The following is a 144179-nucleotide window of genomic DNA, read 5'->3' on the forward strand; positions in this document are numbered from 1 at the left end:
AGCTCAGGACCATAAGTCTATTTTAAAACTACAAGTTCTTTCCCTCTGTTGTAGCTGGCTTCACTTTCCAACTAATCTAAATGCACCAGGGCATTATCAATTAATGTTTGCTCTGTGGCCTGAGGGATGATAACCTGAGTGCATCTTAGTGTGTTGGGTGTCTTTGCCTCAAGGACTTTTCCAAGTCCTCCTGGGCATAGTGTTTAACAATGTATATCAAGAACTACAGCAATAGAATAAAAAGCTTGGCCTGTGGTTGGCAGCATCTAAAATGACCCTGGTTAATTTGCAGAAGGAAATAGGACCACATTTAGCAGAGCCAGTACACATAAGGAGGAAAGTACGCACAATACAGCAATACCAAGGAACATGGGTGACAGGTTCAAAGAAAATTCATTAACCAAACATTTTTGAAGGGCCTTTTTATATGCAAGGTTCTATGCTAAGCACTCTTTTGGATACAAAGAGAGCTAATAAATGACACCCATCCCAAAGTAATTTATAGTGGACTAGGGGAGATAAGACGTATACACAGCTCAACCTTATATGGTTCAGAACATGTGAAATAAAAATGAGAAATACAAAAAGTTTTGAAGACAGTATTTGAAGGTAAGTTCCTTGAGGACGGGGGACTTGTATTCCCAGAAATTAGCATAATGTCTAGCTTGCTGACTGATTGTGTGATATGATATTATGATAATTACCAGTGTGGGGGGTTAAGAGGCAGTGTTTAAGCCTTAAAGATGGGAAAGATGTCAAAGTATGAAAATATCATAGATGACCTCTTTTTTTGACCCCTCCCTCATTTATTTATTCATTTATTCATTCATTTATTTATTCATTCATTTGTTTATTTATTTATTTGTTTATTTATTTATTTGTTTATTTATTTATTTGTTTGTTTCTTTGTTTGCTTTTTGGTGAGGCAATCAGGGTTAAGTGACTTGCCCAGGGTCACACAGCTAGTAAATGTCATGTGTCTGAGGCTGGATTGGAACTCAGGTCCTCCTGACTTCAAGGACGAAGCGCTACCCACTGCACAACCTAGCTGCCCCCATAGATGAAAGCATGGAAATGAGAAGAGCAGGACCTGCTTGGGAGGTGGTGAGTCACCTAGTTTGGTCAGAGCATGGGCAGAACATATTGAGGGGTGAGCAGGGGATGTGGGGGAAAAAAACTGAAAAAAAATGGTGGAGCTATAAGCACACAATAAAGATATCTCGAAAATCAGTTGACTACCTTCAGTCAGTTAGTCAATAAGCATTTATTAAGCACCTACTACATGTCAGGCACTATGCTAAGCATTCACATGAAATGTAAATCAGACATGTAGATAGGAGCATGCACAGAGGGTGTTGGTTTGGGGACAAAGCAAATTCTGCTTTTGGATATTTTGAGTTTGAGAAGCCTGTGTAATATTCAGGTGGAGATGATTAATAGCTAATTGGTGATTTGACAGCAGAGTTCATCAGAGAGAATAAGGGTGAATAGGTAAATCTGAGTCATAGAAATGATAATTGAAATTATGGAAGCTGATGGATTTACCAAGAAAGAAGAGAACTGTGCCCATGACACAGAAGGGAGGTGAATCATACTGTCAAGGGTTCTTATGAGGGATCAAATGATATAACATCTTTATAGTGTTTAAAATCATTAAAAGCTATTTAAATATCACTTATCACTATTAATAATTACTATTAATGTTACACCCCTCAATATGCTGCTGACTGTTCAGTTACTACTATCTCAACTTCAACACATTCAAAAGCAAATTTATTATCTGCTCCTTTCCCCATCTTCCCCTCTTCTTAACTTCTATAGTCCTGGAAATAACATCAATCCTCTCCCAGTCACCAGGCCTGAAATCTTAGTCAACTTTGGTTCTTTTTATCCTTTTATCCTTCCATCCCCTTAACTAGTCAGAATAGAAAAGGACTATAATTTGCCTTGTATTGAATATTGTGTATCTATTCATTCAACATTAAATCACATTAGTTTTTCTTTTCCTTCAGCTGCCATGTCACAGTATTTATTTGCACTGAAATTTCGGTCTGTTTAAGCCCATGTCCATACCTCTCCTCCATTCTTTACTTATAAAGTAGATTGATTTTGAACCCGAGTGTAGGATTCATGATATGTCATTAGATTTGACCCATTGATTTTGCTTGTTGAGATATTTTCAGATCTTGATTCTGATATCTGATATAGTATCTATCTCTCCCACGTCATGTCATGCCAAAATTTAATAAAGCATTTCATCTATGCCAATATCCAAGTAATAATACTCACTTTTTGAAGTAAGTATTGAAAATAATTTATTTATTCTTCCTTTTGTTGTGTAACATTAGTCCAAATACCTCTCTCTTTCCTTGAGACTTTTTCTTGAATCTTGTAAATGTTTCAAAAAAATTGTTCCATTGTCCACAGTTTCAGTTTTAGTCCACAACTACTATATTTAATCCACAACTAGCTCATTTTTCTTCTTGGGTATTTTATCATGTTTTAATTAGCATTTCTTTTTTTTCCTTATCAAAAAGATTGCCTTTGATTTTAGCTATTTTAATATAATGTTTCATTATTTTAAATTGTTTCTCTATGTTAATGTTTTTTTCCTGCAAATAGGAATATCTATCTTGTTCTTCAAATATTTAGCTTCTCTCCCCTCACCCGCAAAAAGTGTTCTTTATATGTATATTAACCAGTAGCCATCATAGTCTGACGTCATGAAAGAGAGCATGGTTTTCTTTCCCTAAAAAATACATTTAGATTTTTTAAAAATTCCTTTTTTTAAACAAAAAATTACTCATCTTCCCAAATTCTACAAAAAAAGAGAAGTTAAATTTTACAATTATCTTTTAAAAAAAGGATCCTTTCACTTTATAAACCATGTCTAGTCTGATGTATATCCAAATCCTGTCAGTTCTAGCAGCCCATTTCCCTTTCTCAGTAAGTATATTCCAAACTATAATTTTGTAGACAGTTAAATATAATAATAATAAAAGAAAGAAACCTTGGCTTCATGGTTCACTTGGTGATTGCTTCTGATTCTGTAATATAACTGACATACACTCTCAGTATCACATCTTGTTGCATGAAAGGAAGGCATTATAACAAAATTATTTTCTTGTTTCTAGAGAGAAAGAGTGATACACAAAGATCACAAATCTCTTCTTTCTCCCTTCCCTTAATCATATACTTGATTATTATATCTTCTAAGCAAGAGCACATTTCTCTCAAATCACATAATTTGTTTTGAATAAATTTTTCAACCCCATTTGGCTTATTGACTAGCATAAAACCCCCAGATCTAATCTGTTCATGCACAATATATTTCCCTTCCTTATATTCAATTTTGTTTCTTGTGTTCAAATGATTTCTATCTTTTCTCAAAGCCCAGAGGGCTGAATCTCTAATCTTAATTCTTATGTTTCTTGTGTCATGGGTAGGAACTTTTGGCTATTCTTACTTTATATTTGTGTCCATTGTTCTTTCTTTAAAAATATTTTTTCAAATTATAAAAGTTAATTTTCCTCTCCCTCCCACACCCTATTTGAAAAGAAAAAAAGGCAACTATTTTTACAAATATTCCTAGGCATGCAAAACAAAGTCCTATATCAACCCTATCATTTACATACATGTGTATGTGCATATAATACATATATTATATATACATGCTTACATAGACATATATTAATCTGTAACCATCATTTTCTGGCATCATGAAAACAGAGAATGGGTCTCTTTCTCAGAGTCCTTTGGGTTTTGAGAAAAGATAGAAAGATAGAGACTGCTTGAATACAAAAAAACAAATGTAATTATGTGTCAGGTAGAAAAATGTGTGTGTGTGTGTGTGTGTGTGTGTGTTCCTATTTGGTCATTGTGTTGATCAAAGTTCTTAAGGCTTTTGAAGTTTTCTGTCTTTATGATGCTGATATTATTTATGAATTGTTCTTCTGATTCCATTCAATTCACTCTGCATGTGTTCATATAATTCTTTCCTGACTTTTTCTGAAACTTTCCCTTTCATTATGTCTTATGACACAGTAGTATCACATTGCCTTCATATGCTACAATTTATTGATATATTCCAGAGTTGATAGGCATTCTTTTAGTTTCTCTTTTAATTAAATTAAATTCTTTGGTACATTTTTTTTTTCTGAATTGTCTCCCTTCTTCTCTCTCTACCTCACACTAGAGAAGGCCACTATTTGCCACAGATTTATAAATATGTATAAAACCAAAATTTGCATGCTTCTATTTATCAGTTCTTTCTCTGAAGGTAAATAGCACCTTCCTTCATAGGTTCTTTATGGTTAATTTTAGCATTTATAGTACACAGAATAATTTGGTTGTTCACAATTATTCTTCTGACAGTATTGCTGTTACTGTATACAACATTCTCTTAGTTCTGCTCACTTCACTTTTCATTATTTCATGCAAATGTTTCAATGTTTTCCTAAAATCAACCAACTCATCATTTCTTATAGCACAGTAATATTCCATCGCAATCATATACCACAACTTATTTAGACATTCCCCAATTGATGAGCATGTCCTTAGTTTCTAATTCTTTGCCATCACAAAGAGAACTGCTACCAATATTTTAGAACATGTAGTTTCTTTTCCTTTTTCCCTCACCACCTTGGGAAATAGACTTAACAGTGGCATTGTTGAGTCAAATGGTATACAGTTTTATAACTCTGGGCATAATTCCAGGTTGCTCTCCAAAATGGTTGATCAGTTCACAGCATTCCTTTACTTTCTGGTTCTTGGCTACTACAAAAAAACTGCTGCAAATATTTTGCAAATCAATCCTTTCTCTCTTTGATATTTTTTTTTTTTTGGGAGGAGGTAGTAGTGGTATCCCTAGGTAAAAGGGTATGTACATTTAAATTACTTTTTGTAGTTCCAAATTGATTTTAAGATTGGCTAGACCTGCTTGTTTTTGGTTAGCTTGTCTAAGCTGATATAGGTAAGGTGAAAATTCAGAATTGTTAAAATTTGTACTTCTCTAATTATTAGCCATTTCAGTTTTTTTTTTCCTCCTATGGGTATTAATGGAGTTTCTCCTTTGAAAACTTCCTGTTCATATCCACAAATCATGAGAGAATGGTTCCTATTTATGTTAATTTTAATCAGTTCTTTATAAATCTTAGAATTGTGACCCTTAGTAGAGCTACTTGCTGCAAAGACTTTTTCCCCCCTTAGTTACTAACTACCTTAACTAAATTGATTTTGTTTGTGCAAAATCTTTTTATTTATGTTGCTATCTGTAATCTTCTCTGTCCCTTGCTTGGTCAAGTTTTCTTCTCCTATTCTTTGATCTGAAATGTTTTTTTTCCCTGATTCTGTATTTGTTTATGATGTCACTCTTTACGTCCAAGTCTCCTTTGTCTCATTGCATAATACAGCAGTGATCATTTAGCCAGAAAGATTTAATGTTGTGGGTAATGGAACATGTCTTAAGCTATAGTATTAGGCATAGAGAGGATGCCCAATAAATCCTGTTTGATTAAGTGCTAAGAAGAATCAGCCAGTCAATAAGCATTTACTAAGGGTCCACTAGTGAACTTGAGAGAGGAGCCCACAATCTAATGGGAGAGGCAACAAGCAAACAACTATGTACAAACAACATATATAAAGAATAAATTGGAGATAAAAAAAAAAGGTAGCACCTAGCATTAAGGGGGATCAAGAAAGTTTTTTGTAGAAGATAGGAATTTAGCAGGGATTTGAAGAAAGTCTAGGAAAGTAGGAGGTGGCAATGAGGATAAAGAAAATTCTAGGAATGGGGAAAAGCCAGTGAAAATGTCTGGAGTGAAGGAACAACTGAACATATTACCAGGTACTTAGAATGATTACATGAGATAGGACTTAGTTTTGGCGTCCTAGGTTTGCCTCCACCTCCTTCCATTTTCAAAGTCTTGGTTGCCAAGCAGTGGCTTAGCAGTTTGGCTGAGCAAAAAAAATGTATAAGAAATAGACACAGAGGATCATAATGTCTGTGTATTTTTGTCAAGGACTCATGAAGAGAGGAAGAAGGCCCTGATGTCTACCTCCTCTATGCAGATAGGTATTAACCCTACTGCTACAATGGCTCACTCTTCCTTTATGAAGGACTTCTCTTCAAAACCTTTGAAGAAAAAAGTTCTTTGGTTTTCTATGGGAATAGGTCTTGTTGTGAGAAGTAATACTAGCCTTGTGACCCTGGACAAGTCACCTAACCTCTGCCTGTCTCAATTTTGTTATTTGTAAAATGGGGATGATTCAGAAAAACCTGGAAAGACTTACATGAACTGACACAAAGTGAAATGAGCAAAGCCAAGAGAACGTTGTACGTGGTAAGAGCAATATTGTATGATGATCTACTTGGTGAATAACTTAGCTATTTTCAGCAGTCCAATGACCCAGTATACAAATGACTCATGATGAAAAATGAGATCCACCTCCAGAGAAAGAACTACTGGAGTCTGAATGCAGATTGAAGCATACTATTTTTTTGCTTTATTTTTCTTGTAAGTTTTTTTTTGTAGGGGTTTTTTCTTGTCTATATCTTCTTTCACAACATGACCCATATGGACACGTTTTGCATGATTGCACATGCATAACCTATATCAAATTGTTTACTATCTTAGGAAGGTGTAAAGGAAGGGAATAAAAGAGAATTTGCAACTCAAAAATATTTTAAATGAGTATTAAAAATTGTTATACATGTAATTGGGAAAAAATAAAATATTATTTTTCAAATGGGGCTAATGTTATTACATACCTCACTGGCTTGTTGTGAGGATCAAATGAGATAGTATGTATAAAACACTTAGCACAATACCCGGCACATAGGAAATACTTACCGAATGCTTATTCCCTCCCTCTCTTCATTTTGAATTCAACATTATATTCTATACTTGGGTATGAATACTTTGTGTTAATACTCTTTCTAAAGTTGAATTGTTAATAAAAAATAAGGTCACTTTGAAAACGTCAGTTTAATCAATAAAAGGAAAATTGTCTGGTAGATAATATAATCATTATTCTTTCAGCTAATGAAAACATAAAGCAATTTATCTTAAAATCATTTCTATGACAAGTGCAGTCTCAGGCTCTGTAGAAGGATGTGGAGAAGAAAAAACCTGCTGAAGCTGCAAAGATACTATAGTTTACATTTTACGTTAATATATTTTATTTTTACATCATTTAGATTTTCCTTCCTATCCCTCTTTCTACTCTCTCCAAAATAGTCATTCCTTGAAATGAATTTTTCCAAAGAAAAATAAGTGAAAAAAATAAACAAAAGCATTCATTATATATTATGATATTATATGTTTTGTTACATACTCATTGACTGCCCGGAAGTTGCCTTGACATATGTCTCTACTGGGGACATGACATTTTCTATTCTTTTGTGGTGGTTTTTCTTTCTATTTACATTGTTGTAATCACTCTGTGTATTCTTTTTCATGCTCTTCTTTCTTCACTTGGCATCAGTTCATGAAAAGTCTTTCTATGCTTCCCAATTTTCATCATGGTTCTTATGTTTTACAGTGCAATAATATTCCATTACATTTATATACCATAATCCATTTAGCTAGTCCTCAATCTATATACTTTGTTCCCAGTTCTTTATTACCACAAAAAGTTCTATAATAAATATTTTTCTGTATATTCATCTTTTCTTTTTTATCAGTGATAGCCTTGGGGTATATGTTTCATAATGGAATATCTAGGTTATGGCTATTTTAACCACATTGACATAATTACAAATTACTTTTCAGAAGGGCTGTTTTAATGGACAGCTCCACCAATAATGTATTGGTATCCTTCCATAGTCACTCCAACATGACTATTTCCATTTTTTTTCCCAATTCAATGAGTGTAAGGTGAGACTTTTGTTTTGATTTGTATTTGACTCATTATTATTGATATGGAGCATTATTTCATGTTGTTTTTAATATTTTGCAAATATTTTAAGAATGATTTGTTCAAAATCTTTGACCATTTATGTATTAGAGAATGAAATCCATAGCTTATGCTTAGAAATCTTTTATTTTACTATCTGTGTTCCTATGCAAAGGGTGCTAATTTTTTTTTCATAAAATTCAGATGACTTATTTGAACTGTGATTTGTCTATATTTTTTTATTTTCTAAACTTGGGGTTTCAATGTTATTCACTATCTCCATAGGATAAAAATTATAAGGTCAAAATAGCCTACGCAATGTCTTAAATCCATCTCCTCTTTTCTATTCCTATTGTCAATACCTTGGTACAGGCCCTCATTATCCCCCTACCTGAACTATTATAACAGTCCCCTGACATACCTTTGTGACTTCACTCTCTTCTCTTTTCATTCAATGCTTCACTCCTTTTCCAGAATAATCTTTCTCAAGCATAGATCTTGTCATTCCATTTCATTGCTCAAGTGTCTTCCATGGCTCTTTGTTACATACTGAGTACAGTGTAATCTTTACTTTGCATTTGTAGATCCTTAAATTCTGGTGCCAGTTAAATCAGTCAGTCAATCAGGAAACATTTATTAAATGCCTACTATGTTCCAGGAATTGTGCTGAGCTCTGGGAAAACAAATAGGAAAAAGAAACATTAGTTTTTTCTCTCAAGGAACTTATAGTCTAATGGGAAGAAAAACAATGCAGAATAAGAAGATAAAAAGATTGTGGAGAGAGGGAAGGTAACCAGAGGGGAATCATGATGGAGAAGTCCAAAGGAGAGCCACTGCGTGTGAAATGAAAAAAAAAAAAAACACTGGTTTAGGTGTCTTCCTTAAATGGAAGCTTTGAAAGAATCTCTCCAGCTTGGCTTCTAATCTGGAGACCCAGGAACAGAGAGTATAGATAAGGTATGAGTTTCCATTCTGATGATATTACAGGCTGAAGAGGTTCCTGTGGCATAAGGGATAAATTCAAAGGATTTCACCTTATCTTAACATTATTGTCACATAATATTCTTTTCCAAACTCTCTATGCTCCAGTCAAACCAGATTCTGCTTTTGTTCCACAAAAACACCCTACATTCTCACCTCTTTGTCTTTGTTCACTCTGTTTCTTATGCCTGGAATACCCTCCCTTCCCATCTTTCAGTACTGAATTCCTATCTATCTTTTAAAGTTCATCCCCTCCTGTTAGTAATAAATTGTGCTACCCCACCTAAACCCTGCCCATTTCAAGCTTCAAATAACACTCCATTTTGTATTTTCCTAATATGCTTATTGTGAATTATTGTGGTTTTACCTTTCTGATAAGCTATTTTGTTGTTGTTGTTGTTCAGTCCTTTTCAGTCATGTCTGATTCATCATGACTCCATTTAGGGTTTTCTTGGCAAAGACACTGGAGTAGTCTGCAATTTCCTTCTCTGGGTAATTTTACAGATGAGGTAACTGAGGAAAACACAGTTAAGTGATTTGCCTAGGGCCAAACAGCTAGTAAATGTCTGAAGCCAAATTTAAACTCAACTCAGGAAAATGAGTTTTCCTGACTTCAGGCCTGGCACTCTATCCACTGGTCACCTAGCTGACCTGCTAAACTATAAGCTCTATGAAAACAGAATATCTCTTTAAGCATCTATGCACACAATAAGTGTTTAATAGATGTGTTGAATTAAAGTGAAAACAAACATACAAAAATAGTCTAATTTAGAAGACTTACTCTAAGGCAATATATAGCATGTTACATTTGAAAGATTGGCTCTGGAGTCAAAAGACCGGGTTTCAAATCCTGCAACTGACTTTAGGAAGGTCACGGCCTCCTTGGGCCTTAGTTTTCTCATCTATGAACTAGATGGCCTATGAGGACCCCTTCAATTCTAGACTTATACTCCAAAGACCTTCCATACTTAAAAATCAATATGAGTACTCTGTTCATTGAAGCAAAGATTCATCCAAACCTTTTCATCTTATTAAATTCTTTTTCATATCCTCCCATAGATGGTCCACAGCAATCCTCCCAACATGCTATAGGATTTCATCTAGGCCATTAAACATTTCATGGTGACCAATGAATTAGTCTGGGAATCAATTTTTTATTTCTTGCTCTTGGCCCATGAACCATCTACTCTCATATTCCATCATACATCGTATTATAAGTCATCATCAGAAATATACTGAATCCTTCTTGCTTCCACTAAAGAAATATGGTAGACAAAATAATACAATGCATAATTCCAATATGAAAATGCTACATTTGTCTAGAGAGTCTTACATTAATATTTCTTGTCTTTGATATAATTAAAGTTTTTGCCACAAAACATCGTGGTGATGGTGCTTTATATTAAACAGTGTGCCAGAAGGGGTCTTCCCTACCCTATCCATCCTGATAGTCTTCAAAAAAGAGTTCACAGGTGTGGTATTCTGTTTGAATATGTAGAGCTATTCAAGTTATCCCTAATGACTAATTATGACAGAAAACTGTAAGGCAATAATATTTTTTTTATCTGAAACTGTAAGAGGGGCTTAATGAGGCAGTTAAGAGGAACAAGATGCTTGACTAAGAAGACAGAAATGTAAAAATTGCTGTTTCAGAATACACATTCAAAACCCAAATATCCTGTTTAAAAAAAAAGAAAATGCTTAAAGGAACTTAGTAGATGAGTGCGATCAGGCTTAATGGAAGTTAGGAAGCAAAGATAGATTTATTTGTATTCATAAGAATGTTCAGTTTCAAAAATCTGAATTCCTTGGAGGGTAGAACGTTTTGTCCTGGTTGACAGCATTTTCTATATTTAGCACAGAATGACACTGCTTCTCCTTTGACAAAGTAATGTAATACTTCCATCCCTGCTATGTAAAAGAAAAAGAAAATTCTTTCTTTGCCTTTATGTTATCCTTTCCCTTCATCTCTCATTTCCTAACTCACTAGTCTGTACATAGGGAAAAAAGAAATGAATGTATTATGTTTTCCCTTTTTGTCCCAATAGGATGTTTCTCTGGGCACTTATGTGCCTAAGTGAGGTAGATGAATATTTTTCTACACAGTTGGACATTCTTTGACACTGAGACTGTATTTTGACACTGTGATCCTCTGCTACCCATGATGTTACTTGGGCAAGCTTTTTTATTTTTGTTTTCTCACTGTACACTCTGATTGAATAGAACAAGAGTTAGACTTTGGCAGGGCAGAGACTATTCAATTTCTTAAAAATTGATAAACATTTATTGAGTGCCTACTACATGTAGACTACTATACTAGGCTCTGGTAGGTGAATAGAGTTTTGATAAAACAGTTCTTGTCACCATAAAGCCAATAAAGCAGTAGCAAGTATGGAACATGTACAAATAACATGGCATGAGGTCCCTGACTTCCACCCAATGTGATCAGATATGTTGAATTTTCTCTGGAAGATTTTACTTTTGCTACTAGGTAAGTGGTTCCTGTGAGATAAGCCACTAGGGTAAGTTGTAGCCTTGGTGGCATTCTTCTTTCCTCTCTTTAACCTTTCCTTCCCCAATCCAATTCCCTAAAGCTACCCAAGGATATAGATTCCCCAGGAGATCAAATCCTGATAACAGCCACATGATCACCTAATAGCAATAATAGCTAGCATTTATAGGGAGCTTTAAATCAGCAGAGGATTGGAATGATACCTAAAACAGCATATACCTTTATATTTTTGTTGTTGTTGTTCAGTCATTTCAGTCATGTCCAACTCTTTGTGACCCCTATGTGGAGTTTTCTTGGCCATTTCCTTCTCCAGCTCATTTTACAGATAAGGAAACTGAAGCAAATAAGGTTAAGTGATTTGTCCAGGGTTGCATGGTTAATGTGTCTGAGGTCAGATTTGAACTCAGGAAGTTGAATCTTCTTGACTCCAGACCTGGCATTCTATGCACTGTGTCATCTATCTGCCTCTTTTACATATATCAATAAATCTTCACATTATAGACATTATTATTCCCATTCAGCAGTCAAGGAAACAGAGGTTTAGAGAAATAAAACTATTTGCCCATGCATATATAGTACAGTGGAAGAATTCAAATCCATTTCTTTCTGACTTCAAGTCCAACAATCTATGTGCTATGCTATTAATCATAGTCCTCCACACAAATCTCTCTAATATTAAATAACTGGCTAAGTTGAAGTCTTCCTCTTCCCCAAGAATTCTCCAAAAGAGCTCAGCCACTGTGCAAATAAATTTAGAGCTGGAGTGCAGCATAGAAATCATTGAGGCCAACTTCTTTATTTTATAGGTGAGAAAACTGAGACCCAAGGAGGGGAAGTAACATTGCTGGTGTTTTTTGTTGTTGTTGTTGTTGTTTTTTGTTGTTTTTTTTTTTGGTGGGGGTTGGTGAGGCAATTGGGGTTAAGTGACTTACCCAGAGTCACACAGCTAGGAAGTATTATGTCTCTGATGCCGGATTTGAACTCAGGTCCTCCTGACTCCAGGGCAGGTGCTTTTTCCACTGTGACATCTAGCTGCCCTGTTGTGGTAGTTTTTGAAGAGGACCAATGGCATCACAAGGGTGATGTTTTGACTTGCTCATGAATTGGATTTAAGTGAGGCAGAGCTGCACAAAACCTCACTCTCTCTTCCAGAATCATTGGAGTCCCATGGCAAGACAGAAGTCAAGATGATTGGAGATGTTCCGGGATACAGTGGGTGACCTTGGCCTTTGTAAACTAAAGTCTTTGCCAGGTCTCAGTTAGTCTGGTGATTAAGAGCTAGATGAGAATTGAGGCAAAAGATGGTCTAATTTGCCATCATGAAAGAATTTGTCTGGGAGGGGAAGACCCTCAGAGTTTCTGACCAGGAGAAAATAAGGTACTCTGAGCAATCAAAACCCAAAGAAGCACCTAGAAAGGCTATTCAATGAAAGCCAGAGTGATTTAAATTTAAACACCTAGTCAAGCAGTTCCATTTAAATCACAATGCATTTTTTTCAAAACCTGCTTAGAGAGATATATTCTTAAAAATCACAAATAAAACTGTGCAAGACAAAGAGCTGATTGTCCAAATTTTGGGGGGAAAACTATAAAATAAATAGGAAATTTTTAAAAGTCTAGTCCCCAAACCCCAAGATTTCTTACAATATATAAGCTACCAAACATTATATTCATTTGAGTATCCACATGTAAGGCTATGACTCCCAACTTGGACAGAAGGATCATATGTGAAGAAGAAGAAGAAGAAGAAGAAGAAGAAGAAGAAGAAGAAGAAGAAGAAGAAGAAGAAGAAGAAGAAAAGTAGAAGAAGTAGAAGAAGAAGAAGAAGAAGAAGAAGTAGAAGAAGAAGAAGAAGAAATTATATAGTACCTCCTATGTGTAGGGTACTATACTAAGCATTTTACAAATATTATCTTATTTGAGATCGCTTTTTACTTTCTTCCTCGCTCCCTTTCATTCTTCTCTTTCCTGTCTTCCACAAACATTTATTAACACTTACTATGTGGTTAGTTACTTTTTTGGGGAATGACACACTTTTTAAAATTTTGATTTATTTTATTTTTAATTTATGAAATAAAAGTTTTTTTAAAAAGATGATTGCACACGAAACTGCAAATCTATTATTTACAACTTGCTATTCCTTTGAAATATATAAGGTTATCAGTAAATTTTTTCCTTTTCTTCCCTACCCCCCCACCCTAGAGATGCCTATCATTACATACGAATATGTATGTGTGTGTATGTGTGTGTGTGTGTGTGTGTGTGTATGTATAATATCTTTCTACATATACTTCTGTTTAACAATTCTTTCTCTGAATGTAGATAGTGTCTTCCTTCAAAGGTACTTTGTAGTTAATTTGGGTATTTATGATAGTCAAAATGACATATTGCTCAAAGTTGTTCTTAAAACAATATTGCTATTACTGTATACACATTCTCTTGGTTCTCCTCATTTTGCTTTTCCTTATTTCACCCAAGTCTATCCATGTTTTTCTAAAATCAATGAGTTCAACATTTCTTACAGCACAGGATTATTCCATCATGATCGTCTACCACAACTTATTCAACCATTCACCAGTTGGTAGGCATCCCTGTAAGTCCCAATTCCTTGTCATCACAATGAGAGCTATTATAAATATTTTAGTCCTTATGGATTCTTTTCCTTTTTACTTCATCATCTTTAGAAATAAATCTAGTACTGGTGTTGCTGCGTCAAAGGGTATAGGCAGTTTAATACTACTTTGGGCGTTATTCCAGATTGTTCTCCCAAATGGTCTGAGCAGTTTACAATTTCACCAACAGTGACTTAGTGTACCAATTCTTCCACAACCCCTGCAACATTTGTTGCTTTCCCCTTCAATAATTTTAGTAAATCCATTCCTTTGCTCTGGGTATGCCTTATATCTGGAATAGACTCCTTTCTCATGCCTATCTCTCAGAATCCTTTCAAAACTCTGCTCAACAAGATAAATTTCTTCATGAAACCTCTTTTGATTACCCCTCCTACTGCCTTCCTTCCCTAATACTTTGTCATAGCTTCAAACAAATAAACACAAAATAGTTAAATATAAGGTAGTTTGTATGAGAGTTGTATGATCAGAAAATAATGCAAGGTCTATGGTGTGTGTGTGTGTTGTGTGTGTGTGTGTGTGTGTGTGTATGTGTGTGTGTGTTTAAGGGTCGGATATGCAGCTGCTCAGTTTATGTTGGAATAATTGATTTCATACATAGACACACACATACCCACACACTCACACACACACCTGCACACACACTAGCCCAATTGATAAAAATCACATTAGAGATAGATTAGAAGGATAATGAAGGGTCTTAAACAAACAACAAACAAATGTCTAAGTTCTTTTTCTATCCTGTTCTCTAGGACATGTTTTCTAGGAAGTCAGCTGAGAGTTAAGGTCCAAGCTTACTGAGGATTATGACCCTGGCAGCAAAGAAGAGAGCCAGATGTATAAGAAGAAATCCAACCCTTGAATGGGAATAGTTCCTTTACAGCAGGAAGTGAGAGGACTCTTTTTCATTTCCCAGAGCTACTCACCCAGGAGGAGACACTGCACCCGAAGTCCACTTGATATAGTAGATGTCTTTGAGGATTATGACATTAAATGAGTCAAGAGGAGCCAGGTCTGAATTCTAGAGTTGGACAAAGGACCTAAGAAACTAATGATTTTAAGAGTAACTTAAAAAATAAGAGAAAGAAAAGAAGTTGTTGATTAATTTTCTATGTGATAAAAATCTTGATTCCTTATAAACTAATCAAAATTTTCTGTAGGAAGGATAACGCAGTAAGAAGTTACATGAAGGAGAAATAAAAAGAAGAGATGAAATAGAGTGCTCCTAACCCCAGTCCTTTAGTGAACAAAGGAATGGATTGACAGTAATTTTTAAAAACTTTTAATAAGAGTTGGGGCTATGGGAGAAGAGGACAATAGTAATTGGGGAGGAGGAGAGGGACAAGGATGTGTAGAGTAAAGCAAAGCCTTGCCCCTAAAAAAAAATGGAAAGAGTTCCAATAAAAAATATTGTTTTGGGGGTATGTCTGTGATAAAAGACAAGATCCCTAGAATCTGTTTTATCTTCAGTAATTTACATATCAGAAGACCACTTTTCCTAAGAAAAATGTAGTGTCCCCAGGACTGTATCCCTTCCCAGGAACTAGAATATATGAGTCTTTGAGGGTGCCCAGAACTCAAAGTCTGTAGTTCAGGAGGGATATAGAATTACATATAAAGAATTATATTATATAGTTAATTTGGTCTTAGAAATAGTGAATGATAATGATAAAGTCAGGAAGATAAGAATGGGCCTTATTCAGAAAACAGTGGTTCCCACCATATGACACTGCTTCCATTAGACTTCTTATTTCATGAATTGTTATCTTTTAGAAACAGAGCAGAAAAGGAGGAATTAAGATCTACAATTTAATAATATTTAAATAAGAAACGAGGAGTTAAAATGTGGTAGTATAGAAACAATTCAAATGGCAGATAGAAATAATCAAGAAGAAATAAGATTATCATCCAGGGTGCGAATAATAGAATTAAGATGAGATGAAAAGGGACTACAGATTAGGAGAAGGTCAAAATAAAGGAAAAGTTCTTGAAAAAAGGTAGCACAAAATGAAATGTTATTTGAACTAAAAGGTGGAAGTGGAAGAAAAGATTCTGTGTTATCCAAAATAAGATAGTTTGAAAAAAAATTGTCACTATGAAAAAACTTCTTGGGAAATAAAAAATTGCATTTTAAAAATATTTCACAGATCTAGAGCTAAAAAAGACCCCAAAGTCAAACTAATCCAATCTCCTAATTTTATAGATGAGGAAATTAATATGATAATAATAAAATAGGTTAAAATTTGTCCCTGGTCACATAGATGTTAAACATCACCTAGCTACACTAAAAGTTCTCTTTTCTCAATACCATACTTCCTACATATAGATACACTTGTCTTTACAAGTACAATGTATGAAGCACATCATATATGTTTCATTAATATATTCACTATACAACCTTTTCAGAATCACCAAAAAACTGGTTACAGTTAAAGTTTATTATGTTCCATATATCATGGGAAAAGCACTATTGTCTTAAAAACTCAAGAAGTGACTTTTGATTTGGTGTAACTGATTCATTTCTAGATTCCTCATCTCTCAATTTAGCTCACAATTTAAAAGAGAAAAAAAAATGCATGCCATTTTTAACTCTATTGAAATGTATTTAGAGATAAAAAGCCAGAAAGATGAAGTTGAAAAATAATGCATTTTTTAAAATAGGTAGCATAGGTAGCTCTGGACTGTTCCATTCTAGCTTTTACTTCAGTTTTGTGGAAATGGGTCTTCACCATGACAGCACGAAAATAGATTACAACACTGATAATAGCCCTGGCGCAATGCTTTAATTCCACATAGGATCTCCTTCCTCCTGGATCTTTGCTTCCAAATTTATTTACAAAATGTTTGTAATTAGTGATTAAAAAGAGATCTTTTACAAAGGATGATAATGGCAGAAGGGTAGAATAATTGGTGCTCTCAAGCATAGGCCCTGGATCAGGAGGACCTGAGTTCAAATCCGGACTCAGACACATAACACTAGCTGTGCGATCCTGGGCAAGTCACTTAATCCCATTGCCTAACAACAACAACAACAACAAAAACCCAACCCAACAACAACAACAACAACAAAATTATTGGTGCTCTGATTAAAGCTTAAACTCTCTTTTACCCCTTCATGACCCCTGTATAGTCATACTTTTTCTAAAATAACTGGTCTTTCTATCTCAAATATTTCCTAAACTGTATTACTATTTTATACATTTGACTATTTTTTACATAACCTATGAAATAGTTTATATGTTGGAGGCTAAATATTAAAAGAAGAATAATTAACATTCATTCATGAATTATTCTGGGTTTATAAAAATTTCTCTTTCTAAAAGCAACTAATATTTTAGTGGGGAAAGTCTTTTCTGTTGTTGAAAAAAAGAAAAAAATTATTTGCATTTCTACAAATAGGTTTCAACTATACAGTAGTTGGAAGCAGACTCCAACTACCCTTTGCTTTAGAGAAGGCAAAAATCAGAGTTTTCTTTAAGCAAATACCTAATTAACCTTCAGAAGAGAAATGTGCAAGTAAAACACAGTTATTAAAACAGTCCAGATATGGTGCATTGGAATAACAAGGTCAGAAGGAGCAGTGACATTTGCCCTAGGAAATCCCTGGTGGATTAACTTAGAATGGTGAAGCTATACCTATCCCAGATATGTAAACCACGGAAAACAATTAAATCTCCTGCTGCTGGATGGTTCCTTTGACCTTGAAACATCATAAACTGATATTGTTATAGCATAGGAGAATTGGCATTGGGTTAAAATTGTGACTTTTCCTTGAGACAGTAAGACAGTGTGGAAATAGGGCAGATTGTTCAGAGATGGGTAAATGGGATGGTCAGAAGACTGGATATTGTGTCTTTTGAAGGAATTGCAGGTACTGAGCCTAGGAAAGTGATGACAATGGGGACAGGAGAATTATCTTTAAAAATCTGAAGGGCTCTTATGGAGAAGAATGTTAGACATTGTTCCACAGGACCACAGAAGGCAGAACTAAAAACAAGTTGAAAGAAGGCATATTCCAACTGAAAGGAAGGAAACTTTTCTAGCAATATGTGTCCAAGTGTGATAAGGAATGCCTCAGGTGGGAGTACATTATTTGTTGCTATATACCTCTCTCAGTGAATACTAGATTGCCATTTGTTAAGGATATCGTTGAGGGAATTCATTGTCAGGTAAAGTCAGTCAGACTTTGAGGCTTTTACTACTGGGGCATACTGTAGCTGTGGATATTCTGTAAGTGCTTTCTCTTCTGTATTTATGCCCCTGAAGCACCTACCTTTAAGAAGATGTCAGGAAAATGTAATCTTTATATTTCCCTTAGTCAAACTGGACACATACACATCCTATCAGAAAAGCAGCTAAGGCTTCAAGCTAGAAGAATATATAAAGCAAGGGTACATAACCTGGAGTCCATGAACTTTTAAAAATCAATTTGCATAACTTTTAGTTATGAAATATTATATTTATTTCCTTATGCATTAATTATTAACATCAAATACTAATATAATTTTATACATTATATAATATATTGTCCATATTATATTCATATATAATATATAAATATATGATAAATATATAATACATAAAATATTATTTATATTTTATGTAATATATTAAATACATGAAAATATTGAAATAGCATTAAATATTAATATTGAATATTAATTTGATAATTAGTGATTAATTAACCAATATAGTTCCTTAGTTATGAAATATTATAATTATTATATATTATAATTCATTTCCTTTGTAACCTTATGTGTCCTTTTTATGCATTTTAAAATGTTATTGTAAGAAGGGTTCCATAGGGACAGCTAGGTGGCGCAGTGGATAGAGCTCTGGCCTTGAAGTCAGGAGGACATGAGTTCAAATCCAGTCTCAGACACATGACACTTACTAGCTGTGTGACCCTGGGCAAGTCACTTAACCCCAATTGCCTCACCAAAAAGCAAAAACAAAAACAAAAACAAAACAATAATAAAAAAAAGAAGGGTTCCATAAGCTGCACCAGACTGCCAAAGGGGTCCATGACATGTGAAGAAGGGTGAGAACCCTGGTCTCAGAGGTAATTGGCAGTGATGAACCCTTATTTTAACATTGGTGAAATCTTCATCCTTGATAACTTCTGTTTTGCCATTAAGGTCTACTTATGTCAGACTGGTGAAACTTGATAGTCAGAAGAACCACTAGTATGCAGGACTCTGCTAATTGTCTGTCTTTATTTGATCTTGATTGATTGATTGATAACAAACTATGCAACTAACTGTAGCAAGTTAGTCCTTTAATCACCATGAAAATATTTTTCAGACAAAGTAATAAATTCTCTCCCGTGGAAGAGGTTACATTTTCAAATTGAAATCCCAATTTTTTTTAAAATTTTCTTCTCAAGTTTGCTATTCACTTACTATGAAAACAAACAACCAAAAAGAATCACTTCTTTAAACTTAGCTTTGAGTAAGAATGAAGTTCAGATAGTTGCAGAGTTGTTAAAAGAATTGAAAGTAGGCTTGTAAAACACTTTAAAATTTCTAGGCTTAAAAAAAAAAAAACAAAGAGAAATAAATACCCCCAACAACTTGGTATTCAATTTTCAACAGAAATTTCCAAAAGGTGGTTTCCAAAGCCATCTTTTCTCTTTGGTATACTTCTTGTCTAATAGTTACTGATTGTCAGATTTGGTGGGAAGATTGTATCACTAATACTTCAACTATCTTAAAATCGATTGAGATTAAATAAAGGAAATTGCTGCTATTTTTGGTGGTTACTTTGTTTTTCAAGACTAGTTTCAAGGGGGCCTGTTTGAATATAACTCTAAATTACATGTTATTCTAGTAAGACACATAAGGTCTTTGCAAAAGCACTTTGAAAACTTTAAAGCACTACATAAATGACATGTATTAATACTAGAAACTTTAAAACACTCTTCCAGAGACAGTAGAAACTAAAGTTTATTCCATTGTCAGAAACCTAGGTACATGTAATAGAATGAGAGGAGGAAACCAGATAATGGACTAGGTGCTTTACAAATATTCTCTCCTCTCATCATCTGGCACCCAATTGTGTCTCCTTGAAAGGAGGGGACTTTACTAAAACCATACAGTTTCAGAAGCTGGGGTAGAAGAACAAAATAATTATGAAAAGATCAAGGCATGACCTACCACGTAGCAAGGGTATGCTCTGGCAGAGAGAAAAATAGCCTGTGGAGACCTATGCCAAGAATATGCAAAGAGACAAAGGAATAGTTTGCTTCTGGTCCTGTTAGCAGAAGGATTCTGAATGTCCAGGAAGATAAAAGGATTTTTACTTTTGTTTCTCAAAGAGTAGTCCCCAGATTTAGACAGAAATATTCAAAAAGTCAACAGGGACAGCCACAGAATAAATTTATTATGATGCCTCCATAAGCCTTTCCATGACATCCATCAAGATTTACTGATTTGAAGCTCTGGGCTACTGTGGGAAATATACAAAAGAAATCAAGATCATGCATTAGAAACAGAAGTTAGAAGCAAAGTGAGCAAAAAGTTCCTTTTTTATATAAAAGTTAAAGGGCTAAATCATGAAGAAAAGGAAGCTCATCATGGCTTTAGCAAAGAAGATGGTGAACTAGCCCACTTTTGGGAATAGAAGGGTCAGTGACATGCTATTGGATATATAGCCTAGAGCATTACGGACTACTAGGAAGGAAGTATTCGACAATGGAAATTGTTCTTAGAGTCTTCACCAGATTGAATTACGTTAAGTGAGTTGATGACCCTGCAAGCTTGAATGTTAAAGGGAAACAGAAGATGGAGACCTTTAAAAATGTCATTCTAGTGTTTTCCTTTAGCAAAATAAAATTTCACTGTTTCAGAGGTGGGTATATAAGCAGGTGTTTTGCCTAAATGGGAAGTCTTCATTTATCTACTCATTGGAGACTATATGATGCATAGAGGTCAACTGCCTATGGTGGGTTACTGGACTATTCCATTTATATCCTCACTAACCTCATGTGGGGAAAGCACTTTGTAGGTGAAAACATTACCTCGGCAGGAGTTAGCCTAGTTGAAGTATGCACCCAGCTGTGCCTCATCATGAATTTGCCCAATAGAACAAACTAAAATGGATTCCCAGCTAAAATAGCTTCCTTACTATTTTCTGACAAAGTCATACCCTTGGAGTTCTCCCAATGACAGATTCATACTGTTAAGATCTCATCTGTAATATTGTTAGCACTTGGTTCTTCCGATGCTATTCTCTTTAATAGGTTTGGGGTTCATCAATTTCATTCTTTTTTCTCTGTGTACACCTGCTGATGTCTGACTTGTTGCTGGGGTTGTAAGCATAAAGGAAATTGAGGTTGTGATAAGATGATCACAGCAAACTATCCAATTGAAATTGAATTGCAAAGAAAATTATCTTGTGGTTCAAAGAAGGGGGAAGGGACAGGTAATTAATAGAAACATCTGGATAAATCCAAACATTCTAGCCTTGCTTGCTTTTTATCTTCCCTTTTTTCCCTCACATTTTAAAGTTTTGTGAAGCTTGACATTATTCAAGAAGTTATGGCTGGTGCTAGGTTGTTTATTATTTTAAAAGCATGGAAAAGAAGTACCAAACCATTCATCTAGGAAGGGAAAATAAGAAACATTGTCTCCACATTGCCCGTCCTCCTCTACCATGACATTAGAGGATGAATGGTGGTGTTTGTCTTTGGCAGATTACCTCGACAGCCTGTTTGAATTTTTTTCCTTCATATTTCAACTGAAGTAATCATTATGATCTTATTCTTTCTTTTGATGTAACAGTAGGTCTAAAACTTTAATGAGGACAGAAGCTACAACTTTAATGAGGACATAAGCTGAAAACATCTTAGACTACATAAAGTTCGGAGTTCATCTTCTTATGATTTCTTAAGCACCTCTGACAAATCTTTAGCATGACTAAGGCAATCCATATAAAAAGTAACCATGATTGAATTTGGCATTAACTCATATGGACTGGTAACTGTGAGTAAACGGATTGTGAGATCTGCCAGCTTTTTTTTTTATAAAGAAAATGATGAAGGGTCAAGGTTGGCCTTCCCCCAGAATAGGCATTAAAAATGGGCAGAAATTCAAATAGCACTTTCAAGTCATCTATCGAACAAATTCATTTTTAAAATTCTCTAGCCATCTCATACAATAGTATATTTTTCTCTATCTAAAATATAAGTACTTTGGAAGTGTTACTAAAGTGTGTAACTTTCATATCCATTTCCAAATATGGAAATGATTTTGTAAATGGAAGTTTTCCCACTTTTGAAATTGCATCTATAGGTTTTCTAACCATTTTGTATTCATTTCTCAAAATGAAAAGACCAGTATTTCAGGATTCCATGATTTTACTGTTTTGGATATTCTTGTAGATACAGATCTCAACCTCTGTATAACATAATAATGTTTTTATGAGTTACAGCAGCTAATAAAAGGTCATCACTTGAAGGGCAGCAGTCTGGTGAAATAACTCTCTGAAGTCATCTGGAATGGTTTTGAAATGACAGACACACAAACATCACCAGGATGGTGATCAACAGGTCCTTGAAGATTTCCAGAACCCTATTACCACAGGTCAGGTCACAGGCCACAGTACAGGATCACCACACCACAATGAGAAATCATAGAGAAGATTTTAGTAGAGGATTTTTTGAAAAATAAAAAAGAATAGCAGTTAAAACAAGGAAATTTGCTCCCTAAAATATCTTCCCATTTTGTTTTTCAGTATTTATGTCTTCCACATAGGCATTTCTTCCTACTGTAAATCATGGAAAATAAAGATAACAGTTGTTTAACAGTATTGTATATGGTAAAGTTAACTTCAATAACCCAAGTATTTTTGCATATATGCAACACTCATTCAACTATTTCCGGAGGGCTTTAAAAAAAAAACCCAGTCTTCCTTTCCCCAATACCTTCCAAAAAAACTGATTTGATGACTGCTTTGAATATCTAAAAGGGATTCCCTTAGGGAATATCTTGGACTAGATAACCATTGAGGTTTCTTCTTACTCTCAGATTCTATGTTCTATTACCAGGGAAACTATCCTAGAACCAACTAGAGCTAGACTTGGAGATAGAAAAGCAGAGTTTGAATTCTAGCTTCAGTCCTTAGAATTTGAGGGACTATGAGTAAGTTGCTTAACCTACCCCACAGGGATGTTATGGGAAAAGCACTTCATAAACTCCAAAGCCAAAACCCCAGAATAAGTACTACTTAAACATTCATAATAATAATTTCTCATGGTTATGTGTAATGTGAACTAAAGAGTCTCTGTTGAGTTCAGAGAATGAGTACATTTCTGGGGGTTGTTAACAGAACAAAAGGAAGAGTAGCTGAATCATGACTGAATCCACTCCTGTTAAGAATCACTTTTTTTCAGTCTCATACATTGTAGTACTGTGAGAAACAGGGTCTCTGTTCCCAGCGGGATAAAAGTGACTTCCCTTCTGTAGTGTCCAATATTGAGAGGCAAAATTGTTTATGGCACTTCCCATTTAAAAAAAAAAAAGTTGCAACCTTAAAAGGAAACAGTTACAACCTTATATATCAAAGACAAAGGCTATAAATAAGAGCAATTTTATCCTAATGACCAATTATATAAATAATATCTTTTAGAGAAAGTAAAGAAAAGCATAGCATAGGAGATATAGAACAGACCTTGTATTCTGGGAGATCTGGGATCAGATCCTGCCTTTGATACATCCAGTTTATATGACCTAGGCAAACCACTTATGTCTCAGGGCCCCAAGGAAGTTTCTAAGACTAGAAGTTGCATAAAAGTTGCCATTCTACCCTTTGTTGTTGTTGTTCAGTTATATCTGACTTTCCATGACCATATTTAGGGTTTTCTTGTCAGAGATACTGGAGTGGTTTGTCATTTCCTTTTCCAACTCTTTTTTGCAGATGAGGAAATTGAGGCAAAGTTAAGTGACTTGTCCAAGGTCACACAGCTAGTAAGTGTCTGAGGCTGAATTTGACCTCAGGAAGATCAGTCTTCCTGACTCCAGGCCCAGCACTCTGTCTACTGTGCCACCTAATCGCCCCACTCTACCTTATGTTGGTAGAAATAATTTTCATCCCTGTGATCACAGGCCTACAGACCTATACTAGTGAAATTACAGGTTCATCAGCCACAACAAAAGCATGATCTCTATCAGGACCACTTTCTAGCACTTCTGTCCTCCAGTTACCTCCTAACAGGTAGTGCTGATATAACCCAAGGCTATTCAGGTAAGGAACCAGAGTTTGACACTGCAACAAATTCAGCTGTCTCCTATTGCTGTTCTAATACTCACCACCCATCCTGTTCGCATCCCCTCATTTCCTTTTGCTCTCATCTCAAGATATCAGTGGAGGGTGACAACCTCTATGCCTTTTTATTCTTTACTACTCTATGGCTTTATTCTTTACTTGCTACAGCAATCCATTGCCATGCTAACCTTCTTTTCTCCAGGATTTTGTTCCTTTCCTTCTCTTTGTCCATTCTGTTCCTTATCTCCATCTTCATACCCTCCTTACCCCTGCAGGAACAAGCAAACACTTCTTCCTGAACTGCATCAATGCTTGTCTTCAAGGATCTAAGCAAATCCTAATTTCTGGGTTGCTCTAGGGCTAAATTCCCATATGTTTTTTGTTTGTTTGTTTTTAAAACTGCCTGTTTTCACAATTCCTGGTCAAAATATACTTATTCTAGCAAATTAAAATTGCTATTCATTCCCCAGTGACTTCACATATCCAAAACCACTACAAAAGTCAGAAAAGTAGTTGCACAGAGTTGTATGTGTTTTTAAAGGGAAAAAACCAAGCTGATCTTTATCATTATATTTATAGACACATCCAGTGAATGTTATCGTAGCTTCCAATCTTCCACTCTCAGATCAAAACTTTGATACTAGTATCCTATAGGGCTTGTTTCAGTTATTCTTTGTGTGTAATGGACTATTTGTTTCAAAGCAGCTTCAGACAAAATTGAGTTTCATGTCATCACCTGGAGTTAGTCACAGTATTTCTGAAATAGACGCAAAGAAGAAAACTTTAGTTTTGTCATTGATATCAGCAGCGTGGAAAATCAATCTTACAAGAATCTTGCCAACCATTAGGAGATCATAAGTCTATGTTGTTAAGGCAATCTAGGAGCAGAGAATGAATACCAATACTTTTTGTAGGTCTTGAAGGGATATAAACAACCTTCTGATACAGTGACTTGCTTTTCCAGGAAAATTGGAATCAAAACCACATTTAAATGTCTGAACTTAAATAGCCTATTTCATTTTGGTAGATTTCCCCCCTATTTTCAACTATGTTATACTCAAGAAGCAATCCCTTAGGCTATAATTTGCATCCTAGCATCTGTTGCTTTGCCCCCACTGAGTTAGAGGACTAGACAGCAACTTTATCATACACGTGAGGGTAATTATTTCCCATTAGACTTTTCTTTCAGGTTAATCAACTCCAATTTATTTGACCTTTGCTTAAAGAAGAGGAAGGGAACACACGATTGCAAAAATATCTTGGAATGCTTCTTCAACAATACCATTGGGGTACTGTCACTAATTCTTTTCTAACTACCTACTCCCTCAGGTTATCAGTGAGACTGAAGAAGTTCCAGGGAAGTATGTGAAGTCCATAATAGCAGAGACTGGGGAATGTAAAGAAGTCCAGCTACAGAGACATCATGGTGTTTTTTTGTGGTAGTGTCCCAACAGGCCACACTCACTTCTGGAAAATAACGCATATTTTCTCATTCCAGTGGTCTGAGGGAACAAAGAATAAATATCAGGAGCTGGAAGGGAAGCACAGCAATGCTGAATGTGTAGAATGAAAGGATTGAAGTTAAGAAGAACATCTAAAGCAAGAATAGCATAGACAGTAGAGTGGGGTAATCTTTGTTATATAATTTCCTAAGAGACAGACTTGCACATTGTCTGAGAGATATTGAAAAGTCAGAGAATTAATGAACTAAAGAATCTAAAAATCAAAACATATAATGGGTAAAATCAGTTAGACAGTAGGAGGAAGAACTCAACTAATGTTTCATGGGGAAAATCTGAAGCGGAAAAGAGGGAGAGGGAAACAAGAAGTGAAAGTAATAATAGAAACAATAAATGTAGGCTCAAATAATTTGAAATTGGGGAAGATGTTGGATGATATAAGAACAGAGGCAGAAGATTGAGATCATATTAGCAAAAGCAAAATGAATGATAATGACTAAGTGCTGCTTTAAAAGTGAAGATACATTAGATAGATAACAGGCTCGTTTAGAAAAAAAACACAAATCAAATAATTATAAATTTAAAATATATGTATTAAATTACCCAATAAAATATAGAAAATGTAAGAATGTATGAAATTCCCTAACAATCTGTTTCATAAAAGCAAAATATTTAAAATATATACAACTAGAGAATGAAAATTAAAGGATAGAACAAAATCTAATATGTTACAGTAAACTCTTGAAAAACCAGGAGATGCAATCGTGATTTTAACTAACATAACAATAAAAAATTATGTTAAAAAAAAAGGAAAATAAGGGTGAGACAAACAGATATATGCACTTAAGTGCACCACAGGAAAAAATAACATTATCAAATGCATATGTTCCAGATGGCATAGGATCTAAGCATGCAAGCAATCAATGAGAATTGCTTAAAAGTCTATTATATTCAAGGTACTGTTAGGTGCTAGGAGATACCAAGATAAACCTGAAACATTTCCTGCCTTCAAGGAGCTTGTATTCCTTCAGGTGCTATCAATCTATCAACACATAAATACATAATTTATGGAAGATATGTGTATACATATAAATATGAATGTAGGAATATATAGTAGGTTAATGTTGATAAGAAGGGTACCAGCAAACTGAAAAATAGGAAATAAGGTTTAATGTATAAGGTGGAGCTAGAGTCTAATTCTGAAGTAAATAATGATGAAATCATCTAAATTCTTTAAAGATAGATGAACTCAAAATTCATTGATAGTAACATAATGAATATTGGAGACAGTATTCTCTCAGAGCTAGATGAATTCAACAGAAAACGACAAATATAAAGGAAAATATAGAGCTGAAAAGATAATTGGATAAATTATTTTTCTGGCCTATGGCAATTTCTAACATTCTATGGTACTTTTACAAAAATTGATTATAAGTCAGGACCTAAAGTACTCATAAGCAATTTTTAAAAAGCAGATTTTAAAAATACATTGTTTAAAGTAAATAATGCAATAAAAATAATGATGAATTAAATAAATATAAACAAAAAGTACAGACCTAAATGGAAACTAAGTAATGATACACTGAATAACATCATGAATAACATCAATAACATCATGGAAACAATATATTACTATGTTAAAGATAAATATAACAATGAGACAACATACAAAAACTAATTAGATAAAGCTAAAGCAGTCCCCAGAGGGAAAGTTACACCTTTGTAAACTTATATTTCTACCTCCTTGACATTTTCAACCTATTATGCCCCTGAACTCAACACAAATAATGTGAAAAAGTATGCATGCTAGGAGTCTAGTATTACCTGAACTTAACCTATATTTCGAATACGATGTTTTCAAAACAGAAATGGAGGGGCAGCTAGGTGGTGCAGTGGATAGAGCACTGGCCCTGGATTCAGGAGGACCTGAATTCAAATCCAGCCTCAGACACATAACACTTACTGGCTGCATGACCCAGGCAAGTCACTTAACCCTATTGCCTAGCCCAAAAAGAAAAAAAAAAGAAACCCAAAACAGAAATGGAAATCTGAGGAACAGAGGACATAAAGAGGAAACCAAGTGGCATACTAGAGCGCTTGACTTAAAGTCAGAAAAACATGAGTTTTAATCCTGCCTCAGACACTTAATCACTTTGTGACCCTGAGTAAGTCAGTAGACCTCAATTGCCTCAACTGTAAAATGGGATTAATAATAACACCTATCTCACAGGGCTTTTGTGAGGATCAAATGTGCTAACATATGTAAAGCCTTTTATAAATTTTAACATGAAGAACTGTTGGTAGGCCAAAAGGCAAAAGAGTGTAGTTCCACTCCTTCTGTGCCCAGACAAAAATTCTATTTGAGGTTCAGTACTGAAGACTATGATGTCTCATGAGAGGGAGTTACATTTTCTTATGCTCATTGGCTCTTTAAATATCCATGTGAAACCTTAGAGACAATTTTATTTATGGCTTGAGTCTAGAATCTCTCCCTAAAAGTGGGTGGAAGAAGGTTATTCAATGTACAAAGTCTATCATATATCTGCACACATACTTTTTTTACATCGCCTAACTTGTACATACTTTGGTTGGTTAACTACAAGATAGCTATGTAGTCTGTAGTCAAGTGAACAAGCATTTAATAAATACCTATTATGTGCAAGACACTGCCCTATGTGCTAGAGGTACAACAAAAAGCAAAAACAGCCTCATCTCTCAAGAACCTCACAATCTAATGGGGGAGACAACATGCAAACAATTACGTACAAACAAGATATACAGAATAAATTAGAGATAATATAATCTTAGTTGTAAGTCATTTAATATTAAAGGGGATTAGAAAAAGCTTCTTGCAGAAGATTGGATTTTAGCTGGGACCTGAACAAAGCCAGGATTCTAGGAGGCAGAAGAATAACAAGAGAATTTGATGCATGAAGGACAGCAGGTGAAAATGCAGAGTGAGGAAATGGAGTGGTATATGTGTCTGCATGAGGAACAGAAATGAAGCCAGCATCACTAGATTTGTAGTATGGTTATTTTGAATATAATTACGCTTACCATGTTTTGATTTTGGTTGTTGATGTTCTTTAATTTGCATTTTTGAAGCCATTGTATGTATTAATCTCCTGGTATTTTACTTAACATCAGTTTATTTGTCTTACTATGCCTCATTTTCATCCTTTCTCACAGCACAATAATATTCCATTACATTTATGTACTACACTTTATTTACATATTCCCTAATCAGCAGACATCTCCTTTATTTCTAGTTCTTTGCAATTACCAAAAAAAAGTGCTGTTACAAATGTTTTCAGGTATCTTTGACTTCCTTAGAGACTGACACTGAGAACTCTAGGTATTTTAATTATTTTCTTAGCATGATTCCAAATTGCTTTCCAAAATGGTTGGACCAATCCCACTACTCTATCAACAATTTGTTGATATGCTTGTCTTTCTACAACCCCCCTCCCCAACAAGGACAATCCCATCTTTATCAGCTTTGCCAATTTTCTGGGGATGAGAATAAACTTGTGTTTGAATTTCTCTTATTGTTAGTGATTTGAAGCAACTTTTCATATGGTGGTTAGTAGTCATATGGGAAAGACAACATGCAAACTACTATGTACAAACAAGACAGACAGGATCATTTAGAGATAATCTGATGACAAGTTGTGTTCATTTGTTTGTTTTACCATTTTTCTTCTTATCTTAGTGCTATTACATTGGCTAGTGCAAAAACCTTTTAATTTCATGCCACTGAAATTATTCATTTTTTCTTCTGTGATCTCACCTATCCCCAACTTAAGAATTAGGACAGGAATTCTTAAACAAGGAAGGGATACAGGAGATCACAGACAAAAGAGACAATCTGCATTGCATGCTTGTTTGAAGTTTTTTGCATAAATAAAATCAATGATGACAAAATTAGAAGAGGAAATATAGGAAGGGTAAATTATTTACATCAAATATCACCAATGAAAATCTGATATCCAAACATACAGACAACTGGCAGAAACATATAAAACTGAGTAATTCTCCAAATTCCCAATAGGAAGAGAAATACAAATCAAGCCAACTCTGAGTTTTTACCTTACAACCTTCAAACTGTAACAAAAAAGAGAAACAGAATTGGAGGAGTTACAAGAAGACAAAATAGTAAGTCAGAAAACTATTATTTGGTCCAACCATCTGAACATTAGTTCAGAATTATTAATATATATATATATATGTATATATATATGTATATATATATGTATATATATATGTATATATATATGTATATATATATGTATATATATATATATGTATATATACGTATATATATATACATATATATGTGTATATATATGTATATATATATATATATATATACATATATATATACATATATATACGTATATATATATATATATATATATATATAAAGAGAGAGAGAGAGAGAGAGAGAGAGAGAGAGAGAGAGAGAGGGAGAGAGAGAGCCCCAAGGAGAGAAAGACAGTAGGATCAAAGAAAGAAATAAGAGCCCTGTATACTGTATAGCAATATATTAATAGCAACACTCTCAAAGTGGTTGCCCAGCAGTCAAGGAACAGATGAAAAAATATCCTTTGAATGTAATAGGTTATTACTGTGCATTTAGGAATAACAAATATGAGGAATTCAGAGAAGAATGGAAAAAATGTATATCAACTAGCAAAGTGAAATTAGGAGGCCAAACAAACTCAGAAGCCCGACATGCACAATGACAACAACATTCTAAATGACAAGATCACCAAAAGAAAATGGAATTCTGGGTAACTTTAAAAATTGTGTTGATTCTGTAAAACAGATAATGAAATACTTCTTTGTACAGAGGTTGAGGAGTACTAGTTCAAAATATTGTGTACATAGCCAGATGTCTTGTATGTTTTCCCTTGGGGTTGTTTTTTTTTTTTTTGTCTTTTTTTAAAGGGAGGGTTTAATCTAAAGGAGCAGAGAGCAGGTTTTCTCCCAGGAATATCCATGATTTTCTGTGACAGAAAGCACAAAGAAAATATTAGTAATGACAATGTCAGAGAAAGTTTCAGCACAAAGAGAGTTACAGCCAAAATATTGGAGTCATATCTTTAAGCTTTTAGATCTCTGTGTTAACACTGCCAAAAAGACTTGTGGTAGCTCTTTTTATTTATTTGTTTTAATCAAAGAGGCACTTGATTGTCTTTAGATAGCTGAAGGATTATTATAAGGAAGGCTCTGTCATCTGTAGAGATTCGATTTAGAACAAATAGGTTTAAATTGCCAAAAGGGATCAAGTTTAGACATGGATGATTAAACTTGAATAGACAAGTGAGAATGGAATTCCCATTGTAGAATAGCAATACAATATTGTGTCTTAAGTGCCTTGTTTGTCCTCTTAGCATATAGTAGGGGGATCCTTGAAGTTTTTGAAATAGTGTTTCCAATTTAGGATCTGATAGTTTTATAATATGTTTTAAGGTCCTTCTATAAAAAGTAATATGGAATTGCAAAAAATTATAGGATCAAGTTTCTATACCAGAATTCTATAACTTTATCATTATATACTTTTTAATCTCTTCCTCTGTAAAGAAACAGGCTTTCTTCTTTGGGTTTTCTTAGTTTTGCAAATTCAAATAAAAATTCAATTTTATTCACTTTGCTTGGTGGCAGAAGTCATAGTCTATCAAATAAAATGTTTCTAGATATGCAGTCAAATTCAGAACAATCCCTGAATATGTCTTATTAGATGTTCAAACTTTAATCAACCTGATGGAGATGAAAAAAGAGCAAATATGATGTGCAAACACATCGAATGTATTCCAGTTCTACCAACCAGTTTTTTTTTCTTTTTGTAAGTTGATTCTCTTCACTAAGATTGATTCTTTGTCGAATCTTAAAGGCGATAGATGGAAAGACCACAAATCACTGATTGTGATTTTTTTTCTTTATATCTAGGCATGTGCTGAAACAAATATTGTTCCCTTTGCAAGTATGCATCCCTTAATTCATTAGCTGATTGCTCTCTCGGTACAAAATTTCTCCTTTGTATATACGCGTATACACATACATATACATATATACATACATATACATATATACATACATATACATATACATATATATGCATAACTATCAAGTTTCAATATTGGTCACCTCCTTTCCCCTTCCCTCTCCCAATAATTGTAATCTCCTTGAAATAAGAGACTTTGTTTTGTCTCAATCTAGCCTATTGCTTACATAGAGTCTGCACACAGTTGGCCCTTCATAAGTCTTTTTTTTAACTGTGTATCAATTCATCCGCTTTTTTTCTTCCTTCTTTATATGTAACATGGTGCTTTCTTCTTTCCAGTTCTCTCTTTCCTTCCTAAAATAAGGGATAAAATGTATTCTCTTTTTAAAGTCTCTTTATTTTCCCTTTCGTTTCAGCTCTGTATGCATTTATAGGCTCCATTCTGATGTATGGATTTAATGGGTCAGATGACTATAAAATGCTTCTTATCTCTTTAGACTATAAACTCTCAGAGGACAGAGATCTTATCACTTGCTATCATTAGGTCATAAAACATATGTTTTATGTAATATTTCTATTGCATTTGGTATACTTAGTAAGGGAGTAAGTACAGTTAAATATACTTTATCAAGATTTTAACACTGTTGTATAATCTCAGCATGAAAACCATAAATATGAGATTGTTTACTAATAAAGAAGATTAGACCACTGCTGTGACAATACTTAAGCATGTCCAATACTACAAAAGTACAGAATGAATAATCCTTTTGCATTTGGAGATGAGTTTTGGTTAGTTTTACATGAAATAAACCAGATGTATAATATTCTAAAATACTGTTGTTGAGATTGGGAAATTTTTATATTCTTGAAATCTTACATCTCCAATTGCCTTTAAAATATCTCCAACTGGATTTCCAGGAGACATGTCCAAAACAGAAATCATTATCTTTCTTCTTTCCTCCCAAATCCTTCCCTCCCTCTCCCCAACCTTTCCTATTTCTGTAGGGGGCAATACCATCCTCCCTGTCCCTCAAGCTGACAACCTATAAGTTCCTCAGTTCCTCACTGTCTCTCATATCCCAGGCCCCCTTTTCCAATCTGTTTGCCAAGGCCAGTCAATTTCATCTCTGCAACATCTCTCCTATGTACCCTCTCCTCTCCTATCCTCTTACACTGCCACCACTCTGCCTTGATTATGATAATAGTTTGCTGCTGGGTTTGTCTGCCTCAAGACTCTACAAGTCTGTCCCCCGCTCTGATCCACCCATTCAGTCACCAAAGCGATTTTCCTAAAGCACAGTTCTGACCATGTTACCCTTTTACTCAATAAACTACAGAGGCTCCTTATGGCCTCTAGGAACAAATACAAAAGGCTCTGTTTGGCATTCAAGGACCTTTATAACCTTGCCCCCTTCTACCTTTCCAGTCCTCTTATACTTTATTCCACTGCATATGCTCTTTGATCCAGTGACACTAGCATTATGAACAAGACATAAACAAGACTCCATCTCTTGGCTCTGGGCATTTTCTCTGGTGTCCCCATGCCTGGAACTCACTCCCTCTTCAATTCCACCTACTGACTTCTCTGGCTTCCTTTAAGTCCCAACTACAATCCTATTTTTTAAGAAGCTTTTCCTGATCCTACTTAATTCTAGTGCCTTTCTTCTGCTAATTATTTCCTATTTATCCTGTATATCGCTTCTTTTATATGTACTTGCTTTCATCTTATCTTCTCCATAACATTATAAACTCTTTGAGGGTCTTTTGCCTCTTTTTTTTTTATCCCTTGCACTTTGCACAGTGCACATTGAAGGTCCTTAATAAATGTTTATTGATTGATACTCCTATTTTCAATCTAATTTGGCATTTTTCAACCTTTCCCAAATGAACAAGTTGTTGAGAAGAATTTATTAAGCACAAGTCATATGCCAGTCATAGCTATGCCAAATAAAGAGTGGGACACCCCATCTTCTGAAGAGAGGTAATTGGGTCTGATCTGCTGGTGGCCAGATACCTAGAAAGTATATTACCTTTACGACCTAATGATTTTATGAATCTATGATATTGTTAGCATTCAGAAGATTTCTCTTACTCATAGTTGCTACTAGCTTCACATTTCAAAAAGATATTCATTTCAAGTTGTAGAATCATGAGGAAAAGTATTGGGGAGTAGGGGAAAAAATAATATATTTCCCCCAAAGATGTACTAACTACCAACAAAAAAAACCCTCTATGTCAGAAAGATAGGAAGCAATCTCCAGTGGACTATATATGTCTCATGGCCTTATTAGGTTTTTGATGTCTATGTGTAATCTAGTCTCAATCCCCTTGAATTATCTTTCAACAACTTGGATTGAATTGGTCTTTCTAAAGAGAGATTTACGTTGTGTTTGTGGCATCTATATGTTGGCTTTCAAGAATTTTCTTTCAATTTGAGAGTATAATAAGAATAATGTTGAAAGAAAACGTTAAGGATAATTTTTTCTAAAATGATATTTCTTAAGCAATAGTAGGTAGGCCTTTATTTATGCTGAAGCAGGGACATAGGGCCATGTTTTTCTTATTTTCAAGCATAATCAAATTAAATAGCTTTGAGAGAGACAATAATAATGTAGTTGCTCGAGACATTTCCATCTCCCCTGTCCACCTAAAAGGTTGGGTCCCCCAGAGAATTCTACCTTAAGTTCACAGTTCTCTGCTGATCTAAGTTCACCACAGCTCATGAGCATCCACCAATTTATTTACCTTAAATAGTCACCCAGAGTACACAATTATTTGCTTGCTTGGAAAGCAAGCACACTAAATGAAATGCCATAGTAAGAAAAGTAGTAAAAAATCATTTCCTTAATAAACTTTGGGCAGCTTTCACACATATACCCGTAGCATCTGTGGATTGAGAATTGATATAAGAAAAATGCATGGAAAGTTTAATTCAATTCAATAAAAATTTAAGTGTCTATTATGTGCCAGGCACTGTGTGAAATGCTGGAGAAACAAATAATAAAAAGAAAAAGACAATCCCTGCCCTCATGGAGCTTAGAATTTAGTGAGGGAAGACAATATACAAAAGGAAGCTGGAAATGGAGAGAGAAACTAGAGGGAACCTAATGGAAGGCATTATGTTCCTTTGAGTTCAAACCAAACAGAGCTACAGATGGAGAGTTAGCTAGAGAATCCAGGTCCAGCACTCTATTAAGGAAAGCTTTGGGATGATTTCAGTCCTCCATTTTCCTATTTCAAATCAGAGGAAAGAGGAAGCTAGGGGACATGTTGTTCCTTCTTCATTTTCAAAGACATCCAGAGATATGACTTACACATCTATTGAATTTAAGGCAGAGTTACACAAAGTCATTAGCCTCACTCTTTCTTCTACAGTCATTGAAGTGCAACAGCAGGACAAAAGTCAAGATGACTGGGATGGCTGGGAATGTAATGGATGACCTTGACATCTTCATTGTCTGACCGAGCTCTAAACACTTCACAGTGTCTGCTTCAGCCACCTTCATGGCCATAAGAACAGTTAGTTCTTATCCAGCCATTCCACCAGGGGCAGTCTTCATATGCTTGGGTAGACATTCCCCTAACTCAATGATGGGTTTGAGGACTGTTGGTTACCCTCATCCTGGATTAGCCCATCTGCCAAAATGCTTTTATCAAGGTCTGTCAGCTGTATGTGCTGCAGTTTCTTGGAACCACAGGTGAGAGCTGGGTAACAGGTGGATACCAAAGGTAGGTAAACAGCCCTAAAAAGGACTCAGCAAGCCCTCACACCAGAGGTGCCAAGGTGTCCAGTGTCCTAAGCTGTGTTAAACAGCTTGATAATGAGATTTCAGGTGATCAGCTTAAATTGGGTGGGTTATTTTGTTCTATGGAATTCAATCCAAGCAAAGCTGAAGATGGAAAACTGTGTGGCCAGGGCATATGGGTGGAAGATCATATATCAAATGCTAGAAAGTTGCTGATGTCTATTACAGGAATCTCACAGGGTGCATTTCCTTATTGATCTATATAAGATACATAGTCTTTGCTGGACACTGCTCTACTCATCAAATGACAGAGGAACTTCTCTTGTTTTCAGATTCTGGCTCTATTTACATAGTTGACTATAATCTCACCTCTTCCAGATGAAAAAAAGTAGACTTTGTCATGCTCTTTTAGCTCAAAAACTAATTTTTTTAAATGCTCTTTTATAAAAGCCTCATACATGGACCCTACAAAAGTTCTTCTCAAAAATGCACAAAATTTAAAAAAAAAAGACATTTATTTTCTTTAAACCGAGTGGCCTATTTTTTCCCATTATTGACCAGATGACTTTTCTGATCTTTTCCAGTAAATTTTTATGGGAAATTCTTTGCCCCTCGACACCAAACTGATAAGGACTTAGAACAGTCTTCCCAGGTAACTAATGCACTCAGACTTAAAGTTTTCTTTTGACTAAATTTCCTAAGCTCTTGGCTTGGGTCCATTGGGTGACAAAATTTGAGTTAATGATGAAAATTCTGTATTCCTTCAAATATCTGTTAGGTGTATTCCAATTGGTTATCATCCATGTAAAGGCTGAGTACCAATAGTTGTAGGGTTCAGGTTTCCAGAGAGTTTTTTTTCAACTCTAAACCTCTTAGGTTCCCTAACGTAGATGAGTGGATATAGAAAAATGTATAGATAGAGCTAAGTCTACAGGGCATGGCTATTTTATCTCCTAAATGCCTAGCTATTGTATATATAGCCAGTCAAAGTCTAAATGGACTTCAAGCTCACAACTGCACTTAAAAGAGTCAAACTTCTTTCATAAAAAATGATATTTGTTTTAAATGATGAGGGGGAATTGTATTAAAATTAATTTTCTAAAAATTATGTTATTCATAATACACATACATGTGTGGTTTTAATATAAACTTAACCTTAATAATCTAGGTGCAAAATATTTGAGTGGACCATTTCAATTCTTTTTTTGTTTCTTTATTTTGTGATATCAAATACAGCTTGAATTTTCCACATAAAAGTAAATGACATTTAATTTCTCCTTCAAGAAATCCTCCAGTTCTTCAGTGACAAAATTAGACATTCACATTCAGATCTGATCAAAAGTGAACAGAAATCAGCTATCACCAGCACCAGTTTGTCATGAGCTTTCTCCTTAGTGCTGTCTGATTAGCACTAAAATCACTTCACACCATTAGTTGCTTAGGATTTCATGATCATTAGTGAGTTTAAAATCAATGAGACAAAAGGAAGTTTTCTTTCCACTTCAAGGACATCTTTTTTTTTTTTCAGGAAAGGGTCATATAACGGTTTTAGAGAAATCTGATGCTGATAACTATAGTCTCGTCCATTCTGTTGGAAAAAACTCAATATTCAACTGTTAATTTGACTTTGAGAGAGATTGTAGTGTGGTGGGATTGTGGGATTTTTTTTGGATCTAGTCAAACTGTTGTTAACTAGAATAAATAGAATCTGGAGGACTAACAAATCCTTCAAAAGAAAGAAAGTAGGGGGGATATTTACAAAAAGATTAAATGATTCAGTTGCCTCATGGAAATATTTTGAAAACGCATATGCTTAAAATATTTTGAGTACATCAAAGTCATTTTAGTGATAAATATTACAGAATTATAGTATGTGAGAATTAAAAGGGACCCCAGAAACTAGTACAAATCACACTGAAAGGAATCTTCATTATAAATTACATGACAACTGGTCTTTTGTTGTTGTTCTGTCTTTTCAGTTACATCTGACTTTTCCTGACCCCATTTGGAGTGTTTTTGGCAGAGATACTACAGCATTTTGCCATTCATTTCCTTCTCCATATCATTTTACAGATGAGGAAACTGAGGCAAATGGAGTTACATAACTTGCCCAGAGTCACACAGCCAGTAAGTGTCTAAAGCCAGACTTGAACTCAGAAAGATGAGTGTTCCTGACTTGTGGGGACTCATTTTATCCACTGTGCCACCACTTGCACAGACAAGGTGGTCTAGCCAATTCTTAAAGACCTCCAAGAAGGGGAAACCTATTGTACCACTTCTGGAGAAAATCCATTCTACTTTTAGACACTACTAATTGTAAAGATAATTAAGTTAATAAAGTTTCTGGTTCATAAGACTTAGTTTTAAGAACTGTTTTCTTTGACTAATCTGTGTCAATTTGAAATATCACTAGAAACTGTGTTTTTTGTACAATCATTGACTACTGTGGAGGAAATGTTCCATGATTAGGGAAATGCTTCTAAGTTTGAATATTATTCATGTCTTGAACTAAAACATGTTTAACATACCTAATTTATGAGGTGGTAGTCCCATATTGGGGGAAAAACATCTTTCTGAGTAGTGCTAATGTCAAAAGCAACTTATTTATCACTGGCAACAATTGTTGGAGAGGACAATGAAATTTTTTTTCTACTTTCATTTTTAGATACATTTTTTCCACTTGGGTATTCTACATTGATGGCCTTGGTTCTTGCCTGGCACCCAGCTATTCAGGGGAGTAACCCTTGTGGAGGTAGGTCTTCCATTCCCACAAACACCAATACCATCAGCCCTGATGGGTCAGGCTAGACAGCCTGTATGAAATAGAGAGGGCTCCTAAGAGATAAATATGGTGTAACAGATGCCAGGAAGGTCAAATCAACCACCTTACCCATCACCTCCCTTCAGATCTTAGAGCAGGCAGCCCAATCTCTTGATACCACAAGCTCTAAGAATAGAAGCATTCCCACATCATTGTCCTGTTTCCATCCCAGCTCCCAAAGACTTCAGCATGGGGAGCAACCTTGTTCAAACCAGCTCTGACAACTGCCTCTGCAGGTACTCTAGCATCCATATCCTCGGCAGTTACAGTTGATGAAGTTCCGGAAGAGAAAGACTTTGGCACTGTCAAATGTTTCACCATCAGAAGCAGATAAAGTTTTATCAATGCAAATGACATTAAAGAAGATGCATTACCATCTGCATTGCTACTGCACCCTAAGCATCACTGGGTTTATTCATCTCACCTGCAGCTAAAGCCCTTTATACATATTTGTGCTCCCCTCCCGTTGGAATGTGAGCTTCTTGAAAGCAAGGGCTCTCAAGTGTGATATGGAATGTTCAATTCTATGTTGGAATTGTTTGTATAACAACTTACATTGTTGTAATTTTATAACCATATCTCTAGTGCCTAGCATGTTTTGTTTATAATAAGCACTTCAATTAAATTACATAAATTTTATTAAATGCTTACTGTGTGCCAGATACTGTGCTAAATTCTAGGGATACAAATAAGAAAAGAATAAAGATGGCCCTTTCCCTCAAGGAACCTATAATCTAACAGGGGGGAATAATACACAAAAGAAATCTGGAAAGGCAGGCAGGGGGCAGGAGGTATACCATGGGGTGCCCCACACAGGCATCTTGTTCTTTAGAGTTCAAACCAAGCAGAGCTACAGGTGGCAATTGGAATAATTTTTTTTTATACATTGATTTATTTTTGTTTTGAATTCTATCACTTAATCAACTAACATCCATTAAGTGCCTACTTTGTGCCAGGCACTGGCTGGGTATTAGGGATACAGAAACAAAAATTAAACCCTACTCTCAAGTAACTTAATATTCATCAGAGGAGATACCAGTTGTGAGAGAAATTCTCATGTATCATAAACCCTTCTTACAGTTTACAAATGAATGTCATTAGACCTGGAAAGCTACCAAAGACATCTTCTAGTCTAACCTTATCATTGTCAACTAGAGTATTAATAAAATTTGGTTACTAGTTGGTGGTAAATAGACTAACATGCAACAGAAGTGTGATTGAGTGAAATGAACCCTGAATTTGCAATCAGAGAACTTGGGTTCAAATTCTAACTCAGCTACTTATCACTCATAGGATTTTGCAACAGTCACTTGACCTCTTTGGTTATCCATTTCCTCATCTGAAAAATAAGTATATTGGATCTGAAAAGTCCCTTCAAATTCTAATTCTTAAGATGCTATAAGAATGTAGGAATTGAATAATTTTTGGTCTTTCCATGTGTTCTAGTCTCAGCGTATTAGGGTGCACTAGACAAATCTGAGTGATTTGGTTTAATTTTTACAACATGAGGGTGGATCTGGTGATTTCTTTAGGAATGCATCCCAAAGCATGGACCCACTTTTCAGGAAGCTTATGTCAAATTCGAACTGAAAACCCCGCAGTTACTCCAAATCCACTTTCACTGAAGCTTCCCAGTAGGTCTAGGATTGGCCTGGTCATCTTAAACAAAGCAACAAGAATCAAAAGAAATGAGAGCATTATTGAGTATTTAACATGATACATTTAATTTTATTACAGCAATTATGACAGTTTCATAAAATCATAGAACTGAAGGGCTGAACTGACCTCATAGACCATCTAATCCAACCCATTTCTATATAGAAATCTCAACCGTAACTTCAGTATGTGGTCTTTCAGCCTTTGTCTGAAGACCTCCAGTGAGGATAAACAATATATCCCAAAACAGCTCATTCCACTTTTGGCATTGCTCTAATTGTTAGGAAACATTTCCTCACATCAAGCCTAAAAATGACCCTTTGCAGCTTTTGCCCATTGCTCTAGTTGGAGCTTCAGTCAATCGGAACAAATCTAATCTCTTATCTACAAATAGCTTTTCAAATCCTTAGAAACTGCTATTAAGTCTCCTTCTTCCATCTTTTTTCTTTCTTTAGGCTGGAAATCTTCATATTGTATATTTTCCCAGTGCTATCAGTGTCCAATATCCAAAGCCATTTTCCATCAGGAAGTCAGGGAAAAGGGTTGTGTGAGTGGAGGTAGGGAGGCAAAAATGTAGAAGTTTGAACAATGATCATCTTTCACTTGTAAATATTCTTTCATTAATTGTGACAGCTACTGTCCTTTTTTAATTTTCAAATTTTCTGAATGAAATGAAATTAATTGCAAGTCTAAATTCTAAGATATTCTTGTGTAGAAGGGAAGAAATAGGTGAACATATGGTAAATCTCTTACTGATCACTTGTAGCTATTGCAAACATCATAATTTTCCAATTACATTTTTCTCCATTCTTTAAGCTTTCTGCAAACATTTTTCCCCTAAATGAACAGTACTCTGTACAAGTAGGTCGCCTTGTCAGATTAAATGAGTACTCTTTTGCATTGATTAAAGCGGGAGTTTGGTGGTTTAAACCTTCTGTCTGCAATCTAAAATACATATGCAAGCTCTGGAATATTAAATGAATGAGAAAGCCAGAAAATTTTAAATATTAGAAGTGACTGACTGAAATGTTGAATCCCAACACTACAGCTATTTAGTTTCCTATTTAATTTGACCAAGTATCCATGCATTCCCAAACTGATTTTCAAAAATTATATGAATAAAACCCATTTAATCATGTGGAAGATATGACATTAAAAATAGCTTGACTGTGTTCATATTGAATTGAAATAAGAATTTGGATAGTGTAGGGTAGACCTATGATTCCATTGGTGTAGGGACAGCCAGTAAGGAGATTCCTTCTACCATATTAAGTACCTGCTCTGCAACTTTGGGCAGCTGAATGATACAGCAGATAGAGCACTGGGCTTGGAGTCAGGAAGTAAATTTTTTTCTTTTTTTTCAGTTGTGTCCAACTGTCTGTGACTCCATTTGGGATTTTCTTGGGAAAAAATACTAGAGTGGTCGGCCATTTCCTTCTCTAGCTCATTTTACAGGTGAAGAACTGAGGCAATCAGGGTTAAATGACTTGCCCAGTGTCAAACAGCTAGTGTCTGAGGTCAGATTTGAACTCAGGAACATGAGTCTTTCTGGTTTCAAGCCCAGTGTTTTATCCACTGCTCTTTAGCTGCCCAGAGTTAGGAAGAACTGAGTTCAAATCTGGCCTCAGACACTTACCAGCTTTGTAACCATGGACAAGTCACCTAATCCTGTTTGCCTCAGTTTCCTTATCTGTAAAATGAGCTGGAGAAGGAAATGGCAAATCACTCCAGTACCTTTGTAAAGAAAATCCAAAATGGAGTCACAAAGAGTTAGACACAACTTAAATGATTGAACACCAACTGCAACTTAATCTTATAAAGTTTGCTGGGAGCATACTGACTTTAAGTAGCTTTGCAATATGGATAAAAGGCAGAACTTGAATCCAGGTTTTGTTTTTTACTCTGAGGCCAGTTCTCTAGGCCTGCTATCCTCCATGAGAGCCGTAGAAGGGACCTTAGAGATCATCCAGCTTCTTAATCACAAGCATTTGTTAAATATGTCCTGTTTGCCAGGCCCTGTGCTCTGGGAGCTGGGGATAAAAAGACAAAAGTGAAATTGTCCTTATTCTCAAGTATAAAAATTTGAGAGCTGAAAGAGATGATCTTAGTCTTGCCCCATTATTTTACAGATGATAAAACTGAGGTTGGGGGGAACGTGAAGTGACTTTTCCAGTGATGCATATAGTTTGTGGTAGCCTTATTGCTGGATTCCAGATATCCTAATTGATAGTTCAGCGTTCTTCATACTTTATCATGCTGTCTTTCCCAAGGAATTTGAAAGCTACTTCTAGAAAAGGAAGGTGTTATTCGGCAACCAAAGGGGGAGTTTACTCAGAAGTGAGAAGAGACTTCATGTTTTTTCTCTTATAATTTCCAACAAAATATTCTCTAATTATTGAATGAAAATCAAATGCCCTCTTTGAAAAAACTTTGCCAGACAACTACAAACCAAGGACTGGCCTGAACACTGAATTTCCTTTTCACTCTTTTGTAAGAGTTTATTCAGATGCAGTAAATTAGCTAACATGATCAAGAAATATTACATTCTGGTGCATCAAGTAGAGAATTATCATATGTGTCATGTATGGCTCAACAATTACAAAAAAAATTACATGGAATGCAATGAAACATATTTAACACTAAAAACTTGCTGAATTTAGCTTAACCTTTCAGTGAACCATGCGCACCCATTATCATTGTACTTTAAATATGGAAATGCATTCTTAAAAAAAAAAAAAGAAAGAAAACACCTCACAGAATATACAGAATAAGCTAAGCCGGCTTTGTCTGTAATCATTAAATAGGATTGTAGATTTAGAGCTGGAAGGGATCTTATAGGTCATCTAATCCAATTCCCTCATTTTACAGATGAGGGAATAGAGACATGTGGCTACTTGCTTAAAGTCACAGTGGTATTAAGAGACCGAGCCAGGGGACCCAAGTGCTCTGATTAGAAAGCCAGTCCTCCTTACACTCACCATGCTGCTGCCTTTCTCTCTGTATCTCTGTCTTAATTATGTCTTTCTCTTTTATCTCTCACATTTGACTCTAAATCCACTAGGGTGGGGGCCATAACCAGTCTATGTAATATCCTGGGGTCTAATATATGATATCCCGCACCTAATGGCTATTCAATAAATACTCAGCAATAACAATCAGCAATGGTCTGAGCCTAAGAATTTTATTCTAGGCCAGTTGCCAGAGATTTTATGAACATTAATAAGATCATATCTCAGCACTTGGTGCTTACTGATGAAAGACATTATATAAATACAAAACATTATTATTATGGCTACAATAGCCAAACTGTCAACCTGTTATCTTATTCTGCACCACTTCTTACTACTGCAAACCTGTCAATCACTATCAGCTGCTTCTTGCCTGCTGATTCCATCTGCTCAAAGACTGTTTCCATATAACGTTAAACAACAGTGTAACTGCTGTGCACTGGAACACTGACGACCGAGGAATTGTAGCATCTGACTATGCAGCGTTTCATTGATGTCCACATCAATTGTGCTGAACAAGGGAAGCTTTTTAGTCTTACCCTAGGATCTTCTATGTTGTAATGGCTTTGGGGAGATAACATCTGTTGACTATGCTGATTAAGTGAAAGTTTGAAAAGCCCTTCAAGTTGGTAGGCAAAAGGAGTGGATTAAGATGTTTGACAGTCCTATATGTCTAACCTTTAAGCTATTTGACTACTGTCTTCCCCCAAATACACACTACACCCTTAGACCTCCAAGCCTTTCTTCACCTGGTACTCTGCCTGGAATGCTGCTTGTCACCCTCTTCATTTGTTGAATTGCTGCTCATCCTTTAAAATACAACTGAAATTTCAAACTCTGAAACATTCTCTGATTTCTCATATTATTCATTATTTTCTGCCTTAGACCTCACATAGCATTCTGTTCTGTAATTCCTTAATGAACTTATCCCATTTTGGTGGGTGTTTGGAATATGCATAGAGAAGTTGGCGTCACTCACATGGAAAACCAGAGGGATTGTCTTCTGGAAGTCAGGAAACTAAACATGGACGTTCTGCATTGGCCTTTGACACGGTTGTGAGCAGTCCTTTTCCACTGGCAGTGTATCCATAACCAAGTCATTAAAATTCTTTGAATACAATTGGGACATTTTATGGATTCAAATTTAAGGACAAATGATTCTACTCATAAATCAGTGATACCTTGCAGTAAATGGGAAGGGTCTTGGGCTTCTTCCTGTCTCCTGACTTGAGCAATGTGTCCTTGAGAAAAGGGTCTGGAAGCTTAGCCTTTTGCTTTGTCCTTTTTTATTCTAGGTACAGGTAAAGCCATGACTGTGCTTATTTAGGAAGGTTTAAAGATGCAGCCAGTTGCAACCACAAGGCCATGCTGGTATCTCATCTCCCTACCAGATAGTAAGATCCATGAAAGTAGGACTGTATCTTGTTCAAACTTTTTATGACAAAATTTGTAATCCTATACGTAATAAGTACTTAATAAGTGTAATATGTATTTATAAATACACAAATATATGCAATGTTCATATACTATATCTACACATATGTGTAGTGCATGCATATGTTGTGTAATTCTTAATATATATTCACACACAAATGCATATATACTTGTACATACGCAGTATTTAAAATCAATGAAATGTGCTGTTGTTTTTTTTTCCTAGTGTCTGGAATGATAGAATAGAGGCTATATGTTCACATTTGGCTTGTACCTTATAAAGTCTTTCTTTAATTCTAATCCCCTAAAGGTAGAAAAGTATCAATAAATAAACAAAAATGGGAGAAGATTACTCAGAGAAGACTCCTTCTGTTAAAAACACACACAGAGAAAGAAAACAAGAAAAAAAGTATGAGGAGTAATAGTAGATTCTAGCACAAAACTGTCTTTAAAAAGGGAATAGTGGAGTGTTATTTAACATTTATATCAAGAGTATTTTCAACCATTATACTCAACTCTCTTTTCCTCCTTTTTGTTTGAGTCATTGTATCCAGTTTTATAAAAGTCTTGAGAGCACCAAAGGAAATGCAAAGTTGATTTATAAGAAGAACTGAAAATATTGTAGTTATGTATTCTGTAGGAGAAATCATAGAAGTTGGACAAAGCTAACATTTGTTCTTTACTGAATACAAGATGAGGAATAGGGTTTATGCTGCAGCAAAAAAGGATTGAGTTCAGATGAGGGAAAATGCTTTTATTTTGAGTGTTGGGTATTATAATTTGTTACCAAGGAAGTCTACATAAAATCCTCTGAGGATCTGGGAAGAGAGTACATTTTGGTGGGACAGTTTAGATATGGTCCCGAACCAAAAAAAGGGTCACTGACAAGACTAAAATCTTGATACCTTACCATACTGATGATTCTATGAAAACAAATCTAATCTTATTTGCATTTCTGCTTAATTGCAATGAGACTATGACTATATGTGTCTCACTAGAATGGCCATTCATTTGAATTTCCACTCTAACTTTAGCTGAATTAATTATCTTAACATTCTTACTTAGGTGCCCTCATTACTAAATTATGTTTCAATGACAAGGCTACAAGAAAGAATTTATATAATCCTGCTTCTGTCTTTATTAGGAGAGAATATAATTGGGCTTACAAATTCAAATCATTGTAGTGAGTATATGTTAAGTCAATGCAGGCATACCCTGCTAACATTATTAATTGGTTCCATGAAAACACTATTTTAGGCAAAATGATATTCCAGGGGGCATTGAGTTTCATAAGAAAAAAACGTTATAAATTAGAAATCAGCTGAATGACATTACAGTTGGATTTGGTAACTTTTAATGATGAAACTGAGTTATATTTCATTGGCAGTATTACTGGAAAACAATGTTGAACTGGAAATATTAAGGTGGGGTATACTTACATCTTTGGAGGTCACTGGGAAGGGTGTTTCTTATCCAAGGATTTAGGGCAAGGGGAATATGTCAAAGAAACTCAGAGGTGTTAATTACAATCTTCAAGATAGGTAAAGAAGACATCACGTGATACATTTCACATGATTCATTACATGAAGCCCAAGGCACATTATTTGGAGGACCAGTTAAGGAAGAAGTGTCCTTTGTCAGCCAGGTAGTCCCAAACATGGAAAAAGGACTAGAAATCAAAAATAAAAGGGACTAAAAATTCTGTCAGCCTTGGCAATCTGAAATTAGCTTAAAAGCCTGGAATCATTCCCAGCTTACTGAAAGTAACAAATAGCAATGGAATCTTAGCATATATTTTTTGAAGGGCTTTGTTTCAGATTTCATTGATTTAATTAGTGCTTTGGCCCTTAACTCTGCTTCTGTTTGTGCTCTCTGATCCCACCTCTGTTTTGCTGTCTAACTATTTCCCCCTTTTGCCATTGGCCCTCAGGGAATCTAATTTTGGCTGACCTTCTCCCCTAAACAAGCTTCAGCATCTATTTCTCTATTATTCACCATCCATGGGCCTGTATTACCACACTCCAGGATTCCTCAGATGCCATCTTGTCGGAGTCTAAAACATCCCCTACTGGGAAACTTGTTACGATCCCTTGAGTTGGGCTATGCTACACAGGACAATTTTCTTGTATGATAAGTAGTAAAAACATCTTTTTAAAATCTAAAGGAGTGTTTCTTTTATTTAATGGAAGCAGAACAGAAAAAATAGGGGCAATGTATTCCTTCTCACAAGAGATCTAGGAAAAAAGGAATCCAGATAATATGGAGGAGGAGGCACCATGCTGGGCCTCAGAGCAAGTAAGGGGTACGAGGGATATGTTGCAGTAGGCACACGGCTCTGACATGGCTTACCCTCATTTTACTTTCCTTAGAACTCTCTTAACACTTCCCAAGGTCTGATTGCAGGGGGCGGAGCCAAGATGGCAGAATGAAAGCAGTGACTTGCTTGAGCTCTCCTCCAAGCCCCTCCAAATACCTATTAAAAAATGGCTCTAAACAAATTTTGAAGCAGCAGAACCCACAAAAAGACAGAGTGAAACAAATTTCCAGCCCAAGACAACCTGGATGATTGATCATAAAGGTATATTGTGCTGGGCTGGAAGAGGAGCGTAGTGCGGCATCGCAGCCAACCTAGAGCAGGCCTCAGTGGACTGAATTGTGGCAGTTTCCAGACTCCTCAATCCACAAATGCCAAAGACAACTTAAAAGGTCAGTGGAAAAGTCTGTTTCTGTGGTGCTCAGAGAGGAATGTGGGGTCTCAGCTCCAGTTCCCTGACAGCGTGGCCCTGGTGGGGCAGCTGCCTCCTGAGCTTCTGGCCCACAGACTGAGGGGGAGTCCAGTGGCTGATCAGAGGGGGACTGCAGGGATCTCTTTGCCAATGCTGAGGCAGGAATCTCTTGCTTTGCCCGTGTTTGGATCTGGGTCACAGTTCTGGGTGGTGGTCCTGGTGAGAGGAAGCACTGGGGTGGTGGAGCTTGTAGTGGCAGTGCAGAAGAAACTCACAGTTACAGGACAGAAAAGGGTACTTGTGGTCACTAATGGACCAGAGCACAGGCCAGGAAAGGAGTAAACACCTCAATACTTATCATACCACCTGGCAAGAACTGAAAATTTACAGGTCCTACAAGTATCTCTGAAAACAGCTGTACAAACCGCTGAAGCTTGGGACAGTACATTCTCCACACTGGAAGCAGACTCTTATCTTAACAAAGAGTATAAAACTGAAGTAATTGGCTGGGATCATGAGCAAGAAGGGCAAAAAGAGTCAGACTATATTATCTTACTTTGGTGACAAAGAAGATCAAAACATACAACCAGAAAGAGACAACAAAGTCAAAGCTCCTACATCCAAAGCCTCCAAGAAAAATATGAATCAGTCCCAGGCCTTGGAAGCACTCAAAAGGAATTTTGAGAAGCAAGTAAAGGGAGTAGAGGAAAAACTGGGAAGAGAAATGAGAGTGATGCAAGAAAATCATGAAAAACAGGTCAACAGCTTGCTAAAGGAGACCCCAAAAAATGCTGAAGAAAATGACACCTTAAAAAATAGCCTGACCCAAACAGCAAAAGAGGTCCAAAAAGCCAATGAGGAGAATGCCCTAAAAAGAAAAAATTGGCCAAATGGAAAAGGAAGTCCAAAAGATTACTGAAGAAAATGCTTCCTTAAAAATTAGAATAGAGTAATTGGATGCTAGTGACTTTATGAGAAATCAAGACATGTAAAACAAATCAAAAGAATGAAAAAATAGAAAAATGTGAAATATCTCATTGGAAAAACAACTGACCTGGAAAATAGATCCAGGAGAGAGAATTTAAAAATTATTGGACTATCTGAAAGCCATGATCAAAAAAAGAGCCTAGACATCATCTTTCAAGAAATTATCAAGGAAAACAGCCCTGATATATTGGAACCAGAGGGCAAAATAGAAATTGAAAGAATCCACAGATCTCTTCCTGAAAGAGATCCCCAAAGGATAACTCCTAGGAATATTGTAGCCAAATTCCAGAGTTCCCAGGTCAAGGAGAAAATATTACAAGCTGCCAGAAGGAAACAATTCAAGTACTGTGGAAACACAATCAGGATAACACAAGATTTAGCAGCTTCTACATTAAAGGACCGCAGGGCATGGAATATAATATTCCAGAGGGCAAGGGAGATAGGATTACACCCAAGAATCACCTACCCAGCAAAACTGAGTATAATCCTTCAGGGGAAAAAATGGTCATTCAGTGAAAGAACAGAGCTGAATAGAAAAGTTGACTTTCAAATACAAGACTCAAGTGGAACGTGAAGAGGTAAACAGGAAAGAGAAATCATAAGAGACTTATTAAGGTTGAACTGTTTACATTCCTGCATGGAAAGATGATATTTATAACTCATGAGACCTTTGTCAGTATTAGGGTAGTTGGAGGAAAAAAATTATATGGATAGATAGATAGATAGATAGATAGATAGATAGATAGATAGATAGAGGGCACAGGGTGAGTTGAAGATTAAAGGTCCTATCTGGAGAATAAAATTAAGGGATGAGAGAGGATTATACTCAGAGAAGAAGAAAGGGAGAGGTAGAATGGGGTAAATTATCTCACAAAAAAAAACAGAAAAGAAAAGGCTCTTACAGTAGAGGGGAAATGGGGGAAGGTGAAAGTGAATGAGTGAATCTTATTCTCATAGGATTTGGCTTAAGGAGGGAATAACATACACATTCAATTGGGTATGGAAATCTGTCTTACCCTACGGGAAAAACCGGGAGAAGGGGACAAGAGAGCAGGGGGATGATAGAGTGGAGGGAAGATTGGAAAAGGGGGTAATCAGAAGCAAATACTTCTGAGGAGGGACAAAGTCAAAAGAAAGAATAGAATAAATGGGAGGGCAGGATAGGATTAAGGGAAATAGAGTTAGTTTTTCACAACATATCTACTATGGAAGTGCTTTGCGTAACTGCACGTGTATAACCTATATTGAGTTGCTTGCCTTTTCAATGAGGGTGGATGGGGAGGGAGGAAGGGAGAAAATTTGAAACCTAAAGTTTTAAAAATGTGTGTTTAAAAAAATGTTTTCACATGCTACTGGGAAATAAGAAATACAGGAAATAGGGTACAGAAGTCTATCCTGCCCTACAGGAAAATAGAAGGGGAAGGGGATAAGAGAAGGGGGGGAGAGATAGAAGAGAGAGCAGAGTAGGGGAAGGGATATTCAGAATGCATGCCATCTTGGGAATGGGGGAAGGGGTGAGATGGGATGAAAATTTGGAACTGAAAATCTTGTGGAAGTAAATATTGAAAACTAAAAATAAATACATTTATATTTTAAAAATTAATTTAAAAAAACCCACTTCCCAAAGTCACTTAGTCATTCTAATTCAGTTTAAAATGGTCTTCTAAATCCAAAGCTGGTGCTCTTTCTTCTAAGCCATGCTGTATTCTGTTATGGTATACTTCTCTCCCCAGTGGGGCAGCTAGGTCAGGAAGACTCACCTTCATGAGTTCAAATCCAGCCTCAGACACTTGCTGTGTCACCCTTAACTCATTTAACTGTGTAATTCACTTAATCCTGTTTGCCTCAGTTTCCTCATCAGTAAAATGAGCTGTAGAAGGAAATGGCCAGCCACTCCAGTATCTTTGCCAAGAGATCCCCAAATGAGGTCACAAAAAATTGGACATGACCATAAAATGACTCAAAAGCAACAGAAGTCTCTCTAACAACTTAAAAAAGGAAAGTAATTTTCTTATTCATCTTTCTATCAAATTTCAGTACCTAGAGTTGGTGGTTAGTAAATGTTTGTTGAATTGATTTAAATCTACAGCAAATAATCATTTACCCATTTGAAAGGGAGAGAGACCACATAGGGTAAAAATCCTCAAATAATCTCCTTGTGCTAGTTGGTACCTTCTATCTCTGAATACTTGACTTCTGACCATATTCTAGTAATGTTCCATGAAAGCTCAGAGAAGTGTTTATATCTTTAAAAAAAATAGAGAAATTGGCCTAGAAAATCCATAAGGCCTATACTTCAAAGAGATCAAAGAAGTAGGAAAATATCTAATTATATATGTGTGTGTGTGTGTGTGTGTGTGTGTGTGTGTGTGTGTGTGTATATATATTTATGGAGGAAAATATATAATTTTATATGCGTGTGTGTTTATATGCATGTATATTATATGTGTGTGTATATATATGTATATATATACATGTATATGTATATATACATATATGTGTGTGTGTATGTATATATATATATATATATGGCTCATTTTGTGTTGGGAAAAATCTGGAAGCTAAGATGACCAATTGGAGAATGATTGAATAAATTATGGTATGTGAATGTAATAGAATACTACTGTGCTGTAAGAAATAAGGGAAAATGGTTTCAAAGAGACATTGACTCCAGGTGCAGTTCTCTATCCATAGTGCCACCTAGTAGCATATGTGTGTGTGTGTGTGTGTGTACATATATGTGTAAATATATATATATATATATATATATATATATATATATATATATATATACACACACACATATATACATACTTGCATGTGTATATATAGATATACATATATAATATTGTATATAATATATATGTGTAAAACATAAATATAATAAAAACAAAAAATTTTTAAAGACTCAAGACCTCTGATCAACTAAATGATCTATCATGACAGAGACATGATAGACTAATATGCAGAATAAGAAATGCATCTTTTTGATGTGACTCATATGGGAATTAGTTTTTGCTTGACTGTCCCTATGTGATGTAGTGGTTCTTTTCCTCCCTTCCTCTGCCTCCTCCTCCTCTTTCTTCTCTCTCGTTGGAAGGGAAAAATGAATGTGTTATAATTTTAAATTATTAATAATTTTAGAAACAAAACCCATATATATAACTATAATTATAGCTATATATATATATATATATATATATATATATATATATATATATATATATATATATATATATATATATATAACACTAGCCCCTAAAATTTCATATAGTTGTGACATTTCAGGATATGGTATTCTTTGCTATGTTCTCATAAAGGAGAAAATAATGTTGACACATTCATTCTAGAAATGAAAAATTTGCAGTTGTGTGGTTTTTTTTTTAAGCAGGAGGGAGGAACATTTATCAAAATAGACTCAGTTCCAAATTTTTCATGATTTCTCTATGTGAACATAAAAAACTAAAGAGATTCCATGAAAAAAAAAAATCACAGAATCTCAAAAGTGAAAGGTACATGAGGGGACATCTACTGTAATCTGTCCCTGGGCAGAAACGTCTTTAACAAAATCCCCAACAAGTGGTCATTGAGTATCCATTTAACTATTTCAGGAAACAAGGATGCACTGAGTGCAAAGAAGAGGTTTCAAAAATGCCACCTCTTCAATGCTCTTTTACACTTCATCATCTGCTAATGGAGGCATACCCCAGAATGGTGAGCCTTACATTGTGCATTTTAGTATCTTCTATATTTGTATCAAGTATGAGAATTGAGTGGTGCTCTCTCATTAGATACACGCTGTGGTAGCTGAATTTTACAGAGCTTTTAGGTTCACAGCTTGAAAATGGTCAGGAAAAAAACCCAAACATCTAAGCGTTAGAAATATTTCTGACAGTTTTTGATTCGAGAGCCTTCCACATTTGGTGCCATGGTAGTGGTTTTATATGATTTGAGACATAACTATGAAAAATAATTACAAACTTACTACAGTGCCTTGAATCAGAAGCTGTTCAGTGTCACCTGAACTTTCATTTGAAAATAAAAACCTTTAGGAATCTTTAGGAAAATCATTCTTTTTAATCAATTTCTATGATAAATATAGTACATTGTAGTTTCTCACCTTCAGCCATTACATACTTTGAGTATGGAATTTTGGCCTTTCAATGCCCACTGCATGTCATCACATAAAACTATACCTTTGAAAATGAAATGTTGAGAATTACATGGATGCTGATTTCTTCCCTTGCAACCAGAAAAGTAATAGTATTATTACTATTTTAATTATTATTAATAATATTTGCAATAATCCTGTCATTAGGCTTATAGGTAAAATAGTTGTATATACAGTGAGTATTGCTACATGTAATGAAGTACAATGAAGTAGTAAAGTGATCATGCGACCACCACAGCCACAGAAGTTGAAAGATCACAAGATTTAGTGAATGCATAGTTATGAAGCTATAGCTATAACCAATGAGGTCCCCTAAGCTAGCCCATATTAATATCAGCAAATGGAGCATGAGCACTTAACTGTTTATTGAACCGAATTAAATTAAGAGCTGCTGAAACTCCTTACAAAAGTAGAGAGACAAAGTTTAAAAATTTCACTCTTGTATCTTCTTCTTTAGGCACCTAGGAGGCAGTGAATATAGCTCTGGACCTAGAGTCAGGAAGACTGGAGTTCAAACCCAATCTCAAACAAGTACTGGCTTTGTGATTTCACTTTGTTTCCTCAGTTTCCTCAACTGTAAAATGGGGATAATAACACATGTCACAGAATTATTGTGAGACAAAGCACTTAGCATAGTGTCTGGCACACAGTAGACATTATAATACGGTAAAAAATGCTTATTGCTTTTCCTCCTTTCTTTTTAATAATTTTTATATATGCCTTTAATATTCATTCCTCCCAGCCCAGAAATCTTGCAAACTCCTACCACAACGAGGCAAATCTGTTTACCACATACATGCTTCACATCTTCTGATTAATACATTTTGCCATTGACCTCCCATCCCCAGACCACAATTTTCCTTTATCTCTTAGCTGTAAGCCATTCTCTCCCTCAGTCTATAAGAACCTTCTCTTTACCAAGTCAGCCTTCCCTAATCCCAGATAACTAGGAATCAGACTAGAATATTAACACATTCTCCACAAACCATGGGCAGAGAAGAAAATATGATAACTATTCCTATGGGTATCCTTAAACCACCAAGGGTGAATTTACATTCAAGGTTATTCTTTCCCAAACTACTCAAGACTTCTGTCCAAAGCTGAACTCTTATCTAATCTATGAGATGAATCTGGTCACTCTATCTCTTGACTACAGTTTCTTCACCAGCAAAATGTCATTAAACTTGATGATCCCTAAGGTCCCTTCCAGCTATAAAATGCATCTTTCATAATTCACATTACCTCAGAATCTCAGTTTCTTCATTTGTCAAATGGAGCTAATAATACTTGCTCACAGGGACATTATGATTAAAAAAATTAACTGTATAATGTGTTTTGTAAATATTAAAGTACAATAGTAATAAGAGATATTATTATATTTTTGGTGTCATATTCATCAAAAGCATTCATCTTCTTCTGTTCTACAAATCGAGATGTAGTAGATTATAGCAAAAAGGGCATTGGACTTGCTGCCACGAGAGCTGAACTCAAATCTCATTGCTAGTACTTCCTAGCTGAGTAGCGATAGAAATATCACTTAATATCAGTGAGGTTCAGTTGCTTCACCTGTGAAATAAGAATAATAATATTCACACTATCTTCCTTACATAGCTGTTGTGTAGAAAGCATTTTGTAAAACTAAATTGTCATATAAGTACTAAATGAAGTCAAAGAAACAAGCATGTATTAAGTTGACACCTATGTGCCAGGCACTGAGAATAAAAGAAAAGCAAAAACAAACAAAAGGAAAAGAAAATAAAAAGCATTTCCTGCTCTCAAGGAACTCACGGTCTAATTTTTATTATCATTTGTCAAAGGCAATCTGTCCTATTCTCTTTCTCTTGTTCAATTTTGGGCCCAATTCATTGTCCATCTATAATCCCTGTCCCAAATATGGGTATTAATATCCACTGTGTTAGCTGCCTAAATGAATGTCATAATTTGGACATTTTCCAACTTGTATAGTTTGTTAATCCCAAGTCTCTCTAGTTATAAATCTCATTGAACAGGCCCTTTAAAAGGCTGTGGTTTAATGTAATTGGTGCAACATCATATGCAAAGATTAGCTTCTGGAAGACCATATCCCAGGCCTCCACAACATATGGCCCTTAGGCCACTTGTAGCCTGCTGAAGGATTTCAGGGCCCCCCACCACTATATACCATCTCCTGTTTGTCACATCACCTGCGGTAACCAACCATCACCAGTCTGTCTATAGGTACCTCTACTTGGAAAGTGAGCCACTAAAACCTATCTGAGGCTTGAAGAAGTTTAGCCTGTTTTAATTTTGGCCCTACCTACTGCCATGTTGTGCAGGTCTGCCATAGGCCACCAATAGGATTCCCTTGCACATTTCAATCCTATTGAGGATAACCTCCAAGACAGTGTCAAACGTATTTGGATTTAGGGGAAGAGAAGCAGAGGGAAACATGGAAAGGTGAAGCTTCATGAGAGTTAAGAGGCACAAGTGATGGAGGGAGGGACATGCCATGAAAACCTTCTGGGCTCTTCAAGATGAAGCAAGCACTGTGACAAAGTAATCCACAAGACACCAGGCAGATGCATTAAGAAACTGATTAGAACTACAGACAACAATCAGGAACTCTTCATTTTTCTTCTCCTTTCTCCCTTACTCTTTTCAGTGAGTTCTAAGCCTGCTGTCTTCCCCCATCTCAAAGTTTGTCTTCGTCATTTTAAAAGTTTGTTTATTTCTCTAAATTTAAGCATATACTTTGTCTCTTAAATTGAGAATTGTGATAAATGTTGCTAACTACTTTCATTGCTCACCTATGTATATAGGTGATATATAGGTATGCCATAGTAGACTACATATTCAAAATAATTCAAAATAAAACGAGAACCTAAAAAGACTTTAACTTAAAAGGGTCAAGTTCTCCCATTGTGTCCTGAGTTATCTCCAGTCATTCTGATAAATGTCTGGCCACTGGACCCAGATGGCTCTGGAGGAAAAAATGAGGCTGGTGACTGCACAGTCCCCCCCACCCCCACTCAAAACAAAGTCAATTGCAAGTCATGTCATCTTCTCCCTGATGTCATGATTCTTTTTGAGAACAAAGGACTAACACACAATGTATATTTTTTATTGGAATAAAATGGTAGGGAGGTAATTAGGAGTCATCTTGAGAAGGGAGATTATTTTTTAATTTGATACTTTGTCAGAACACAAGCTCTGTATAGGGACTCAGAGATATAGAAGAGATTTATTGATTCATTTTTAATTTTCTCAAGGAAGAGAGAATATTTTTGTTAGGATTCATCTAGGCCAGAGGTTGATCTAGGGTCCACGTCTGGCACACCACCTGTTGCATGGCCAGTATGTTTTTACTTTTTAGCTCATGGACAGTACAAAACCTGTCTGCTAAGCAATTCAGCATAGAACCACATCACTGCCATACTACTCTGTAACACACACACCATCATAAATTCTCCAAGTACAAGACCATGTTAGATCTTAAGCAAGACTGAGGTCACTATCTAAAATATATATGAATGAATAGATTCATTCTATGGGTTCCTTTGAACATTTGGGTTTTGTAATTTGCTATTCCCTTGATCTTTGTCCTGAGCTCTGCCCCAACCCCAGCTTTCACCCCAGCACTGACTTCCACTTGTTTCTTGAGAATACTGGGTCCTCCAGCTTCCCTTCAATTTTCTTTTTCTTCTCTATTTTTGTGCTTTAATGGGAAATTATTTTCAAAACTATGCTTCTACTATGGATTAAATTTTAAAATCAGTTAATTCATATAGAAAGACTACAGAAATGACATGTATAGGACACTGGGTAGCATAAAGTAGAGATGGGGAGGTCAGATTCAGGGATTGACAGAAACTAGTTTGTTCATGCACTGGAAGTTGGCTTTCTGTCTTACACTCATGACTTCAAAGTGTTTGTTCATATGCAGGATTAAATATCAAAGAAAATCAGGCCTTGAGACTGCCATACCTGCCCTACACACCCCCAGTCCAGTACATGGCAAATACAATTAGTAGACATAGCTAGAATTTAAATCCACCTATTTCTTGCCCCAAGACCTTCCAAGACAGAAGGCCATGAGATGCAATGGAAAGAAGATGGAAGTTGGAGTAACAGGGCCTGAATGTGATTCACATTTCTGGCAACTAGTATCTATTTGACTTTTGGAAGTCATTTAACCTCTCTAGACCTCAGTTTCTGCATCTATAAAAGAAAGAGATAGACAGGATGACTGAAAGCTCCATTCCATAACTAAATCTATGATCCAATGCCCTAAAATTTATCTTACTCATGAGATATGTGTTTTGTCTGCTAATACCTCCCCTGCCTTGTGATTATTCAGGATAGAGGGCATGTCGTATCAGTGTCCCTAATTTCCTAGCAGCTTGATAGGTATTACAAAATTCGAGAGTATATTATTACTCCCAGTAAATAGCTTTTGCTCTGGGAGAAATTGGCTGAGCGCTTTGAAATTTTCCTTAAAATAAACTCTAAAATGTCTGGTATGAAATTTTTCTTATTGTAGTTTTTTAATATCAGCTTTCTCTTTCTTTTCTTATTCAGCTCCCTGAAGCTAATTATGATGCTATTCATTTTAGCCTGCCAGGAAATAATTGGGCTCTTTCTTTTGATTCATGCAGGAATGGTATGTATATAGATATATAAATATAATGTGTTTAATAATTATGCCTATTTCCTGAATGCATGCATCTAACATGATATAGATTCTATCATACCATAAATGCTACAGATTATTTAGGCATCTATTCACACTGTGAGAAAATTCACTGTTAAATTTACTTTGAAAATTAAAAGTGGTAATATTTATGAAAATTTTTATGATTTTTTCATGCTGTAAATAAGTCAGAAGAAAAAAATGTGCATTTTTGTTCCAATTATGCTAAAAAGGTTCTAACAAATGCCTATATTTCAGTCTAACTGTTGAGTAATTAATTTGCATTTGCCTGCTATTCTATTGCTTTACTATACTGTGCCTAAGTACTCATTAAAGAATATAAGCACAAATTATACAGCTTTTCCTACAGCATCTTTGTGAAAAAGAGAAAAGACAACTCAGATTTGTATCTAACATTTTGGCATAAATAGATTAGAAAACAAATTCCATTCTCTGATTGCAATCCTGTCATTATAATGGAGATAATTTAATTTTGCTTGCATGCTCTTTACTATAGCTATGGCTGTCACCACTAATAAAGCTCAACAGGTTTTACATAGTACACACAGCTGTGTCTGGATAGCATTTTCTGAAACCTAAACAAGATTTTCAAATTAGTACATTGAGCTTACTAGCATCATGTTTTCCCTGAAAAACAAGGAAGGTTATTTGTTTCAGGAACTTTTTGTTTTCACCTCCAGCAACCTAGAAAACAAGACAGGGGTAGGGTGAAAATATCCGACCTTTCCCCTGTGCGTCATCCAGAAATAAGGTAGCAGACGGACATTTATGCAGTTCTCTGAGCATTGTAACTTCTATTGGAAAAACAGGAGTTGGGCAGCCAATTAAGGGAAAGAGCCTACTGACTGCTTTGGGCTGGAAAATGTCAACATCGATTTTAGGTTCTCTATTTTATACCAATCAGTGATAGACTTGGGTCCAGCTAGTGGTCCTTTCCAAGTCTGTGGCTAAATTAAATTTAGAAACAGCCAAATTAAACTTAGCTCCCTTCCTCTTTTCAAGCAAATTCTTCATTTTTATTACTGAGGATTAATAGAAAATGAAAATCTTTTCCAAGTCACCACTATTCACTTTTACAAGTGTTTCTGCTCCTACACTTTCCTTCCTGTTTTTTAAGTTGCTTTACCAAACAATGCAACACAACACAATCAAAAAAGAGAACCAGAATGAAACAAGAGTTGATAACAGAGAACTATCTATATCTACAGAAATAAAAACATAAATTTCCTCAGGAACTTTTAAATATTGAAAGAATATTTAAGAAAGAATTAATTGAGAACTAATTTCTCAAATTTTCTTTTAGGATTTAAAATCAGAATCACTCTCTACAAAAGGGTAGGAAGACATAGGTTCTCACACTAATTCTCCTACTCTACCCAGCTATGTAACCTTAATCTCTTAGAGTCTAGCCCAGCATTGTTTTCATGATATGTGGTCTACGAAAAGTTTGTTTAATTAATCACTGCTGTCATTACCCATAATTTCAGAAAAGATGCGTAAATATCACTTTTAACCACTACTAATTTCAAAAATACAAATAAGCAAGAAATCACTAGATACCTATAGAAGGAAGTGCCACTTCAATCACTGCATTATAGATATTAAAATTAGATAATTTTTTCTTTGAAATGTTATTGGTGTCAGTAATTTCTGTCTCTTGTTAGAAAAGAAACAGTGGAGGATAATAGAGAAGCATATATCAACAGTCTGATTTTAGATGAGACAGGAGTTATTTATAACTTATGTAGAGTTGACAGTAGCTAATGGAGATCCATGACTTACTCTTAACTTGTATTTTTTAATATAGATTGTCAATATTCCTAATCAATTGTTTCTTAACTGGGGGCTTATGAACTTAAAAATGATAAGCATCTTTCATTATAAGTGGTTTCTTTCATAATCCTATGTACTTTATTTTATGTATTTAAAAATATTCTTAGAAGGAATCTAAAGATTTTAAGACACTGCCAATGGGATCCATGATATACAGAAAAGGTTTACTCTTACACTAAAGCAAAATAAATAAAGGGCCTGCACCCAAATAAGCAAGCTCTTGACTGCCCTTGAAATGATGCTAATAGCCCAGACACTAAAGGAAAAGAGATCTACCCATATAGTTGCCACTGTTTGCATGACTACTTCTGAGAATCAGTGAAGCAGTGAAAATGATGGCCATAACTTTAGGAACCAGCAGAATGATTATGCACATTGCTGGTAATATCCTTCACACATAAGCAGCAAATCTTCCAAGGGAGAGACAGGACAAGATGTGTTCTAAGTAGACCAAACTCCTACTAATTACTGGATCACCGTCTCTCCTCAGACCCTGGTAAAAGAAGACCAAGATGCATCGACCAAGATGCATCACCCAAGAATTCTGGGAACACTGCATTCCCTAGGCCACCTGCTCTACTTCCAGTTCCCCACCCCACCCCTGAAGCCATTGTCCAAGGAAGCAACACTTGAAGAGACATATCCAGACATGCTCTCATTCCCTCCGGTAGCCACAAGTATTAAAGACCTTGAAAAGTTCCCACCATCAAAGTCCTTGACTCTATCAAATATTCCAATATCAGAAAGACATATGGCTTATTCATGAAAATGACACCCAAGAAGAGGCATTAAATTGCCTTGCTACTACAGCCTAAAGATCACTAGACCTTTCTGTCTGCCCTGAAGTTGAACCCTCATATATGTGCTATCTTCCTCTGTTATAATGTGATCTCTTTGAATACATGTATGTCATGCTTTTCTCATCTGTATTCTCAGTGTTTAACACACACTAAATATTTAATAAATGTTTGCCTTTAAAAATAATTCTGGCATCCGTCCATTCATTTATCTAATTATCTCTGTCTACAGTACCTACCAACTAAAGGGGTACAGAATCTAGACTAGGTTTCTAGTGAAACTATCTGACAAAACTGTGGAATCCATCCACTAATTTTTTAATAATATTTTATTTTTCCCAATTACATGTAATTTTTAACATTTGTTTTTAAAAATTTTGAGTTCCTGATGCAAAGTAAAGTAAATGGAACTAGGAGAACATTATATACAGTAACAGCAATATTGTTCAATGGAAACCTCTCAATGACAGCTATTCTCAGTAATAAAATGACCCCAAAAATCCCAAAGGCCTAATTATGAAACATACTATCCCCCTGCAGAGAAAGAACTTATATTGTTTGAATACAGAGTGAAGTATGCTAATTTCACTTTCTTTCTTTCATTCTTTTTCTTTTATTTATCTTCTTGTACAAAACACCTAACATGGAAATGCTTTACATGATTACACACGTATAACCTATGTCTGATTGTTTATTGTCTTAGGAAGGGAGGAGATGACAGAGAGAAGAAAGGATAAAATTTAGAACTAAAAATTTAAAAAATGCTAATAATTATTTTAACATGTAATTAGGGAGGAAATAAAATACATCAAAAAACAAATAAAATTTTGAAGCATATTTCCATATCAGCCATATTGTGAAAGAAAACAGACAAAATTGAAAAAATAAGGAAGAGTCAAAATAATGTTCTTAGATCAGCATTCAGACTCCATCACTTCTTTCTCTGGAAGTGGATAGCATTTATCATCATAAGTCCTTTGGAATTGTCTTGGATTATTGTATTGCTGAGAATAGTTAAGTCATTCACAGTTGATCATTGTACAATATTTCTGTGTGAAGTGTTCACCTGGTTCTGTTCACTTCATTTTGCATTAGTTCATGTAAGTCTTTCCAGGTGTTTCTGAAATCATCTTGTTCATCCATTCTTATGGCACAATAGTATTCCATTACAATCATATACCACAACTTTTTCAGCTATTCCCCAACTAATGAAAATCCCCTCAATTTCTAATTATTTGCCACCACAAAAAGAGCTGCCGTAAAAAAAAAAGTGTACACACACACACACACACACACACACACACACACACACACATATATATATATATATATATATATATATATGGAATACTTTTTTAAATTTTCATGTCATCCTGCAGGATTTATGAAGAGAACAGATCTATGCTTAAGAAAGACTAGTTTGATGGAAATATAATTTGCTATTTGTGAAACACTGCTGTTTGTTTTTTCATACTTTTGTGAATTGAAATCCAAGAAAGCTAGAACGATGTCACAAATGAGGTACACACAAGTACACATGAACTAATGCAAAATGAAGTGAACAGAACCAGGTGAACACTTCACACAGAAATATTGTACAATGATCAACTGTGAAAGACTTAGCTATTCTCAGCAATACAATAATCCAAGACAATTCCAAAGGACTTATGATGATAAATGCTATCCACTTCCAGATTCTCTGCATCATTCCAATTTTAGTATATGTGCTGTTGAAGTGAGCACAAATCCATCCACTTCTAAAGAGAATTATTAATCATTTATGAGGCAGCATTAGTCTATTAAAAAATAAAGTTTTAAAGAGTCTGCTTAAGTGAGATATTTTTAAAAACAAAAACAAAAATTTAATAATTTATTGTAAATTTGTTATTTTTTTCCTGCATTGAAATTTTGATGATACAATATTGTGTCATATAGCCCTATAGTGTGGTGAACAAGTCGTTCTACGTACATATTCCTGCCAATGCACACTGGACTTCCTGTCAATGAGTGACAGGCTCACCTGACAACACTTGCTTGTTAAGACCTGTCAGCAGACTTGACCACTGATTGGTTATAACTTGCATTTTGTGTGTTTATTTGGAAAATAACGTAATCACTTCGACTTTAGCTCTGTTAGAAGATGAACCATGTACATAGGGTTTTTCAAATTTTTTCTTCTCTTCTTTCCTTATGCTTCCACTATCCCATTATTATTATTATTATTATTATTTTTTTTTTTTGGTGAGGCAATTGGGGTTAAATGACTTGCCCAGAGTCACATAGCTAGTGAGTGTTATGTGTCTAAGGCTGGATTTGAACTCAGATCCTCCTGACTCCAAAGCCAATGCTCTATCCAGTGTGCCACTTAGCTGCCCCCACCCCCGTATTTTTATTCAGTACTCACCAATTGCACTCCAGGCTACTACTGCCCCCCCCATGCCAGCACCCCTTATGGGTGATTAATATTCAACTAGTACTCAACAACAGTCAAAGCCAGTCTTGGGCAAAATTGTGAAATAGGCAAACTAATATAGTGAAGGGGCCCCTTCTGTAGACAAAGAAAGTAATCTGATAAAGTCATTCCCACATTGGTGTAAATACACTTTAATGGTCTATCTCTCCCAAGTTATTTGTATTTTAAGAGTTTTGTGGAGAAGCGATAGTTTAAAAAGAAAATGCTATGATTTAGGCACTAGAATAGGAACAGTCAGGTTCTAACTGGTAACCCTCAAATCACACTACACAGACTACAACTCAATCTACATACTTATGAGGTCAGCTCAGTGTGTGTGGACTAAGGAATCAAATATTTCTAAAGAGGAATACCCAGATTATTTTAGTCAGTTTCTAGCAGTTGTAGAAAGCAATTTCATTAGATCAAGAAAACTCACTAGGAATAGACATCATTGTAATTCGATTTTTACCTGATTTCTACTTGTGTGTACCTCATTTGTGACATCGTTCTAGCTTTCTTGGATTTCAATTTACAAAAGTATGAAAAAACAAACAGCAGTGTTTCACAAATAGCAAATTATATTTCCATCAAACTAGTCTTTCTTAAGCATAGATCTGTTCTCTTCATTAAAAAATCACACCAACACCAACACCAACAATAAAAATCTCTCCTATTGAAAAATGCATAAGCTTTCTCCATCAGTTTTTTTACCTTTGGAGTAAGCACTCCATAGAGCACAGAGGAATGGTTCAGAAGCTTTGGAGTGGACAATTAGGAAAGTTGGATTAAGAGGGAAGGAAATAAGGGAGAAGTCAGTGGAGGATGAAGAATGAAGTTGAAACAATGGCAATTGGTAATTCAGAATACCTGGAATGGGGTGAATAGGATAAGGTGGATGTATGTAAAAAAATGAATTTTATAGGTTAATATTATCCACAGGGGTTCATTCTCAAATAGAGTCATCCTAGGGTGTCAAGAAGTTTCTTTCTGGCTGGAACGTGAAGGGGAGGCTGAGGTAGAGTGGATATGTGAAAGATGTCCAGACAGGGGAAAGACAGGCCCTGAGGAGCAGTAGGTAGCCATTCACTGTCCCTGTTCACTCAATTGAAAAGCAAAAGGAATTTCAATAGAAAGATGTCAGAAAGCATGTATTCAGCCTTGAGGGTGGGTGAGATTGGAGGATACAGAAAGGATAGAGCATGGTTATATTTGGGAGTAGTTATTGGTCGGATCTCTTTTCTTTGAATTTCTGTAGCATTTTGTCTCCTCATATGAAAATTGTAACGAAGTACTGCCATATGTTGCCATTATTGGTGTATGTTTCTTACCTCTACAAGTAAACCATAAACCTGCAAGTTCTCAAAGAACATAGAAAATGTCTTGCACGTGCTTGTGTGCCTAGCAGTGTCTACTACAACACCGTGCTCAATAAATATTTATTATTTATTGAATGAATAGATGAATGAATGATTAAGGAAATTTGCATTTTAGTTTGTACAAGGGACAATGATCTTTCAAAGTCACTCTGAAAATGCCAGCTTCAAAGTGGGATTGCTGATTTGCAGATGGAAAGGATCCCAAAAGTCTTTAGCTTAACTCCCTTATTTTAGAAATTTGGAAGCTAAGGATCAGAATGGCTATTCCACAAGATCATATAGACATAAATGGAAGGACTTTCATTCCAATTTCTAATCCAAACTCGGTGTACTTTCCATTGCATCATTGTTTTAAGCAATTCAGTTCTTGTTTCATTGTTATCTATTCTCCAGTGTCAATGTTGAATTGAATGGCTTGCCAACATTTATTTTAAAAGCAAAGAAGTTTTCTTCTAGAAGGTTGAGTAGTGGGAAAAGCTGATAGTGGTTATGGTCTGCCAGTACAAGAAAATTTAAGAAGTACTTTTGATAAAGCATGTATTCTAGCTTGTTATAGTTTACCTAGGGCAAATTACAATGGCAACTTTGATACATAGCCCACAATAAACAAGTGATGAGATTGAGTTAAGATCTAAGGCTCTTTGGATATGTCATTTTCTGAATAGACTGAAATCATCTTAGCTAGTTGAATCTCTATCAAGTAGGATGTATTAAACACCCGTATTCCCATGATACGTATACATGAATCAGTGTTGAACGAATGCATTTTGTGAATCATAAATGAATGAATGAGTGAGAGAATGGATGAATGAGTGAATCAATAGGCATTAAGGCATGAATAAATGAATTGGCATAAAGCAATCCCATTTTGACATATAGATAAGTGAACACTGGATAAAATAGGAGTGGCATTGATCAATATATCAGCCCTATATAGGGGGAGAAGAGACAATTTTAGAAGAAAATGGAGAATGGCATAGTGAGAAGGACACTGGATTTAGAGTCAGGCTGGTTGATCAGTTGTTTCAGTCATGTCTGACTCTTTATGACTCCATTTGGAGTTTTCGTGGCAAAGACACTGGAGTGGTTTTCCATTTTCTTCCCCATATCATTTTACAGATAAGGAAACTGAAGCAAACAGGACTAAGTGACTTACTCAGGGTCATACAGCTAGTAAGTGTCTGAGACTAGAATTGAACTCAATTTTTCCTGACTCTATCCACTGTGGCACCTAGCTGACATAGATGACCTTAGTTCCAATCTTACTTCTGAAACAATGAGCAAGTCAATTAACCTCTGGACCTCAGTTTCTTCATCTATATAATAAAGAGGTTTTATTAGATGACCTCTAATGTTCCTACCAGTTCAAATCTATAAACCTATATGTAAATATTCTGAAGTTCTGTTTAACGCAGTGTCTGAACTGGTAGGAAGAAAAATAAGAGAATATAAGAACTAGTATGGACAGTGTAGTGTAGCAGCAAGATCTCTGAACTTGGAGTCACAGGACTTGAGTTCAAATTCTGACTCTATCACCTATTATATGACCTTGAGTAAGCCACTTGACTTCTCTGGGTTTCAATTTCCTCACTGGTACAATGATGGAATTTGAACAGGTGTCCTCTAATTGAGTAGGTCTCCTATTACTATAAAAATGTGATCCTAGAGATCCAATTCTCTTCTTTTGGAATTGGACAATTATCATTAAATTATTATGAGCCTTGAGGACTTCACTATGGTCTATGACATTCCAGAAACACCTCATTCTTTTCAGTCATTTTTGTCCTGTCTAACTCTTCATGACACCATTTGGGGTTTTCTTGGCAGAGATACTGGAGTGGTTTGCCATTTCCTTCTCCAGTTCATTTTACAGATGAGAAACTGAGGTAAACAGGGTTAAGTGACTTATCCATGGTCACACAGCTAGTAATCGACTAAGGCCAGATTTGAACTCAGATTGAGAAGTCTTTCTGACTCTAGATCCAGAACTCTGTCCACTGTGCCACCTAGCTGCCCCAGAAACACCTTACATGCACTATTGTGGATGTATAGTTCTTTGACTCCTCTCAGGTTCTCTCTTGCTGCTGCCCTCCTTGAAGAAATGACAAATATTCCAGTACAATCACCAGGGGACCACCCACCCATTGCATGTCCACTGAAGTCCATCAGGAACAATGGTTCATTGACCTTGCTAAGTATTTCTCACATTTGCATTTAATAACACTGATTCTCCTGAGACATAAAACAAACCCAGTGCCTCCAGTTTGAGATCTAATATTTTCCACTGCTCCTTGTCTCTATTTACAGGATGGTACACTGACCACAGTGTATGTTTAATAAATGCTTGCTAAATTGAATTATGTCCCTTACCATTGGTGGCAAGGCAAGACAATAGCTTATTGTTTGATTTGTTTTGGGAAGAAAAAAGGCATTACTATCAGACAAAGTTAGCCCAATAAATTGCGGCATCTTAGAAATACCTCTAGACTTGGATACAGAATGTCTAGTTTGAGGAATAGAAAGTGGTCCAATTTGCCTGGAACAGTGAGTGTCCAAAGAGTAATGTGAAATAAGGCCTAAAAGGTATGTTATAAACAGATTGTGGAAGACCTTAAATGTCAGGCAGATGAGTTTGTGTTTTCAATAGAGTCCTAGGATTAAAGGATCATGCACTCAGAGTTGAAAGGAAACTTAGAGACCACCAAGCCTAAAGTCCTCATTTTGCAGATAAGTTATAACTGAAGCAGAAAGTATGACTTGTACAGGGTCACACAGCTTATATGTGGCTAAGTTGGGAATTAAACCCATCTCTCCCTTGCTCCAAGTCCATTATCCTGTCCTCTCCTTTGTGTTACCTCTCTGATCATTTTTGAGTAAGAAAGTTACATTGTTAGATTTGTGCCTTAGAAAGCTGATTTTGGCCACTAGGTGGACAACGGATGGGACAGAACAGTGACCAGAGACAGAGACCTCAAATAGATGGCTATTTCAATGATTCACGTGGGAGGAGATGATGGACTACACTTAGATGAAGGTTATGTGAATGGAAACAATGTGAGCGGAAGATGTGAATTGTTGCAGAAGTAGAACAAATAGGTTTTCACAAGTAATTGGCTATGGGGTTTAAGGGAAAAGGAGTGAACAACAACACTGAGGTTTGAAAGCAGGGTGACTAGAAGAATGATAATGCCCTCAACAAAAAGAAGAAAATCTGAGGAAGAGATGTGCTTAGAGATATGATGTGGATGGGGGAGATAATAAGATTAGTTTTGGATATGTGGAATTTGAGAGACTGATGGGACACAGAAATGGTGAGAAAGCATGGAGCATTACAAAGAAAGCTAGATTTAGAGTCAGTCTTGAATTGGAACAGCAGTTTTCCAGTGTGTATCATGGACAAGTTTCAACTTCTCTGAATGTCAGTTTTCTCATCTATAAAACAGAGGGCCTAGACTAAAAAATGTCTAAGGCAGAAAATCTAATCCTGGGGTCCAAGAATATGTGTGTATGTGTTTGTGTGTGTGTGTGTGTGTGTGTGTGTGTATGTGTGTGTGTATACACATACATATACATATACACATATACTCATATATATGTTTATATATACATATATATGAGATAACGTTATTTTACTATAAGTGGTTTTCTTTGCAGTCCTATATATTTAATTTTATACTTTTAAAATATTTTTAAATGACAGGCAGCATACTTTACAAATATTATCTTATTTGATCGTTATAACAATCATATGAAGTAGGTACTATTATTTTCCTTATTTTGTCATTGAGGAAACTGAATCAGACAGAGGTTAAGTGACTTACTTAGGATCAAACATCTAACAAGTATGTGAGGAAAGATTTGAAATCAGAATTTCCTGACCCCAGGCTCAGTACTCTAGCCGCTGTGTCAACTACCTGCCTGAATAGAGGTACATAGGCTTTACTGGACTGCAAAAGGGGTCCAGGACACACACACACACACACACACACACAAACACACACAGATTAAGAACTCTGGTTCTAAGGTCAAAGTCTTTTCTAGATGTAAATTTGTGTTCCTAAGTCCAATGGGCAGTATGGTTCATTAGGGAAATTAGTGATAGATTTATGGATTGGTAGTCATCTAAATAAAGGTGAAAATTGAAATTAGGTCACCAAGGCCTGGTTGAGAAAGAAGATAAGGCAAAAGACAGGGCTTTGGGAAACCTTTGTGTGTAAGAAAGGTAGATAGATCATGGCATAGTGAAAATAAGTTGAGTGGAAGAGGTTAGACAAATTAAAAAAAAAACAGGAAAGGGAAGTATTATGGAAACCAAGGCAAGAGAGAGTAACTAGGATGACACAGAGAGAAAGAAAAAAGGGGGGGGAGAGACAGAAAGAGAGAGAGAAAAAAAGAGACAGAGAGACAGAGATCCAAAAGTGACAGGGAAATCGAAGAACACAAAGACTGTGAAAAGGTCTGAAGACTTAGGAGTTAAGAAATCTTTTAATTTAGAAAGATTAGCTTCAGTGAAATAGCAATGTCAGAAACCAGATTGCAAGGGATTGAAAAATGAGTGGGGTGTAAGTATAGGGCAACCTGACAATGGTTGTAGGAAGGAGTAAAGAAACCAACAGATAAGGAGAAATTAAAAAGAGAGAGGGAAAGATTAATGGGCAAGCTCCTGGAGGTGGAAGGATCAAGAGAACAAGTAGGAAGGTAGACCTTGTTAAAAGGAAGGGCAATTTCTCCTCTAACTGAAGAAATGGAGGAGAGGGCAGGTGAAGTTATATAGGTTTTGAGGTTTAGCACAAGACACTTGAAGAAATTCTAAACAGATGACCTCAATTTTCTCATTAAGATTGGGTGTGAGGTCATCTGCTGAGATCTCCTGAGCATAAGAAACTGGAAAAGAGAATAAAATATTTGGAACACATTGTGGGGGTTATGTTAGAGTCATTTATAGATAATCCAAATGATTTCTGCATAGCAATGAAGATCCAATTAAAATTAGGTAATCTACATTTGTAGTTAAACTAATCAGAATAGTCATATGACTTCCTTCAGTAACATTCAAGAGTTGAGGAGTAGAATCAGAAAAATATGCATGGTAGTAATGGTCAAAGCCAAAAGGACAAGGGACAAAGGCATTCAGATTTGGATGATAGTATTTTGTTGAATAGTTAAATTGCACAATCAAGATTGGGAAGAGGTGAAAGTGAAACCAGTGGAGATAATATGCTAGGAGAACAGGAAAGACAGAGGATCTGCTGATTGTGCTGAGAATTAAGGATGAGAGGAATAAGATCTGAGTCTCAGTTCCCTCCTCTGAGGATATTGCGTCCTGTCACCCACTTTGGTCCTTTAAAAAAAATTCTAGGCCTCCATTTCCTTATCTGTAAAAAGAAAGGTTTGTAGTCAAAGTCTTTTCCTGCTTTAACATTCTTCTATTAAGCAAAATCCAAGCCCATGGATGAATGTATTTGCTCTCTATATCTGTCTTCCAATGTATTCCTGGATAATTATATAAAAATATTATAAATCTGATTAAATTTAAAGAAACTATTATTTGTATTAAAATATATTAAATTATTTTTATCATTATATTAAATAAAATCAAGCTACATAAAAATAAAATTTAAAATAATAAAATAACACTTAAAGAGTTAGTTTAAAAAAATCAATAATTAATTCTTTCTAAAGTGAAATATTTTCCTTAAATGACGTGTTTTCAAAATCTGGATTTTCATTGGTAAGATTTGTTTAAAGTGAGGGTCACATGCACAAAAATATGTATCAAGCAAATGAGTAGGTCATTTGAAGATTAAGGAGAAGAATACTCACTTCCTCTCCTCTCAATTAAGGAAAAGAATGAGGCCATCCAAAACAACTTCTGTTTTTGAAGCAGGAAAATGAATTTCGAATGGTAATATTGCAGAATAAAGAAGTGGTTTCTCACTTTTCTTCTCACCAGCAGCAAATAACAGTTTAATAGTAATTAGTAATAAACATGTGATTAAGAAGGTGATCACCCAGTATATGATTTGGGTTTCTGCACCAGTGCTTAAAAATATGAGAATGATAGACTCTTGGTCTAGGATGAGTTATACTTAAACTATGTTAAAATGTTTTTGCCTACAGTTTTGAATTTCTGATAAAAAAAACTTTTTTTATTCTGAAAACAAAGAGGAAAGAAGAAAATTGCTTACAAATACCCAGCAAGCTAGATATACTGGAGACCAACAAAAATATAGGAATTATAGCATCTGAGATGTTCTTATTTTACAAAAAACAAAATCCAAGAAAGAAGTAGTAGAACACATAGCTGGGGTGTCTATATTCGTGAAGTATAGTAAAAAAAAAATCAAGATAAACTAGATATGCTAAAGTAAGAAGGTAAATTTAACCTCGTAGGTATCACTGAGATTTAATGGATGAGAACCATGACTGTAATGCAAATAGTTACAGAGATTTCAATTATTTAATAATACCTATTAGGATTCTTTGTCAAAGGCAGAGGAGTTAAATTTCTTTATTTGGTTTAATAACTTCAGCCTTCAAAAGTTGTATGTTAATTACAAAGGAGAATTCGATTCTGAATCTGATTCTCACCCAGAGGGAGGAATTTGTTACTAGGATAGAAATGATGAAACTTTGTGAGCAAGTGAATTTTTCCTCATAGAGCTCAATATGATAAGAAGAGGAAAATTTTGCATATTCTGATGATATTGAGAGAATACATCTGAGAGGGTTCAAAGAAAGGATAATAATAATGCCATGGACTAAAATTCTACAGGGAAAGTCAGTCCAAGAGGAAAAGGAAGCTGTCATGAATGAAATTTTGAAGAAACAAAGTAAAATAATTCTGATAAAGAGGAAAAAATGGAAATTGTTTAAAGAAACTAATATATTTGACCAAAGAACTACCCAACAAAAAGTTAAAACAGAGAGACTACATGGCAGGGTGGATAGAAAGGCAGCCTTAAAGTCAGAACTAGCTGTAAATTTTGCCTCTCAAATATATTGGCTATATGACCCTGAGCAAATCATTTAATCTCTCCATGTCACCAGGTAACTCTCAGAGACTATAATTGTGATAGAACTGGAAATCTGCACCTATAAAAGAAGCTTCCTCACAGGAGTCTTATAAACCAATGAAATTACAGGTATGGACTAATCTCTTAACTCCCATGCTCCCTTGTCCACCAAAAAGATGTACAGAATATGAAAGAAGAGGAAGTGATAAAGGTCACATATGTACTGAAGTATACCATACTGTAAGAAGTATTGGGGTGCTTAAGCACGAGGAGCTAAGTGGCACAGTGGATAGAACACTGAGCTTGGAATCAGGAAGATTGAGTTCAAATCCAGCCTCAAACACTTACTAGCTGTGTGACTGTGAGCAAGTCATCCCTGTTTGCCTCCGTTTCCTCATTTGTAAAGTGAGCTAGAGAGGGAAATGGAAATCTACTCCAGTACCTCTGCCAAGAAAACCCCCCAAAAGGGGTCATGACTGGAAAAATGCAAGTGTCATAAGTATCTAAGTGCAAAATTACTATGAATCTGGGTTCTGTTTTATAAATCCACCTCATAGACATGAGTCAAGGTTATAAAAAAACCCAAAAATTATTGGGAGTTTGTTAAGTTTTATTGGGAAACAGTATAAAGAAAGGGTCAATCCTTTCCTAAGGTGGATAGGACAATGATGATAGGTGATGAGAGAAAAAAAAAAGAGCTGCTTTTCTTTTTATTGTTTCTATTTCCTTTGCTAAAAATGAACTGTGAAGCAGAAAGGGAAATAAGAATTGAGTGTTTGACATAATTAGGTATATAGAAAGAGACTAACTACCTGGCTGCCCTTGATAAATTCGAGTCATTTGACCTAGATGAACTATATCTTCAAGTCCTGAAAGAACTAGAAGATGTGATTTGTGAGTCACTATCAGTGATATTTGAAAAAAAGCTTAAGTAACAGGAAACGTACTGCAATACTGAAAGACAATCCTTTAACAAAATGTAAGAACTACAAAAAAATCACACAAAATATAGGTCAATGAACTTGACATGGATTTATGGCAGGATTTTGGAATATATTTTTTACGGGGCTAGCTAATGAATAACTAGAAGAGGTAGCAGTAATCACAAAGAGGTTGACATCAATAAGAGACCTTACTAAATGAAATTCACTTACTTTTTTAGATTTACTAAAACGGTAGATCAGGGAAATGCTATAGATGTAGTTAACCTCCATTTAAACAAAGCATATGATAAGTATCTCTTGCTATTCTTTTAGAAAAGACGGAGAAATATGGGTTAGCTGGTCAGATTACATCTGGAGTGTTTTGCTCAGTTCAGCACAATTTATGAAAGACATGGATTAACAGGAGTACACTGAAAATGGAGCAATCTGAATGGCAAAGGGACTGAATTATAGTTTATATGAGATTCCACTGAAGGAACTGGGGTGTTAAGACTTGGGGTAAGTGTGTGTGAAGTGATGGCTGCCATTAAGTACTTAAAAGGCTATCATATGGAAGATGAATAGGGCAGGAACAGTTCAAATCCAAGTTCAGACACCTGACACTTACTAGCTGTGTGACCTTGGGTAAGTCACTTAACTCAGATTACCTTGCCCCCCAAAAAAAAAAAGATGAATAAGGCCTATTAGGCTTCTTCTCACAGGGCAGAACAAGGAATAATAGGTACAAGTGACAGAGACGCAAATTCCCTAACAATTAGAGCTATTGAGTAGAACAAATTTGGGGTGGAGTAATATTGTAGTATAAGATATGAGTAAATAGATAATTTGAGAATTATGAAAATACTTGTATGAATGGATGCATGCAGAGTAAAATCAGCAGAACCAAGCATATAATTTATGCTCTAATATCAATACTATAAAATTAATAATTCTGAAGACATAAACAAATTATGAATGAAATTAGAAAAACCAGGACAGTTTATACAGCATTGTAAAGACAAACAACTTTGAAAACTGTAAAAACTATAATCAATGCAATGACTTTCCATGATTCCAGAAGACCCACGAAGTATAAGAAAAGTGATATATTTGAAGTACAGAATGACGTATAATTTAAAAAGATATAGCCAATAAGGGGATTTGTTTTGTTTGTCTAAGCATATTAATTACAAGTCTTTTTTTTTCCTTCCTTTTCTAGTAGGGTGGGGTATGGGAGAGGAAGAAAATAGATTTCTGTGAATTAAAAAAAAATACTTCAAAGATCGATGGAATAGGCTGCCCATGGAGATAGTTGGTCCCTTCTACATGGAGGTCTTCAAGCAAAGACTGGGTAACCATATGAGGCATTTTGCAGCAGGGATTCTTTTAGGGGGTATTGGTCAGCTCATATGGTCACAGAGGTCCATTCCTACTTAAAAATTCTCTAATTCAAAGCAAACACACACAACCACACATACACACATGTATTCAGAATGTCTTCTCTCAAAGCCAAGGAAGTAGGCTTTTTTTCCTATCAGCTTCTCTATGTCATATCACCAATGCCACCTCCTTGCACCTTGACACTAGGTTCATATTAATGAGAAAACAAAACTAAGGCAGGAGAAAAATCCATACCCAGACTAGAAGTGTTTAGATAACTAGCAGAGGCAGGATATTGTATGCATAGGGAGTTTAAGAGGTTATAAGAGATAGTAAAACCAAGTGAAGTTGAACTCATAAACATTTTGGAGATTATGGATCTATCTGGGATGCTTTGGCTCGGACATATGATTTAGTCAGTACAGAAGAAGCCAATGAGGGAACTGCTTTACCAACACAGATTTTCAATTTTTTCACAGCTTCCAGGATAAGAAAATTTGCCTCAGGTACTGCAAGGTTAAGTGATTTGCCTAAAGCCACATAGCCAGCTTGTGCTACAGGTAAAACTAGAACCTAGATCTGATTCCTTTCAATGTCATGGCTTTATTCACTTTGCTATGCTGACTTTTGTAACTTCCAAATCTACTTTGTAAGTTGAAAATTGCTACCATGCCCTACTTCCCCATTCTCATTCTCATATAGTATTGAATTTTGTCTTCACCCATTATTCTAGGAGGGAGAACTCTGAAAACCATGGGCCCATCCACTTTCTGTCAAACAAGTGAATGGAGAAGTTTTTAATGTAATAAATTTTTAGACCAGCAGAATAGTAAATATGCGTATACATAAATATGCATATGTTATTCATATACATATAAAAACATACACACAGATACACACACAGATACACACACACTATTATACTCATACAAAGGTTCCTATGCTGACCTATCAAGAGGGCACTGACATTAAATAACTCTGGGAATGATAATGAGTTTCCACTGAGTGAATTTGCAACAATTTGTTAATTCCTTAGGACCAGAATTATTATATGCGAAAGATACATACTTAGTTTTCCCAATGGTTTTAGAAGATTTAATAAGGATTTTAACCTCGTGTTTTATATAGTGATAGGGAAGCATAAACTGCATTTTTTGTATATGTCTTTTGGTTGTTTTTTTTTAATTAATGGAGCATGATTCTTCTTTATTTAGCATACCATGTTGCAGGTGGATAAATATAGAAATAAAGGCTCTATATACTTAAAACATTTATAGCAGCACTTTTTATAGTAGCAAAGAACAGTAAACAAAGCAGATGCCATCAATTCAGGGAATGACTAAATACAATGTATATATGAAAATAATATGAAACATAATATATACATGAAAGTAATGCAATATTGCTGCTCTGCTAAAAAAAATGAGGATCACAAATACAGAGAAGTACAGGAAAGACTTGCTTAAAGTGATGCAAAGTTGACTAGGGAGAACCAGAAAAATAATATACACAATGACTCAGAGATATAATTGTAAAGAAGAACAACCCACAGAAATGTATAAAACTGAACACTGTAATTATAACAACCTAGCCAAGCTCAGAAAAAAAAAACTGGACAATAACCTTCCCTTTTTTACAGTGGTAGGGGCCCTCTAGGTATACAATGATAATATCATCAGACTTATTTAATGTTTTGGTTGGTTTAGCTAAATTATCTTTTCTTTCTTTTTAAAAATTCTTTTTTACAAAGGGAAAGAAGGAAGATAAATTTGAAAATGAAAGTATACTTGAGCTCTCCAATTATCCAGGTAACCAAAAAGGTCTATGTGAGGACTGGCTGTATCAGTTAAAATACAGAGTGGCTTGACATATCAACAACCTTTGCAGTGACCAAGAGTAAACCCAGGTGAATATGCAGAAAATGAGCAACTCTGAAGCCAATAAGTTCATACCAGCTTCGAAGCAGACCTTGAGCCATTTGCTAGTTTATGGACCTTCAAGAGCCATCCTCATCTTCAGAGACTACCTTAACTGTTGGTTATGGGGCTGTCAGACACATCCTGCTTTATGGTTTTGGGAGACTCCTCTTATCTTATTGTGTGTGCTCAAGCCTTGAACTATGGGCACCAAGAGTGCATCCTGATTTGTGCATCAAAGGGCCATAGCTCTGACACCTGGAATTCCTCCTAGATCTCCCCCTCCCATTGGGATTGGGGCTCCCTGACTTGTTCATTTCTAGGATCTAAGATTTCCCTCCTTTCTCCCCATTTCCTTGTCTTCCTTTGCTTAAAAAGTATATATACATCCATTACTTTGCAGGCTGTTCAGCATTAGGTTGACAGTCCTCATACACATTTTACTTCCATACTTAATAAAAATATTCTCTAATTTCACAGGTATTATTTTTCAATGGTTTTCTTCCCTTTAGGGAAAAGGGGGATTTAGATCTCAGGACCAGGCTTTTGCATTCTCTGAGTATCTTCACTCTTTAGGGGGAAAGAAAAATCTAAATTCACTAAAGAGAGCATCTGCCTCAGTTTACAAAAGTAATGTAAAACCAAATGATATCAAAAATCTTTAAAACCAGCAGAAGACATATCTTTTTCTTATAGTTCTTCTTCCCCTCTTCCCTATCGCTAGCTCCTCATCATGCATTTAACATTAAGAAATGAGAATTTCTCCTTTTCTGGGTCTTGGGTGGCTTCCTTCTTTGAACAAGTTTGTAAAGACAAAAGCATGTCAGAGTCCTCTCTTATGAAGCCTAGATGTAGATTTTTTTTTTAAATAAACTAACCTATTTATAGGGAAAGTAGGTAGATTTATCTGTTTGGTAGTCCAGATACATTTCTGAGATGACAGATTTTACTAGCCAGATTACCAAGGGTTTGCAAAACCCATCAATCTTATGTATTTAATGTGTTTATGTGCTTCAGATATTTGATGACAATTTGGTGGCAGGTAAAAGATGGATCTCTCCCTTCTATTGAGGGAAAATAATGCAGTACGAGATTTAGACTCAGAAGCCTTGGCATCAAATCCTTGCTTTTCTGTTTATTATCCAGAGGTAATGCAGCATAGTGGGTAGGAAGGTAGACCTTGAGTCAGGAAATCTAGGTTGAACTACCAGTTCTGATACTGGCTCTTTTATTATGCTCAAATCACTGAACCTCACTGTGCCTCAGTTTCCTACTATTTAAAATGAGGAGGTTGGATACAATAGATTCTAAAGTTTCTTCCAACTCTAATTCCTATGAGATCTTATGGGAACTTGGGCAGTTAACCTTTTTTGGCCTCAATTATTTCATGTAGAAAATGAGGGGATTTGACTAAATTATTTTGAAGTTCCCTCCCAGCTCTAAATCTATGATCCAATGACCCATTTATGCTCTTTTACTTACTCTTCCATGCAATCACTGCTTTGTATTTGTTAGATGATTGGCTAGGGCAGGTTGGAAGTTGAGTTTGTGGCTTTAAGAGACTCTGTGTGAAATTGTGTATATGAGTTTGTATGTGTGCTTTTGTTTTTCTTTTTCCCTTAGCGAGAAGTTAAATGGCCTCATTACTTTGGCCTCATTAACACTCTGCCCTAGCCAACTGATTTAACCAGCAGCAGAGTATTAGCATATAAATCACTTATGTCATAAAGTAGTAGGGACAAACAAATATACTTGGAACAGAGTAAATACTAGGTAAAACATTCTTCTCAAAAACTCAAAAGGTTTTCAAGTACAAAATTTTCTTGATTTGTCTGTTTTCTGTGGAGATGAACAATTTATGAAGACCTTATTATAAATCTCCACATACTTGAAGAGTTATTAAGTTGCCCATTAAACCTCTCTCTATCAGGCAAAACTTTAGCTCACTTCTCTTAGGAGCCATTTTTTTTCATCCATTAATTAATTTGGTTTATCTCCTCTGACCCCCTCCAATTTTACTTGATCATTGTAAAAGATTGAGATTAAAACTAGGCACTTTTTTAATCCAAAGTTCTTAACCAATGCCGAATACAGCAGAAGTTTTGGTTCATTTCTTAATTTTTTTTTCAAATTCTGACTTTTCTGCTTACTTCCTACTCTCATTAATATAGTTTAGTATACCTGTTTTTACAATGGTAGCACATTACCAACATCCTCTCTACCCCACAGTAAGTTCATGAAAGTCTACTAAGATATTTAATTATCTCTTCAGTCCTGTTTATTTGTACCTAGTCAGTCTTTTCCAATATTTTTTTACTTGCTCCTTTCCTGATTTGTCCTAATAGACTACAAGTTTTTTCATTTTTATCTTCTTAGCCCCAGTACCTAACATAGTATTTGGAGCATAATAGGTGCTTAAATTCTTGTTAATTTTTCTTAAAAGGTGAGAATTTTTTTCCCTTAAATAACTGTTTGTATTAAATACTCTTGAAAGAATGTTTCTGGGAATTAGATTTGCAATAACTTTATTAATTAAATGATAATGACAAATTCAAAATCACTGGTTTACCATTCAAGGCTCTCCATAGTCTGTCACTGTCTTTCTTTTCCAACATTATTTCATATTACTCCCTTTGATGTACTTTATGCTATAGTAAAACCAAACTAATCTCTGGCTCTCTGAACACAATTGGCATTTTCTCACCTGCATATTTTTGCTTACGTACTTGAAATATCTTCCATTCTCCTTTTGGCCTGTTGAATTTCTATCTATTAATTATAGTTCATCTCCTCCACGGCACCCTTCCTGATTTCCTCAATTGAAGCAACCTTCCCCTTGAGGACTCACATAGCATTTTTAAGCAATTCTAAAATTACATGCCATGTAATACTATGAATTATACATCCATTTCACCATGCTTGTGGCTTCTCTGTCTAAAATACCCCTCCCTGGCTACTACTCTTTTTTGTTTGTTTGATTGTTTCTTCCCTTATTAGAGTGGTGGCAGTGACTGATTTGATATTCTTATTTCTATTCCCAGAATTTAATACAGTACCTGACATCTAGCAAGTGCTTTTACATTCATTCATTCATTCATTCATTCATTCATTCATTCATTCACTCACTCACTCATCCATTTATTCCTGTTATCTGTTTTGATGTTTTATTCCTCTATTAATTCTTTGACAGTGGGGATCATGCATTATATAAACTTGGCATCTCTGACTGCACTTATCATACTGCTCAACATAAAGTAGGAGTTTGTTGGGTAAATGAATGAACATTACATTTGTGCATTGGGATTTTCAACAATCAACATCCTAATAATATTGAGAATTATTTTACTTTTAAGCTGAAAGAAATAACAGTTGATAGTCCTATGCTTTTATATTTTGAAAGCCTTTTGAATACATGATTTCCATTAAGATTTTTTAACAGGTCAGATTTCTTGAGGATATTCCCTTGTGTGTTGTTAGAAGACCCTTTTAAAAAGGACTTTAATATGTAATGATAAAGGGCAGGATTAAAAGGGTGATATGTATGTCAATAACATATATGATAGGAAATAATTTCCCTACCAAATTATTGGTAGATTTAATATTTAAGAAATGGCTCATTACTAACAATATACTATAGAGCCACCACTTCCTTAAAACATATAGCTTGGGATAACGAAATGGAGGACAGAGAAACATAATCTAATTTGAAGACTGAGAATAAAATTAGTTTTAAGGAAAATTGTCAAGAGAGACGGAACTGGACCAAATTAACAACCAAGAAAAGTAATTTGACTTGAATGTGCGAAAAGGGTAGGCCTTACAATTTAATAAGAGGAGTTAGCAAGAATGACAAGAATGAGAGATTATTTTCATAGCAGAACTTGAAACAGAATGGAAAAATGAGAATCAAGGAAAGTAGAATGGGTCACAATAATTGAGGCAAGAGCTGACTACTATGTAAGTATATATAGCTGTTTAAATGAAAGGTTAGATTTTTAGAGAGGTGGGAAAGAAGAACCTTATATTTAGTGATAGCCTAAATATAGGTCAAAAAAGACAAATTAATTGAAAATTGTATTTAAACTTTAGAGTCTAGAAAAGTGAATAGAAAATGGAATTTCAATAAAATTTGGATAATGAAGGGGGCAGGGGAAGTGAACAGATGTGAAAGGAGTAGATAGAAGAAAAATGTTAATTGGTCACATTTGAAAGTCAGTACTGAAATGTCTTCAATAAAATGTCATAAAAGAGCCAGAGATGAGATGAAATCAACCAAAATGTATCAGAGAACTTAAAATTACATGCTGTTGCTGTTGTATATGTTTATATGCCTCTTCTCTCCTGCTATGTATACTATAAGAACAAGTACCGGTGTAAGAATGACAAAGAATTGAGAATCTTACTTCCAGAAATTATGGAGAATAGATACTCTTTCAGAGACCTAAATGGGAGAGTTTAATCTTTACATTTCTGCCATGTCTAATAAACGCAATCTATATTCAAAATATAAGTTGGTCTTTCTCCTTTAAGAGAAATAAAAAGGGTTTAGGATTACGTCTCTATTTTATAGGTTGTCAGGGACAATATATCGTTCCCTTAAAATGGAAAGGTTTTCATGTAAGAATGAAGCATCTAAAAAAAAAAAAGAAATGAAGAGGCAAAGGAGAATCTCGACTATTGAGATTTGATGGTTAGAGGAACATGACAGAGAAGGTAATTAGAAGGAAGATGACTGACTACTTAGAGCGAAATACCAGAGATGAGATTTCAAATGGAGAGAGCTAGATTCTCTGAAGGGAAGTTCTTCAAGAATATGATGTTTGTTCTTCAAGGATAATGGTGAAAAAATGTTTTCAGATGAAAGAGAAAAGAAGGAAGAGGAAGAGAAAAAGATGGAGGAGAAAGAAGAAGAGAAGGAGAAGACCAGTTTGGTTGGATTGCTGAGTGAGAAAAGGGAAATATGGAGGTGGTGTTGAAAAAGCGATGATGTCAGAATAATAAATTGGAGCCAGGCTATGAAAAGTTTTTAAAGCTACACAAAGAAGTTATATTTCATAGAGACAATAGGGAGCCATTGGCATTGTTAGAATAAGAGAGTGACATGTTTAGAACTAAGTTTAAGGAAAATTTCTTATGCATCTATGTGGAACTTGGATGGGAGAAAGAGACACAAGGCAGGGAGCTCAATTAAGAGACCATTCATCTAGGTGAAAGGTGATGAACTCCTGTTGGTTGTGTGAGCAGAGAGAAGAGGTGAGATGTGAGAGATTTTGTGGAGATAGAAATTGCAAGATCTTTCAACTGATTGGAGATGTGTAGTGAAGGACAGTGAGGATTTGAGGATAATGTTGAGATTATGAATTGGAGATGCTGGAACAATGGTATTGCCTTCAACAGAAATAATATTCTAAGCTTAGAAGAAAGGATGGTTATAAGAAAAAGACAATAAGTTCTGTTTCAGACATGTTGAGTTTGAGAGGTCTTTGGGGTAATCATTTGGAACTAACAGGGAATTGGTGATATGTGATTATAGATCAGAGGAGATAATGGGGCTGTATATATCAACCTATAAACATTTTCATTGAAGTAATAATTAAACCCATGGGGGCTGATGAGATCACCAAAAGAAAGAGTATAGAGATAGAAGGCAAGAGGACCCAGGATAAAACCTGGAAGAACATGAATGTTTAGGGTCCATGATCTGGATGATAAACCAGGAAAGAAGACTGAGGAGAATTGCGGTAAAGGCACCCAGAATTCTTGTGTCTTGAAGTAAGAGTTCTTTCACTAAAATCTCTTTTCCCACACCTACTTGTCACAAGAGCCAGAACTGCTGGCTGCATGGCTAGATGGCAGTTCTCTTGAAAATGATTTGGACTGACAGCTAGTGGGCTACAAGCTCAATGTGGATCTATAGCCAACTTAAGGGCTCAACATGAATCAACAATCCAGTTATGGTAACCAAATAAATTAATGTGATCTTAGGCTACCTTAAAGGCTTCATACTATTTGTCAAGGTATTAGGAGACAACCTGTTTTCAGAGCTAAGGCCCAACAAGCAAGCTGTGCCCCGAGCTTGATATAACAACAATCCTTTGCTCTCACCCTCTGGATGATCTCACCCTCTGGAAAAAAATCACATAATTATTATATTGTTTGACCAGCCCCAGTTGTTCTCTGAGCTTGGACAAGCACCTGCTATGAAAAAAACTAATCACATTCACAGGCATTGGTAAAAGTATTGAGATTTGGCCACACTAAAGTAGATCCTCTCCACCCCCTTCCCTTGCCCCAACTATGATCAGGGTTCCAGCACACATGTCTTCCTTGCTTGCAAGCCATTTTCCTCACTTTGAAATTAAACTTCTGTTTGATTACTCACTCTCCTGTCTCTAGCCTGTTCTGTTTGGCTCTGGTCACCCATAGGTTAGAGGTCTGTTCTGTTCAGTTGTCATTCTAACCTTGGGAGGTAGGAGTGCTTTACCACGGTCAGATAGCTGTTGCTGCTGAAAGCTATTCAGTTGTGTTCCATTCTTCATGATCCCATGGACCATATTATGCCAATACTGCCCACGGGGTTTTCTTGGCAAACATACTGAAGTGATTTGCTATTTCCTTCTCCAGTGAATTAAAGCAAACAGAGGTTAAGTGACTTGTCCAGGATCACACAGCTAGTGAGTGTCTGAAGGCCTGATTTGAACTTGGGTCTTCCTGACTCTAGGCCCAGCACTCTATCCACTGATCCACCTAGCTGCCTGCAATGATCAGATTACACATGGAATATTATGTTCAGTTCTATTATGAAGGCAATTGATAAACTGGAGAGTCTCCAGAAGAGGACAACTTGGATAATGCAGGGCCTTAAAATCATAATATATGAGGATAATTTGAAAAAACAGGAAGATTTTAGCTTAGAAAAGACTTAGGGGTACATAGAAGTGTAATAATGTTAATAGTGATTCAAGGTTTTCAAAATCTCATTTATTCTTCACAACTCCATTTTATCTATATTCCTCATTTTACAAATAAGGAAATTGAAGTTGATTTACTGGTGACTTATCTAGGATCACACGGCTTGTTAGTGTCAGTAAGATTTTAACTAAGGTCTTCTGAAGGGTGTAATGGAGACAGCTCAGAACTTCTTACTGCTAAATTTTCACTTCTTGCATTTATGCCTTGAAAATTGGCAAACACAACAAATTTGGCATCATTGTTTTGTTCTTTGCCTCGATTGTAGAAAATGATGGAGAATACATTAATAATGCAGATTAAACTTGAAAATGTGAGTACCTTTTTTTTCCCCAGAGAGGTGGTTGTTAATCACTTATTTGTACACCCACTGAGTCTTCCTAACTCCAAGTAGAATGCTCTATCCATTATGCCACCTAGCTTCCTATTTCAGTCATAATAGCTAACATTTTTAGAGCTCTTTGAGGTTTGTAAAACTGTTTTACTGATTTGGCTATATGATAGCTGTCTTCAATATTTTCAATGACGGTCATATGAAAGAAGAATTGGACTTGTTCTATTTCTCTCCAGAGGGCAGAAACAGGGACAATTGGTTGAATTTGTAGCAAGACAGACTTAGGCTTTATGTAAGGAAAAAATCTTTTCTTTTTTTTAACATTTAGAGCTATTCTCAAATGGAATTTGCTGCCTTATGAGGTTCTCAACTCAGCCGTGGCATTGATGTAAAGGCTGAATGACCACTCGTTAGGGATAGGGCATTTGGCATCATGGATGTATTGTGTTAGTTGGCCTCTGAGCTCCCACTCTGATTCTGAGAACAGAACCTGTGATTCTAGGTAAGGAGGGACCAAGCAAGCCTTTTTCATCTTTGAACGTCTCTCTATGTCTGGCACAGTTCTTTTGCAAATAATATGAGCTTAGCAAGTTATTATGGAAAGCTGGCATTGAACAAATATTCAGTGAAGCTGTCTCCTTTCTGGTGTTTATCAATATCCCATTTGGGGATTACAATCCTTTCAAGCTCCTTTCACACTGCTTGCAAACCAGCAGAGTCTACTATGTACACATGCAAATAAGTACTTAATGTCATAGCATAGAACATTGGTCTATACAATGAGGCATCCATCCCCCTAGGACAGGGGTGGAGAACCTGCAGCTTTAAGGCCTTCTAGATCCTTGGGTGAGGTCTTTCCACTGAGTCCAAGTTTTACAGAATAAATCCTTCCATTAAGGGGATCTGTTCTGTGAAGTTTGAATTCAGTCAAAGGGCCACACTTGAGGATGTAGGAGGTACACTAAATTATCTAGTCATTGTTGCTGTCCTTTGTTTTTGAAGAGGACCAAAATGACATCACTGTGCTAGAACCAGGTTTCAGTGTGGCTGATCAGCCTAATAGGAGCTCAGAATATTCTACCACAGGTCAAGCACAAATTGACCATTTACCTCAGGTTGAAGTCAATCCCTTCTAGCTGAAGTTACAACTAAAGAAAAGGTTTGAAGGCCATTAGGCCTCTTTCATGTGGCAAAGCACCTGGTGCTAATTCTATTCCAGCTGAGAGTTACAAGGTAGGGGGTCCATTTCTCATACAAAAGCTGACTGAAATTTTCCAGATTATATGGCAAGAGAAGGTGATCCCCTAGAAGTTCAAGGACCCCTTCATTGTCCATCTCTATAAAGGTAAAGGAAATAGATTGTCCTGTGACAATCACAGAGGGGTCTCTATCTTAGATTATCTGTTTAAATATGCAACAAATATTAAAACTGAGGGGATCAGCCTAGCTGTTCTGAGTGCTTACAGCTAACACCTACCTATATCTTCTTCATTTCCCACCATGCTTCCCTCCTTCAGATTTCATCATATTCAAGTAGCTTCTTTATCATAGAAGATGACTTCAGTCCTGGAACTGACACCTCAGACATACCCTCTGTCTCTGTGTCCCCTCCTTCTGACTGGATGGCACATTTCAGAATCTTCATTTAAGGAGAGTGCCCAGGCCAGACATCTATTTATTTCTTACCAGGTGTATCTGGGCATACCCTACACCACCTACCCTCTCTACACTGTAAGAAATAGTCAGTTTTTTGTTTCCACAAAATCACTTAGTCTCAGAGAAACATAACTTAAGATACAGGTAGGCATACTCAGGAAAGGGAGGAGAAATTGTAAAATATAATGGAGCTATGCTATTGGTGGGCAAAAGGGCACCTGGCAAGAACCAGTTCTGAGGTTAAGTATGAATTAGCATATCTGCATAAGTAAGCAAAAGGGGAAGTCAAACCTCCAAATAAGAAAGAAAGAAAAAAGAGGAGAAAGAAAATGTGGGGAATGGGAGATATAAACAGGGGCAGGAATTGTAATAGGGAAATTAGGTGTTCTAGATAGGCTGTAAAGTCTGCATTACCCAGCCAATGGGAAAACGGGAGGGAACTGCGATTCAAGATTAGGGATAAAAAAGCTTTGCTCTGCTTCTGTAAGGTGTGCCCCTATGTGGGATACCTGGCCTTCCTGGCCTTGCTAGGCAATTAATAAAAGTTCTTCTTGGTTCACCAGTGGTTTTGTGGAATTCTTGTTAAGACTTTTGTTTCTTACAAGACCCCTCCCCCATGTCCCTCAGCTTCTTTTTTTTTTTTTTTTTTGCTATCCTCTATTGGAATCTGATTTTCTTGAGAGCAGACATTGGCATATGCAGGTAACTGGCCATAGCCCTCTTCCCCAAACCTCAATCTAACCACCATGTGTCCTTCTCATCCCTCCCACACACCCAAATGTAGTGAACCTGAGTACCTCCCATGTGGCCTGGCCTGAGCATTTTTTTGTACTGTTAATAAATAAAATGAAAATTTTAAATCTTTTAAAATTTGTTGTTATATCATCATATCATTCCTTTAAATTTCCATTTTGTGGGACTTCTGCTTCCAGGAGCCAAGATGGTGGAATAAAAAGGTAGTCGCTCTCACCTTCCCCTATCAACTCTGAAAACCCAGAAAATATCACCTTAAGAAAAAAAAAAAACCCTGGAACAGCTGAACTAGAAGAAAGATGGGGAACAGCAGTGCAGTAGCCCAGCAAACAGGTCTCCTAGTCCCTCAGCAAAAATAAGGGAAGCAGCATTACAAAGGGCCCCAGGCAGATAAGAACCCTGAGCACTCCTCTGTAAGAAGCTGAAGGAAGCAACCTACAGTCTTCCTAAAGTCCCAGCCTTGCTGATTCCAACCCAACAGCAGGTAAGCTGTCAGAACCCTACAGCCTCCAACTCTCAATGAGGAGGAAATCCTGAAGCCTAGGTGGTAGAGCAGGCAAACACCAACACCTGGACCTCCGAGTGCCTCACTGAGAGCAGGGGAACTCGTGGAAACCAGCTCAGAAAACCACCAGGTGCCTCAGCCCTCTACCACAAAGGAATCTCCCAGTGCATTAGCAGAAAGGAGGGAGACAACACTGAAAGGGGCCCCAGGCAGATAAACATCCTGCAGCACCCATCTAAAAGGAGCTGAAGAAAGCTAAAGGAAAGGAAAAGCAGGCAACCTAGAATTGCCTGAAAGTTCCAGCCTTGCTGATTCCAGCCCAGCATGAGGTAAGCTGCCAAAACCCTACAGCCTCCAATTGCCCTAGCACACAAAGCCAGTGACCAAGACCTAGGCTCCCAACACAAAAAGCTTGGGTCAGTGCCCTGTGTTCCCCAGCAGGAGAGCTCAATCTCTTTAAAGGCCAGGGAATAAAGAAATCATGAGTAAAAAAGAAACGTACCATAGATTCATATTATGAGAAGAGTGGAGATCAAGACAGAAATTCTGAAGAGGACAACATTGTCAACAGACCCACATCTGCAACATCAAAAGGGAATATGAACTTGTCTGAAGCCCAAAAGCCTTCTTAGAAGATCTCAAGAAGGATTTCAAAAGTCTAATGAGAGAGGTAGAAGAGTTCTTAAAAAATACAACTGGCCAATTGGAAAAAAAAGTACACTGAAGAAAACAAGTCCCTAAAAAACACAATTGGCCAACTGGAAAAAAAGTACACTGGAGAAAACAAATCCCTTAAAAATACAATTGGCCAATTGAAGAAGGAAGTAAAAAAACTAACAGAAAAAAACCAATCTGTTAAAAACTAGAATTGGACAAATGGAAGCTAATGACTCTATGAGAGAGCAGGAATCACTCAAACAGAAACAAAAAAAATGAAAAAATTGATGAAAACATCAAATACTTCATCTGTAAAACAACTGACCTGGAAAAAAGATCCAGGAAAGACAATTTAAAAATCTTTGGGCTACCTGAAAATCATGATGAAAAAAAGAGCCTGGATAGTATCTTTCAGGAAATCATAAAGGAAAACTGCCCATAAGTCCCAGAACCAGAAGGGAAAATAACCATAGAAAGAATACACCACTCCCCACCTGAAAGAGATCCCAAATTGACAATGCCAAGGAATATAATAGCATAATTCCAAAATTACCAGATGAAAGAGAAGGTGCTGCAAGCAGCCAGAAAGAAACAATTTAAATATCATGGAACCACAGTCAGGATTACACAGGACCTTGAAGCTTCTACATTAAAAGACTGTAGGGTGTGGAACATGCTATTGCTTAAGGCAAAGGACCTTGGATTGCAGCCAAGGATCAACTACCCAGCAAAAATGAGCATGATTTTTCAAGGGAGGAGATGGATATTCAACAAAATAGGTGACTTCCAAACCTTCCTCATAAAAAGACCACAGCTCAACAAAAAATTTGATCTTCAAGTACAAGATTCAAGAAAGACATAAAAAGGTAAATGGGACAGAAAGATACAAAATGTTGTTAATAAGGGCAGACTGTTTATAACCCTGCAAGGGAAGATGACACTTGCAACTTTTGAGAATTGTATTGTTATTACACCATGTTAAAGGAGTATACATAAAGGGGCTGGATATTAGTTGATTTTGATGTAATGATAAAAAAAAACTAATCAAGTGGGTTAAATGGATCCAAGTAAGTGGATTAATCTGATCTTAGAAAATGTGCTGAGAAGGGAGGAGGCAGACAAGGGTAAATTACATTACAAGAAAAGACAGAAAATCCTATTACAGCAGAGGGAAAGAAGGGAGGGGGGTGAGCATTGTTTCAACCTTGCTCTCATCAGATTTGGCTCAAGAAAGGAATAACATAGTTAGGTATGGAAATCTAACTTACCCTACGGGCAGTAGGAACGAAAAGGGGAAAAAAAGGGAGGGGAGATGGAAGGGAGGGAAGAAATGGTGGGGGCAAAGGGGAAGAGGGGGGAGAGTGATAATAGAAGGGAGGAGAGATTGAAGGAGGAGGTGGTCAAAAGCAAAGTACTGGTGATGGGGGGAAGGGAGAAGGAGAAAGAAAAGCATAAACAGGAGGAAAAAAGGATGTAGAAAAAGACACAGATAGTCATCATAACTGTGAAATTTGAATCTCAATCTTTTTTTTTCCTCTTCTGTTGAGTTTTGTTTCCTCTTTCTGATAGTTCCTCTTATTGGTTTTAATTTTTACTTACAACTTCACTAATGTGAAAATATGTTTAATAGGAATGTAAATGTATAGCCTATATCATATTGTGCACAGTCTTGGGGAAGGCAGTGGAGAGTAAGGGGGAGAATAATTTTAAACTCAAAAGCATATGGAAGTGATTGTTGATAAATCAAAATAAATTAATAAAATTTAAAAAAAGTATAGCACCTTCCTCCCACAGTTGGGAGGACAGAATGAAATAATATTTATAAAGCACTTTGTAAAGCTTAAAGTACTACATAAATGCTATTTTATCATTATCATCATCATCGCTGTTGTTATGTTTTAAGCATTTCTTTTGTAGGTGAATGACAAATAATATACGTCTTGTATGTAAAATAAATAAATAAAAACTAAATTTCCATTTTGTATATATCCCCTCAACCTGGGGATGTGATAGGAATATTTTTAAATGTGGCAAACTGACCACCATGATATAAGTGTGGGCATGGTGGCCCAATGACACTTGACAGTGAAGAGGAGGTCATGCTGCAGATGTGAGCAGGGGCTGTAACAGGGCCAGTAGCCCCCTCAGAGGTTTTGGAGGACCATAGAGGGAAGAAAGCACACACCTAGACATCAGGCTCCCTGGAGTGAAGTCTTAGAACACACCTAGAACAGATCTTAATTATAGTTTTGGTAACCAGAGTACTTTAAGTTGCTAGCTATGTGACCCTGGGCAAATGTGTCAACCAGTCTGGACTTCAGATTCAATTAGATGACCTTAAGGTCGGTCCGTTCCAGCACTTACTCTTTGTCAAACATTGAGTTATAAGATAAATATTTCATCCTTTATTTTTATTTAGGAAACTAAAAAAAAAAAAAGAAATAACTTGTAGAGGTCTAGATATTCAAAATACAGAAATGTGTGTTTTCCGTATTCATTTTTCTGAGGGATGAGACTATAATAACATCATGTGAAGGTGCATGGAAAGCTATAGAACACCCAATAAATGTAAGTTATGATTATCATGTCTATTTCAAATAAATTATGCTATTTTGTGAATACAATCTACTTCAGGATAAAAAATCATACCAAATAATTTTTAAAGTTTCAATATTTCTTTCTTTACATTGCAAAGGGGAAAAATAGAAAGAGAAATTATTTCCCCAAGCTCACATGCTGAGTGCCAGAACTGATTAAAAATGGAACCTGGAACCAGTAAAATAAGAATATGCTTTGTGAGGTATATGTGTGCATGTGGGAGCTTACTGGTAGTAAGTATTTGATTAAATCAAACATTGAAATGTCTGAACAAACCATGCCATTCTTTTCATTTGGAATATCTATTTTTCTAGGCTGTGTTAAAAATAATCTTTTTTTTTTTCTGAATGCCAATAGACTTTTATGTACTCTACAGATTATGAACCCACAGAGTGTTTTTATTTAAATTCAGAAATGATTTAAGGTTGTTGGGGTATGTTTGTTTTTTCATGTACTTGACATATTTGGTAACAAAGCAAAGTCCTTGAAACCACTATGTAATTCTTATTATAGGCAACCTCCCAAAGAATCAAAATGCACTATCGCCAATGATACTCCTTTATTCAAAACCCACTCCTAAGGTGTTTCCTTAAGTAAAAAACATGTGCACACAAAGCTAGCAGCTTCTTTACTTATTCCCCAAGTGGACTAGAATTTTCAAGAAAAAGAGGAAAAACAGTTATTTTTAAATAATAGTAATGAGTCTCTTAAGGCCCATATTTAATTTAGTGAAGTTCTGCAGACATGCATTGGAAGAGAAAGGAAAGCAATCTGCAACCTGGGATGCTCCTAGGACATTCAATCTGCTTGCCTTATCCTCTAAGGAAAAAACAAACAAACAAACAAACGTATGTTTAAATTTTAAAGTCTTACTAGACTTGGCCCCAAACAATCTTTCAAACCTCATTGGACATTACTCCTTCCCTCTCTCACATTCTGAAATCTAGTCACCTGGCCTTCTCATACAAGTTATTCTCTGTGCCATCTTCCTCCCATCTCTGTGCCTTGCATTGGTGGTCTCTCATGCTTGGAATGCACTCTCTCCATACCTCTACTTAACAGAAACCCTTCAAGAGGATGCTCAAGCATGAAGCATCTTCTGCTTGAAGCCTTCTGATCTCCCCAGCTACTAGTGGTCTCACTCCCAAAATAGATTGTATTTAGTTTCTTGCACTTATATTATATTGATGCATTGTATGCTTATGTTGTTTCTTTTTCAAATTAAAATGTAAGCACATTTAGGGATTCTAAGTAGGGATCATTTGATTCTTTGTACTTGCATTCCCAGTGTCTTGTATAATACCTGATCCATAACAGATGTTTGGTAAACACTAATTGATTGATCGATTGATAAAGTTGGGAGTTAGCATAGTATAGGGGATAGAGCACTAAAATTGGAGTAAGGAAGGCTTGGCTTAGCTTGGAATTCTACCTTTAACACTGTTACTGTGTTACTGTGACTCAGTTTTCTCATGTATAAGAAGGGAATAGAACAGCTGTCTCACAACGTTTTTGGGATGCCCAAATGAGACAACATATATAAGCACTTTGAAAACTTTAAAGAGTGATGTGTAAGCCATCATCATTATTATCATGTTACACAAACTGGTAATAAAAGTTCTTAGGGGGCAATTAAAATGGATAATGAGGACTTGATCTAGGGAAACGTCTGCTTATGAAAAGAAAGGTCCAAACATTTCTTGGTTAGTGTGATATGACTTGGTTAACTGATTTTTTTATTTATGAAATTATCCAGCACAACTCAACATATGGTACATGGATATATAACTAAATACAAAGTAATGCACAAATTAACAAAGAACTGACCTGGGGCCAGAAAAACATAACCTTTGTCAAGTACTGGCCTAATGATGGATTACATATATCTATTCTCTGAAGATCAGCCAAGGTAAGCTCAGAGTGGCATATCATCATATTGAACAACGAGTTTTTATCTATATCAGTTCTTGAAGACCCTCTTCTAAGTCATTAGGAAGGAGTGCAGTCTATATGGGCAGAGGGAGTTCCAATTTTAGCAACATAATGGATCCTTGAAGTATACATATTGAATCACAGTGTCAGAATCCCAGATCAAGAATGCACCTTAGAGATCACATAGTTCAACCCATACCCCACATACAAAAATTGTCAATAATATTCTCTTAAAATGGTAATCCAGCCTACTCTTGAAAGCCTCTACTTTTAGAGAATTTGCTATTCCTCAAGGCAAACTATTACACTTCTGGATAGCTCTATTTGTTAAGAAGCCCCTCTTTTTGTCAAGTCAAAAGCAACTTCCCTTCACCTTTTGCTCACTGATCCTAATTCTGTCCTTTAGGGACAAATAGAATGCATCTAATCCATTTTTCTCCATGAATTCAATTTTATTTCATTTTAATTTAATTTTATAAACATTTATTGAGCAATAAGTATGTGCAGAGTACTATGCTAGTGGCAGAAACAAAATTTAGTGAAGATATATTCGTCACGCAGTTTACAGAATAATGGAAGGATGCGATCCATGCACAATGCAAAATAATGTATGAGAAAAACAGAATAAAAAAGCAAACCAAATGATTTATGAGTTTCAAAGGAGGAAATAATTTCTGATTGGAGGTATTAGATGTTCATAAAAGAGGCATTTGAACTAAGTTTTAACAGATGGTTAGGATTTCAATAAGCAGAAATGGAGGCAAGGGTGAAATATTCCAGATGTGGGGAAGGTGTACAGGAAATGAGAAGTAGCCTAATTTATCATAAAGTGAATGGAAGATTATGAGCTAAGACTAAAACAATAGGGTGGCACCAATTGGGGCAGGCCTTGAATGTCAGGTTAAGGAGTTTGAAAGTTACCTTCTAGAAAACAAGGAATCATTTGAGCAAAGGACTGACATCCCTGTACATAGACAATTACTAGCCAGTTGGCATCTACTGTCCTAACTCAGCTATTACCTTTAATGGAAGCTATAGTAGAAAGGAGGATGTATTCTCTAAAGTTCAACCTTTAGGGTTAAAAGAATTCTAATAACTATGTTGGTACTAACTAAGCCATATGGGAAAATGCTATAATTGTATGAATTCAAACATACATGCATACATGCATACATACATACACACACATACATACACACACATATATACATATACATTCATGCACGCATATATATGTATGTATATGTGCATGTGTGTGTATATATAAATATATAATATATATATATGTAATATATATACCAAATTTGCTTGTTTTGCCCTTTGAATCTTAACACATCTTCATTGATGTCTCACATTCATGGACCTTGTCCATGCATCATACAACAAAGTATGGATCAATGCTCTGCTGCTTATGCTAATTTTGGCCTAACAACACCAGGAAAACACAGGTGTTCCATTAGCCTCCACCACACCATCCATATGTAGAACCATCAGTTACATCAAATGGAGAAATTTTGAATGCTGTGGATTAGTTCACTCACCATAGTTGTATAATTTCTGGAAAGTACACATTAATAATGAAATTGATGCATGCATTGCCAGTGCTAGCTCAGTGTTTGGGAGGCTCTAAAAGAAAGTATAGGAGAGCAGAGGCATTAGACTGACTACTGACCTCATTGTTGTATGCCTGTGAAACCCTTCACAGTATGCCAGCACCATGCCAGGAAACTGAATCACTTCCATTTGAATTGTCATAGGAAGATTCTGAAGATCACCTGGCAGGATCAGATACCAGACACTGAGGTCCTTTCTCAAACTTAACTGCCAAGCATTCAAACTCTGCTTCAGAGGGTAAAACTCTGATGGAGTGGCCATATTGTTTGAATGCAGAATGTATGCTTGTCAAAAAGGCTATTTTATGGAGAGCACATACAGGGCAAGTACTCACATCGTGGCCAGAAGAACGGATACAAGGACACTCTCAAGGTCTCTCGTAAGAATTTTGGAATTGATTGAGTGACACAGGAGTGCTTAGCATGGCGTGCTCACGTCAGGGAAGGTGCTGTCCTCTATGAGCAAAGCAGAATGGAGACAGCTCAAAGGAAACACATGATGCATAAACTTAGAGAAACCACCCCAAGAGTTCACAGGGACTATTTGTGCCCAACCTGTGGTAGAGAATTCCAAGCTTGTATTGGTCTGATCAGCCACAGTGAGACATACTAAAACTTGACTCTAGTATAGTGACGTCATTTTGGTCCTCTTCAAGAACAAAAGACAACAATGAACCATGCGTCATAAAATCTTCTTATATTATGCCTGCTTGTTGGCTAGTGATACATGATAATATATGATATATGATATGATATGATATGATATGATATGATATGATATGATATGATATGATATGATATGATATATATATGTATTTATTTATATATATTATCTCCTGCTTGATTCTGTCTCTTTACCAGCAGAAATATTATTTGCTGTATGCAGCCCACTCCAAACTAGGATCCACTGCTAGTATCACAATTTGCTTTATATTAGAGTCTTGCCCAAAAGCCCTGGTGAGCCTTGCTTTTAAATCTATCACCAAATAAGAATGGGACGAGGCAGTAAAAGATGTGTGATTGTTTTATTAAAGTAAGCAGAGGCTAAAGGCAAGAAGAACATTTAGGAAACTATTAAAATACATAATGAGAGTTTCATCTAGGGTAGTAACTATATGAGTAGAACTAAGAGCACCAATGTGAGAGAGATTTCAAAAATAAAATTAATAGTGTCATAGAATCATAGATGTAGAACTGGAACAGACCTCAGATACTATCTATTCTAAACATCTCATTTTACAGATGAGGAAATGGAGGCCCAGAGAGGTCAAGTATGAACTCACACAGATGGCAAAAAAATATGACATGTATTTTGAACACATTTTTCATCATTCCAAAGCCAGGGTTCTTCCCACTGTGATATTATCCCCCTCTACTAATAAAAAAATACTACCATAGAATGAAGGTTCCACAAGGAGAACTACCATTTAGGTTTGTGTGCTCCTAATAGAAATGACAGTAATGGAGAATCATGGGAAAAGACCTTATTTTGAGAGGTGTCTGGGCTAATTAATTCTTCAGAGACAAAGAAGCTTTCATATCATCAAGATTTTGGATCATTCTCAGAAAAAGAATTGCCGTCAGAAATACCCATTCCAAATTTCCAACAGAAATTTATTCATTTCTTACACTGAAAAGAAATGGAAATTTTTAAGTAAATGGAAAAGGAAATCAGTAACTTTAAACTGGCTATTGTGTTGTGGTCAATATGATTTCTTAGGTGGAATGATTGGAAATATCAAAGTCCTATTAGTCTAAAACTCTAATTAGAGAATGTATCAAACCCTGGAACCTCATTCTTTGTCTCCTTTTACCATCATTTTCACCATTTTTGGCTACAATCCCGTGCAAATTATTCAAATTTTTTTTTCTGTTCTTATACCACTCACAGTATTATTTTCTAAGATATAGTCTTCACTAATAAAGTTTAATCATCTATTATGTACTCTAGTCATTACAGGTCTAAAACACAAGAAAAGGATGAAACCTTTGCTCTTTTAAAGATTATAATCAGAGCAGAGTGATGGATAGAAGTATTGACTATTTACCATGAGCTCATTTGACTACAGTAGATATGTTGCAGTGGAAAGAAAATTGGATTAGGAGTCAAGAGGCCTCTCTCAGTTCTGTCACTAACTAGCTTAGTGACCTTGTGTAAGTCACTAAGTTTTCTGGACATTAGTCTCCTCATGGGGAATAATAAGATTTTTTTAAACAAATGATCTTTGTGGTCTGTTCTAGGGCTATATATCCTAAAGGAAGATACTTCATAATAAAACAAGATTAGTTTGATGACTTTGAAATTTCATTCTTCAGAGCAGTCTTATTTGTTCTGTTTCTGTGAAGATGAAGATATTAGTTCTAATGGTATTAAAGGCCCATAAATTTTTCCCCATGTGGACAGTAAAGAAAGAAGCTTTAATACCATTGCCATGCATAAAGGAGCATGAATAATTTATCAAAACATTCAGCCCATACTCTATGCACATTTATGTGTAATATGCATACAGTTTACTAAATGTTCTATTTTAACAGGATTTAAAAAAATGTCTTAGGAATTTAGAGGATAGATGACTATTTGCTTATTTAAATTTTTTTAATTTAATAACTTGATTTCAATTCATTCAAATATTAAATGTGTGTGTACAATTTTATATTACATATAACTTTATGTAAAAATAAGATTAGAGTTTGATTGAATGGACATTGATTAAATATATGGAATTCCTTCCACCTGGATTTATGCATTTATGTTGTTATCAGTAATGATCAATAATAGTCTTAATTGCTTAATTTTCTAACAGAAAACATTAGCATTTTCATGACTGTTACCTAACTCCAATCAATCTTAATTACTTCCTCTAGATTACTCTGAATTCCTTGAAAGAATTTCTGTATATCTGGAAAATAACCTTCAAATCAGAAATTTCATTTACCCGTCTGTCTAGCCAGAAGAGACCATCAACATCTTTCAAATATGCCTTATAATTTCCTGCCTCTATGACTTTTCTCATGCTATTTCTTCAATGTGAAATGCCCTTCATTTCTATCCGGTTTTGTTTTTTCTCACCTTATTTTCTCAATGTAATATATCTTTCCTTCCTACCCTTCTCTCATCTTCTTCTGTTCTGTTCTTCTTCTTATCTATACATAGAAGTTCAGCTGAAATTTCACATCCTCTGTGTAATCTTCCTTCATCCTTCTTGTTGAAAATACTCCTCCCTCATTTCTGAATGGACAAAAGTTGTATGGGGCAAACACATATGGGTGAGGCAATGACCTTCATTATTAAAGAGACCTTTCAAATAAATGAAATCATAGAACCATTTGAGAATTTTAGTATGACTAAATACATCTCTAATGTGTGCTATGAAGTGACTAAAATGAATCCAGTGTCTAGATGGATTGAATTTGGTTGGGAAGGCATCATAGACAAGTTTTAAATGGAATCAAAAGGATTTGAATTGGGAAGGGAGAAGTAGCATGTGGGAAGGTCAAAAAGCTTTAGTGAAAAAATTGTGTTTTAAAAATCATATTTTGGATCCCATTTTAAACAGCAATTTGAAACTATGCCCAAAGGGCTATAAAATTGTGCCTACCCTTTGACCCAGCAATACCATTTCTAGGGCTGTATCCCAAAGAGATCATAAAAATGGGAAAAGGACCCACAGGTACAAACATATTTATAGTAGCTCTTTTTGTGGTGGCCAGGAATTGGAAATTGGGGGAATGCTCATCAATTGGGGAATGGCTGAACAAGTTGTGGTATATGAATATAATGGAATACTATTAAGCTATAAGAAATGATGAGCAGGCAGACTTCGAAAACCAGGAAAGACTTACATGAACTGATGGAGACTGAAATGAACAGAACCAGGAGAACATTGTACACAGTAATAGCCACACTGTACAATGACTAACTTTGGTGGACTTGTCTCTTCACAGCAACACAAGAATCTAAGACAACTCCAAAAGATTCATAATTGAAATTGCTATCCACACCCAGAGAAAGAAATATGGAGTCTGAATGCAGATGGAAGCATACTATTTGTTCTCCTTTTCCTTTGAGGTTTTGTTTTATTGCTTCATTCTCATGGTTCCTTGCATTAGTTCTAATTGTTCATTACATCATGACTAATGGGAAAATAGTCTTAACATGAATGTATATGTAGAGCCTATATCAGATTGTATGCTGTTGGGAGGTGGGAGGGGTGAAGAAGTGGGAGGGAGAGAAAATTGAAAACTCAAAATCTTATGGAAGTGAATGTTGAAAACTAAAGATGAATAAATTAAATTAAAAACAATAAACTCCAAAAAAAATATCCCACATAGGTTTGTTAAACTATGGTTGAAGAATATCAAGAAATAAGGGCACTTAGAAGTCTTAGGAGGTGGGAGTGAACAGTAATTGATGACAGTGCTTGCTAAAGATCTGCCCCATTTCTTACAAATAGCTTTTGGGCATCTTGTTTCTCTTGTCAGTTCAACCAAGATGTGGTGATAGAAATGGATGTACAGGCTTCTAGCCAACACATTTTCATGTGTGCATAGTTCTTCTGGCCCCAGTCTCAGTGGGAGAAGAGCTGTTTGTACACTCCCACTCCCCATTACCTCAAGCAATCTCTTCTTTACATTAATCAACGTGTTCCGGAGAAGTGCTGAGAATACAAAGACAAAAATGAAACAGTTCTTATACTCAAAAGGCTGACATTGTTTCAGGAGAAACAAAATGTATGTATATGTACACTTGTATAAGTACATGTATATGTATACTTATATAAGTACATGTATATGTATACATGTATGATTCATTTATACATATACAAGTAGGTATATACATGAATAATTCATGTATGAACATGTATACATCTATATGTACATGTAAATATATTTAAAATAGGTATAAGCTAATTTGCTTGAGGAAGGCTTTAGAAACTGAGGGGTTCCGAAAAGAAAAGGCCCCCAATAGAAGGTGGTGCTTGCACCGAACTTTGGAAGAAATTTAGGTTTCTAAAAGGCAGTGGTGAGGAGGCAACATATTTCAGGTATGAAGTATCGCCAATGCAAAAGCACTGCAATGGGGCACGGTGTCACGTATTGGTAAAAGCAAGAAAGCAAGTTTGGTTGGACCATAGAGTTTGAGAAGGGGAATAATGTGTAATAAAATTGAAAAGGTAGATATGAGACAGATTGTAAAGAATTTCAAATTCCAAGTATTTGATCCTAGAAGTAATATGGAGTCACTAGAATCTTTTTGAATAGGGTAGTGGCATGGTCAGATTTGTGATTTATAGATATCACTTTGGAAACTGTACAGAAGACGCATAGGAAAGGAGAGGCATTTAAAATAAGGAGACCAATTAGAGGGCTGTTGCAATAGTCCAGGCAAGAGGTGATTAGAGCCTGAACTGAGCAGTGGCTGTCCAAATGGAGAGGAGAAAAATTGGAAAGATGTGATAGTGAAATCATCAAGACTTGGCAGCTCATTGGGAGAATGAGAAAACTAGAATGACTCCTAGAAAGAGAACTTTGGTGACTAGGAGAGATTGGTATCCTTAGCAGAAATAGGGTAATTCAGAAATGGGGCTGCATTTGGGGAAGGATGATGATAAATTCTGTTTTGAACATATCACATTTAAGATGCTTATAGTATATCTAATAAGAAAAGCATATGATTGATAATATCGTTCTGGGAGTCATCTGCATGGAGATAATATTGAAAGTAATGGGAATTGTTGAAGTCATAAAGTGAGAGATGATAGTGAGGGAAGGGAAGAAGGACCAAGACAGAACTCTGAGTTACACCAGTTATGAGGCATATGATAATGGGGTATGTGATAATGATCAAGTAAGAAGACAAGAAGGACTGACTGGAATTCCCCTGGGGGAGAGTAGTAAAAAAAAAAAAAACAACTTCCAGTGGCACTTGCTAGATTTGGAGTCAGAGTGCAAATACTGACTCTGGACTTATTTTGTAATGTTGGGCAAATCACTCAACCTCTCTGGGTTATTGTTTTTTCATCTGTAAAATTAAGAAGTTGGACTAAATAAACCATAAGGTCTCTTCTATCTATGTACTAATCCATTAAAAAACTCTTTTATTAAATGTTTACTAGGTAGCAGGTACTGGAGATATGACTCTACTGCAAAGAATGCAACTATGATGGCCTGACCACTTGTTCAAATGCCAAACATAAAATACTATTTTACAGAGAACTCACACAAGCAAGTGCTCGCATGGAGGTCAGAAGAAGTGATACTCTTTGAAGAACTTTGGAATCCATTGCATGACATTGGCAAAAACCAGCCAGTGTGGTTTATCTGCATCAAAAAATGTGCTGTGCTCTGTGAGCAAAGTAGAATTGCAGTAGCTCAAAAGCAACATAAGATGTGCAAATTTAGAGACATCTCCAAATATTCATAGAGGCTATTAATGCCCAGCCTGCAGTAGAGCTTTCTGAGTTTATATTGGTCTGATCAACCAGTCAGACATGCTGGACCTTGACTCTAACATAGTGATGTCATTTTGGTCTTCTTTGAGAACAAAGGAGAAGAACCAACCAACTAGGTATCAGATACTGGAGATACAAAGAAATCTAAAATCAGTCCTTGTTCTAAGGGGGATCACACACTAATGATCAGATGGTAGGTATGTTTATTTGATCTTGTAATAGAAATTTTGTTAGTTTCCCATGCAACCAATTTTGGTTTTGAATAGTTCTAATTGCTAGGAAGATTTTCCTTCCAATATGTCAAAGAAAAATTGCCTTGCTCCAACTTCCATCATTGCTCCAAATCCTGTTTCGGGTGCCAAGTAGAACAGATCTGTGCTTTATGCTATTGGAATTTGTTTCCCTCCACTTGTGCTGATTTCTACTCCTTTAATATTTTTATATCTTTGTTTTTCTAGATTTATTTACATTTTGATGTGATTCATGCACAAATAGGGATGTGTGCTTCTTTTGCCATCTTGTGGGTCATAGTTTAGCACTTGGACTGCCATATGTTGTCCATTAATCTTACTACATGAATGGCTCCCTTCTTTTTTCTGACCATACATGTCCTTAATCATGTTTTATATACCACTTCTTGATCGTATCATTCCTGGAAATATGAGAGCCTATTGACGTCAACCAAACACCTTTCTATTGCTCTTCAGATAATCTAACATTTTGATTTTTTTTGAAACCATACTATTCCATACTTTGAATCATTGGAAAGTACAGGTAGGCCTCAATTAGTGAAAATAATGAATTCCCTGAAGTGACCACATTATTTGAATTTGGACTGCATATTGCTATTGCTCTGGAACCAAATTACATGTTTGTTTGTTTTTTATTAATTTATTTGGATTTATCAACAATCACTTCCATATGCTTTTGAGTTGAAAATTTTTTGCCCCCTTCCTCCCCAAGACGGTGTGCACAATCTGATATAGGCTTTACATTTACATACCCATTAAACACATTTTCACATTAGTGAAGTTGTAAGTAAAAATTAAAACCAATAGGAAGAATCATCAGAAAGATGAAACAAGACTCAACAGAAAGTAAAAATAAGTGATAGTGATTCAACTTCCATAGTTCTTTCTTTGGATGTGGACAGCATTTTCCATCCCGAGGCCTCTGGAGAAGTCTTAGATCCTTGTAACACTGAGAAGGGTTCAGTTTAACAATCTCAGTCATTGCATAACATGGCTGTTATTGTGTACAAAGTCATCTTGGTTCTGCTCACTTCACTCAGCATCAGACCATATAAGTCTTTCCAGGTTTTTCTGAAGTCACCCTGTTCATCATTTCTTACAGCACAATAGTATTCCATTACATTCATATACCTCAACTTGTTCAGCCATTCCCCAATTGATGGGCATCCTCTCAATTTCCAATTCTTTGCCACCACAGAAAGAGCTGCTATGAATACTTTTGTACATGTGGGTCCTTTTCCCATTTGTTTGATCTCTTTGGGATATAGCCCTAGAAGTGCTATTGCTGGATCAAAGGGTATGCACATTTTTGTAGCCCTTTGGGCATAGTTCCAAATTGTTCTCCAAAATGGTTGGATCATTTCACAACTCCACCAACAATGTATTAGTGTTCCAATTTTCCCACATCTTCTCCAACATTTATCATTTTCCTGTTTTGTCATGTTGGCCAATCTGATAGGTGTGATGTGGTACCTCAGAGTTGTTTTGATTTGCATTTCTCTAATCAATAACATTTAGAGCATTTTTTCATATGACTATAGATGGCTTTAATTTCTTCATCTGAGAACTGTCTGTTCATATCCTTTGACCATTTATCAATTGGGGAATGGCTTGTGTTCTTATAAATTTGTCTTAATTCTCTATATATTTTAGAAATGAGGCCTTTATCAGAGAGACTGGTTGTAAAAATTCTTTCCCAATTTTCTACCTTCCTTCTAATCTTAGTTGCATTGGCTTTGTTTGTGCAAAAACTTTTCAATTTAATGTAATCAAAATTATCCATTTTGCTTTTCATAATGTTCTCTATCTCCTGTTTGGTCATGAATTCTTCTGTTCTCCATAGATCTGATAGGTAAACTATTCCTTGTTCTCCCAGTTTACTTATGGTATCAGCCTTTATATCTAAGTCCTGAACCCATTTTGACTTTATTTTGGTATATGGTGTGAGATTTGGGTCTATGCCTAGTTTCTGCCATACTCTTTTCCAGTTTTCCCAGCAGTTTTTTTCAAAGAGTGGGTTCTTATCCCAGAAGCTGGGGTCTTTGGGTTTATCAAATAATAGATTACTATAGTCATTGACTACTGTGTCTTGCATATTTAACCTATTCCACTGATCCACCTCCCTATTTCTTAGCCAGTACCAAGCAGTTTTGATGATTGCTGCTTTATAATACAATTTAAGATCTGGAATTGCTAGGCCACCTTCCCCTGCATTTCTTTTCATTAGTTCCTTTGATATTCTGGACCTTTTGTTTTTCCAAATGAATCTTGTTATTATTTTTTCTAACTCTATAAAATAATTTTTGGTAGTTTGATTGGTATGGCACTGAATAAGTAAATTAGCTTAGGTAGGATTGTCATTTTTATTATATTAGCTCGCCTACCCATGAGCAACTGATGTTTTTCCAATTATTTAGATCTGATTTTATTTGTGTGAAAAGTGTTTTGTAATTGTGTTCATAGAGTTCCTGGGTTTGTTTCGGAGGTAGACTCCTAAATATTTTATAATGTCTACAGTAAGTTTAAATGGGATTTCTCTTTCTATCTCTTGCTGTTGGGCTTTGTTGGTAATATATAGAAATGCTGATGATTTATGTGGGTTTATTTTATAGCCTGCAACTTTGCTAAAGTTGTTTATTATTTCAAGTAGTTTTTTACTTGATTCTCTAGGATTCTCTAAGTATATCATCATGTCATCTGCAAAGAGTGATAGCTTTGTTTCTTCTTTGCCTATTCTAATGCCTTCAATTTCTTTTTCTTCTCTTATTGCTAAAGCTAAGGTTTCCAGTACAATATTGAATAACAGTGGTGATAATGGACATCCTTGTTTCACCCCATCTTATTGGAAATGCTTCTAGCCCCCCATTACATATAATGCTTGCTGAAGGTTTTAGATATGCTATTTATTATTTTAAGGAAGACTCCATTTATACCTATGCTTTCTAGTGTTTTTAATAGGAATGGGTGTTGTATTTTATCAAAAGCTTTTTCTGCATCTATTGAGATGATCATGTGGTTTCTGTTGGTTTTGTGTTGATATGCTCAATGATGCTGATAGTTTTCCTAATATTGAACCAACCCTGCATTCCTGGTATAAATCCTACCTGGTCATAGTGTATTATTCTTGTGATAAGTTGCTGCAATCTACTTGCTAGTATTTTGTTTAAAATTTTTTCATCTGTATTCATTAGAGAAATTGGTCTGTAATTTTCTTTCTCTGTTTTGACTCTTCCTGGTTTAGGTATCAACACCATATTTGTATCATAAAAAGAATTTGGTAAGACTCCTTCTTCACCTATTTTCCCAAATACTCTATATAGTATTGGAATTAATTGTTCTTTAAATGTTTGATAGAATTCACATATAAATCCCTCTGGCCCTGGAGATTTTTTCCTAGGGAGTTCATCAATGTCTTGTTCAATTTCTTTTTCTGAGATGGGGTTGTTTAAGTATTTTACTTCCTCTTCGTTAATCTGGGCAATTTATATTTCTGTAAATATGTATCCATTTCAGCAAGATTGTCAAATTTGTAGGCATATAGTTGGCAAAATAATTCCTAATTATTGTTTTAATTTCCTCTTCCTTGCTGGTAGCTTCAGCCTTTTAATTCTTCATAATAGTAATTTGATTTTCTTCTTTCTTTTTTTTAAATTAAATTAACCAAAGGTGTATCTATTTCATTGGTTTTTCATAAAACTAGCTTTTAGTTTCATTTATTTCAATAATTTTCTTAATTTTTTCCTTTGGTTTTCAATGTTTCTCATTTGGTGTTTAATTGAGGATTTTTAATGTGTTCTTTTTGTAGTTTTTTTAGTTGTATGCCCAATTCATTAATCTCCTCTTTTTCTATTTTATTTATGTAAGCATTTAGAGATATAAAACTTCCCCTAAGAACTGCTTTCGCTGCATCCCATAAGTTTTGGTATGTTGTCTCATTATTGACATTCTCTTCAATGAAATTATTGATTGTTTCTATGATTTCTTGTTTAACCCAATCATTTTTTAAGATTAGATTAGTTTCCCGTTATTTTTAGTCCATCTTTCCATGGCCCTCTATTACATATAATTTTTATTGCATCAAGATCTGAAAAGGATGCATTTAATATTTCTGCTTTTCTACATTGGATTGTGAGGATTTTATGCCCTAGTACATGGTCAATTTTTGTGTATGTGCCATGTACTGAGAGAAAAAAGTATATTCCTTTCTATCCCCATTCAGTTTTCTCCAGAGGTCTATCATACCTAACTTTTCTAATGTTCTATTCACCTCCTTAACTTCTTTCTTGTTTATTTTGTGGTTTAGACTTATCTAGTGCTGAGAGGGGAGGTTCAGGTCCCCACTAGTATAGTTTTGCTGTCTATTTCTTCCTGTAACTCCCTGAACTTCTCCTGTAAGAATTTGGATGCTATACCATTTGGTGCATATATGTTTAGTAATGATATTACTTCATTGTCTATGGTGCCTTTTAGCAGGATGTAGTTTCCTTCCTTATCTCTTTTGATTAGATCTATTTTTGCTTTTGCTTTGTCTGAGATCAGGATTGCTACCCCTGCTTTTTTTACTTCAGCTGAGCATAATATATCTGCTCCAGCCTTTTACCTTTACCCTGTATGTGTCACTCTTTTTCAAATGTGTTTCCTGTAAACAACATATTGTAGGATTATGGTTTTTAATCCATTCTGCAATCTTTTCCGTTTTATGGGAGAGTTCATCCCATTCACATTCACAGTTATGATTACTATCTGTGTCTTTTTCTCCATCCTTTTCCCCCATTTATGCTTTTCTTTCTCCTTTTTCCTTTCCCCCTTCACTAGTGTTTTGCTTTTGACCACGCCTCCTTCAGTCCCTTCCCCTTTTATTATCCCTTTCCCTTTTCTTCCCCTTTAGTCTTACTGCTGCTTCCCTCCCTTCTTTCCCCCTCCCTTTTCTTTCCCCTTTTCCCTCCTACTGCCTATAGGGCAAGTTAGATTTCTATACCTAACTGATTATATTATGCCCTTCTTGAGCCAAATCTGATGAGAGTAAGGTTCAAACAATGCTCCCCCCTTTCCCTCTGCTGTAATAGGATTTTGTGTCTTTTCCTGTAATGTAATTTACCCTTGTCTGCCTCCTCCTTTCTCAGTACATTTTCTAAGATCAGATTGATCCACTTATTTGGATCCATTTAACCCACTTGATTAGATTTTTTTTATCATTACATCAATAATCCACCCTCTTTATGTATACTCCTTTAACAAGGTGTAATAACAATACAGTTCTCAAGGGTTGCAAGTCTCATATTCCCTTGTAGGGGTTTAAACAGCCCCCCCTTATTAACAACATATTGTATCTTCTGTCCCATTTACCTTTTTAAGTCCTTCTTGAGTCCTGTACTTGAAGATCAAATTTTTTGTTGAGCTCTGGTCTTTTTATCAGGAAAGTTTGGAAGTCTCCTATTTCATTGAATATCCACCTCCTCCCTTGAAAAATGATGCTCATTTTTGCTGGGTAATTGATCCTTGGCTGCATTCCAAGCTCCTTTGCCTTACGGAATATCATGTTCCATGCCCTGCGGTCTTTTAATGTAGAAGCTGCAAGGTCCTGTGTAATCCTGACTGTGGTTCCATGATATTTAAATTCTTTCTTTCTGGCTGCTTGCAGCACCTTCTCTTTCATCTGGTAATTTTGGAATTTTGCTATTATATTCTTGGTGTTGTCAATTTGGGATCTCTTTCAGGTGGTGATGGTGGATTCTTTCTATGGTTATTTTCCCTTCTGGTTCTAGGACTTCTGGGCAGTTTTCCTTTATGATTTCCTGAAAGATACTGTCCAGGCTCTTTTTTTATCATGATTTTCAGGTAGTCCAATAATTTTTAAATTGTCTCTCCTGAGTCATTTTCCAGGTCGGTTGTTTTACTGATGAGGTATTTTACATTTTCATCGATTTTTTCATCTTTTTGTTTCTGTTTGACTGATTCTTGCTCTCTCATAGAGACATTAGTTTCCATTTGTCCAATTCTAGTTTTTAACAGATTGTTTTCTTCTGTTAGTTTTTGTACTTCCTTCTTCAACTGGCCAATTGTGTTTTTTAGGGACTTGTTTTCTTCAGTGTACTCTTCTGTTAGTTTTTGTCCTTCCTTCTTCAATTGGCCAATTGTGTTTTTTAGGGACTTGTTTTCTTCACTGTATTTTTTTTTCCAATTGGCCAATTGTATTTTTGAAGGACTCTTTTACCTCTCATTTGACTATTAAAATCCTTCTTGAGCTCTTCTAAGAAGGCTTTTTGGGCTTCAGACCAGTTCATATTCCCTTTTTTTGTTGCAGATGTGGGTTTGTTGACAATGTTGTCCTTTTCAGAATTTCTGTCTTGATCTTCACTCTTCTCATAATATGAATCTATGGTACGTTTCTTTTTACTCATGCTCTCCTGCTGGGTAACAGAGGGTACTGATCCAAGCTTCTTGTGTTGGGAGCCTAGGTCTTGGTCACTGGCTTTGCATGCTGGGGCCTCTTGTGCTGGGAATTGGAAGCTGTAGGTTTCTGGCAGCTTACCTGGTGTTGGGGTAGAATCAGCAAGGCTGGAACTTTCAGGCAATTCTAGGTTGCCTGCTTTTCCTTTCCTTTAGCTTTCTTCAGCTCCTTTTAGATGGTGCTGTGGGGTGTTTATCTGCCTGGGGCCCCCTGCAGTGTTGTCTCCCTCATTTCTGCTAATGCATGGGAAGATTCCTTTGGGGTGGATTGCCGAGACTCCTGGTGGTTTTCTGAGCTGGTTTCCACCGGTTCTCCCACCCTCACTGAGGCTCTCCAAGGTCCAGGTGTTGGTGTTTGCCTGCTCTACCAACTGGGCTTCAGGATTTCTTCACAGTTGGAGGCTTCAGGGCTCCTACAACTCACCTGGTGTTGGGTTGGAATCAGCAAGGTCGGGGCTTTAGGAAGCCTTTAAGTTGTTTTCTTCACCTCCTTTCAGATGAATGCCACAGGGTACTTGTCACCCTCCCTTGTTTTTGCTGAGGCACTGGGAGACCCGTTTGCTGGGCTGCTGCACTGCTGCTCTTCGTCTTTCTTCTAGTTCATGTGTTCCAGGTTTTTTTTTCTGGGGTGATATTTTCTGGGTTTTCAGAGATTGATAGGGGAGAGTGAGAGCCACTACCTTCTCACTCTGACATCTAGGTTCCAATTTGATATAATCCAAATTACATGTTTTACAAAATTGTAGCTTTTAATAATGTAAATTTGAATACATGTGACCACTTTATGGGGTTCATTATTCACACTGCAAGGAATGTAACTGTACTTCAACTTCCCTTCTAGGAGTTTAATTTAGACTTAGAATTTTTTAGCTGAAAAAAACCATAAAGATTTATCTGGACCCCACCTCTCATGTTACAGATGAAGAAGTCAACCAAGGCTTGCATTATTAAATCATTTGCTCAAGTGATAAGTTTGTTATTTTCTAAATCTTGACTGAGAAGCCAGATCTCCTGGCTTCCAGCCTAGTGCCTTAGGAATGATACCATACTGCCACTCATTTAGAAGCTACATGTATATTAATACTATTAATCCCTATCACTTTATTTTTACTGAACAACCCTAGGAAGCTTGTAGTCTGTCTGGACATGTATTCATTCAATCTACTTATGTGTGTTCATTAAGGGAGAATGGATGCTTTACAAATTAATTGAATTCTAAGCAAAACTGTGGAAAACCATTCAATATTAGAATTTTAAGGTGAGGTGATTGATGTATCATTAAAGGCATTAAGTTTGAGGTTAAATTAGTTATTGAACTACCTCTAGGCTGATACCATCTGTTGTGTGGGGGAGACTGGACAGTAAGACCAGCAGTTGAATAAATCATGTTATCACACCAGGATTGGTTCAATACCTCAAACATCTAGAGACTGTTATCCATGAAGACAGATTAGAGAGCTTCCAGGAAGAAATGTTCATTTAAAAGTTGCAAATAAATTAATCTCTACTACAAAAGAAATGTTTTAGTGGCTTAACCAAAAAGAAGGCTTAAATAGCTAAAAATCTTGAAGACAAGGTGGTCCCTAGTAAAGGCTTCTGTGTCTATCTTATGAAAATTTCAAGGGGACAGCATGCCCCCATTATTGTAAGATCAGCTAACAGTGAGTTTTTCTGTGACTGTCATTTTAAAGTGTGGGAGAATGTGGATGGAGCATTTTAAGGAAGCATTTAACTTTGTATTTAAAATAATTATCTTGGAACAAAGTGATTCTCATGGTAACAGTGAAATATACTCTGGGAATGGCTTTTACAGTGCAACTTTTCATGGTAGAGAATAGAATATAAGATTTCCAAACATAATATCATAGGTATAGAGCTGTAAGTGACTTCAAAGGAAAAATAGTCCAACTCTCATTTGACTAGCTAATAGCTAACATTTATATAGTGCTTACTATGTACCAGACATTGTTAAGCACTTTACTATTATTATTTCCTTTGATCCTCACACACACTTCTGGAAGGTGGGAGTTATTATTATATTCATTTTATATGTGAAGAAACTGAAGCAAAAAGAAATTAAGTGACTTGACCAGGGTCATACAGCTAGACTCAGAGAATTCAAGTCTTTAAAGACTCATGAATAATAGGAGAGAGAAGCATGTTTTCAACCTGGTTGAAATTCCAAATTCGTCACTCTTTCTACTATACCATGAATTTTAATTATTCAATTAATAAGTCCATTATACCTTAAATTTTAATAAAATAATAGCTATAAACAAAGACATGGATAGCATATGGATAGCATTCCCTGCAATCATTGACTGATGCTGTGATAATTACAAACAAAATTTGTTATTTAAGGTCTAAGTAAGTACTTTTCCTTGAAATCTTAGAACAAATTTCAATAGAATGAATATTGTAACATAGCCATTGATAACTGAATTGATGAACTGTTTCAATTCACTTTATATCCACCACATATAGAAGGTATCTGTAATGAGATTAAGTGGCAAAATCACTTAGTCATGAAATCAGAATATCTTTTATATTTCCTTTTTCATTCTTGGTTTCTACTTTTCTGATTCCAACTTCTATGGGAGAAAATTTTAGGTGAAGGAGCAGGAAAAAAAAAAAAGAAAGACTGAATTAATAAAGAGAAAAAAATTCTGAAAAAGGCTTAGAGAATTTGGGCCTTGTGAAAAAGGCCAGAGATTGCATTTGGGAGGAGAAACAAACAAACAAACAAACAAACAAATATATATATATATATATATATATATATATATATATATATATATATATATATATATATATATATATATATATATAATATGTATATATATATATATATATATATATATAAGATATATATATATATATATATATATATATATATATATATATATATATATATAATATATAAGCATAATCTCCTGGTCCAGCTTCTGTTTCTAGTTTTTTTTCAAGAGAAAGTTTGAGGATGAGAAGAGATGAGGATTTAAGCTGAATAAGTAGAAAGGAATTATGAAGATGATTTTTAAGGGTTTGAACTTGTAAAGGCCAGAGACAGAATATAAGAGAAGAGAAATTTAGAGAAGCATAATGATGAACTGGAATTTGAATCGAAAGCAAATCTCAAGGAAAACAAAATCTGAAGGAAGAAAAGGAATATGTAACAACTTGAAAAGAAGGACTCAAGCAGAAGGAAAAGGTGAAAGTAATTGTCAAGGTAAGGCAAGTAAGAAAAAGCAGGCAAACTGATAAAAATAAATGGCCAATTTTAGCCAACTAGTGAAGAAAATTAGTTTGGTAAGAAAAGGGAAAGGAAATAGGATTTGGCTACAAAATTACTGAGACAAAGAAAACAGTTGAAAGCGACTGTCAAGTTGTTAAGTGATAAAAGGATTAAGTGGTCTCAATCTGGGAGGTCAAGTATAAACAACAAGAAGTAATTGGGAAAAAGTACTGAGAATATCTATCAGCACCAAATACATTTTGCATGAATTTTATTGAGTACACAATATTTATAGTTTTACAATAGCCAAATGAGTGCTATCTGTCTTCCATGGCAGGCTAGACCCCCTCCTAGAAGATAAAAGAATAAGACCTGGGAGGGCCTCTTTATACTTCAGATTACCAGTAATCATTGTGTTTCTTAAAATAGATAAATAAAATAAGATAAAAAGATTCAAGTAGAGCTTCAATGAGACAAAATGGACTCTGAAGTGTCAACAAAGTGATACATGTTAGAAGACTGGATGCTGGAAGAATGTACTTAGAAAAGGAAGGGAAGGAAAAAAGCAAGCTACACTTGAAGCCAAAAAGATTATTAATTAGTTCAATTAAATTAAATTAAAAGATTAATTAATTAGTTATTCCTGAAGAGGAGGAAGCTAAATGTTCTGAAAAGGAAGCATCAGCTTGTCCTCCAAGAAATGACAAAGTAAAACCACAGAAACTCTCAGATGAAAGATCAAATAGTAAGAATGAAAGAAGAGAAGAGTAGTGCTAGTGGGTAACTCTCTGCTGAAGGGTACTGGAACAATTCTTTATTGACCTGATAATAATAGAGACATCTGTTGTCTTCCCAGGGCATGTAGTCAAGGCATAATAGAGAACCTAACATCACTTGTCAAAACAGATGACTGCTCTGCACCCCTGGAGAGTAATATGGGCACAAAAGATCCTGCCAGAAGGAATGTGGGAAGCATTTCTAAAGTTATGAAATGTTGAACAGAACATAGGAGCACAGTTTATATTTTTCTTATTGCTGCTTATTGAAGAAAAGGATGCAAAAAAGAAAAAAAAATTTATAACAAAACAACTGTCTAGGAAGATGGTGTCTGAGACTATGATTTAGATTTCTGGATCACAGCTTCAAATTTAGCAATGACAGGCTCTTGAGGGGTCATGAAATACAAATTTTAAAAGTTGATAAAAATGAATACGCTATTGGAAAAAATAAATCAAGTTGGAAACAGTCAATATTTGATGAATAGCATAGACACATCAATACATTGGCATTATACCTATGAATTGGCTCAAATATTCTAGAAATCAATTTATAATTATGCTAAGAAAGTGATTAAGATGCCCATCCCATATGACCTGGGGATCCTAATATTAGGCATATATACCAAAAAGATCAAAAATAGAAGGAAACATCTCATATACAATAGAATATTTTGTAGGAGGATAAAACATGGAAACAAAGTAGATGCTCAGTGGGAAATAACTAAACAAATTGCATGATGTGAATGTAATGGGATATTTTTGCACCATAAAAATGATGACCATCAAGAATGAAGACATCTAAACTGATCCCAAGCGAAGTAAGCAGAATTAGGAAAATAATACATGCAATGACTGTAACAATGTGAATCAAAAGAGCAAGACCACTACCAAAAAAAAAATGAAGCTGAACATTGTAATTATAATCACCAATGTCAGCTTTCTAGATGAGATGTGACAATGCACCTCTCCCTTCTTTACACAGTTGGAAGACTTTGGATTTGAGATAGCATATAATCTTGGACTTGATTGATATGTTGCTTAATTTTGTAAACTCAGAAATCTCTCTCTTTCTCGGCTCTCTTGTTAGAGAAAAAGAAAGAATATATTGGAAAATAAAGGTGGTATTTAGGGAAAATAAATGTATAATATGTATGTATGTATGAATCTACCTTAAAACAATGCATATTGTCTCAGGTCTTAGAAAATCAAAAGGAATTTAATTTTAAAAATATAGGAGAGGAAGAAGTCTGTCTATGTGTATCTCTCAGCTTAGATACCATAGATAGTTGCTCCAATAAAGGAAGAAAAATACTGGTTGAAACTCCCAGAACTTCATAGGTGACAATAAAACCCATGGCTTAAAATATCTATACATAAATAAAAAAAGGTTTAGTTAAAAAGCAAGAGCAAATGGTGGTCCTAATGCAAGGAGGTAAATTTAATTTAATTAGAATTATTGAGATATGACAATGAAATCTATGCAAAGGTTATAGCCTTATTCAAAAGAAACAGGATGGGCAATAGCTAAGTGGGTAGCATAGCATATTAAAAAGATACACCTATGTGAGAAGATCCAGGAACCAGAGAGAAGGACACCCAAAGAAGAATACATTGGTGAAAGTCATTAGAGGAAGAAGTAAAAGTGATTTTGTCTTTTTTAATATATTCCATATCACTTGGGCAAAAAGAAAAAATAGATGAAGAGATTTAGAAACAGATTGCAAACCTGGCACAGAAGCATGACATAGTTGGAGGACTTCAATTATCCACATAGCCATTGGAACTCATTGCCAAAAGCAGAAGTTAATTATTTCTTAATTTAGCTTAATGGTAATTTATTTTTCAAACAGCAAAAGTACCAACAAGCAGAAAATTTGTTCCCTATCTTATTCTCACTAACAAGGAGGAATTGACATGATGGGAACCCTTCAAAGAAGTAACTGCTCCTTGGTACTGTTTGTGATAGAGAAGGAAAGGAAATGTAGGTACAGTTTTAAAGGGACCATAACTTTCAAAAGGTTTAGAGAAATGAAAAGTAAGATCCCCTGGAATAAAATTCTGAAAGTTAAGTCAACCTAGGAGGGATGGGAGAAGTTCAAAATGAAATCCTGAACACAGAAAAGAGAAACTCAACAAAAATGGGACATATCTGAAGAGTTCATGTGGATTAGAAAGGAATTCACCAAACAATTTATGGGTTTTTTTTAATGTATTGAAAATGGAAACAAGGACAAGTAATAGAGGATAGGAATGTGGAATGGCCCTGTTAAAACAGAATCAGAAGTGTTAAAGCTCAAAATACTGCCAGGCATAAGAACTATGAGACTATTGAAAGAAGTTAAGTACAATAAAATATTTTAAATTATATTGGGAAAAAATGAGAGCTCAAAGAAAGGATTTGTTTGGATTTGATGGGATAATAGTAACTGGCACCAGAAAGAAGATGGAGCTGTTCAATTATTATGTTGTTTCTATTTTTTTCTGCCAAGGAAAATGACTTTTCCACTAGAAATGATAGGATAAAAATAACAAGCATGGAGATGTTTGTCTCCTGGCCAAAATGAACTACATTTTTTGACATTGAAAGAAAAGGCAGCTGTGATTGCTGAGCCACTGTCATTTGTACTTAAAAGACCATGGAAAATAAAAGAAGTATCACAGGATTGGAGAATAACTGTTATCTAGATTTTTGCAGAGAGAGAGAGAAAGAACAGATTCTATAAACTTTTGTTTTGTTATTGAATTGTTCCAGTTATATATAACTCTGGGATCCCATTTGGGGTTTCTTTGAAAAGATACTGGAGTGTTTTGTCATTTCCCTCTCTAGTTCATTTTACAGATGAGGAAACTGAGGCAATCAGGGTTAAATGACTGGGCCAGGGTCACACAGTTAGTAAATGTATGAGGCTGGATTTGAATTCAATTCTTCTGACTCCAGTGGCACTCTGTTCACTGGGCCATCTAGCTATGTTCTGTAAACTATAGGCCAATGAGTTTTATGGCAAATAATACAGAGCTGGAAAGGGTGGCTAATACACTGAAAGACAGAGTCAGGACCCATAAAGATCTTGATAGATTAGAGCAAGGATACTAAACCTAGGGTCCATGAAGTTCTACAAGTATCTTGATAACTCTACTTCAGTATAATTGATTTCCTTGTAATTCTATTTATTTTGTTTTTTGGTTTGTTTGCTTGTTTTGCTTTTAAAAAAAACTCCAAAAAGGGTTTCACCAGACTTCCAAGAAGGTTACATGACGCACCAAAAAAGTTTAAGAATCCTTGGACTAGAGCATTGGCCTGAAGCTAATACAATGAAGTTCAATGAGAATAAGATAAATTCTTAGCTGTGTATACAAAGAATCAACTTCATAAGTATAAAATAGGGAATTTGTGGGTAAACAACAGTAATTCTGAAAAAAAATCTGAAGGCTTTAGTGGATGACAGGCTCAAAATCAGTAAGAAAAATGGTACTGTAACATTGGGGTGCAAGTTCCAGTAAATGGTGGGGTGATAGTATCACTAACATTGTCCTCACCAGATCTCAAGTGTATTGTGTTCAGTTCTGCTCATCAAGTGTTTAAAAAGGAGATTGATGAGCTATGAGTACCAAGAAGAATGTACCCAAAGTGGTAAATATGTCATGTCATTGAATACATGTCATATTAGCATTAGTTGAAGGAACTAGGTATATTTAGCTTGGAGTAGAAGTGATTCAGAAGGGACATTATAACTGTTTTTGAATATTGGACCTACTATGCCACCAGAGGGTACAACTAGTGGTAATGCGGTGGAAATTTCAGAGGCAAATTTATCCTCAATGTTGGAGGAGGGCATATTTCAATTATACCTGTCCAAAAGGGAAAAAAAAGTTTGTCTGTGTGTGGGCGTGTGTGTGTGTGTGTGTGTGTGTGTGTGTGTGTGTGTGTGCTCCCACTCCTTGATTGGCTTTAAACGGAGATGGGATGACCACTTGTCATATATACTAAGGTAGATGGATATAGTGAACAAAATGGTTACTGAAATCCCTTCCAACTCTCAAATTTTGTGATTTTATAACTCTCTACTTCTGTAAAATTCTTCTAATTGTACTACCCCAAGGTCATGGTTTCTGGTCCAGGGTGCAAGGGGGCTTCCAGAGAGTCTTTCAGAAAGGTGGCTGGGAAGTAGCTAGGTAATATATCTTTTTATTAGATTTGTTTAGGGCTGAAAATAATTCATTAAGATCCTGACTATTATACTTTCACTACATATTCCTCTTGTAATTCAATTAACTTTTTCTCTTAAGAGCTTCAGTACCATGCCATTTGGGGCATACATGTGAAGTTTTGATATTATTTCTTCATCTATAATGCCTTACATAGTTTCCTTAATTATCTCTCTTAACAATGTCAATTTTTACATTTGTTTTATCTATGTTAATGACAACTACCTCTGATTATTTTGAATACATCTGATGAATAATAAGTTCTGCTGTATCATGTCATTTTGATTGTATAAATATTTGTATTAAATGTTTCCTATTACTGTTGTTCAATCATTTGCCATCCTGTCTGACTCTTCATCACCCCATTTTGGATTTTCTTGGCAAAGATACTGGAATGTTTGCCATTTTCCTTCTTCAGTTTATTTTACCAATGAGGAAACTGAGACAAGCAGGGTTAAGTTATTCACCCAGAGTCACACAGCTAGTGTCTGAGAGAAGATTTGAACTCAAGAAGATGAGTCTTCCTGCCTGTAGGCCCAGTATTTTTCCATTCTAAACAATATATTGTTGGATTCCACTTTCTCATCCATGCGGTTATTCTCCTTCACTCTATGTGTAAGTTTATTCTATTCATATTCACTGTTATCATTCTTAATTTTCTGTCTCCCTTTCTCCTCCTGTCATGTTCAATTATAAAGAAGTTTAAAAAGGAAAGAATCTGATCAAAATTAGTGATTTACATTTTATTCTTTCCTACTTCCTTGCAATTCCTTTCCTATTGTGCTCTACTATATACTTTGCTTCCCTCCATATTTCTATTGGCTTAATTAAGATAACCCATCACCTTCCTTCTGTGTTAACCTGAGCTGGAACTGACTTACCTGATTCTACTTTCTTTGTGGTCACTTACGTTTTGAATTTCTGTACTCGATAGCAAAGTTTAATTGAGTCTTTTTGTATTTCTTTATCATTGTTATTTCTGAGGTCTTTTTTTTTTTTTTTTGCTGGGGTTTCTATGGGACATCTGGGCTTCTCTATGACCTTTCACTTTCTGTCTTAACTGGAGGTCCTCTACACTATTTTCCAAACATCTAAGTGTTTGAGCCAAGTATCATAGTTATCAGTTCAGCACTAAAATTTGCCAGTCTTTTTAGTATTCTAGAATGTAGTTCTCCAAGTTCAGGTACTGTCCTACTATATCCTCACTTTCCTGTTGTCTCAGTTCCATGAACATTGTCAATTTTATCATTCTGTGCTTGAAGGGTTACTAGATAAGAAAAATAAAATGAAATAAAATTGGAAATAGGTAAGTTTGCTTTCTCTCTGTGAGCATAATCCAATTACCTCCAAGTATTACCCTTATTCATTCTTTGATCTTTCTCCTGCCCCAAACATTGCTTTTTTTAAGTCAATTTTTTTTCATAAAACCAACTCCTAGTTTTATTTATTTGTTCAATGGTTTTCTTTCAATTTTATTAATCTATCCTTTGATTTTCAGGATTTCCAATTTGATATTTAATTAGGGATTTTAAATTTTTTAGTTTTCTAGGGTTTTTTTTTTTAAGTTGCATGTCCAATTCATTGATCTGCTTTTTTTTTTTTCTATTTTATTAATGTAAAGGTTTGGAGATATGTTTTTCCCCTAAGTACAGCTTTGGCTGCATCACATCAGTTCTGGTATGTTGTCTCATTGTTGTCATTTTCTGTAATGAAATTATTGACTGTTTCTGTGTTTCATTCTTTGACTCATTTCTTTAGGATAAGATTATTTAGTCTCCAACTAATTTTTAGTCTATGTTTCCACCACCTTTTATTGAATGTATTTTTTATTATATTATGACCTGAAAATATGCATTTAATATTTCTGCTTTTCTGGATTTGGTTGTTTGGTTTTTATTCCCTAATAGTCAATTTTTGTGTAGGTGCCATGTGCTACTGAAAAAAAAAAGATATATTCATTTTTATTCCCAATCAATTTTCTCCAGAGATCTATCATATCTAACTTTTCAAAATTTTATTCATCTCCTTAATTTCTTTCTTGTTTATTTTTTAGCTAGATCTATGTAGTTCTAAGAGGGGAATGTTGAGCTCCCCCACTAATTTTGTTTTATTGTCTATTTCCTTCTGTTGCTCACTCAACTTTTCCTTTTAAGAATTTGGATGCCATACCATTTGATGCATATCTTTTTTTTTTACTGGCATTACAATAATCACAAATATGATTATTAACTGTGTATTTCTCTACATCCTATTTTTCCTATTTATCTTTTTCACTCTTTCTCCTTTCACCTTGTCAAAAGTGTTTTGCTTCTGACCACATCTACCAATCCACCCTTCCTTCTAACAGTCTCTTCCTCTTCTCTGATCCCCTTCACTTCCTATATCCCTGTAAGGTGAGATAGATTTCTAAACCCAACTGAGTATATTATTCCCCCTTTGACCCAATTTTGTTGAGAATAAGGTTCAAACATTGCCTGCCACTCCCCCATTTTCCCTTCCACCATAAAAACTCTTTGGTGCCTCTTTTATGTGGGATAATTTGCCCCATTCTACTTCTCCATTACTCCTCCTCCTATTACATCTTTTTTTCCTTACCCCTATTTTTTAAAAATCATCCTATCTTAGTCAACTCACATCCATGCCTTCTATTTATATACACTCCTTCTAACTTCCCTAATAAAAAGAACATTCTTAAAATTACAAGTAACATTTTTCTCATATGGGAATGTAAACAGTTTGACCTTATTGAGTCCCTTATGATTTCTCTTTCATGTTTACCTTTTTGTGCATCTCTTTAGTCCTATGTTTGAAAGTGAAATTTTCTATTTAACTCTGGTCTTTTCATCAAGAATGTTTAAAAGTCTCAAATTTCATTAAATGTTCATTTCCCCCCCCAAAACAGGGAAACAATCAGGTTTTCTGGGTAGATGATTTTTAGTTGCCTTCTGCAATATCATATTCCAAGTCCTCTGATTCTTTAAAGTAGAAGCTGCTAAATCTTGTGTTAAGCTTACTTTTCAGCTCTATGATGCTTGAATTGTTTCTTTCTGGCTGCTTGCAGTATTTTCTCCTTGACCTGGGAGCTTTGGAATTTGGCTATAATATTCCTGGGAATTTTCATTTTGGTATCTCTTTCAGGGAGTGATCAGTGGATTCTTTCAATGTCTATTTTTCCTTCTGGTTGCAGGATATCAGGGCCATTTCCTTGATCATTTCTTGAAAGATGATGTCTAGGTTCTTTTTGTTTGTTTGTTTGTTTTTTGTTTTCAGTTGGGGCAATAGGGTTAAGGATTTGCCCAGGGTCACACAGGTAGTAAGTGTTATGTGTCAGGCTGGATTTGAACTCAGGTCTTTCTGAATCTAGAGCCAGTGCTCTACCCACTGTGTCATCTAGCTTCCCCAAGGCTCTTTTTTTAATCATGGCTTTCAGGTATCCAATAATTCTTCAATGATCCCACCTGGATATATTTTCCAGGTCAGTTGCTTTTTCTTATGCTACATTTCATATTTTCTTCCCAATTGTAATTTTTAAGGAATTATTTTCTTCAAGGAGCTTTTGTACCATCATTTATTTGGCCAATGCTGCTTCTTAATGAGATCTTTTTAGTGAATTTTTGTAAATCTTCTTCCATTTTACCAATTCTGCTTTTTAAAGAGTTGTTCTCTTTAGTGGATTTTTGTTTCATTTTACCATTTGGTCTAATCTGTTTTTTAAGGTGTTATTTTCTTCTGTATTTTTTTATGCTTCCTTTACCAAGCTATTCAATCTTTTTGTCATGATTTTCTTGCATTACTCTCATTTCTTTTTCTATTTTTCCTCTGCCTTTTTATTTGATTTTTAAATACTTCTTGAGCTCTACCAGAGCCTAAGATCAATCTGCATTTTTCTTTGAGGTTCTGTATGTAGGTACTTTAATTTTATTGTCATCTGAGTGTATATTTTGATCTTCCCCATCACCATAGTAACTTTCTATGGTCAGGTTCCTTTTTTTTGTTGTTTGCTCCAGGCTATTTCTTGACTTTGAACTTTATGTTACAGTTGAACTCTGTTCCTGGGATGGAGGGAGCAGTGTCCTGAGTTTTAGATTTTTTATGCTTCTGTTTTTAGAACTAGTTCTGGGGGACACTTTAAGTTTTTAGTTTTTCCAAGGTTGTATAATCTAAGGAGACATCTGGTCACTGCTCTCCTAGCCTGTACTCTGGTCTGTGAATGACAATATGCACTCTTTTCTGCCCTGGAACTGTGACCAAGGTTTCTGCTCCTGCTAGTGCTCACTCTGGGACTATGACTTGGAGCTGCCTAAGGGCAATGCAACAGAATCATGTTTCCAGTGCCAGCAAAGTGTCCCTCTAATCTCCTGACCAGTTCAGTGACTCCCTTACTGTCTGTGGGTTAAGAGCTCTGGAAGCTGCAGCTGCTGATGCAGACACAACCTTACCCCTCCTCACACACCACCTTCCCCCCTTCTCCCCTGGCCTTAGCTGGCCTATGCTCCACTCTCACTCCAGCAACACAGCCTTATCTTTCAGGACTACTTTGTCTTGGTCTAGAAAATCGTTTCACTCAGTCCTGTTGTTGGTTCTGCTGCTCCAGAATTCATTTGAAGGTGTTATTTTAACATTGTTTGGAGGGGAATTTGGGAGAGATCAGTCAAGTCCCTGCCTTTACTGTACCATCTTGGCTCTGCTCCCAGCATTACTTTCATAAAAAGTATATAATTTATATATTTTATTATCATTTGCATTCATTGCTAGCCTTGTGTTCTGTGTTTTAATATTACCTTACACTAGCTGTACACATACTGGATCCCTTCCAGTAGAATGTAAGCTCCTTGAGAGATAGCCTAACTCATTCTTATTTTTGTATCTACAGCATATACTGCCTTGAATATAGTGGGCATGTTGTAAGCATGTTGTACTGAGTTGGTGTTTAATGCAGTGTTCTTGATACTGACATAAGTAGGTTTAAAGGGGCTCAAAAACAGTACCTTGGCCACTTGATAATGGATTCTTTGACCATGGCAACCCAGAAAACAAATAAAAAATACAAAATGCCACTTGGTACTATGCCCCTTTCCATTTCTTCATTTGTAATCACAAAATGTCAAACTAGACTGGCATGGTTTCTAAGAATCACATGGTTTTTAGGCCAACTTTAAAAATTCATTTAGGTGCTATTACTCATACCCTTAAAACCATCTAGTGACCGAGTTAATATACTATTAGTAGAACTCAATCATATCATGTTTGATCTTCTCTCTATAAATGAAAACAGAAAATAGAAGTATATACTTCAATACAAGGATGATTTATAGGTTCTCCTTAGAAAAGCAAATAAATTGGAGTTGTTTAGACTGTATATCCAAAGGCAACAAGAAATATAGTTTCGTGAGACACTTGTTCACCTCATATTGTGATGCTCATGACAAATATTTCCAAAAAGAAAATCATACAATAATTGCAGCTTATAGGCAGCCATCTGTTGCAAAATATGAGGAATAAAATTATATAAAAAAGAAAAGACCCTTCAAATGAAGTCAACATGTATTTTGATACTTGGTGGTGTCAGTGCAAAGGAAATAATAGGGTAATGTGGTGACAAATATATGTGTTCCATGTGCCAAATATACTAGTTAGGCTAAGACTGGTTGATCATTGGAGTTCCTGAGTTCTGAGCTGAAGAAGGTTAAAGCCAATTTTTTATCCGCCCTAAGCCAAGCATAGTAAATAAAGTAAGCCCCCAGTATTGGGGGTAGAGGATGACACCACACTGCATTAGCAGAGGTGAAGCAGAGTAGGTCACAATTAGAGTAGGTCAAAGTTCCTGTACCAATCAATGGTGGTGTCAGGCCTATGAATGGCAACTGCATTTCTCACTTTGGTGATGCAGGGAGAATAAAAAAAAAAAAGTTGGAATATATAACAAAGGAGTAAGAAATGAGAGAATTCAAAATCTTTAGACTACCTAGAAGGTAGTAAATTAGTGTAAATCACTAAAATTTTCCTCAAGAAAATAATCTGACAGCACAAAATAACATTAAAAATGAAATTGTTTTAAAAGGTTTATATTCAAATTACCAGCTCACTAGAACAAAGTGAAAAATAATATAAAACGAGAAGAAACAAATAAAAACAAAAAAGAATGATACACAATAAAACAACCCTAACCAGCCTATTTAAATGATCTATCAGTGCATAAAATTGGCAAATGGGTGGAGGCATAGTATTGAACCAAATTATAACATGTCTGTATAGAAGTTTAATTCAGTGTAAACTGGATTCCAGTACAAGAAATAAAGGCACTTGGAAATTGACTCAGCCAGTAAACATTGTTCCTATTACCAAGTAGAGAGATATAACAACCTAAGGGCAACACCAATTTAGGATATAAGCTCATTTGAAAGATCTTATGGGAAAGAATGGTGAAGTGGAAGACAGGTCATACTTGGCAGCATTTTACGAAACTGAGAAAAATAATGGAGGGAGCAGCAAGTTAAAATTTTTGAAAACCTTGGAGTAGAGCAAATTATGCAATATCATTCCAAAGGTAGTTAGGATTAAGCTAAAAGGATGACAACAAAGAATAAATTATAAGATTTGTAACAATTTATAACAAACCATTTTCCTCCTTATGGATAGTGGAACTACCGCAAATTGATTCTACACCCTGAATATGCAGTATGGTAAAATAAGAATGATGTTAAAGAAAAACATGGGTGGGGAAAAAAGCTATATTAGAGTATGTTTTAAATTGATACAGTTTGAGGATGTCGAGGGATCAATTCCCAAAGTATTTAAATGATCAGAAGATACTGAAGTCTAGAGAAAATTCTTAGATATTGTTACCAAAAAGACTAAGAGAAAGTAAATAACTATTTATATATGCTTCCTTTTTCAAATTAAAAAAAATGGTAATGAGAATATCTATATGTACGTAATGAAGACCTTTTTTTGAGGTCATAGGAAGCTAATAGGTAAGGTTTAGCAAATGATATTGAATAGTAGGTCATATTTTGCAAATGCACAACTGATTGAAAGATAACAGGATAGGTTCTGCTTCCAGGAGCCAAGATGGCAGAGTGAGAAGTAAGTCCCTCTTACCATCCCTTATTAACCTCTGAAAGTCCAGAAAATATCACCCCAGGAAAAACCTTGGAACAGCTTAACCAGAAGAAAGATTGGGTACAGCAGTCCAGTAGCCCAATTAGCTTGAGGGATTAACAGGGGGAAGGGGGAACAGTACAGAATGGGAAACATCCCAGCAAGCTAGCAGAAATCCCCACCTTAGCATAACAGGGCAAAATCTTGAACCCCGGGTTGTGGAGCAGGCAAACACCAAAACCAAGACCACCAAGTGCCTTAGTATGAGCAGGGGGACCAGTGGAAACCAGCTCAGAAAATCACCATGTGCCTCAGTGTTCTACAGCAGTCAAGTCTCCCAGTGTGTCAGCAAAACTCTAGGAAAACCCCAGGAGGGGAAATATACCAAAGCAGGGAAAGATGCATCTGAAAGTAACCAAAGAAAGCAAAAGGAAGGAAAGGCCCAAGTGAGCAGGCAACCTCTGGGGACCAGACTACCCAATCTTATCCTTACAGTTCCACTGTTGCTGATTCTAGCCCAACACCAGGTAAGTTGCCAGAACCCTACACCCTCCAACTGCCAGCATCGGAGGCCCCAGCACGCAAAACCAGTGACTAGGCCCCAGATTCCCAGAACAAGAAGCTTGGGTCATTGCCTTCTTCTCCTCAGCAGGAGAGCTCAGTTGTTTTAAAGGTCAAGAATTAAGCAAACATCATGAGCAAAAACAAACGTATAATAGATTCTTATTATGGGGACAGTGAACATCAAGGCAAAAATTCTAAATCTACGTCTGGAACCTCAAAAGGAAATATGAAGCACAAACAGCTTTCTTGGAAGAGCTCAAGAAGGATTTTAAAAGTCAAATAAGAGAGGTAGAAGAAAAATTGGGAAAAGAAATGAGAGGTACGCAAGAGATAGTCAATAGCTTGGAAAAGGAAGGACAAAAGTTAACTGTAGAAAAAAAGTTCTTAAAAAATACAACTGGCCAAATGCGGGAAAAAAAAACACTGAAGAAAACAACTCCTTAAAAAGCAGAATTAACCAAATGGAAAAGGAGACACAAAAATTCACTGAAGAGAAGAAGTCCTTAAAAAATATGGGCCAAATGGAAAAGGAGGTACAAAATCTAATAGAAGAAACAATTTGTTAAAACTTAGAATTGGGCAAATGGAAGCTAATGACTCTGTGAGAGAACAAGAATCAGTCAAACAGAAACAAAAGAATGAAAAAAAATAGATGAAAATGCAAACTGCCTCATTGATAAAACAACTGACTTGGAAAGTAGATCCAAGAGAGACAATTTAAAAATTATTGGTCTGTCTGAAAATCACTATGAAAAAAATAGCCTGAACAGCATCTTTCAGGACAGCATCTTTCAGGAAATCATCATGGAAAACTGCCCTGAAGCCCTAGAACCAATGGGTAAAGGAGCCATAGAAAGAATCCACTGACCACCAACTGAAAGAGATGCCATATTGAAAATAGCAAGGAATATAGTAAAAATTACCAGGTCAAAGAGAAATACTGCAAGTAGCCATAAAGAAACCATTTAAATAACATGGAACCACTGTCAGGATTACACAGGACCTTGCAGCTTCTACATTAAAGGATCATAGGGCATCAAATATGATATTCCCTAAGGCAAAGAAGCTTGGATTGCAACTAAGGGTCAGCTACCCAGTGAAAATGAGCATAATCTTTCAGGGAAGGAGATGTAGAATCAACGAATTCCAAACCTTTCTGATAAAAAGACCAGAGCTCAACAGAAAATTTGATCTTCAAATACAAGACTCAAGAAGGACATCAAATAAAATAAACCAGAGAGAATAAAACAACAACATGTTATTAATAAGGACAAACTGTTTATATCCCTACAGGGGAAGGTAGCACTTGTAACTCTTGAGAATTTTATTGTTATTAAACCAATTTAAAGGGGTATATGTTGAGGGGATGGGTACAAGTTGACTTTGATAAAATGATGAAAAAAAATCTAATCAAATGGTTTAACCCACTTGGGTCTAAGTAAGTGGATTAATCTGATCTAATTAGGAAAATGTACTGAGAAAAAAAAAAAGAAAGGAGGAGGCAGACAAGGGTAAATTACATCACAGGAAAAGGCACAAAAACCTATGACAGTAGAGGGAAAGAAGAGAGGGACATGAGCACTGTTTGAACCTTACTCTCATCAGATTTGGCTCAAGGAAGGAATAACATAATCAGTTAGATATAGAAATTTAACTTACTCTATAGGCAGTAGGAAGGAAAAGGGAAAAGAAAAGAGAGGAGATAGAAGGGAGGGAAGAAGTAGTAAGGGTAAAGGGGAAGAAAAGGGAGGCAGAACTGAGGGAGGCCTTAGTCAAAAACAAAACACTAGTGAGGAGGGAAAGGGAGAAAGGAGAAAGAAAAGCATAAATAGGGGGAAATGAGATGGAGAGAAAGACACAGATAGTAATCATAACTGTGAATGTGAATGGGATGAACTCTCCCATAAAAGAGAAGCAGGTAGCAGAATGGATTAAAAACCATAATCCAACAATATGTTTTTTTTTTTACAGGAAACACATTTGAAACAGAGGGACACACAGAGGGTAAAGGTGAAAGGCTAGAGTAGAATATATTATGCTTCTGCTGAAGTAAAAAATGCAGGGAGTGGCAACCCTGATCTCAGACAAAGCAAAAGCAAAAATAGATCTTATCAAAAGAGGTAAGGAAGGAAACTACATCCTGCTAAAAGGCACCATAGACAATGAAATAATATCATTACTAAACATATATGCACCAAATGGGAGAAGTTAAGGGAGTTAAGGGAAGAAATAGACAACAAAACTATATTAGTGGGGAACCTCAAGCTCCCCCTCTCTGAATTAGATAAATCTAACCACAAAATAAATAAGAAAGAAGTTAAGGAGGTGAATAGAATATTAGAAAAGTTAGTTATGAAGACCTCTGGAGAAACTGAATGGGATATAAAAGACTATACTTTTTTTTCTCAGCAGTAGATGGCACATATACAAAAATTGACCACGTACTAGGGCATAAAAACCTCAAAGTCCAATGCAGAAAGGCAGAAATATTAAATGCATTCTTTTCAGATCATGATGCAATGAAAATCACATGTAATAAAGGGTCATAGAAAGATAAACTAAAAATAGTTGGAAACTAAATAATCTAATCCTAAAAAATATTGGGTCAAACAACAAATCATAGAAACAATCAATAACTTCATTCAAGAGAATGACAATAATGAGACAACATACCAAAACTTATGGGATGCAGCAATAGCAGTTTTTAGGGGAAGTTTTGTATCTCTAAATCCTTACATGAATAATATAGAAAAAAGAGGAGATGAACGAATTGGGCATACACTAAAATAACCAGAAAAAGAACAAATTAAAAATCCTGAATTAAACACCCAATTAGAAATACTGAAAACCAAAGGAGAAATTATTAAAATTGAAATTCAGAAAACTATTGAACTAATAAATAAAACTAAGAGCTGGTTTTATGGGAAAAAAAAGCAATAAAATAGCTAAACCTTTAATTAATTTAATTAAAAAAAGGAAGAAGAAAACCAAATTACCAGTATCAAAAATGAAAGCGTGAATACACCACCAAGGAAGAGGAAATTCAAACAATAATTAGGAACAATTTTTCCCAACTCTATGCCAATAAATTTGACAATCTTAGTGAAATGGATTAATATTTACAAAAATTTAAATTGCCCAGATTAACAGAAAAGGAAGTAAAATACTTAAATAACATTATCTCAGAAAAAGAAATTGAACAACACCTTGACGAGCTCCCTAGGAAAAAAATTTCCAGAACAAGATGGATTTATAAGTGAATTCTATCAAACATTTGAACAACAATTAATTCCAGTACTATATAGACTATTTGGCAAAATAGACAAAGAAGGAGTCTTACCAGATTCTTTTGATGATGCAAATATGGTGCTGATACCTGAAATGGGAAGAGTCAAAACAGAGAAAGAAAATTATAGACCAATTTCTCTAGTGAATGTAGACCCAAAAATTTTAAATAAAATATTAGTAAATAGATTACAGCAACTTATCACAAAAATCATACACTATGACCAAGTAGGATTTATACCAGGAATGTAGGCCTGATTCAATATTAAGAAAACTATAAACATAATTGATCATATCAACACCAAAACTAACAGAAACCACAATTATCTGAATAGATGCAAAAAAAGCTTTTGACAAAATATAACACCCATTACTATTAAAAACACTGGAGAGCATAAGAATAAATGAAGTCTTCCTTAAAATAATAAATACATCTACCTAAAACCTTCAGCAAGCATCATATGTATTGGGGACAAGCTAGCAGCATTTCCAATAAGATCAAGGGTGGAAACAAGGGTATCCATTATCACCAATGTTGTTCAATATTGTAATGGAAACATTAGATTTAGCAATAAGAGAAGAAAAAGAAATTGAAGGTATTAGAATAGGCAAAGAAGAAACAAAGCTATCACTCTTTTGCAGATGATGTGATGATATACTTAGAGAATCCTAGAGAATCAAGTAAAAAACTACTTGAAATAATAAACAATTTTAGCCAAGTTGCAGGCTATAAAATAAATCCACATAAATCATGGGCATTTCTATATACTACCAACAAAGCCCAACAGCAAGAGATAGAAAGAGAAATTCCATTTAAGGTTATATTTTATAATAGACATTATAAAATATTTAGGAGACTACCTACCGAAACAAACCCAGAAACTATATGAACACAATTACAAAACTCTTCACATAAATAAAACTGGATCTAAATAATTGGAAAAACATTGGTTGCTCATGGGCAGGGCAAGCTAATATAATAAAAATGACAATTCTACCTAAGCTAATTTACTTATTCAGTGCCATACCAATCAAACTACCAAAAAAAATTATGGAGTTAGAAAAATTAATAACAAGATTCATTTGGAATAACAGAAGGTCCAGAATATCAAGGGAACTAATGAAAAGAAATGCAGGAGAAGGTAGCCTAGCCATTCCAGATCTTAAATTGTATTATAAAGGAGCAATCACCAAAACTGCTGGTACTTGCTAAGAAATAGAGTGGTGGATCAGTGGAATAGGTTAAGTATATAAGAAACAGTAGTTAATAACTATAGTAATCTATTATTTGATAAACCCAAACACTCCAGCTTCTGGGATAAGAACTCACTATTTGACAAAAACTCCTGGGAAAACTTAAAAAGAGTATGGCAGAAACTAAGCATAGACCAAAATCTCACACCATATACGAAAACAAAGTCAAAATGAGTTCATGATTTAGATTTAAAGGTTGATACTATAAGCAGACTGGGAGAGCAAGGAATAGTTTACCTGTCAGATTTATGGAGAACAGAAGAATTTATGACCAAACAAGAGATAGAGAACATTATGAAATTCAAAATGGATCATTGCAATTACATTAAATTGAAAAGGTTTTGCACAAACAAAGCCAATGCAACCAAGATTAGGAGGAAAGCAGAAAACTAAGAAAGATTTTTTTACAGCCAGTGTCTCTGACAAGGGCCTCATTTCTAAAATATATAGAGAACTAAGTCAAATTCATAAGAATACAAGTCATTCTCCAATTTATAAATGGTCAAAGGATATGAACAGGCAGTTTGCAGATGAAGTAATTAAAGTTATCTATATTCATATGAAAAAATGCTCTAAGTCACTATTTTGGGGGGGGTTAGGCAACAGGGTTAAGTGACTTGTTCAGGGTCACACAGCTAGTAAGTATTATGTATCTGAGTCCAGATTTGAACTCAGGTCCTCCTGAATCCAGGGCCTGTGCTCTATCCCCTGCAGCACCTAACTGGTCCCTAAGTCACTATTGATTGGAGAAATGCAAATCAAAACAACTCTGAGGTAGTACATCACACCTATCACATTGGCCAACATGACAAAATAGGAAAATGAGAAATGTTGAAGATGTAGGATAACTGGAATATTAATGCATTGTTAGTGGTGTTGTGAACTGATCCAACCATTCTGGAGAGCAATTTGGAACTATGCCCAAAGGGCTATAAAAATGTGCATACCCTTTGACCCAGCAATACAACTTCTAGGGCTGTATGTTCAAGAGATCATAAAAGTGGGGAAAAGACCCACATGTAAAAACATACTTATAGCAACTTTTTCTGCTGTGGCAAAGATTTGTAAACTGTGGGGATGCCCTTCAATTGGAGAGTGGTTGAACAAGTTGTGGATTATGAATGCAATGGAATACTATTGTGCCATAAGAAATGATGAGCAACTGGATTTCAGAAAAACCTGGAAAGACTTGTATGGACTGATGTTGAGAGAAGTAAGCAGAACCAGGAGAACATTGTACACAGTAACAGACACTTTGTGTGATGTCTGATGTTGATAGACAGCCCTTCTCAGCAATGCAAGTATCTAAGACATCTCCAAAGGTTTCATGATGGGAAATGCTACCCACATCCAAAGAAAGAGCTATGGAGTTTGAATACAGATCAAAGCATACTGTTTGCTGGGGTTTTTTTCTGCTTTGTTTTGTTTTCTCTTTCTTCTCATTTTCCCTGTTGATTCTAATTCTTCCTTACAATATCACTAATGTGAAAATATGTTTAATATGAATGTCTTTGTATAGCCTATATTAGATTCTTTGCTGTCTTGGAGAGGGAGGCAAGGTGGGAGGGGGAGAAAAATTTCAAACTCAAAAGATTATGGAAGTGATTATTGATAAGTCAAAATAAATTAATAAAAAGGAAAAATAACAGTATACAAGATCCCTCTGCACTGATTACTTTTTTATTATTTATTCAAAAGGACAAAATTATATTTCTAATAAAGTATTTTTCATAAAAGTTAGAGGATTATTCTATGAATTAATTTGGCTAGAGACCTCCTCAATGAAGTGATTCCTTTCCTCAATGTAGTAGGCTCCTCTCTTCAACTCAGTCATAAAATTGCCTAGAGCACTTAGAGGTTGTCACTGGTCCAGGATCATACAGTTAATATATGTTAGAGGCAGGACTTTAAATTAGACTTTTCTGGCTCCAAGGTTAAGTTTCTATGCACTAAGCTATGCTGTCATCTATATGTCACTGAAATAAATGGAAATTATACTAGATTCCTTCAAAGATATAAAAATCGATATGGCCTTCCTATTTTTTCCCAGATTATGTTTTATTTTTGTTTTATTTTTTTCTTTATTACATGTAAACCAAAAAAAATTAACATTCTTTTTTCTTTTAATTTTGTGTTCCAAATTCTCTTTCCTTTCCATCCCTCTTTCTTGGAAAGGTAAGCAATTTGATATAGATTATACATGTGCAGTCATGCAAAACTTTTCCATATTAACCAAGTTGTAAAGCAAAATGCAAACTAAAGAAAATAATAATAAAGAAAGTTTTTAAAAAGTGTGTTTCAATCTACATTCAGACTCCATCAGTTCTTTCTCTGGAGGTGGGTAGCATTTTTAATTATAAGTCCCTTAGAATTATTTTGTATCATTGTATTCCTGAAAATATCTAAGTAATTCCCAGCTGATTATCATACAATATTGTCTTCCTATGTACAATGTTCTTCAGTTCATGTAAGTCTTCCCAGGTTTTCCTGAAAGTATACCATTCTTCATTTCTCATAGCACAATAGTATCCCATCACAATTGTATATGGTGATTTTTCAGCCATTCTCCAATTGAGGGGGATCCCCTCAATTTCCTATTCTTTGCCACCATATAAAGAGCTGTTATAAATATTTTTGTGCATATAAGTCATTTTCCTTTTTCTTTGTTCTCTTTGGGATACAGACCTAGGAGAGGCATTGCTGAGTCAAAGGGCATGCACAGTTTTATAGCCCTTTGAGCACAAAGGAGTTGTTCTCCAGAATTGTTAGATCAGTTCACAACTCCACCAAGACTACATTAGTATCCCTATTTCTCCACATAGCCTCCAACATTTGTCATTTTCCTTTTCTGTCATTATTAGTTAATCTGATAGATGCAAGATGGTACCTCAAAGTTGTTTCGATTTGTGTTTCTCTAATCAATAGGGATTCAGAGTACTTTTTCATATGACTATAGATAACTTTAATTTCTTCTTCTGAAAACTGCCTGTTCATATCCTTTGACCATTTATCAGTTGGGGAATGACTTGTGTTCTTATAAATTTGACTCCATTCTCTATATAGTTGAGAAATGATGTAGCCTTATTCAACAACTCTTTGATTGATAATAACTTAATAATAGCACAGGGCCTGGAATATAGTATGCAATTAAATGATTTATTAATTTAATTATTAATATAAAATGAGGTATACAACAAGGAAATGCATGCTTACCAAAGGGATGTTCCCCTGTCATAGAAGAGGAACAGCACAGAGTACAAGTCCAACAGTGATTATCTAGAGATAATGATGTCATCCCAAAGTTCTTGTTTATATATGGCATTGTTCTAATTAGATTAAATGCTAGAACATTGTAGGCCTTCCTGAATGAGATCTATAATCACTATCCACACATAAAAAAAAAAGTGGATAAAAATGTTTATACACTTAGATTAAGAGTTCTTAACCTGGGGTCCATTAATTTTTTAAACATATTTTGATAACTTTATTTTAACAAATCTATGTTCCTTGTAATCCTATGTATTTTTTTTATGCATTTAAAAACATTATTCTGAAAAATGTCCGTAGGCCTTCAGGAAACACCAAAGTTGTCCATGGTACATATACACACACAGAAATGCTAGAAGGAAACTCAACTTAGATAAAAAAAAAACATACAGCTTATTAATCAACAAGCCTACCTATACTTATGCCTATACTACATATATATGTGTGTGTGTGTGTATTCATGTTTTTTCTCTATTTCATTTATACTTATATCATTTCTATCTCTATCTCTACCTACATGTCAATATCTTGGTGGGCTGCTGATAGTAGATAATGAACCAGCCTAAAGACTGAATTTAATTTGGAGGATGGGCTGGATTGGTTTTGGGAAATAACAAAATTCCTTTAATAATCCCTGATTTTTCTCTGAAATAAAGACCTATCATTTTAAACATCAGTTTTCTTCCAGAGATTTTTTTCTTTGCAAGTAATGGCATACCATGATCATTGAAGAATTGAAGTTGAAGATCACCCAAAAAAATTAGAGAAAGGATAATTTGGGTTTTAGTGAGCTGCAACCCATTACAAATGAGGAATTATAAAACAGAAGTAGTGTAAAAGTACCAGAGACAGATAGGTGGTTAAATGGGTAGATAGAGAACTGTACAGAGTTAAGAAAGTTTGAGTTCAAATCCAGCCTTAGCCTTCATAGCCTAAGTTAAGTAACTTAATTACTGTCTACTTCAGTATCCTCTTCTTTAAAATGGAGCACGTACCTCTCAGGGTTTTTGTGAGGATAAAATGAGATATCCATGCAACATCAAGAAATCATGAAGAATGGTGAGTGGATTCTTTGTTGAAGATTTATTGGGGTATTGTCACAGATTTATCATAAATTATTACATGTGTTCTCATCCTCAGTTTCCTCAACTGTGAAATGGGGATAAGATAATATATGTACTCCCTACTTCATAGGACAATTGTGAGAATAGTGATTTGTAAACTTTAAAGGGTTCATTTGAATGTGAATTGTTATTTTTAATCTTGAGATATTAAAAGGACCTGAGGATGGCCTTCAGCAAGTTTAGTCAAACTTTAATGGAGGATTTTGGAAAGAGTAGAGGTAAAAAGTTCATAGCATAGAGGGACTGCAATCTGCACCAGTGGATGGAGTACTCACAGCTGTAAGATAAAAGAGCAAAGTTTTTTAATATAAAGATGACGACATTCTAGAAAATTATTTTTTAATTTCTCCAAATCTCTATGTGAGAATGATTGAGGCTTATTATTTACTGGGGTCAGGGCTGGGGTGAAAGATACCTTAAGGGACCAATTAAAATGTTTATGGTTTCTAATTCTTGGAACATTATGTCATTTCTATAGAAGCGGAATTTATTTAATTCACATCCAAATCAAAGAAAAATGTTTTTCATCAGTGACATACTATCAGTTGTCATGCTATTATTGGTAAGAGAATATTTATTTTATTACTTCTGGAACTTATCTTTTTCTTTTTCTTTTTCTTTTTATCTTTGATGTGGCTCCTCCAATCAGTACAAATTCATCTTTAGTTCTGGTTTGGTGATCTGATATTTACATGCCAACAAAAGTGTGTCAACATATGAGGTACCTGACTGTCTCTGGTAAGCCCTACAGAATATATCTTAGAAACAAAATGTAATTTTGAGGTTTCTACTGATTTAAGAAATAAGCCTGGAGACCAAAAACGCTAAATAATTCTGCTTCCAGGAAGAATCTAGGGCTGGTGACGTTGTCATCTATTCCTGTAAAATCTAGGATGAAAATGCAATTTCTCAAATATAAACTCAGATGATTCACTTCAAACATAGACTTTAAAATATTGCAAAGATAGGGGTGGGGGATGCAGTAGTGTCACTGACAGCCAATTCTAGTTGATCTAGTTGTGACTGGAATCAGGGTTAGTTATAAATAGTAGTTTCCTGAATTTTACACAATGGCATTATTTTATGAGAAGCAGGTACATTTAAGTCTTTGCCTGTCAGGAGCACTTTTAAAAATGGATAGCTAAGCATATCTGAATGACATTTTATAATGCAGAGAATGGGTGTCCTTATTCCTAGGGAAGACATTGTGAGATCTGATTATGTAATGAGATAGTGTTGTTTTCAATAGTCTAGGACGGAACAGATGCTTGGCTTAATGTCCTGCAGAACACAGTGAGTATATTTATACATCCAATATCCAGTGCAAGGTGTCTCAGAGGAAAGCAGTTTTATTATCCAGCCTGAAAAAATGGGACTCTAGTTCACTCAAAGGAGTGTGTCTATTCTGATGATTTTTCACTGACAGCCTTTGAGTCAAAGACAATAGATAAAACATTAGTTTCCATTAAAGCTGAAAAGTACCCATCTCCATTTGAGGTTCCTAATATTTAGACAGCCTCATTCAACTTCCACTCTCCTAGGCTCAGGTACAGATTCAGCATTTTTCTGGTTTCTTCCCCAAAAAATCCTTCCTTCTCTGACAGCAGTGCGATCAAATTCCTTCTTTTCATTGATTGTTCTATAATGTGTCATCTTGAAGAAGACTGTGACTGTTTTTCATGTAATAAGTGAGATTGACTTTCCAAGCCAAATTATTTCTTTTTCTGCTTCTTTGTTAATGAGAAGGTCTTATTGCTAAGGACAAATGATAATACCAGTTCATGAAAAGCAAATACATGTGTTAGTGAGTGGCACAAAGGAATATAGGAAAACATATTAAAAATATTCAAATGGTAGAGTAAATTCTGTATTCCCATGACTATATCCCATGGATCCATTAGCTGGTGCACTATTTGTTTGTCTAAATGTCTTTATGGGTTTATCACATCATAAGAAAACATCACCTAAATTTAGAAAAGAGATGATTTCCCTCATTGTTACTTTAGTCTCTTTTTTTTTTGGGGGGGGGAGCCAGTATAGAGTAATGAAGATGTCATTAAATTTTTTTATTTGAGGGAATATGGATTTTGGCACTGTATCTCCCTCTGCTTGCTATAGGCTCTGCCCTTGACCCTTCTTTTCTTCTTTTCCTACTCTCCCTCACCTCAATAAATGGCATGGCTTCCAATGCTACCTCTACATAGATTCATACTAAATATCTACTTTCAGCCTGAAATATCTTCTGAAATTCAAACCTACATCTACTATAGGATAGTAAAGGTGTGAAGACAAAAATGAGGTGGAGTCTTTTTTTTATCTTTTTTTAAATTTTAGACAAATACTAAAACTTAAAAACATAAGAAAAGAAATATGTTGTAAACTTAAATGTTAAACTTATATATAAAACAAGAAAAAAACATGTCAGGTACACAGTAGAACATAGGAGAAGATTCAAAATATATAGCAATAAGTTTCCATTTCAAGAAAACCTGTACATTCAGCACTGAGCATTATGTTGAAAGCTGTCCATATTTTCTTTGCTTCCTTGTAGATTTTCTTTCATTTTCTGCTGTACACTTTCTCCTTTGTTCTTCTTCCTGTGTTCATCCCCCTCCCAGACTACAATTAAGCATGCATATATTCATATATAGATATTGATATACACATATACAAAGATATATACACATACATACATATGACATACATGTATAAACATATAGATTCCCTAAGAGATTTTATTCCTAATCTTTGTTTTTATGTTTGTATGTATCTTTTTTTTCCTATTTCTAACTCCTCTACTTTACTTCTACCCTCTACCTTGCCCTTCTATTACTTAACCTACCTACCATCCAGCAATCCCTCCCTTATCCTCTCATTCCCATAAATCTAAACATCCTTTTATGCGCCTTTTTGACCTATTGTTTTTCTTCTACCCACTACCTTGCCCTCCTCTTAATCCCTCCCTTACCCTCCCCTTTTCTACGACCCTTTGACTTATTCCCTTAGCCTCCCTTCTGAAGATCTTCCCTTATCTTCCCAAGAATTCCTCCCTTATCTTCTCATTCTCATTAATCTAAAAACCCTTCTATATCACCCTTTTAATCTATTCCCTCACCCTCCCCTAAATCATCCTTTATCCTCTCCCCCTTCCCTATGCCCTTAGAGTTTTATTTCTTTCTAAATTTAGAAGACTTTTATACTCTTCTAGATGTATATGTATTTTTCCCTCTTGAACTCATTCCAATGAAAGTAGGTTTCCAGAACTAACAGCCCTCCTCCCCATGTAATTCCTCTGCATTGGTTCATATCATACTCAGGTCTACCCCAGTCTTTCTTATAAACTACATAATTGCTAATAACAGTCTTAGATATAGGTTTTACATTTTACATACATAAAAGGTAAACAGTCTATTCTTATTGAGTCCTTTGTAATTGGTACTTGATGCATACCTTATATTTCTCTTGGCTCTCATATATCAAATCTTCCATTAAGTTCAGTTTTTTTTTAACAAAGTCCTGAAAGTCTGACAATTCATTAAATATCCATTTTTTTTAATTTAGAATTATGCTTGGCTTTGCTGGGTATGATATTTTCAGCTGGAAGCCCAGTTCTTTTGCTCTTATATATATATTGTTCTAAAACCTTCAATCTTTTAATGTCACCACTTCTAGGTCTTGTGTGATTCTAATTGTGGTACTGTCATATGTAAGTTGTCTTTTTTTCCTTGTTGCTTGTAATATTTTGTCCTTGAGCTGGCGGTTTCAGAATTTGACTATAATATTTCTGAGTTTTCCTCTTTCTGCTGGTGATAAGTGGATTTTTTCTATTTCTACTTTCCCCTCTTATTCTAATGCTTTGAGACAATTTTCTTTAATTATTTCTTGTATTATTGTATCAAGATTCTGGCAGTTTGATTATTCTTATATTTTCTCTTCTTGATCTATTCTCCTGATCAGTTGTTTTTTTTCTTATGAGATGTTTCACATTCTCTTCAAATTTTTCATTCTTTATATTTTGCTTTTTTATTTCTTGATCACTTATAACTTCATTGGCTCTCCCCTTTGCCCAATTCTGATTTTCGAGGATTTTCTTCCTTAAGATTCTGGGTCTCCTTTTCCAATTGGTTGATTTTCTTTTCATAAGCTTCTTGTTTTTCTTAGATTATGCTTATTTTTCTTTTTAGTTTGCCTCAATTTTTAAAGTCTTTTTTTAAGTTCTTCAATGAATTCTTTTAAGTTTTTCAGTGAATTCTTTTTAGGCAAGTGAGCATTTGACATTACTCTTTGAGGGTAAAAGAGGGTTTCTTTGCTTCATTATCCTCCTCTGAAGACGCACCCTGATCTTCTCCATTCCAATAGTAGCTCTCTATGGTTGGATTCTTTCTCCTTTGCTTGTAATAGTTTAGTTTTTATAATCACCTCTAATCTTGGGGTATGGGGAATGGTGTCTCTGGCCTCAGATCCTCTTCAGTTCTCCCCTCTGACCCTGAACTCAATCCAAGATGTCCAGCCTCCTATAAGTGCCCATAGCCAGCAGCATTCCACCCACTACTTCTGCAGTGTGTGTGCTGGTTCCTTCTTGCCCCCACTATGTCTCCACAGCACAAATGGGTCCTTGTCAGAAGTTCCTTAGATCTTTCCCACTCAGACACCCGACTCTCCTCACTGTCCAGGAGTAAAAGTTCCTGTGGCTGGGGCCTAGGCAGCCTCCCAACCTACTTAATCCCAGGACTTGCTGCTTATTGTTTAAGTGGGCTGGTCCCTAGCCTGGAGGGGTTTACTCTGCACAGGGATGAAGCCTCCTTCTGGAGTTTTTCTTCAGATCTTCTCAGATTGTCCTAGGAGTACCACTGTTCTGTCCCTACTCTAATTTATTTCCCCTGCTCTATGTTCACCCTGAGGCACTATTTTATCTCTTCTGTAAAGGAAAATTTTGACAGTTGAAGTTTTCTGACATACTCTGCCATCTTCCTAGAATCATCTCCAATGAGGTACGGTCTTGGGCCAGTTAATTTTGGGTGTTCTGGGGAAGAACAGGTCAAATCAATAAGCATAATTAATTATCTGCCATCCAACCCCCCTTACCCTGTGACAAAATTGGACAATTCTTGATTCTTTTATCTCTTGGAAGAGGCTGCTGGTCTACCTTCCTTTTGGTAAACTTGGAGCAACAATGTACCAAGGAAAGACCAAAAGATGGCACACTTCCAACTCGGGTCCTAGCTGTCTGTCACAAAAACAAAAAACAAACAAACAAACCAGGAGCCAATACTAAAAAATGTTCATGATCACAGCAAGCCTTGACAATTTCTCAGTATACCACATTTCAGAAAAATGATTAAAAGCACCTCAGACTGGGGGCCAGAAGACTTTGATTCCTGCTTTGATACTAATTTCCTGTTTCTTCTGCTTTAAAATAAAGAAACTCAACAAAATGGTGTCTCTCAGCCTTTCCAACTGTAAGAGACTGGGAATCTGAAATTTGGATTCCGTTTGCCTCTTCCTCAAGTCATCTTCAATTTAAATGAAAGTTGAATGAACCTTATGTTATGATCTTAGGAAAAACTTGTTTTCTATCTTGGAACATGATTTCTTTCTCTGTAAAATGAAGAAGTCAGATTAGGTATTCCATCCAGATCTAACAGCCTTCATGATGCTTTGAAGGCTGAGCTGCAATGATAGTAGCTTTAAGTTATCTTTCAATCTTCTCCCTCAAAGTATTATAACCATTGGTTTACTCTATGACTAACTTAAGGCATCTTGAATGTCAAGTGAGTTAGTAAACATTTTTTAAGTGCTTGCTGTGTGTCAGGTGCTATAATAAGTGGTGAGGATATAAATAAATGCAAAAGAGTGACCTTGAACTCAAGGAGCACAATATCCAATGAGGAAGATAAAATACAACTGAGGATAAATAGAAAATATTCAACAGTGGGAAGGTGCTAAAATTAAGAGGGATTGGGAAAAGCTTCCTATAGAAGTTGGGATTTTAGCTGGGACTTGAAGAAAGACAAAGAAGCCAGGATGTAGAAATGAAGGTGAAGAAGATTCCAGGCATGGGAAACAGACTGGAAAGGGCAGAGCCAAGATGACAGAGAAAAGGCAGGGACTCCCCTGAGCTCTCCCCAAACTCTTCCAAATACCTTTAAATAATGGCTCAAAACAAATTCTAGAATGGCAGAACCCACAAAAGGACAGTGTAAAACAGCTTTCCAACCCAAAACAACTTAGAATGTTGGCAGGAAAGGTCTGTTGTACCAGGATGAAAGTAGAGCACAGACCAGCATGGGTTGCAGACCAGGCCCCAGTAAACTAGAGCAGGCCTTACTGGCAGCAGTGATGATTTCCAGACCTCTCAACCTACAGACTACAAGGAAGTAAGACAACTGATCAGAAGATTACAGGGGTCCCTTTACTGGCACCAGAGTCAAGACTCTGTTGCATTGCTCATACTTGAATTTGGGTCATGCTCCTGGGTCTCAGTTCAAGGGTGAGGAAGAGCACAAGTACACCAGAGCTTGTGGCTGCAGGGGAGCAGGGACTCTGGTCACAGTTTCAGGGAGGTAAGAATGCTTGTGGTTACTCAAAGACCACTGTACAGTACAGGAGAGTAGTAAGCACATTTCTCCCAAAATCATATCTCCTTGGAAGAACCAAAAACTTACAGATTCCCCAGAATTACCTCTGAAAACAGCTGCACAAAAATCCTGAAGTTTGGGACAGTGGCCCCTCCACTCCAGAAGCAGAGCCCCACTTTAGCATAGTGTTAAAAGTCAAGAAATAGGTTAGAAAATGAGCAAATAAAAGGAAAAATGTCCTAACTATAAAAAGTTGCTATGGTGACAAGGAAACTCAAAATACACACTCAGAAGAAGATAGCAAACTCATAGATCCAAAGGCTCAAAGAAAAATATGAATTGGCCTTGGGCCATGGAAGGGTTCAAAAAGGATTTTTTAAATCAAGTAAGAGAAGTAGAGGAAAAATTAGGAAAAGAAATGAGTGATACATGAAAATTATGCAAGAAGAGTCAACAGCTCAGCCAAGGAGGCACCAAAAAAAAAATGCTGAAGAAAACACCTTAAAAATAGAATAGGCCAAATGGTTAAAAAAAAAAAAGCACAAAAATCCAATGAAGAAAAGAGTGTCTTGAAAAGCAGAATTGGGCAAATGGAAAAAGAAGCACAAAAATCCACTGAAGAAAAAAACTCCTTAATAAATAGAATTAACCAAAAGGAAGAGGAGGAACAAAAGTTCACTGAAGAAAATAATTCCTTAAAAATTAGAATGGGTGATTCGAAGCTAATGACTTTAGGAGACATTAAGAAACAATCAGGCAAAATCAAAAGAACGAAAAAAATAGAAGAAAATGTGAAACATCTCATTGGAAAAACAACTGACCTGGAAAATAGGTCCAGGAGAGAACATTTAAGAATTATTTGACTACCTGAAAGCCATGTTAAAAAAAATTGATCCTAGACATGATTATTAAGGAAACTATCAAGGAAAACTTCTCTGATGTTCTAGAAACAGAGAGTAAAATAGAAATTGAAAGAATGCACCAATTGCTTCCTGAGAGAGATCCCAAAATGAAAACTCTCAGGAATATTATGCCAAATTCCAGACCTCCCAGGTCAAGGACAAAATGCTATAAGTAGTTAAAAAAAAACAATTCAATTGCCATGGAGCCACAGTTAGAATACCACAACATTTAGCAGTTTCTACATTAAAGGGTCAGAGGGCTTAGAATATGATATTCCAAAGGGCAAAGGAACTAGGCTTACAACCAAGAATTACCTACCCATCAAAACGGTATAATCCTTCAGGGGAAAAATGGACATTTAATGAAATAAATAATTTTCAAGCATTCCTGATGAAAAGACCAGAACTGAATTTTTTAAAAAAATTGATTTTCTAATACAAGGTGCAAAAGAAACAGAAAAAGGTAAGCCGGAAGGAGAAATCAAGGTGTTCAAAAAGCTTAAACTGTTTACATTCCCACAAGAGAAAAATTATATTTGTAACTCCTAAAAACTTTCTCATTATTAGGGCAGTTAGAAGGAGAATACATAGACAGAATACACTTGTCAGTTGAATGTGATGTTATGATTAGCTAAAAAATAAAATTAGGGATGAGGAAAAAAGAACACACTGGGAGGAAAAAGGGAGAGGTAGAATGGAGTGAACATAAAAGAGGCTCACAAGACATTTTACAGTAGAGAGGGAAATGGGGAAATGAGGAAGGGGAAAATGTAAACCTTATTCTCATCAGAATTAACTCAAAAAGGGAATAATATACACACTCAGGTGGGGGTACACACCTACCCTAACATACAAGAAAGGAAGGGAGGTGATAAGAGAAGTGGGGGAGCTAATAAAAGGGAGGGCAGTTTTCAGGAGGTAAAATTCGGAAGTAAAAAACACTTTTAAGAATGGACAGGGTAAATGGAGAGAGTAGGATAAATGGGCAAACAGAACAGAGGGAAATACATTTGGTATACAGTTGGTAATCATTACTGTGAAAAAAAATTACAATGAATTTCTCTGAAAAAGACTTTGTTTCTCAAAGATATATAAAACTGAGTTAAGTTTATAAAAATAAGAGCCATTTCTCAACTGATAAATGGTCAAAGGATATAATAGGCAATGTTCAGACAAAGTAATTAAAGCTATCTATAGTCATATGAAAAACGCTCTAAAAATCCCTATTGAATTGAGAAATGAAAATTAAAACAACTCTGAGCTACCACCATATACTTATCAGACTGTCTAATATGACTGCAATGAAAAATGACACATGTTGGAGGAGAAGTGGGAAAATTAAAATACTAATGCAATATTGGTGAAGTTGTATATGGATCCAGCCATTTTGGAGAGCAATTTGGAGCTATGCACGAAGCAAACCCTTTGACCAAACAGTACTACTACTAGGTCTGTATCGTAAAAAGATAAAGAACAAAAAAGGAAAAAGACCTATATGTATCAAAATATTTGTAGCAGCCTTTTTTTGATGGTGAAAGATTGGAAGTTAAGGAGATGCCCATCAATTGGGGAATGGCTGAACAAATTATTGTATATGATTGTAATGGAATATCATTGTGCTATAAGAAATAGTGAGCTGGATGCTTTCAGAAAAATCTGGAAGGATTTATATGAACTGATTCAAAGTGAAATGGGAAGAACCAGGGAAACATTGTGTAGAGTAACAGCAATACTGTATGATGATTTACTATAAATAACTTAGCTGTTCTCAGCATTGCATTGATCCAAGACAGTTCTGAAGGAGTTAAGATAAAAGGTGCCATCCATCTCCAGAGAAAGAATTGGTGGAGCCTGAATGCAGATAGAAGATACTTTTTCTTTGCTTGCTTTATTTTTCTTGGGTTTTTTTTGTCTCTGTTTTCTTTCATAGCATGACTTACATGGAAATGTGTTTTTCATGACTACATATAAATATATAAATATATAAAACCTACATTAAAATTGTTTGCCTTCTCAATGAGTTGGGGAGAGAATTTGGAACTCAAATATTTTTTAAAAGTTTTAAAATTGTTTTTACATGTAATTGAGGAAAAATAAAATATTAAATTAAAAAAAATCTGGAGTGAAGAAACTATTGAACTTACTACCAACTTATAAAACAATAATTAGAGGAAATAGGACTTAATTTTGGTATCCCAGTTTCCCCTTTCTTCTCCACTGGGAAAAGTCAAAGAGAATTCTTTTGTTGCCGTTTACTCTGGGAAAGATTTGCAAAAGGATCTTTTTCTAGATATGAAAATAAGGGGCTATGACTTTGTATCCAACCTGGATTATTGCAACAGTCTACTTATGTGTTTAAAACCTCTTTCTCTATCCCTTCCTCCAAACCTTCTCTCATGTACAGAGTTAGTCATACTTCCATTTTGTTTAAAAAATAGATAATTTTCTGACTCTGGAACATACCCTTATATTCATGAATCTCTATACATTTGCTGGCACTTTTCCCTTGTGTTTTTAAATCTTCAGTTGTTAAATCATTTTTTAGTCATATCCAACTCTTTGTGACTCCAGTTGGGGTTTTCATGGCAAAGATATTGGAGTGGTTTGCCATTTTGTTCTCCAGCTCTTTACATATGAGGAGATTGAGGCAAACAGGGTTAAGTGATTGCCCATGGTTACACATCTAGTATGTGTCTAAGGTCAAATTTTAACTCAGGAAGATGAATCTTCCTGACTTCAGGCCTGGCACGCTATTCACTGTGCCACCTAGTTGCCCTTCCTAATTCTTACACTTCCTACTCTTACATATCCAACTCCAAAGTGACCTGCTGTATGAAGTCTTTCTGATCCTCTCCATCTCTATCATTATTGTCCTTTCCTTCTCTGCCCTCATATAGTCTTTCATATCGGTGATACATGTATGTAATATCATTCAAACATAATTATATAAATTTGCTTTCTCCCTCAATGCCTAGCTTAGGGCTAGACACATAGTAAGCAATCAAGAAACATTTAAAGTTTCTTATACCAATATCATTGCCTCAGTGTCTGTTACAATACACAAAAAATTAGAATAAAATGAAAATATTACAACCTGTCACACCATTTTCACAGAATTGTTGGTAAGGACTCAATGAGATATTGCATGTGAAAGCCCTTTCAGGAGTAGAAAGTGGTATAAAATGTAAGAGCATCTTTTTCATGGAAGAGCAGAGCTTAGCCAGGTCAGAGCCCCCGTTCATTCATTTCTCATCACCTGTCTTGCCAACTTGTGTGTTCTGCAGCCAGACAACCTGTCATTTCCTGGATAGGGATTACAGTAACTGTATTTGTAGACCAGCAAATTGTGAGATATGTTTTTCCCTCTAGTTTCAAGGATAAATGAGACAGAAGAAATATTGAAGACAACTTGGTAAGTATTTATGGATTACCTTTAAAAAGCGGAAGTGACACTATTCAATAAAGTATGCAGAATGAGACTCCACCTAACTCCTAATTAATCTCTATGTCATATCCTTCTATTTCCTTCTAATTATCATGCAGAAACACAGTCTCTATTTTCTTTGAGCCAATAGGGTATAATGTGGTTGTAACAGGTATTCAATAATATTATTGAGTTGTTTTCCCATAACAAATCTTTCATTAATACACCCTTTGCTTACTTGACCCTTGGGTGAAGTGCTAAATAGCTATGAAGTGGACCAAAAAAAGAAGAAAGGAGAGAGACAGAGACAGAGACACACAGAGATAGATCGAGGAAAAAAGAAAAGGAAGGAAGGAAGGAAGGAAGGAAGGAAGGAAGGAAGGAAGCAGGAAGATCTGAGATTTTTGCACTAACAAGAACAAAACCTTTGATTAACATAGAAGGTACAGGGGTTACCCTGACAAATCGAGCTTTGGATCTCTAAAAAGCTACTCTCTGTAATTAAGTATTATGCACATATGCTTCTGTTCCAAATTGTAACTAAATACATTAAATGCTAAGTTTGTCATAATAACGACAATAGCAACTCACATGGGTTGGAGCAGATGGCCTGGGGGTTCCTTCCAACTCTACTCCTACTGCCTTGCCATCCAAGAGTACCTTGTGTCTTGTATATACCTTAACATATCTATATTGTCTTCACTTTTGGAATGTTACCTCTGTGAGGATAAGGACCGTTCCATTTTCATATTTATTTCCTCAGTGCTTTACCATTGCATTACATATGGTAATTGCTATAATAAATTCTTGTTAATCAATTTATTATAATTCTATGATTCCATAACACTTTGAGGTTTTGTACAAAGCACTGAAACAGCAACAATCTAGGGAGGTAGACAGGTGAAATATTATTACTCCCATGTTATTTTATGTTCAAATTTACTGCATCTGGAAAAACGAATTCAGTAGATATTTCCAAGACTGTGAAGTGACTGTGCAAAGGATAAGCAAGGCACAGGTATTTCCCAGAATACTTAAGTTTCCATTTTTCTTTTAACCTTGAAGAGACTTCCTGCAGTGAATTTAACAAGCTTCAGAGGGAAAAGAGATGATCATTCATACTCTATTTTGGAGTAGCAGCTGGAACTGAGTGCCTCTTATAAATGATCTAATTGGGAATTGGGACCACTCCTTGAGAATTAAGGGAAGGGTCATATGAAGATGTGGAGTGTGGGCAACCTAGAACAGACAGGAAATATGTGGAATCAAGGCCAGATCAGATCTGATTTAGTGCTGCTGCCCACTCTTGAACTAAAGAAACTGGTGAAATTAAGGATCTCAGCTTGATCCTCCACATAAAATAAGAAAAGTATTTTGGAAACCTTAAGGCACTATGTAAATACTACTGATGATGATTAGAATACGTGAGTTTCACCTAGTATATTTATTTACCTTTAGGTGTTTACATATTAATGGGAAAGAAACTCTGAATGCCTTCATTGAATACAAGTGACTAATCATTTGACAAGTCAAAGTACATCTTAAGAAACTGAGATAACTTTCAAATAGGTTGCAGAATAAGTGTTTGGTATTTTAAAAAGTGGAATAGATTGAGAGAAATGCTGAATACAAGATGTGGAAAATGAGTTCCTTTGTATTTTTAGTAGTATTTTATTTTCCCCCAATTACATGTCAAGATAATTTTTAGCACTGATTTTTGCCAGATTTTTACCAGATTTTGAGCTCCAAATTGTTATCCTTCCCTTTCTCCCCTCCCTTTTTCTGAAAATGGCAGGCAATTTGATGTAGATTATCCATGTGCTATCATGTAAAATATATTTCCATATTAGTCGCAGTTCTGAAAGAAAAAAAGCAGACCAAAAGGGGGAAAAAAGCATGAAAAATAATAAGTGAAAAAATATGTTTTGATTTGCATTCAGAGTCTGTCAGTTCTTTATCTGGATGTGGATAGAATTTTCCTTCAGGAGTGCTTTGTGCTTGTCCTGGATTGTTGTGTTACAAAGAAGAGCTGAGTAATTCATAGTTGATCATCACACAGCATTATGTATACTATGTGATCCTGTCTACAATGTTTTCCAAGTTCTCTTTATTTCATTTAATATCAGTTCATACAAGTTTTTTTTAAAATATGCCTGTAGACCATTTCTTATTACACAATAGTATTCTATTATATTCCTATTCCACAGCTTGTTCAGCCATTCTCCAATTGATGGGCATCCACTCAATTTCCAATATTTTGCCGCCACAAGAAGGGCTGCTACAAATATTTTTGTGCATGTGGATCCTTTTCCCATTTTTATTATGTCTTTAGGTTACAGACCTAGTAAAAGTGATGCTGGATTAAAGGGTATGCACAGTTTGGTTTCCCTTTGGGTATAGTTCCAAATTGCTCTCCAGAATATTTGGATCAGTTCACAACTCTACCAACAGTGCAACAGTGTCTCAATTTTCCCACATCCTTTCCAGCATTTATTCTTTTCCTTTTTTGTCCCATCAGCCAATCTGATAGATGTGAGGTGCTATTTGAGAGTTGTTTTAATTTGCATTTCTCTAACCAAAAGTGATTTCTTCATATGGCTATAGGTAGCTTTGATTTCTTCATCTGCAAACTGCCTATTCATATCCTTTGGCCATTTATCAATTGGGGAATGGCTTGTATTATTATAAATTAAACTCATTTCTCTATATATTTGAGAAATGAGGTCTTATCAGAGACACTTACTATAAAGATTGTTTCTCAGCTTTCTGCTCTCCTTATCTTGGTTGATTAGTTTTGTTTGTACAAAAGCTTTTTAGTTTAATGTAATCAAAATTATCTATGTCACATTTTGTAATAATGCTCTCTATCTCTTGCTTGGTCATGAATTCTTCTCTTCCCCATAGATCTGACAGGTAGACTATTCCTTGCTCTTCTAATTTGCTTATGGTATCACCATTTATGTTTAAATCATACAGTCATTTTGACTTTATCTTGGCATATGGTGTAAGATGTTGGTCTATAAAAAGTTTGTGTCCTATTGTTTTCTCATTTTTCCAGCAATGTTTTTCAGCTAATGTGTTCTTATCTTGAGGGCTGGTGTCTTTGGCTTTATCAAACACTAGGTTACTACGGTCATTGACTGCTGTGTCTTGTGTATCTAATCTATTCCACTGATCCACCCCTCCATTTCTTATCCAGTAACAGATATTTTTGATGATTGCTGGTCCATAATAAAGTTTGAGATCTAGAATTGCTTGGCCACCTTTCTCAGTATTTGTTTTTCATTAATTCCCTTGATATTCTTGACTTTTTGTTCTTCCAGATGAATTCTGTTGTTTTTTTTGCTAGCTCTATCAAGTAATATTTTGGCAGTTTGATTGGTATGGCACTGAATAAGTAAATTAGTTTAAGGAGAATTGTCATTTTTATTATATTGGCTCAGACTACACATGAGCAATTGATATTTTCCAGTTGTTTAGCTCTGATTTTATTTGTATAGAAAGTTTTGTAATTGTTTTCATATAGTTCATATGTTTGTCTTGGCAGGTAGACTCCCCCGCATTTTATATTATTTACAATTATTTTAAATGCAGTTTCTTTTTCTA

Source organism: Phascolarctos cinereus, unplaced genomic scaffold, assembly GCF_003287225.1.
Source record: "Phascolarctos cinereus isolate Bilbo 61053 unplaced genomic scaffold, phaCin_HiC Scaffold_726;HRSCAF=1367, whole genome shotgun sequence".
NCBI lineage: Eukaryota > Metazoa > Chordata > Mammalia > Diprotodontia > Phascolarctidae > Phascolarctos > Phascolarctos cinereus.